At 38.7% G+C, this 144,179-nt stretch overlaps 1 protein-coding gene across 1 annotated transcript; it reads left to right on the top strand.

The window, feature by feature from the left end:
* The first annotated feature begins 34,805 nt into the window (after window positions 1–34,805).
* Window positions 34,806–127,219, top strand: LOC131060516 (cyclin-dependent kinase B1-1). The gene is made up of 8 exons (XM_057993758.2): window positions 34,806–35,035; window positions 125,442–125,583; window positions 125,674–125,735; window positions 125,814–125,925; window positions 126,050–126,143; window positions 126,236–126,305; window positions 126,506–126,644; window positions 126,844–127,219. The coding sequence occupies exons 1-8, from the start codon at window positions 34,845–34,847 to the stop codon at window positions 126,934–126,936; spliced, it is 903 nt and encodes a 300-aa protein (XP_057849741.2). The 5' UTR covers window positions 34,806–34,844; the 3' UTR covers window positions 126,937–127,219.
* The last annotated feature ends 16,960 nt before the right edge of the window (window positions 127,220–144,179 follow it).

Below are 144,179 nucleotides of genomic sequence, written 5' to 3'. Positions count from 1 at the left end.
TAAGCAAATACTATGCAAGAGTAGATAGTGATGCTATGAAAAAGCTCTATGCTAATGCCAGTATAACAACAATACTCTAAATGCTTCCTTTTGCTTGAGGAGAAGGGTTCTATTTATAGAAGAAATGGGGAAATGAAGGGTTAAGATTGAATGGTTTAATCAAGGGCCAAGTTTGAAAGTTGGGGATCCATGTGCACAATTGGCACCAATAAAATGGTGACAAGTGTCAACATAGGATTGGGTTGAGAGAAGAGGTTGGAGGCATTAAAGGCCTGAGAAGACCTCATGGTTATCTAGAAGGTAAGGGTCAAGTCTAAATTAAGATTACCCATTGGATTAAGAGTTAATCCAAGGATAAACCTTTGTGCAAATGTTTAAGAGATAATCATGGTCAAAGCATTAATGGCCTGATGAGACCTTTGGGGATTAAGTGGTTGAAGGTTGAAAGCTTTCAAAGGTTATCCAAGACTTTGAGGGTTAATTTGTTGAACACACAAAGCATTAATTGCTTTTCAAAGACTTTGGAGTCTTTGAGAAGTGACTCCAATTTGCTTAGGAATGTGACAATATTTAGGGGATGGATTAGGCTAATTAGGAAGGGTTTAGAAGAATCTAGAAGGGGTTTAGGCATACAAGTGGGAGAAATTTTGGTATTTTCAATTAAAATAAAATCATTTATTTCAATTAAATGGTGTAATTTGCATTTGGATAAATATTCAAATAAATATTAATTTATTTAAATGAGAAAAATGAAGATAAAGCATTAAAATGCTTGAAGACTTTGAGGGAAACCATTAAAGGCTTGAAGACTTTAAGGAAAACCATTAAAGTCTTAAGAAGATTATAGAAGGAAGCCATCAAGTTTGAAGACTTTAAAGCCATCAAGTTTGAATACTTTAAGGGAAACCATTAAAGGTTTCAAGTGGGTGAGGATAAATAGGATTTTAAATAAATAATTTATTTAAAATAGTTGTGCAACTTGCTTTTGTAGGAAAATACAAGTGGGTGGAGGATAAAGGTGATTTTAAATAAATTATTTATTTAAAATAATTGTGCAACTTGCTTTTGTAGGAAAATACAAGTGGGTAGAGGATAAAGGTGATTTAAATAAATTTTAATTTATTTAAATGTGAGAGGTGGGATTTTGGGGGATTTAAATAAATATTAATTTATTTAAATGTGAGAGAATATTTTAATTAAATAAATATGATTTATTTATTTAATTAATGGTCTGAATTTGGTTAAGTGAATTAAATCAAATAAATTGAATAATTTATTTAATTAATAGGAGAAGAGGGTTAAGATGAATTAATTAAATATATTAATTTAATTAATTATTAATTGATGGTTAAATAATCAAATAAATACTAAGTATTCATTTAATTAAGTGGACAGATTTATGTGACTACATTTGCCCCTCTTTGAGACGGTGCAGTTTATCGCGTCGTTTCAAAGAAAGAAAAATAGGTGTGAAGAAATGCCCCATAAAATGTAAATTTAATGGGTGGTATGCCCCCTCGAGGGATGGGCCGAATTTTTTTGAAAAATCAGGCGATCTCTCAAAAAAGAATGAAAAGCGGAGGGGAGGTAGAATAGAAGAAATTAGAACTAATGATGAAAGAATGGGAGAAAATGGAGTGAATATGAAGAAACAACAAGCCAGTGGGTACCCTGAGGTCATGCAAGAGATACATAGCAGATGTAGTGTGGGGTTTTGATTGATGCTATACAATTGATCAAAATTGGTTGGACAATCTGGTGCAATCGGTTGAATTGCCCCGGTCAAGTCAAAGCGTGACAGTTGATGTCAGTTGGTCGCTTGAACATGATAAAGTCTGAGTAAGTGAATCAAAGTGACCTGATGGTGACTTAGACAATTGATGTAATTGTCCGATGAAGTCAAGGTATATGAAGAAAAATACTCGTTGAGACGTAGACAATTGATGTAATTGTCCATTGGATTGTGTTTGATTGGTTGATCAATTGATAGTGTGTGCGTGTGATGGATGGTTGTGGGGAATCATGGCAGCCCCGTTGAGACTAGGTCATTATGATAAATGCCTAATGCAGTCTAGGATTACCATAATCGATTACCTGTTGAGACCCGAAGATACTTGATCAGAGTATCTGTTGATAGTCTAGGTGTGTGGGAGTCGATGTATCTGTGTAGACAGAGTAACTGGCTTGGCTTATTGGATGACTGAGGATGGGAAACACAATCCCTCCTATTTAGAGATGGATGGTGTTGAACATGGCTTGATTGGGTTGATTGAGAAAGGATGCAAGGTATGTGATGCTGATTATCGAGATGGGGAGGGTGAGGGGGGTGGGTTCGATGTTAGATAGAAGAAATGGAGAACCTATGACTCATTCCTATGGAAGAAGAGGAAAATAGAGTATGCATTATTATGACTATGTATGCATGATATGCAACTATTATGAATGTATGGATGGTTCGAATGCAACCGAATGCAGTATAGATAGATGAGATGGAATGACGATCCATAGTGCTCTATTTTCATCATTGAGCTTTAAAATGTTGGAAGAGAATACAAGCATCTTGACATAATGATTCAAGATGACCAGAGTATTTCTTACATGGATTTGATATAGCAAGTTAATACAAGCAACTTGATATAATGGATCAAGTTGACCTGAGTATTGCTTGCGGAACAGACAAGGAGTATCTCCTTTCATGCATGACTTGGATCGTCCTCCTTGATCTTAGGCTGATCATATCCTGAGACAAGTGCATACCGTACTAAGAAATAAAAACCTTTATCCAAATTGGATGAGGAGGAACCAAAGAATGAGCATTGTACCTGTAAACAAATAGTATATACATAAAGAATAAAAGAATATGGATCCTTGGTAATGGTTCATGCTCATATGGTCGAGGTATACGCTGTAGTCAGCAAGCCGTAATGATCTATGACTGTATTTGGCATAAGATTACGTAGCTTAGTGAACTTCCCACGTAGACACCATTAGTACATGCCCCAGAACTTCATCGGAAATAATGTGCAAACGATACAAAACAATGCTAAAAGATTCTGATACAGATAAACAAACGATTGTACTCACAAATCAACCAAGTATTTGATAGCTTAACATAATTTTCTTGTCAAAGAAAATGTCACTTTTGTCTTTGTTTTGGTAAGGAAGGATGCATCCTTGTTTTTAAAGACAGTTTCTGATTTGTTGGATGTGGATTGTGTGGTCGATTGATAAATGGTCATTTGTGTGAGTATTTTGTCAATGTTTGTTTTGTATCTGATCGGATGAATATGTACAAGGTGTTGTCATGTTTTTGGGTGATTTTCGATGGTTTTTCCGATGTTTTTGGATTTTGTGTAATAGTTTTTGAATGTTTGTGGATTTTGTGAGTCATTTTTGAATGTTTTTGGATTTTGTATTGTTTGTGAATGTTTTTGATATTTTCTGGGACATTTTTGAATGTTTTTGATATTTTTGATGATTGCCTGAATGAAGAGCGTAATGACACATAAGACAATGTAGAATCCACTTCCATCAATAGGTTAAGGGTATTGCCCCCAGTTTTTAGACCTGACTATGAAAAGGTGGGATGCTAGATGCATGGAGTACTTTCTTAATGATAGATGAATAACAAGCCATGGCTTTGGATGGATGGATGTATGTATGAAGTAAATGTGATCGCAACAAGTCTGAAAAGATAATGGAGCCATAGCCCTTACGAGTGGCACCTATTTGCCAAGTTTTCACCATCGCACTTACCCAAGGTGCCACCGGGGTGGTTGTTCACCGTTTGGATGCATGATTTTTCTTTACTTTTTTTTTGTTTTGAATGGTTTTGTATTTTCTTTAGGACATTTTTTGAATTTTTTTGATATTTTCTGATATGTAGGGGAGCCTGATGCTCTGTATACCTTAGGTATAAAACCGTTTGAGGTGCATGCTATTGATTGGATCTGTGAGCGATTCTCCGTCTGATGTAGCCAACTGATATGCCCCGGACCCGAATACAGCAGTGACAACATATGGGCCCAACCAGTTTGATTCAAACTTGCCTTGATGTTCTCTGTTTGGTTGGTTGCGAGGATTTTCTCGAAGAACAAGATCACCTACCTCAAATGTACGAGATCTAACTCGGTGATTGTAGCTTCTACTCATGCGCTGCTGATAGGCTTTGAGGTGATTGTATGCAGCTTGTCGCTTCTCATCTAGTAACTCTAAGTCCTAAAGATGAGATACTCTGTATGCTTCATCATTGATGAGATTGTGCAATGAAACTCGTAAGGATGGTATCTCGACCTCAATAGGTAAGATAGCTTCAGCACCATAGACCAATGAATAAGGAGTTGCACCTGTAGGGGTCCGAATGCTAGTTCGATATGCCCATAGCGCTGGATTCAATTGAACATGCCAATCACGGCCGACATCATTGACTGTCTTCTTTAGGATCCTCAATATGTTTTTATTGGATGCTTCGGCCTGACCATTGCCTTGTGGGTAATAGGGAGTGGAAAAGCGGTGTTGGATATGAAATTTCTCACAAAGCTCACAGACATCCTGATTTTTGAAAGGAAGACCGTTATCTGTGACAATGGACATGGGCACACCATACCGACAGATGATGTAATTGAGGATGAATGAGGCGATCTGCTTGCCGGTGACTTGGGAAGTGGAATAGCTTCGATCCACTTGGTGAAATATTCGGTGGCGGTAATAATGAATTTATGGCCATTGGATGAAGATGGATGGATTTTACCCACAAGATCAAGACCCCATTGACAAAAAGGCCATGGTGTTGTGATTGGTTGCAGTTCTTGAGCTGGTGCATGTATTAGGTCACCATGAACTTGACATTTTTTGCACTTCCTGACAAAGTAGTAGGAATCCTTTTCCATAGATGGCCAATAGTATCCAGCTCGCATGATCTTCTTGGCTAGTGATGGACCACTTGAGTGAGTCCCGCAAATTCCTTCATGTACCTCTTCCAAAGCCTTTGTTATCTCACCTTGTTCTAGACATCGAAGGAGAGTACCATCAAGACCGTGTCGGTATAGGGTTTCGGCAATAATGGTATATCGAGCAGTTTGGCGAATGAAGGTTTTACGTTGGTTATTTGATTGGTTGGGAGGAAGGGTGTGATCGCGGAGATAGGTGTAGAACTCACCGTACCATGGGGATTCAGAACCAACAAGGCAACATATCATTTCAAATTCGGGGATATCATAAGTGGGGATCCAAAGTTGTTCTACCAAGAACTTGTAGCGTGTGGAATTCTGTGGAAGATCTAGTAGAGATGCGATGGTAGCCATAGCGTCAGCAGCTCGATTCTGATCTCTTGGTATCTGCTCAAAAGTGATAGTAGTAAATGATGTCTTTAGATTGTCCACCATTTGCTTGTATGGCATGAGTTTATCATCTTTGGTCTGATACTCATCTGTTGCTTGTCGAATGACTAGTTGGGAATCGCCATATACTTGCAATTCTTTTAATTTCCATTGTACGGCTAACCTGAGTCCCGAGATCAAGGCCTCATACTCTGCTATGTTGTTTGTGCATGGAAATGTGAGCCTGTAAGACTTCGGGATGCTATCACCTTGAGGTGTGATAAACAGAATGCCTGCCCCCGAGCCGTGCCTAGTGTATGAACCATCAAAGTATAATTTCCATGATTGTGCTTCTGTAATCATGAATATCTCTTCATCTGGAAAATTGGAAATGAGAGGATGATCACCTATGAGAGGTGCATCAGCCAACTGATCTGCAATAACTTGACCTTTGATAGCTTTACGGTCCACATACTCGATGTCAAATTCACTTAGAATCATCACCCATTTGGCCAAGCGACCTGTCAATGCTGCTTTGCTGAGTAAATACTTGAGTGGATCAATCTTTGCAATGAGTTGTACCTTGTGTGTTAATAGATAGTGCCGCAATTTAGTGGCTGCCAGGATTACTGCTAGGCAAGCTCGCTCAATAGGTGTGTAATTGAGTTCATAGCCAACCAGTGTACGAGAGATGTAGTATACAGCACACTCTTTGCCTTCTGCATCATGTTGTGCCAGTAATACACCTAATGTTGTACTTGTCGCTGAGATATAAAGTAACAACGGTCTACTTGGATCTGTTGGCATCAACAATGGTGGATTCATGAGATAGTCTTTAAGCGCCTGAAATGCTTGCTGGCATCGGGCATCCCACTGAAAGCGGATGTTCTTGTGTAGCAGGTGTGTGAATGGGTGACACTTATCAGCCAATTGTGCAATGAATCTACGGATGGATTGAAGCCGTCCTTGTAGTGTCCTTAGCTGACTGATATTCCTTGGAGGTGGCATGTCCATGATTGCCTTAACCTTTGCTGGATCGACCTCAATACCTTTGCTTGAGACAATGTATCCTAGAAGCTTCCCGGAGGTCACTCCGAAGACACATTTCTTTGGGTTGAGTCGAACATGGTATTGTTCCAGTCTATCAAAGATTTTATCTAAGATGTGAAGATGTCCTTCTCTAGTAAGTGATTTTGCTAGTAAATCATCCACATAATCTTCCATCATAGTATGCATCATGTCATGGAAGATGGTGGTCATTGCTCTTTGATAGGTCGCTCCTGCATTCTTTAGACCAAAAGGCATTACATTCCAGCAGTATGTGCCCCATGGACATGTGAAGGTTGTCTTATGTTGGTCCTCTGGTGTGATCTTTATTTGATTGTATCTTGAAAAGCCATCCATGAGTGAAAGCATGGCATGTCCTGCTGTCAAATCCACTATGATGTCGATATTTGGTAGGGGAAAGTCATCCTTAGGACATGCCTTATTCAGATCTCTGAAGTCTGTACAAATGCGGATGCCCCCTTTTGGTTTGCCGACTGGCACAATATTGGAGATCCATTCTGCGTAATCAATTGGTCTAATGAAACCAACATCTAGGAGTTTCTTGAGTTCTGTTTTGACTAGCACGGCAATCTGAGGATGCATCTTACGAAGCTTCTGCTTGACAGGTTTGGCTCCTTTTGCTACTGTGAGATGATGCATGACTAAATCAGGATCAAGCCCAGGCATGTCTGCATATGACCATGCAAAGTTGATCTGACGCTGTTGGAAGAACTCTATAAATTGAGGCTGTTCCTCTGGAGTGAGAAGAGATGCCAGATGTATGATATGAGGGTTTTCAGGAGTCCCCACATTGTATTCTTTAGTCTCCTCAATGAGAATCGTCGATCATTCCTGTTGTGTACTAGCAGGGAGAATGTCAAACCCTTCATCCTCAAGTGCCTCAGAGAGGTTTTCACCATTGGATACGCTCTTTCTTTTTACTTTTGTTGGATCAAACAGTGCCACAGTGTGGTTTTCACTGGAAGATCCATGTTTTAATGTTATATTTTTGCAGCTGAAGGGTTTGGCATCCGCCCTAAAGTATGATGCGCTATTAAGTTCAATGGCGAATCCAGCTTTGTGATCCCCGCTTGGTAGATTATCCCTTAATTCCAAAAATTCAATGATAGCCTCATCGTTTTGGAAGAGGTCAAGACATGGGGCATTACTTCATCGATTAAGTTAAGTGCGGGAGATGTATCAGTGAGGGTTAAGACAGTGTGGTGAAGGTCGTTGATGGTACTCTCCCTGTCTGAATCAGGCGTAGGATGAGACGTAGGGTCTGTGGAAGATGTTACCAGCTCAGGAACCCAAATGGTCTTTATCTGTGCTTCTCCGTAAACAGGGATATCTTTGCGTGGTGGAGGTGGTGATGTGTCTTCCTCATCTGAAGTGTTAAGTTGCACGGAATCAAATTCCCACTCATGTGAGTCAGTCTCTGAATCACTCTCCAGCATCCGATTGCTATACCATACTGGGATGTCTTTGGAGTTAAACACGGCAGGTGTGATTGGTTTATGGACCTTTGTAGTAATCGGTGTTGCAGGAAGTTTGGTGGGGATCAAGGAATCTGGCACAAGGAGTAGTGGTAATATTGACTCAGTTGCTTCTGCAGGAACTGTTGGTACCATAGATGCTCCTGCGGATTCTGATACAGTTGCTGCTGCTAATGGTACTATGGATGTAATGGTTGTTGCGAATGGGATTACTAGTTCGATTGGTGGGATTTTTGGCACTGATGACGGTTGCGGTGGGTTTGTGAGCCTCAATGGGGCAGTGACAATATTGCTTGATGGTGCTTTGATTATGAAAGGTGTCCTCTTTGCAGTAGGTGGGCAAAATGGTTTGCTGGGTTTTCCTTTGAATCTGAGTTCAGGAAGGATCTCTTTTTCAAAGCCAAGGCCTGTATTACCTTTGGGCTTGAATTCTGGTAGCAGAGGTTTGTGTCGTCCTTGTTTGCAGTATCCCAAAGCACTCTGACCATCATATCCCATTCTTTGCATAATGAGAAGGCCTTTGCCATACTGATCCGTAGGAAGTGTAACTCGCGGTATGTCAGTGGTGATGGGATCTTTATAGATCCATTCCGCCAGGTCCTCATCTTGTGTTTCTTCCTCTTGACTCTTTCCAAGAACGAAAGGTGTCAAAGCACATGCTGGTATGTTTAGTGGTTGCTGGAGTAACTGCTGTGGTTTACCATGAGTTCTAGGAGAAGTGGGCATTTGTCCCACACAAAAGAGTTGACTCAAGTTGTATTCCCCAGGACCTTCCTCTGCGATCTTCATCTTAAGCTTTTCTTGCTTCGGTATAGTGGTGTTTGAACTAGCAAGAGAGGCGGGATTTATATATGATGTGGAGGAAATGGCTTCTCTATTATTAGGAACGGTAATCTCTGGTTGATGGCTGATATTATGGCAAAATGCAAAGGGATTTGCATCGCCCAGGATTGTGATCTCTGCACCGTTATGTGGGAACTTGATACATTGATGGTAGGTAGATGGAACGGCTTGCATGGCATGTATCCAAGGTCTCCCTAATAATAGATTATATGGTAGAGGAAGGTCCAGAACCTGACAAATGATGTGCTTTACCACGGGGCCTACTCGGATTGGTAGTACCACAGCTCCTTTGGATGAACGCTCTGCATCATCATAGGCCTTGATGGTGATCTTCTTGCGAGGATCCACTGATTCTATTGCATATCCCAATGCTGTGACCAACTGTAGTGTACAAATGTTTAGGCCTGCTCCATTATCAATCAAGACTCGCTTGATCCTGTGTTGGTTGACAAAGCCTTCAATGTGTAGCGAAGCATTATGAGGTTGTTGGAAAGAAGAGTTGTCACTTTCAGAAAAAGTGAGACAAGGTGATGACTTTAGATTTCCAACCATGGCTTGAAATTGGTCTATGTTCAGGTTTGCAGGGACTGACGCCTCTTGGAGTGCTTGATCCAAGATAGTTTTATGAGATGGTGATAGGCGTAATAGCTCTAAAATGGATATGAGCGCAGGGGTTTTATCTAATTGTTCCACAAGGTTATATTGCTTTGGGGCAGAGGTGGTGCCTTGTGGAGCTGCCTTGATGGTGACTTTGCCGCGACGTGTAACAACATTGCAATTTGAGGTGGGATTTTTGAAGGTTATAGTTGCAATTTGTTCACTGGCATCATACGGGTGATTTACAGTGTAGTTATACGCAGCCTGCGTATAATCAGTGGTATCAGTACCTCGCTTGGAAGTGGAAGGACCCCTTTGATCTTGTGATGGAAGTGGATTTTTGAACATCAGATGATCATTATTGGTTGTTTTTGGGTCATGTCCTTCAATCTCAATTTCTCCTCGATCAATGAGATCCTGAATGAGATCTTTCAATCGGTGACAATTACTTGTCTTGTGTCCTCTTCCTTGATGGAACTCACAGTATTCAGTATCTCTCCACCATGCTGGTTTGACCTGAGGCTCATAGTTGGATAGTTTAGGTAGAGTGACCAAATTCTGAGAAATAAGTTGTCGCATCACCGTTTCAATGGGTTCCCCTAAGGGAGTGTATGTGCATCTTTGTTTTTGCTGACAAGGTCTTGGTTCATCATGAGATGTGATGCGACCTTGATTAGGAGGAACGTTTGTGTTATTCTGAGGTGGAGGATTTTGTCCTGCAAACCGAACCACAGGTTGTGCATTTTGGATAGTTCGAGCATCCACAACCCCATCGTTGACGATATTTTTATTCTTGTTCCAGAAGTTTGGTTTATCACTATTGAAGCGCGGGCGAGGACCATCTTTTGGTTCATTAAAGATTTTGATGAGTCCTTTCTTGATGAGTGCCCTTTCACATTTTATACCCTTGGTGATCATATCGTTAAAGGAGTCTGTATCTTTGACATCCAGGTGAAATTCCATTTCTTCGTTTAAGTTGGAAATGAAAATTTCCACTAGTTCTCGTTCAGGTAACTGAAGAGAACGTCTGCTAGACATTTGGCGCCATCGTTGCAGGAATACTGAGAATAATTCCCCTGGTTTTTGTTTGGTGTTGCATAGATCAGCCATGGTGATGTCGCGTTCAATGTTATGAGAGTAATGAGATAGGAACTTCTGGATGAGTTCCTCAAATGTTCTAATGCCACCTAGAAGTCGGGAAAACCATGATGTGGTTGTTCCTCCCAAGCTTTGGGGAAAAAGGCGCATTAGGTATGTGTCCTCATAAGCCACTTCAAGACAAGCAGAATGAAATTCTTGGACATGATCACGGGGATCCCCCTTTCCTCTATATTTTTCAAATTTGGGTGTTTCAAACCCGCGTGGAAAGGGTGGCATATAAAGATTCCTATCAAACGGATAGGGACAGATGTCGTTAAGTGAGAATTGATTGGTCTTAACACCACTATGAAGTTGTTGGGCGAGATTCTCGACTTGTTGCCGCAACATCTCCATTTCATTTGGAGGAGGAGGTGGTGGGTTACCTCGAGGAATGTTATATCTGATGTGATCTCTACCTCTTTCCTCCTCATGGCGACTTTGTCTTTCTGATGCATGTCTTAATTGGGCAAGATCAAAGTCAGAGGGGAGTTTGGCTCCTTCTTGAGCGAGTTTTAAGAAGTGAGCATCCGCATTACTCCTGAGTATTTCGTCAAACAGTCTGTTAAAGAGAGGGTTATGCTGGGCCCTCTCTATTGTTGCAGGAGTGGGAGTACTTGGGTTTTCGTCATTCACATTTCCTCCAAGTGCTTCTTGAAATTCATTGAGGTTGTCCTCTTCTTCCTCAATTTCTATTTCTCGTTGCCTTGATCGGGATCGGGTTTGAGCCATTTTGTTTACAAGTTTGGTTTTGAAGTTGATTGAAGATGATGATGAGTTGTTGATGAAATGAAAGATTGATGGTTGGTGATTTGTGTTTGTATGTAGATCTCTAGCACTTTGAGATAGATGTAACCGAAATTCCTTCTTTGAATTGCTTGCTTGTTTTGATAGATTTTGGATGTGATAAGGTGTAGAGAAATCTGTAATGTGTTACAGATTTAGACTACCTAGCAATGAGAGGATTCACTCATGAACTAGTTTTAACCTGCGTAGATGTGTCTCTTAGGATGAGCTTATCCTAGATGTAGAAACAATCTAAAAAGTGATGTGATGTGTTTGATTCAAGCAATATCTAAAAGAGAACTTGGGACAAGAACCTCTTAATGTTTTGAGAGTTTTGGGATGAATTGATGATGGAATAATGATGTATGAATGAGATGATGGATGTTTTGTTTTCAACTTCAATAAAAATTTTGTGTTACAAATGGAACAAACTCTACTTCTTCCCTTTCAGGAGTTGGTGGCATTTCTCGAGCTGTGTTGTAGGTGATACAGATGTTTGGGAAGAAGTTGGGATTAATCTTTCCTCCTTGATTTTTGTGATAACTCAGAGCTCTATATTGCATAAAAGCTCTGCGGTTCAATGATTTGGAATCAAACTCGTTTGTTTTACCTTGAAGATAGAGACGCATGCGATGTAGAAAGACTCTATGTGAGACAAAGATTTGTCTATTGAGATAGAAGAATTTCCTCCTTTTGATCAAAGCCTTTGAGCTTAATGGTCTTCTTTTCAAGGTAATATTCTGATGACACTTCTTCTTTCGCAAGATGTGAAGAATGGTCATAAATTTTGTCTCTTTGTTGTTTGTACTTTGTTTTTGGTATTTTTGTTTGTTTTTGAGAAATGTTGGATGAATACTGTGTTTTTGGGATTGATTTTCTGATTTTTCTTTGACAAGGAAACAAAGCAAGCACACAAACACAAGAATGTTGCCTCAAAGGCACAAATGAGTATGGGTCTAGATCAACCCAATCCTTGGACTTGTTTTTGACCCTTCCTTTAGATGTATTTTAAGGTGTATTTCCAAAGTCTGAAGTCGGCTCAATTTGCACTTGGTCTTTAAAACGAACACACTTCAAACACTTTTTATCCCTAAGGTCAAATGGCCAGTTGTGATAAATTTAGCCCACATCTTGATATTTCTTCGACTTTGGTACTACATACCTTATGAATCCCGCCGTGGCAGGTAAGGATGTGATATACTAAGTCTTGCATGAGCATAACAAATAGATGATCCCTATGATGGGGGAGTCACCACTTTTATCAAGCCACAAGTGACTTTTCAAAAAGCTATGTTTCTACTCAAGGAAATATGTATGGTGAGTATCTTGGGAGCAAAACCATCTATGCTCTTGCACTAAATTATATCTCAAATATCCTCAATCAATAGAACGAGTGGGCTACTACTTTAAAGGTGTTTAGTCATGTTCGATGTTTTTGGACATAAGTTCATTCTGCAGTGACTCACTTAAGAGCCTTGTAACTGGTGGTGGGGCCCATTTGTCCTTTCGGCCAGTTACACTGTAGGAACAGCTATACCCAAGGCTACAGCTTTCGCTCACACCTGATTTCTATAGCGGCTCGAAGGATTTACCGCTCAAGGTCGTTCCCAAGAGTGATGTGTCTCTTGGCAGGCCTCTCTTAAAAAGATAAAATTTTGAGTGTTACTAACACTTTTCTCTTGCACTTAGGACCACGAAAGCCAAGGGAGAGGATAGTGTGTGTTAGAAGTAGGACCACTCAACCAACTCTTTGCACAAGTGTGTCAAGCACGAAAAACACTTGTTCTTTTTAATCTATCGTTGCAATGTGATCTAACCATTTGGAGATGTTGCTCCAACAATCATGGTGTTTTTTTTTTAATTTTCAAAGGCAATTGTTTGAGTAAACTAGAATTTGAAAATCCTGGTCAACTTAATGAAAAACACGTTTGCATGAAGTAAAATTGCTTTGAAAATGAGACAAGTTGATTGTGAATTTTATTTGCACCAAAAATGGAAGTGTGGATTGTGAGTTTTATCTTGATGCAAGAAATAAAATTTGCCTTGTTGATTTTAAGCACCAAAACGAAGTTTGTTTCCTAACTTGCAAAAAAAAAAAAAGTTGTTTTTGTATAAGTTTGTGGTTCTTTTTACCTTGGAACAATGAAATTCTTTTTAAGAGCCCCAAACAAATGTGTGATTCTTTTTTTAAAAGCCCAAATTTGAAATGTGAAGTTAATTTTAAACCAAAATAAAAAGTGAATTCATTTTTAACACCAACTTCAAAAAACAAGTTAGTAAAAAATATAAATCTACTTTTTAATCTAATTTAAATTTGCACAAAAGAGAAAAATAGTTAGTAAAATCCGCCTATTTGGTGGGCTTCTACAAGCCTAATTTTTTTTTTTTTGGTTACAAGGTGATTTGTACAACGTTTTGTTACAATAGCGCTAGTCTGCGTTTGAACAGAGGCACTATTTAACACAAACGCACTAAAAGAAAGGGAAAGACAGAGAAGGGAAAAGCACTGAAACAGAGTGAATAGCGCCAAAATAATGTCAAACGCACCAAAACAGTGTCAAAAGCGCAACCTGTGTGACATTTTCAACATTCAAACATGTTATTGGTTAAAAAAAAAAGTTGATCTTTTTGGTGTTTGGATTCACATCGGGTTCACCAAATGATGCTCTGCAAAAAGGATTAGAAAATCTGTTTGATGGCAACACACACAAGAGCACAAGAAACAAACATTAGTGTTAGCAACAAAAGATTATCCTAAACAGGCATATCAAGAGAGATATTAAGCATGAAATAGAAAGCATATAAACATAGAATGAAATAGCTAATCAAGATGCTCATAGTTGCTCCTCCCTTGTTCCTCTCCTCTCCAAGTCCCAAATGAGTGTAGCTCTCAGCTTTTAGCATTAGCCATGGATGCCATATGGAGATTCAAGATGGTTGAATATGATAAGCAAATACTATGCAAGAGTAGATAGTGATGCTATGAAAAAGCTCTATGCTAATGCCAGTATAACAACAATACTCTAAATGCTTCCTTTTGCTTGAGGAGAAGGGTTCTATTTATAGAAGAAATGGGGAAATGAAGGGTTAAGATTGAATGGTTTAATCAAGGGCCAAGTTTGAAAGTTGGGGATCCATGTGCACAATTGGCACCAATAAAATGGTGACAAGTGTCAACATAGGATTGGGTTGAGAGAAGAGGTTGGAGGCATTAAAGGCCTGAGAAGACCTCATGGTTATCTAGAAGGTAAGGGTCAAGTCTAAATTAAGATTACCCATTGGATTAAGAGTTAATCCAAGGATAAACCTTTGTGCAAATGTTTAAGAGATAATCATGGTCAAAGCATTAATGGCCTGATGAGACCTTTGGGGATTAAGTGGTTGAAGGTTGAAAGCTTTCAAAGGTTATCCAAGACTTTGAGGGTTAATTTGTTGAACACACAAAGCATTAATTGTTTTTCAAAGACTTTGGAGTCTTTGAGAAGTGACTCCAATTTGCTTAGGAATGTGACAATATTTAGGGGATGGATTAGGCTAATTAGGAAGGGTTTAGAAGAATCTAGAAGGGGTTTAGGCATACAAGTGGATTTTGTAGGAAAATGCAAGTGGGAGAAATTTTGGTATTTTCAATTAAAATAAAATCATTTATTTCAATTAAATGGTGTAATTTGCATTTGGATAAATATTTAAATAAATATTAATTTATTTAAATGAGAAAAATGAAGATAAAGCATTAAAATGCTTGAAGACTTTGAGGGAAACCATTAAAGGCTTGAAGACTTTAAGGAAAACCATTAAAGTCTTAAGAAGATTATAGAAGGAAGCCATCAAGTTTGAAGACTTTAAAGCCATCAAGTTTGAATACTTTAAGGGAAACCATTAAAGGTTTCAAGTGGGTGAGGATAAATAGGATTTTAAATAAATAATTTATTTAAAATAGTTGTGCAACTTGCTTTTGTAGGAAAATACAAGTGGGTGGAGGATAAAGGTGATTTTAAATAAATTATTTATTTAAAATAATTGTGCAACTTGCTTTTGTAGGAAAATACAAGTGGGTAGAGGATAAAGGTGATTTAAATAAATGTTAATTTATTTAAATGTGAGAGGTGGGATTTTGGGGGATTTAAATAAATATTAATTTATTTAAATGTGAGAGAATATTTTAATTAAATAAATATGATTTATTTATTTAATTAATGGTCTGAATTTGGTTAAGTGAATTAAATCAAATAAATTGAATAATTTATTTAATTAATAGGAGAAGAGGGTTAAGATGAATTAATTAAATATATTAATTTAATTAATTATTAATTGATGGTTAAATAATCAAATAAATACTAAGTATTCATTTAATTAAGTGGACAGATTTATGTGACTACACATACTCTACAGGCATGCCATGAGTTTGTTCTAGTGTGTTGCCCCCAAATTTGACGCGGGGTTTCCTTGTGTCCAAATTTTGAGCATGCCTTTGAATATCCAATTGCTTTGGTAGTTGGTCCTTAACATTGGTATGTGATTGAGTATATTTTTCTGCATGAGACTTCCATAATGGTCTGCGAAGGTAAGTGCCATATGCTTGACCATGTGTATGTGGAACCTCAAGTTTTTGAAACAAAGATGATGGTGATTCGGGAACAATATGTGGTCCTCTATTGCCTCCACTATTAGGCCTATTTGATCCATGTTGAGGTGAGGTTGTTGCAAAGGTTAATTTTCTATTATTCGAGACATGTCAAAATCATGAGGAATCTTGGCTCCACTTTGCGCCATTACTTGTAGAAAATATTGTCTATCTCCTCATTATTTCATCAGCCAATCAATTAAAACGGGGATCCATAATGGAGTCTTCCACTTCTGCTGAATGTACATAAAAGTTGTCCATATTGTCATTGTGTGTATCATTGTTGTTTGCGTTATCCATGTTCTTAACATTTTGAATGTTTCTATAAGCGTCCATGTCCGATAATGTGGTATGATCAGAATTGAAAAAGACATCATTATCATACTCATAGGCACTCATGTTTGCGGACTCTTGAGCCTCTTTAGCTTCTCTCCTAGATTTTTGGGAACAGGTTTCAACCATGAACTAGGTCTTGACCAAGATGTTTGAGACTAGATGAAAATGGAAAAGAGTATGGAAGACCAAGAGTTGGATGAAATGTAAATGAATCTGAGGTGTACTTGCAATGTCCAAAGTGTAAGACCGAGTATGTATGTAGTAGAGTAGGTGTGGCTTCCAAAGAGATGATAGTTTCTCTTGATGAGGTAAGTTGACCTTGGCTCTAAGTATGACCAAATGAGACCCAAAGGTGATAGACTTTGATGAGGGACCACTTAGCAAAATGTTGTTGTATGTAGTGTGTTGACAAAGCAAGATGAGGACAAGCAAGTGACCTTTTGACTCAAGTTTAGACAAATGTGAATGTAATGCAAGGTGTAAAGAAATGATGAACTTTGTGAGACCCAAAGATAGGTTTAATGCTAGATGAAAACCCGAAGAGATAACCTAGGAAGCTCAAGAATTCTAAAACTGATTGCTCTTGTTTGTTGGACTGTAAATTTTTCCAATTTGTGAAGTTGTTGTTGTGACCAAATCTGAATTTTTGACTGTTTTTCATGACAAGAGGACACAATGTTGATGAGGACACAATGTGGATGAGGACTCAATGTTTGCAAGTGTTTAGACTCAAAATGACTCAAAAGAAAGTGTTTTGTTTGATGTAAAAATGTTTTGCATACACTTGAAGACACATTGTTTTGATGTATGATCTTGAATGTTTTAAATGTTTAAATGAAGACAAGCACAATTCTTATGGTTGACCAGGACAATAGTTGTTGATCCCACATGGGGTTTCCCCCGAGGCTACACTATTCAAAGCGGATACTTAGATGTTTGACCCCACTGGCTCCACCCTCAACACTCACTTCTCTGGGGCAGCCAAGCATCAGTCCCCATGAAAAATCCCCGTGGCAAACTTTGTATCTCTACTAAGAACCGTATGTGTGTGGGCCGCTCCAGAGGTTCGACCTCCTGCCCCGACAACTAGAAGGATTTTGGCTTTCTGAAACAAAAAGGTGCTAGTAAAGGCATTCGCTCGTGTGGCCATACATGTGTCACTTTTAACTCTGTAAATACAAAAGGCTCCCAACCGGTAGGGGTTACGCCCTACAACTGATCAAATAAATTTGATCAAACGGGTTTATGGGGAGACATAGTGTCGGTATGAACTAATCAGCACACGTTACACATGGCTTTCACCATGGATACAATTATTTATAGTGGTTCGAAAGAGGTGGGTTTTCTTTGCTACCACTTGGGTCGTTCTCTCCTCACTAGTAGTCCTAATGACCACGCGGGGAGATAGGCCCTCTAGAGATTAAACAAAACGAGCCTATTGCTCAAGACATAAAAGACACTATTTCAATTTTAGTGTACCAATTGAAGTGTTTAGTAATCTATGAAAACAAGCCACGCAATAAAGATCAAAAACCCTTGCAAAAATTCTACAACAAAGATTTGTTAGTAGTTTTGCAATAATACCCCTCCTGCAAGCACACAAGTTAGGTAAATTTTAGATCCAAAAGACTTTGTGAAATAGGGGCCTTCGACAAGACGTTTTTTTTTATAGATTCAAAGATCTGATTTTCCATGAGTTATTTTGCATCATAAAAAACATACCACTTGTAAAATTTCAAGACATTTTCAGAAATGTAAGAAAATCCAAAAAAGTTTCTAATTTGCTCCAAAAATTAATTTTTTATGAAAAATCATAAAAAATTCATAGAAAATGCAAAATTGATCCAAAAAATATGATTTTTTTACTGGAAACTCCTGCTAGCATTCCAAACTTGCATAAAAAAATTCCTGCAAAATTTCCAAGCAATTTGTGAGGTGTGAACAAAATAATGCAAAACCCTAATTTTCAAAGATCTGATTTTTTAGGAATGATTTTGTATCAAACTAAAATCACAAAGAACAGATCCTATGTATAATTCTGAGAGATTTCCAAAAATGTAAGAAAATCCGAAAAATTCGCTCATTTGCTCTCAAAATTAAATTTTTATGAAAAAACATATAAAATTCAAATATGCTCCAAAAAATCTGAGTTTTTACTCAGCACCTCTAATAATGTTCTTGCTCTGTAAAACAAATTTGATGTTAAAATTCAAAGCCGTTTGTGAGATCTGATCAAAATAATGGAAAACCCTAATTTTTAAAGATCTGATTTTTTAGGAAATAGTTTGCATCAAAATTAAAATCACAAAGAACAGATCCTGTGTATAATTCTGAGAGATTTCCAAAAATGTAAGAAAATTCAAAAAATTCTCTCATTTGCTCTCAAAGTTAATTTTTTATGAAAATTCATAAAATATTCATGGAAAATGCAAATGTGCTCCAAAAATTTTGAATTTTGGATTGAGAACTCTTGATACTGTCTTCAACCTACCAACAAAATTTGGTGCAAAAATTTGAATCTGTTTGTGAAATCGGATCAGATCTCTTCAAGATTTTAATTTTGTGTGCAAAACCTTAGCTGCACAAGGGTATTCTCCAAATTCTTTTACAAAACAACAATATAGGGTTAGAAAAATCTATAAAAAACATAGATCTAACAAAAATCCATGTCCCACCGGGCATGCCAAAATGTTTATGGTAAAAATGGAAACAACAATATTGAAAGACTAAATGAATTCAACCAAAAAACCCTAGCCTAACAACAACAAAGATCCACCATAACATATGAAGATTACCTAAGACAATGCAAATCAAATAAAATCACAAAGATTATACCATCACATGTCCAATAGGGTTTGGATCTCCATTCTTCCTATCTCCATTGATCTTCCTTGACATGTTTGCTCTCAGATTTTATGTGTGCACAAGAGCTTAACAAAGAATGAAAATGTGGTTGCAAGTAGGCTTGATCGCATATGAAAGTTTGAAAGCATAGTTGGCTTGATTATCTTGATTAGAAGTTGAATTAGATTGAACTAGAATGATTAGGGTTGATAATGAAGGAAGCATCTCCTTACATAGAAGACACTATAAGAAATGGAGGGATAAGATTGAAAGGTGTAAAAGATAAATGGTCGGCTAAGATTAGAGGGTAGGTAGAGAAAATAAGAAAATAATGAGAGGGTAGGTAGTGTAGGAATTAAGAGATGAATGACATGTGTCATGGATAGAAAAGGTTAATGAATTAATTAAATAAATAAAGATTTATTTAATTAATAGAGGAAATAGGATCAATTAAATAAATAAAAGTATTTATTTAATTTAGGAAAAGGGTAATTTAAATAAATAAAAGTATTTATTTAAATGAGAAATAAGGCTAGAAGAGGATAAATGAATTAATTAAATAAATAAAGATTTATCTAATTAACAGAAGAATTAGGCTAAAATATTTATTTAATTAGACAGGACAATTTTAGGTGTCTACAACTGGCATTAGGAGGCATATACCGACAGACACTGGCATTGGAGTATCCAGGATTATACTAGCACCAGTACCGACATTAGTACTTGAAGGAAGCCGACATCAAGAAAGATTTATTTAATAAATCATTTTGTAATTATTGTCGAGGCTGACATTGAATATCTTTTGTAAAGCCGACATAAGGCATATTGTTTGTAATGGGTATATAGGTCATTCTGCTAGGTCATTTTGAATATAATATAGGATGTGACATAGGAGAATATAGCATAACTGCATAATACAAAATATATTTATGTAGATCATCTGTATGCGAGTTTTATATCATGCAATGATATGTAGATAGCTTGGAAAGCATTCTTGGAGGAGAAGAGATATCAGTAGTAGTGTTCAGGGTTTATGAACCAGTACAGAGCAGAGCTAGAACCAAAACTCTATTTGGCATAGCAGATGCATTTTTTAGTTCAATTTTATTGTTTTACATTAGCAGAAGCTTGTATTCAGTGAGACTCTTTAGTGATGAGCAGTATGTTTTAGGCAGTGTGCCTTCCTGCATGTGTAGGCCCCCATTATATGTAATATCTTTTCACATGGCCAGTGAACTGATATTGTGGGTCACAAATCCCACTGTGGTTTTTCCCCTTTGAGGTTTTCCACGTACAAATTTTGTGTATTATGGTGTTCATTTATGTGGATGGTTTATTTGTTTCATGCTATATGTTTATTTGTTTACCGGTTTATATGTGTATGGTATAAAAGGGTAAAATATTGTGTTACCAAAAAAACACTGATTCACAAACCCCCCCCCCCCCCCCCCTCTCAATGTTCTTGGATCCCAATAATTGGTATCAGATCCTGGTACCTCAGAAGAAGTTTAACAGCTTGAGGAAGATTCTGAAACCAGAATTTTTTAACATGGCTATGGAGAAGCAACTTGAGATGGCTCTTGAGGATTATGATGCTGAAAGAATAAAGAACTTGAAATTGCAAGATGAATTAAATTCAGCCAATGAGTTCATTCTTATCCTGCAAGAAAGGTTATCATCAGCTCAAGCCAAGAGAAAATAACTTTTGCAAAACCCAGATGACGAGGAGAAGAATGCACTTAAGGAACAATGCCAGAAACTAAGTTAAACAAACATTCTCATGAAGAATGAAATGCAAGATTTGACTATGAGGTTATCAAAATATATTGAGGATAGAAAAAAGAAGGAAGATAATTTTGTTATATCTCTGAAGAACAAATTTGATGAATGCAGATTGACTCATGAGAATAATTTGTTGAGAACTGATTTGGCACACTCCCAGAACAATGAACAAGAACTTGAAAGACAGATAACTACTCTGAGAGATTATCTGAGTACTGCAAGTGAGTATAAAGAAAAATTCAGGATTAGTGTTGCACAGTTGGATAACTTATTGAAAAGACAAAGGTAGATTGATGATTCTAGAGGACTTGGATTTATACAAGGTGAAAGCTCTGGTACTGCAAATGAAGATCAGACAACCGATATGCAGAACTCATCAGAACAAAGGAAACCGGTAAGGCAATCTAATGCTTATAAATTCAATGGTAGATGTTTTGTTTGCAATAAATTTGGGCATATGGCTAAACAATGTAGAAATAAAGCAAATCAAAGCTATAATTATGTTCCCGATCAATGCACAAATTGCAAGAAATATGGTCATAGATCAAAAGATTACAGAATGAATGTTAAATGTCATGCATGTGGAAAGTTTGGATATTTTGCTAATCAGTGTAGGTCAAGGAATGACACTGGATTTTTCAAAGCAATTCAAAAGAACAATGTTACATGTTATGCATGCAACAAAATAGGTCATATTGCTAAATACTGCAGAAGCAAGACTCAACCGATTAGCAATGATAACGAAAATGAGAAAGGAAACAAGAAGGTAGATGAAATACAATAAGATCACACCAAGAGATGGGTTAGAAAATCTGAAGAACCAAGCGGAGATAGATCTATACCGGTAACTCCACCGGTAGAATAGGGTATTCCTCCACCGACACGAAATTCCACCGATAACTAAGGCATTAGCCTTAGGGGTTGGCAAAATCATTGCAAAATCTTGCATATTACCCTGGAGGAGATATAAGCAGATATGGAGAGTTGTGTTCATCATAGATAAAGGTTCACTTGGCATAAGATTGTGAAACCAACACCCAGTAGGGTTGTTCATGAAGCACTTATTACAAAGAAAGATTAGGGTTTTATTCACTTATAAAAAGAGTAAGTGAATTCATTTTCACTCACCGCACATTCAAGCATTCAAAGTGAACAAAAGGTGAATTTCAGGCGAATTAAGAGCGTGCAGAAGCATTGTGAAATAATTTTGAGCAGTTATAAATCTTCCACTGGTGTTCACTTTCAGGTATTCTTCGAAAATGGCATCTGGATCTTCAACTCCTACTTTCATTACAAATCCCACTATTGTTGAAGTAAAGGATGTTGGGATCCAAGAACATTAAGAGTGGGGTTGAATTAGTGTTCTGTCGGTATGAACAGTTTTTATCCTTTTATACCATACACATATAAACCGGTAAACAAATAAACATATAACAAGACGCAAATAAACCATCCACATAAATGAACACCATAACACATGAAATTTATATGTGGAAAACCTCAAAGAGGAAAAACCACGATGGGATTTGTGACCCACAATATCAGTTCATGGGCCATATGAAAAGATATTACATATAATAGGGGCTTGAACATGTAGGAAGGCACACTGCCTAGAGAATACTTCTCATCACTAAAGAGCCTCACTGACTACAAGCTTTCTGCTAAAGTAAATTACTGAAAATGAACTCAAGAATTTGCATTTTCTATGCCAAATAGAGTTTTGGTTTTGTCTCTACTTTGTACCAATTCATAAACCTTGAACTACTACCGGTATCTCTTCTCCTCCAAGAGTGCTTTCCAAGCTATCTACAGATCATTGCAGGATATAACATTCGCATACAAAATGATCTTTATACATATATTTTGCATTATACAGTTCTGCTATATTTTCCTATATCCACACATTTCATATATGTCAAAATGACCTAGTAGACTGACCTATATACCTATTACAAATAATATGCCTTATGTCGGCTTACAAAAGATATTCAATGTCGGCCTTGACAATAATTACAAAATGATTTATTAAGTAAATCCTCCTTGATGTCGGCTTCCAATGAAGTATTGATGTCGGTGCTAGTGCCGGTGTAGTCCTGAATGCTCCAAAGTCGGTATCTGTCGATATATGCCTCCTAGTGCTGGTATATGACTTCATCTGATCTTGTTGCCATCAATTACAACAAATTGAATCCAATGAGTGTCAATTGCCAACAATATCCCCATTTGGCATTGATGGCAACACTAATGTGAAAAATGGATTCCCTGTCGGTATGCTCCCCCGAAGAAATACATTCCATCTGATAACCTGATATCCTTCCCATGTGTTTTTATCTGGTATTCTCTAATATTTTTCACATATATGCATACTCCCCCTTTGACATTAATGCCAAAGACCGGTGGAAGAATTGAAAGAATTCCATAACAAAAGAATAAATGAATATTGTTAGTTTCACTGGAGTTTAATCATCTTCAAGATTTCTGGGTATGCCTTTTGCAATAACTTAAGATATGTATCCCAGCTAGTTCTGAAAGTATTAGAAATGGATGCTAGTCCACTTAGTAAGTGGGCATGTTTTTCCTTCTCTTGGACATTTGTCGGTGTGGGTTTAGCTATCATATCCATGCACTCTCTCTTGTGAATACCCAATGAATCTAATCTAGGACTTATAAGTCCTCTTAGACTTCTTGCTCTTCGCATGATTTTATCTCTCTCCTTCTCAAAAGAAAAAAATTGGTTCTCCAAGGAAAAAATTTGTCCATCAACTGATGTGGTCAGTGCAGTCAGTCCATCAAAAGAGTTAGCAATTTTAGCTATCTTATCATATCTCCTTTAATCTACTATCTACATTAGTCGTAAGAATTTATATGTTACAACACACTATGTAGATATTTGTACATTGTTTTAAACAAACCTTAATAGAAATAAGTTTGTCCTCAATTTGCTTCTTCTCTGTTTCTATAATCTGATCAAAAGCTATTCTTTTAGCTGGTGTGAATTTTTCCAAAGCCTGTCATCTGCAATCTGCCTTAGAGATTGAAAATTGTTAGAGATATGCTCTATTAGAGTCTTGAGCTTGCCGGAAGGGATTGCTCCATCTTTAATCTGACAGTCAAGTATTAATCTGTGCAACACTGTGACCAATTGATCAATTATTCCTTTATATGTAGTACCTTCCTTCAGTAATTTTTGAGTAGCCATCATCATCAATTCAGTTGGACTCAACTCAAAGATTGATTTCTTCTCAACCTGAGAAGTGTCAATTGCCAATACCTTTGCCGGGGAATCAGTTTTACCTGCCTCTATGGACTCAGTTGCTTTTACCTTGTCCATCTCAACCTCTTTTGCACCGTGGCTTTGCCACTTGGTGCAGTGTCAGTTACTGCCGGTGGAGTATTATCCACAGTATTTATACTGTCCTGTATATTTCCTGCTCAAAAATTGTCTGTGCCGATACAGACTGTATACTCTCCTTAATTGTCGGTTGTGTCTGAATATCTATAGTTACTACCGGTTGTGTCAAAATTGGAGTTGAACTGCCCAAAATACCTTTCCCTTTTTATTTGTCAAGAATGATGGAAGATGTTGCCCTTTCAAATTCTTCTTGAGATGTGAGAAAGTCCGGGTTTTTCTGAAAGAATTTGGTCCATCCCTTACTAGTCTCATTTATCATCTCATTCACTCTCCCCATCATAAGGCTTATTTGTTGAGGTTTACTACTGAAAGTTGTCCCATTTGAAGTATCTATGCATCTTTTCATTTCTTCATTATTTATAGCACCACATAATTCCAAAATTGCTACTTCCTTGATCTCCCTATCTCTCTTGACAGCGTCAAGTCTCCTAGCCTCAAGTTTATTATACAAGGATAAAGGTATCTCCTTCAAAATTTCAACTAAGGCTTTCTTATAAATGTCTATATATAACAAAATAGCCTCTTCTAATTTATTTTGCTCATTCTCTTCTAAATATTCATAATACTTTGATACATTTTTCAATATTTCATCTTTTGTAATTTCATCAATAAGCTCAACACAGGTCATTGTGGTCTTACCGGTTTCAGTAACATCACCCTTCTTCTTTTGGCTTGTGGTTGTCAGTGTGACTGGTTTCCTCTTTTGCATAGGCTTCCTTTCCAGTGGTGGAGGTGCAGTGGGCTTAGTTGCCTTTCTAACAAGTCTCCTCCTAGGCTCTACCTTCTTCTACTCTACTGGTGGTTTTACCACATTCTTCCTTTGTACCCTTCTAAAAGCTAGAGGTTCATTATCCTCATAATCAAAATCAGAAGTGATAGGGGAAATATGAACTTGTGGCTTCTTCACTTCTGCAGTACCAACCTCTGCCTGTTTGGATCCTGAACCTAGATGAGTGTCTATCTTATAAATTACATCTTGTACATATGCAAACATCTTTCTATTTTCTTCTCTCTTCTCTTCCTTTTAAAATTGGTTTTCACTTCAAGAGCCTTCTCTCCTGCTGTACCAAAATGCTCTATCTTATCATCTAATGGGGCATCTAACAACATTATTGCATAGAGCTCAAAAATGTTATCATCCACCTCATATCCAAGCTCAGTAATCCAGATTTTCCTAGGTTCAACTGCTTCCATAAGAGTTTCATCAGTTTTTAACATGAAACATATATCAGTGGAATACTTCTCCATAATGTTCTTTGATATTCTCTCCCTTTGCCTCATGTTTTATTGGAATGTCTTGAAATACCCCCAAAGTTTCTCATCTCTACTAGTACCAAGACCGGTGATTGCTTCCTTGATTTGCATACCTACCGGTATGTCATGAGCCCAGTGCTTCTTCCCTAGAATGGGTAGCTCATTCAGGAAGTAAAGAATTAAACAAACAATCAAATTTCTATATCTAAAAGATCCTTTCTTGATTCCTTTGATCTTACCAAGGTTCAATATCAATCCACTCCTCATTCATTCACATAAATCACACTTCACATTGTTCCTTAGCATCTGATATGCAACATGAATGCTTGAACTAGCAATAGAATTCAATCGGTTGGATTGAGTTACCTTGTAACCTATTATCATGCTTGTAAACTTTACATCAATGTCGGTGATTGTGCTGATCCTCATTGATCTGCTATCAGACATTGCATTGGTGAGTTTCTCGACCTCTGTGTTGGAAATTTTCTTTCCTGGTTCTTGTCCGACTTTGGGTAAGCCGGTGGCTGCTTGAATAGCCTCCTTTGTGATCATGTAAGGCCTATCTAGCCAAATATATTCATTGTGAACCCTGCTCAGAACGTATTTAACAACCTCATCTTTGAACTCCAGTATGTACATAATATTGGTTAACCCTAGATCCTCAATAGCTTTGTATTCTGGTTTGATGGTTCCAGAGTCTCCCAGTATTACTAATTGATACATCCTTTTGATGTCCTCTACGCCCAAATCCTCCAGGGTGCAGTGAATGTATGCTCTCACATCTTCAACACACACTACGTCGTCAGGAACCCTAGAAAATGCTCCCGCAGAGTCTTCCTTTTTAGCAATTTTGGGAACCTCCTTAAATAATGGCCTTAACCTATCCTTGACTTCGACAATGGTGAGATTTGCAATGAATGTAGGAGCTGAAGATCCAGATGCCATTTCAAAAAATACCTGAAAGTGAATGCCGGTGGAAGATTGAGTGCTTCAGATAACTGTTCGAAATCCTTTCACAATACTTTTGCTTGCTCTTAACTCACCTTTTCTTCTCTCTGAATGCTTGAATGCTCGGTGAGTGAAAATGATTTCACTTACCCCCTTTTATCAGCAAATAAAACCCTAATCTTTCTCTGTAATAAATGCTTCGCCAACAACCCTACAGATATCAGTTTCATAATCATGTGCCAGGTGAACCTTCATCGATGTTGAACACAACTCTTCAGATCTCTTTCAGGGTAATATGCAAAATTTAGCAATGACTTTGCCAACCCCTAAGGCTTATGCCTCAGTTACAGGTGGAATTTCTTACCGGTGGAGGAATACCTTGTTCTACCTATGGAGTTGCTGGTGTAGATCCATCTCCACTTGGTTCTTCATATTTTCTAACCCATCTCTTGGTGTGATCTTGTTGTATTTCATCTACCTTCTTCTTTCCTTTCTCATTATCTTTATCATTATTAACCGGTTGAGTCTTGCTTTTGTAATAATTAGCAATATGACCTATTTTGTTGCATGCATAACATGTAACACTGTTCTTTTGAATTGCTTTGAGATATCCGGTATCATTTCTTGACCTACAATGATTAGCAAAATGTCCAAACTTTCCACATGCATGACATTTAACATTCATTCTACAATCTTTTGATCTATAACCATATTTCTTGCAATTTGTGCATTGCCCGGGAATAGAATTGTAGTTTTGATTTGCCTTATTTCTACATTGTTTAGCCATATGCCCAAATTTATTGCAAACAAAACATCTACCATTGAATTTATAAGCATTAGATTGCCTTAGTGGTTTCCTTTGTTCTGATGACTTCTGCATACTGGTTGTCTGATCTTCATTTGCAATACTAGAGATTTCACCTTGTACAAATCCAAGTCCTCCAGAATCATCAATCTACCTTTGTCTTTTTAATAAGTCATCCAATTGTGCAACACTGATCTTAAACTTTTCTTTATACTCACTTGTAGTAGTCAGATAATCTCTTAGAGTAGTTATTTGTCTTTCAAGTTCTTGTTCATTGTTCCGGGAGTGTGCCAAATCAATTCTCAAAAAATTATTCTCATGAGTCAATCTGTCACATTCATCAAATTTGTTCTTTAGAGATACGACAAGATTATCTTCCTTCTTCTTTCCATCCTCAATATCTTTTGATAACCTCGTAGTCAGATCTTGCATTTCATTCTTCATGAGCATGTTTGCTTGACTTAGTTTCTAACATTGTTCCTTGAGAGCATTCTTCTCCTCATCATCCGGTTTTTGCAAAAGTTCTTTTCTCTTGGCTTGAGCAGATGATGACCTTTCTTACATGATAAGAATGCATTTATTTGTAGAATTCAATTCTTCTTGCAATTTCAAGTTCTTCATTCTTTCAGCATCATAATCCTCAAGAGCCATCTCAAGTTGCTTCTCCATAGCCATGTTCAAATATTTCAGTTTCAGGATCTTCCTCAAGTTGTTAAACTTCTTCCGAGGTACCAAGTTCTGATACCAATTGTTTGGATCTAAGAACACTGAGAGGGGGGTGTGAATCAGTGTTCTGCCAATATGAACAATTTTTATCCTTTTATACCATATACATATAAATCGGTAAACAAATAAACATATAACAAGAAGCAAATAAACCATCCACATAAATGAATACCATAACACACATAATTTATACGTGGAAAACCTCAAATAAGAAAAACCACGGTGGGATTTGTGACCCACAATATTAGTTCACTGGTCATATGAAAATATATTACATATAATATGGGCCTGCACATGCAGGAAGGAACACTGCCTAGAGCATACTGCTCATCACTAAAGAATCTCACTGACTACAAGCTTTCTGCTAAAGTAAATTATTGAAAATGAACTCAAGAATGCATCTACTATGCCAAATAGAGTTTCGGTTTTGTCTCTACTCTGTACTAGTTCATAAACCTTGAAATACTACCGATATCTCTTCTCCTCCAAGAATGCTTTCCAAGCTATCTGTAGATCATTGCAGGATATAACATTCGCATACAAAATGATCTTTATACATATATTTCATATTATACAGTTCTGCTATATTTTCCTATATCCACACACTTCATATATGTCAAAATGACCTAGCAGACTAACCTATATACCTATTACAAATAATATGCCTTATGTCGGCTTACAAAAGATATTCAATGTCGGTCTTGAAAATAATTATAAAATGATTTATTAAGTAAATCCTCCTTGATGTCGACTTCCAATGAAGTATTGATGTGGGTGTCGGTGTCGATGTAGCCCTGAATGCTCCAAAACCGGTATCTATCAGTATATGCCTCCTAGTGCCGGTATATGACTTCATATGATCTTGTTGCCATCAATGACAACAAAATGAATCCAATGAGTGTAAATTTTCAACAAAGGATAGGTTAAGACCCATATTCAAGGAGGTTCCCCTGATTGCTAAGAAAGAAGACTCTGCGGGAGCATTTTCTAGGGTTCCTGATGGCGTGATGTATGTTGAAGACGTGAGGGCATACATTCACTGCACCCTGGAGGATCTAGGCACAAAGGAGATCAAAAGCATGTATAAATCCATGATACTAGGAGACTCTGGAACCATCAAGTCAGAATACAAAGCAATTGAGGATCTAGGGTTAACCGGTATTCTGTACATACCAGAATTCAAAGATGAAGACATTAGATACACTATGAGCAGAGTTCATAATGATTTTATCTGGCTGGATCGGTCTTACATGATCACGAAGGAGTCTATTCAAGCAGTCACTGGCTTACCCAAAGTTGGACAAGAACCTGGCAAGAAAATTTCCAACACAGAGGTCGAGAAACTCACCGGTGCAACTCCTGATAGCAGATCAATGAGGATCAACACAATCAACAACACTGATGTGAAATTTGCAAGCATGATAATAGGTTATAAGGTAACTCAATCTAATCGGTTGAATTTTTTTGCTAGTTCATGCATTCATACTGCATATCAGATGTTGAGGAATAATGCAAAGTATGATTTATGTGAATGGATGAGGAGTTAATTGATGTTAAACCTTGGAAAGATCAAGGGAATCAAGAAAGGAACTTTTAGATATGGTAATCTCATTGTATGTCTGATGCTTTACTTCCTGAATGAGCTACTTGGTCTTGGCAAGAAGTGTTGGGATCATGACATACTAGTAGGTATGCAGATCAAGGAAGAAATCACCGATTTTGGTACAGGCAGAGATGAGAAACTTTGGGGGTATTTCAAAACATTCCAAGAAAACATGAGGCAGAGGGAGAGAATATCAAAGAAAATTGTGGAGAAGCACTCCATTGATATCTGTTTTATGGTGAAAATCGATGAAACCCTTATGGAGGCAGTTGAACCTAGGACAATCTGGGTTACATAGCTTGGATATGACGTAGATGATAACATTTTTGAACTCTATGCAAAAATGCTACTTGAAGCTCCATTGGATGACAAAATAGAGCATTTTGGTAGAGTAGAAGAGAAGGCCCTTGAAGTCAAAACAGGCTTCAACAGGAAGAGAAGAGAGAAGAACGACGATAGAGAAAATGAAGGCAAATTCTTGGGATATTCAACTAAGAGAAAAACATATAGATGTTACAACAAAAGGTTGAATAAGATTGTTGAAAGTACAAGCATAAAAGTTGATGAGAGTACCTCAGAGGATTAAAAATAGCAATAGGATATGAATCAAATGAGTCTAGAGAAAAGGAAAAGAAAGAAGAAAGCAAGAGTGAAGAAAAGAATGATCAAGATGCACCAACATCCATATCTAAGACTCCAAGGTATGTCCAGAAGAATCACTCAGAAGAATGGATCATCGGAGACAAAAGCAAGGGTGTTAGCATAAGAAGAAAAGAAGCACAAAAATAAGTCTTGTTGTGTTTACTATCCGAAACTAAGCCAAAGACAGTAGAAGAAGCTTGTAATGATAATAAATCGATGAAGGTGATGAAAGAGGAACTGGATCAGATTGAGAAAAATCAGACATGGGAATTAGTCAACAAATCGAAAGACAAGAATGTGATTGGAACTAAATGGGTATTCTGTAACAAGCTAGATGAAGATGGAAAGGTTGTAAGAAACAAGACAAGGTTGGTTTGCAAAGGATACACTCAGATTGAAGGCATTGACTTTGATGAAACTTATGCCCCAGTTGTAAGAATGGAGGCAATCTAGATGTTCTTGGCATTTGCAACATTTAAGGACTTCAAAGTTCATTAGATGGATATAAAATCAACATTATTGAATGTAGAATTGAAAGAAGTTTATATTAAACGACCAGAAGATTTCAAGCTGAGAGATGATCTAAACATTTGTACAGACTGAAAAAGGTTTTGTATGGATTGAAACAAGCTCTTAGAGCTTGGTACAGGAGGTTAGACAAGTATCTAACTGATCAAGGATTTCAGAAGGGTTCAACGGTCAACAATTTGTATTTCAAGACAAATTCAAGTAAAATTTTAATTGTGGTAGTATATGTTGGTAATATAATCTTTGGAGGAAATGAAGACGTGTAGAATATTTGCTAATGAGACAAAAAGAATTTGAAATGTCCATGATTGGTGAATTAAATTTCTTCCTTGGATTGCAAGTTAATCAAAATGATAAAGGAATTTTCATTTCTCAATCTAAGTATGTCAAAGAACCGCTAAAGAAGTTTAGGTTGGAGAATTCCAAACCAATATGTACACATATGATTATCAAATGCAAGTTAACTAAAGATGATAAATCACCTAAGGCAAATGCAAGTCAGTATAGATTGAAATGATTAGAGGACTATTATATTTGACTGCTACCAGACTAGATATCATGTATGTAGTATGTTTGATAGCTAGATTTCAACAAGAACTAAAAGAATCTCATGTTGTGGCAATAAAAAGGATTTTTAGATTTCTTAAAGGCACAAAAGAGTTTGGTTTGTGGTATCCCAAGAGCTCAGATTTTACCCTCATAGCTTATAAAGATGCAAACTGGGCCGAAAGTGTTGATGACAGAAAAAGTAAAAGTGGAGGAGCATTTTTCCTTGGCTCCTGGTTAGTTAACTGGTTGAGTAAGAAGCAAGACTTTGTGTCTCTATCTACACCAGAAGCAGAATAGATGCAATCTATTCTTGTTGCACTCAGATTTTATGGATGAAGTAGACTTTGAAGGACATTGGTGTAAAATTTGATGACCCTATCTCAATCTTGTGTGATAATACTAGTGCAATAAATATCTCAAAGAATCTGGTACAACATTCCAGAACAAAGCATATATCTATCAGGTATCACTTATTGAGGGAGAAAGTTCTAGATAATGAGGTCAAACTTAAGTATGTACCTACAAAAGAGCCAGGCATCGTGCAAAGATACTTTTGAGTATCTCCGACATAAGGTAGGGGTATTATCCCTCCCCAGTTTGAACTAATGTGCATTTTTGGTGTGCATTGATCCAGTGAGCACCGTGTATATTATTTTATGGACTGATGCTTATGTGCTTTCTCTCAAGGGGAGCAGGAGCAAGTTTCTCAGGGGGACTTTTGTCCACCTTTGTCATTGTTGTCAAAGGGGGAGATAGCGTAGAAAGAGATTTTGCATAATAACTCATTTACATGTTGTTGTTGTTGTTGATGGATGTTGCCATCAATGACAAAGGGGGAGATTGTTAGCATTACATTATGTGTTGTCATTGATGTCAAATCCCATAGTCTAGATTAAGTCGAGATGTGGTATGTTGAGGATAAGTGTTTGATTAAGGCATATTGTGCGTTTGGAGGTTTCCTAGTTTTACCAGATGATTTTGGTGTTTCAGAAGATGTTATTCAATGCTATCTTTGGGTCTGGATTGGTCAGAAGCTCGAGGTTTTGAACCAGTTATTGAATTTGTGTAACATAGCGTGCATATGTGTTTTGGGTCTGGATTTGGTGATGTATGTAATGTGTTGATATGTTTGATGAGGAACGGTGTAATATGGTCTACTTCTCATTCCTTCCCACCATTGGAATGTTTAATGGAGACCTATTTTAGATCTCTGTCTTAGCCGACATTGAGAATTATGTTTTAAATTCAAAGGCAGTATATGTAGGATTAAATGGTTTGATGAGATTTCACATGGCTTTTTGTGTTGAAGACATGCGAGATTGAAGGAATCCAGTTGTGTGTGAAGATAGTGTTGCAGATTATTACCGGAAGCAGTTTCAAAAGTTCAGATTGTGTTTTTGTGGTGGATTCTCTTTATCTTTCATTCTTCTTCGACAGTGAGCCTTTTAAAGCAGTGAGCCCACCTGCAGTGAGCCATCCTTTGTAAAAATCACCTTAACCGGTGTCACCTTAACGGGTGTTTATATATTGAGAATTAGCATTCTTCGTGTTTTTTCCCTTCTTGGGTTTTCCACGCAAATTCTGGTGTTTCTTATGTCTGATATGTTTCGTGCATGTGCTTTCATGTTATGTTAATTTTATTTATTATTCCAGATCTATGAATTAAGGTTAAAAGAATTTTATTGTCAACTGATTCACCCTCCCTGTCAATTTCCCGGATATTCAACAGGATCAAGTCACCTCATCAACATATGATGATAGTTTGGATGATTTAAGACCCAAATAGGCACAAAATGACCTAGAAGGAGGCACACTAAAGAAAGGGCCCATAAATGAGTGTGAAATTGTAAAGGGGTTACAATTTACGACCCTAGAACATGCATATTTTTGAGTGCTCATTTACTTTGACATACATAATCATTTAGAATTCACATTCACCTTAAAGTGAGGGGAAAAGTGTAATGATAAATTTGTTTACCCATGCCAATTATCATCTTGGACCCATTATGATATAATATCTTAATATGATTATAAAATGACACGTGTCATACTTTTGTGCTAAGTTTGACTTCTTTCCAAATCCTCAACTATTCTAATTCACTATCTAACACATACATGTCCATCTATGCGACCTTATATCTACCTTATTTGCACTAATTCCCACACATTCCCTTTATTTGCTAGCCCATATTTTCACATATCCATTCTTGATCTCAAGATTTGACATTTCCCATCTCAGGTCATTTTTGTAGTGTTTTGGAGTGATCTTGCATAATATGAATGACTTGAAATTTAAATTTTAAAATATTCAAATTACCCCTTTTTCTCTCTTTATATTTTTTGGGAGCCAACTTAATACACCTTTATGTGATAATCCTTTATGTCCATTAGTATTTCAAGACATCCATTTGAGTATTAATTAATATCTAAATATCATTGAGAGAGTTTTAAGTATTAAAAAGAAGAATCATTCTAGGAAATGTTTATTTGGAGCACTTAGAAAAAATCTAATTGGCATCACATCATTTGAGATACCCAAGCATCCCATTTTATTATTCATTGAACATTTTCTCAAGGCCACAAAGCAAGTAAAATAAGGTTTTGGTTGGGAAGGACTTGGCTCTTGAAATTTAATGATTTCACTAAGGCATTTCTAAATAATGTAAGTCCTTATGTCTGTGTAGATAGCAAATATTTCAAAGCAAACCAGATAGTAGAAGTATACATAAATTTTGCTAGATGAGATATATGATTTATAAGAGATCTACATGGTGCAAAAATGATCTAGAATAATATGTATAAAAAGTTCCATGTTTGTGTATATTTTTTAGGAATTAACACTTCAACAATATCTTCTTAGTTGACAATTGTAGAATAGAACATCTATTTTTCTATACTTGACAATTGAATTCTACAAGACATCAAATTTAATTCTTCATCATAATTCCCACAAATAATTACACCCTTCCTCTATATTAAACTTCCTAATTTAACATTTTATTAAATTTTTTTCCTTTCCCAACAATCTTAATCTAGGCTTCAATGCATTCATTTAATAAAAGGAATTATTCTTCCCGTACAATTTATGATTGCTCATTTGAAATTGATATATTAGCCTTTAACCATTCTAAATTTTACATAATAATTATTTAAAAGACATTTTTTGTGAAGGAAACTCTCTCAATAAGCTGCACTCTTAATGTTTCAATCTCTTATCTTATTAAAAATTTATCCTTTTCTAAAACCTTTTATTTAATTTGAATTTGCATGCATCTATATAATAAGAAAATATATTTTAAAATTTATAATCACTCATTGAAAATTGATATATTAACCTTATAATTGTTCTAAATTTTAGAAAATAATTATTTCACAAATAAATATAACTTTTCTTTACATTAATTTTCTAAATTAAAAATTATTTTTTAAATAAGGAAAGTTTTTTTTTCCTTGCAATTGCTCATTTAAAATTGATATTTTATGAACCCTTTTAACCATTATAAATTTTACATGATATTTATTCAACCGTCAACCTTGCTTAACCCAGCTGTAATTTTTTCTCCTGCAATGGAGAAATACGAGAAGTTAGAGGTGGTGGGGGAAGGTACATACGGCAAAGTTTACAAGGGAAGAGACAAATTGACTGGACGAATGGTGGCGCTAAAAAAGACGCGCTTTGTTGAAGATGGTGTTCCTCCGACTGCCATTAGGGAGATTTCTCTGCTCAGAAGTCTCTCGCACTGTATATACGTTGTCAAGTAAGAAATACCCAATTTATACATTCATCTCAATTGCATCATATTAGCTGCATTTTCGTCTCTCTAATTTGCATGCATTATACACAATGTATATATATTCGCATGCGTACCATGGGTGCATGTTTGTTTTCCCGCTTTTCAAATTTGAAATGGTAACTTTGCTTCCTGAATTGACTAAACCTGGGACTGTTCACTTTCGATTGAAAATAGCCGGGTTCTGTTCAATGGTGAATGTATCCTTGCAGTTTTTTAAATTTTCTCAGCTGACTTTATATCATGCTTAAAAAAACTACAGCTAGGATAGGTTCAAATTCTTTATCTAGAATTTCATTTTTTAAGAAACAATACCCAATAAAATCATACTGGCAGTAGCATTTTCTTGAATTTGATTCAAATCTGTTTTGGTAGGTTATGCCTATCCTGTGCTACATGATTTGCTGCATGATCTTTTTATTTTGATTTTGAGCTACTGAGGGTCTGGGCTCAAAACCTAACCCACACTATTAGGATGCATGGGTTCAAATCTTGGCTCTGTAGGAATTCTCTAGCCGGGGCTATGCACCAGTCATCAGAGACAATCAAATTCTCGAGTATTACATATAACTACGGGAGGAGTTGCATCAGTTCTGCAAACGGCAATATCCCAGTGCCTTGTACCTGGGAAAAGGGATTGTCCTGATTTGATGTTGGTCCGGAAAGGCAATCCAGACCGCTAAGTAGATTAATGGGTAATAAGATTTTAGAGCACCCAGTCTTGAAGTCAAAATATCCTTCCATGAAGCTAACCGAATATCACAGAATTTGGAGATGGGATACTCATACTCAATTTTAATATCCTTCAATGTTTGTTTCATTCATAGATTCTGTGTGCAACAAGATGTTGCTGCAATGTATTCTACTTCTGCTGTAGACAAAAGAACTGAAGCCTAATCTTTACTCAATCAAGATACAAGATTGTTACCAAGGAAAAATGTTTTTCCATTTGTGCTTTTTCTGTCATCAATACTATTGGCCTAATCTGCATTCGTATATGCTGTAAGGGTGAGGTCTTCACCTCTTGGATACGACAACCCAAAATCCATAGTGCCCTTTAGATATTTGAATATTCTTTTGATTGCTTGTACATGAGGATCAAAAAGTAAACTTTTTTATAATGGTTATAATTCAGATGCAATGGTTGAGGTTTTTCTTCTTGTTGTTATTCCGTTGAATAGAAGGATTGTCTCAAAAATATTAGCTTCTATCTATCAATTGTCATTCTTGTTGTTAGGCGTTTAACTTTGCATAGAGCCACAAAGTTGTTACTCCTAGACCTTGAAGTCCACACGTTCTTATGATTTGTGGTCCGTATATCTGCAAGTGGATATGTATAATGTCCCCTTCTAGATTTGCCCTAGATGAAACCCTACAATCACAATTACAATAAATTAGGGTTAGGGAAACGATTTCCATGTAGTTATTTCTTCATTTTGCTCTTGAATATAAATCCTACAACCATCACAAAGAAAATACAAGTGCATACACATATACATATATAAATATAAAACTAATGACATTGTTAGAGTTAGCTAAAGTATAAAAATATATATCCTATATTAATATTACTATCAAACATATTTTGAACAAAGAGAGACACGATAGGTTTGACCAACCCAACCCATACTAAGCCTAAGAGCAGATCTTTGTCCCTCTTGGCCTGGTGGCATGAGTTAGACATCCACCCAAGATATACTATTTTGTAGGTGCTTGTCTTGTTTCCCTATCCATGCCTCATCTCTTATAGCTAATAGCTCATCCTGGTAGGAATGGCATGGAGATCGTAGTGGGGTTCTCGGCTTGTCCAATCTAAGCCCAAGAGTGGGACATTGACCCTCTTGGCCTCGATGGCAGGACTTTGACATCCACCCAAGGTATCCTACTTAGATGGCAACTTTATACCCTCTTATCTACCTCTCCCCCTTCCATCCACGATGAGGTTCAACATTTGGTTACATCTAAAATATATTAGAGATGGATTGTTCTATAATACATATCCAGTCCTAATGCTGTGATTAATAATGGTGCTGAGAGTCTTCATATAGAATGTTATGATATTAATAATGCAGGGATGTTGACACTTTAGGATTGTTATTTCTAATTGATTATGGCTGAACCAAATTATAATCCTATAGTCTCAACTAGATGTTTATGGGAGAATGATATCAAACGATGACACTAAGATACTGAGCCCATATCGCTTTAACAGTATTGTTGTGAGGACATGATTAAGGCTAGTCCAAAATATGCTGGATGGAAATACATGCTACCAAAATATTGTCAAGCTAACAGAGTATTATATTCATACCTGTCGCCTTACCTTTTACTGGCTAATTGCAGATTTATACCTTTGGATTGTTGACCGAATGCCTCCAATTGTTCGGCAGGATGCAGCCTTTCTTTCCTCCTATTATTTCTATCCTCTATGTGTTGTGACAAGGCCCGATCTCCCTTCTTATAGATGCCAATGGTGGTGTCTTGAGGGAAGAGTCCCCTCTCTCCCTTTTTAAGGAAACGATTCCCTCCAAGCGCCTTAATCCACGAGTTAACATTCTAACTTGTGATTATTATGCTAAACAATACGTAGGCTTCTATATCCTTAATCAGTTAGTTAGATATATGAACCGTTTAATTAAAAATCAGACTACAAAGAGTACTTAATGACTTACGAAATCTGAGATAAGGAAATGCTGATGAGAAAATTGTGAAGTCTTGAATTCAAGACAATTTTCTTTTCTTGGTTATGATGCAAATATAATAGTGGTTTATATAAGATAGATCAGCAAAATTAAATTAAGGGTGATAGGTTTCAGAGGTGCATCATTAATACAATTAAAATAGTCCATTACATCTGATCAAAGGGTCGGGGCATGGCAATATGAGGAATCAATATGTACTGCCAGTGCATATGGAAGCAGCAATGCTGCTCACAAGTGAGTTAAATGCAGTAATCTTCTGTTTCTCTGTTGTTGTGATCATCTGTACCACATTAATAAGCTATCGACTGCTTCAATGGAAGCATGTAAAACTGTGAATTGTGTGCATTCATAAGAGCTAGGTTTTGAAAAATTACCTTATGGAGTAAGGAAAACACAACTTCAATACCTACAGTAAATATAGTTGATAATACATTTTATAAATTGGTAGGTTTAGATTTGTGTAGCACCGTACTAGTTCCTCTAGTTAGGGTGATATTAACTTATGCTCTATGCTCCCCTAAATTTTTGGGACAGGGACAATTGGGGATAGGGGGATTCATTTCTGGGGGGGGGGATTTTTTTTAAGACCATTTTTTAGGGGATGATAGGGGATGGCTATAAAAAAGGGAAAATTTTAAATATTCATATGATAACATTGATCAAGCATTCATTATAGACATTATATAACCTTTGTGAGCATCGGTAATCGAATAGGAATTATGGTGTTTATATATATATGAGCATGAGTTAATAAAAACATGCCTAACTGGTGTATATTTAGGTGGGATTTATTATCGAATTTTTTTTGAAGCCTTCAAAATTGCATGTTATGTTGTCAAACTAATCAACAAAGAGGAATGATTAAGTAAAAACTATTTTACATTTGGTTATGTTCCAGTTTGCCCTCGATTGGGATACTAATAGATGGGATTTTTTTTATCGATTGTCTATGAAAGGCTTGATTGATACATTTTAATTTTTTGCATTATGAAAGTGACATTTTCTGCTAACTATGACTTAACTCATATTCAACTATATAATGGCTATAGTATGCCAACTTTATCTATGGCAATCCTTGCATATTGAACAAATTGTCCAATATATGAAACAAGATAATCCTTAATTGTGACTTCGACTATGAAGATGCAAAGATCTACAAGAAAGGATATGTATTTTTTAGATTTTGCAATCATGATTAGTCAATCATTGGTATATTACTTGGTTATGCTTACAAATTGGTGGGGTTTTGTGGGCAATGCCCCTAGTTGGGTCAAGGGGTGATGCCCTTTGCAACATTTCAAGATAGCACCCTTGTGGTACATTCCTTGTTCCAGTACAAGATGAGGTTGAGGGGTAGAGCTCTTACCAACAAGCCCAAATGATGACCTTCAAAATTACTCAAACCTTTATAGCCCACCCATCCCTTTTCTTAATCAAAATTGTGTTTTCTTAACCAAAAAAAGTGCTTGGGTCATAAGGGATGACTAGCTGTCGTTGGGATGGTTTGAATGCCCTGTCGAGAATTGAATTTAAATAAATAGAATTCCGTGGTTTCAATTGAAGCTACAAAGTTTTCTTGAGAAAAAAATGAAATCAAGCATGCCCTTAAGAATTTCGATAGAACCCTTGGCATTTCCATCGACATTAGAATCCTAAAGATTATCGCTCAAACCAAGGCCATCGGATATACATGCTAATCCTTCACCGAGATATCTAGTTTGACCGAAATGGTGCACCTGTTGTATCGAAGAAACCTATCAGTGTTTCATCGACAAGATGACTTATCGAACAGACTTGGGCCTCGATGAGTTCCAAAAATGGCTCATTGAAAACATTATTTTCATCGACAGGTGGTATGTCGAGGAAACCGCAGGAAGTTCTCATCGATAAGACTTTTCGAGAAAAGGAAGGTGTCGAAGAGGTGCAAAAGCTATTGGCCGACGATCACAGTTTCATCGAAAAATGAAAAGTCGAAGGAGGATATTCTTCTTTCGCCGACATGAAAGATTTCATCAATGACCTGTGCAAAAGCCGGATAATGAAGGATTGTTTTGATGGAATTCTAACATCGATAAAACGATGGAGGAACTTAGTGATAAAAGCATTTTCATCGAAAAGGAAGATTTCGATGAATTGATAAAACATTATACCGACATAAACACTTATAGCGAGGCTTCGATGAAATAAAGATATCGATGAGACCAAGAGAAGTGCCGGCGATAGTGTCGATTTCACCAAAATAAAGAATGATGTCGATGGAATATGGTGTTTCGGGGAGACATAAGATAAAGCCATCGAGACATATGATTTCATTGAAGTACAGTGCAAGTGTAAGGTTGGATACGCGTCGGTAAAAAATTCAAAGCACTGCTAGACAAATGATTACCCGTTGCCACGAAGATCAATAATCATTTTGGCATGCTTAATCTCTTTATCTTCCACTTTGTTAAGCAATTGTAATCAGGTTATTAATGATGAAGGGACATGACTTCTCATAGAATAAGTGTTGCTCGTTTATTTATATGAGCATATTTTGTAAAATGAGGACATTATTAGAATATTAGAGACGGGACAGGTACTATAGCCTTGGGGCATACTATTGTATCATTTTGAAGCTTTAATAGAATCAGTCGTTTTCTTCTGCATATGTGCTGTGGATTATCTCATTATCTTAGGCAGTTGTTTGTGATAATATCTAAGGGAGATAAGGTTATTCATATTCTTACAATGAAGTTTATGTTTCTATGTTATAAATTTGGATTAAAATATCTACTCGTGGATTATAATCGTTCCTTGTAGTTCTTCCTTGAATGGTCTCTTAAGGTTAGGGTTAAATTCATTCAGGCGGTTTATAATATAAACATTTAGTAGATCTCATAAGAAACAGTAACTGACAAATTTACCAAAGGGGGTAGGTTTAAAAACTGTCTCACAAATCATACATTAAGTCCCAAAGAAATATAAGACTCTGTAGCCCAAACAACAAAGAAGGCACTGGTCATCCATAAACCATAATTATTATTATATGAACGCACCTTTACATTAAAGCAATAGTGTACATATATAGGAATTTCAAGCACAAAGATCGAATAACTTCCATAAAAACAATCTTAAACTCATCTAAAAGACATCTATTCCAAGAACCTTTGCCATTCTGAGATAGGAGTCAATTAGATCAAAATAATCAATCTGCTATAAAAAGCATTAGTTATCACAAGCCACTAGTGAATAGGTATACCCGCCTTGGTCTTGCAGAGCCTAAAGTGAGAGAGTCAATAACCAAATAGGTTCCCTCTATAAGTTGGCCAAGTCAAATTGGAGGGTTTGATCATAGAAGTTGGCATTTCCTTAGAACCTATCCAATCTGTTGATTTGAGATCCAACACGCCCCTTGGCCATTTTGGGGACAATTACCCATTCCCCATGTCCCCTATCATTTGGGATGTCTTGGGAATGTTTACCACTTTTTCAAAAAGGGGGACGAAGAGGGGACATTTCTTGCCTATTCTTGCATCCTCGAAAGGTCCTCTATTGGGGATGCGGACATTTAGGGTAGGGGACATGTCTCTAGGGAGCATTACATATGCTGAATTATGTTTTGTTCTAAGAGACTCCAAGGTACCTCTGTTGTATTTGTATCTATGAATATAGTACTTATGTGGATACAAAGACTTCATAGATATGTATTCAATACACCAAAATTTTCTTGTTGTATCCAAAGTCATATACAAACACAACCATATTTGAATCATAATAAGACTTTATCCAATCACTTGTCTAGATTGTAAAAGCAAATCTAATCAGTAATCTAATCTATTTGGTTTTGGCCAACAAATTAATATTTTCTTAAGAATTTCTGTTTTAATATGAACAAAGCTTGATGTTCAATAGACACTACATTAGTATCAAAGTTATTCATTCTATTCAAATCACCAAGAACATCAGTACTAGAATGCATTTGAACTTGAAGCTGTTGCAATTCTATAGCAGAATGAGATGGGCGATAAAAGAAAGGACAATATTAATAAGGTATAAAAATGAAAATATTGAAAGTGAGAATAAATTTCAAAATGGTACCTTTGTTAGATATTGTGTTTCTTATAGACATTTGAAATGTTGGAATAATAAATATGAAAGAGTAATCTGAGAAATAATTCCTATACATAGTCTTGAATTGATAAGGATTGAAGAAAGTTGTGGATTTGAGTGATTGGCATTCATAAGTCAACTAAAAAGATGGTATTAATTAGGAACATTTAGCTACTATGAATAAATAGGACAATGACTGTATGTTACTCATGCTATTTATTTTGCTTTGTGGAAAGAGAAATTTAAAGATGGTAAAGTAGAGCATGTATCATTCATCATTCAATTGCTAATGTTGTTCTTATTTTAAGCCAATGAAAAGAAATTGGGAAGATTTGTTTGAAACACACATGAAACAAGAGTAGTCAACAAACTCAATCTATGAAAGATTCTTTTTCCCAATTGAAATGCAAGAATCCCAAAGCATGATTGAGTACCTTGATCAAATTAAGCACATTCATTTTTCTCAATAGAGGAAGCTAGAAAATTGGACTTTCAAATTATGTTTGAAAGTTCAATATCAATATTTTTTCATTGTAAGTTAAATCCAAACGTGTTGGTTCCCAAATCAACAGATCCCTAAACCCTAAGGATTTAGCCACATTCCTATCAACAAGTCTAAGGATGGATCTGGTCAACGAACAAGATTTAGTCACTAAGATTGCAATCATTTGCACTTCTAACTCTGCAAAACCAAGGCAGGTAAACCTTAACAGTGTCTAATAATTTTCAGACCTACTCATGGATTGACAGTGTTACACAAAGCGGATATCTCAATGAAAATATACCAAGGAAAGGAAATAAATCTTCAACTTTGGCTTCAACCTCAGTTTATACCTTTTGTGCTTGCATTGAGATTGGTTATCTAAGCTAAAACTACTCCTATTGCAGAAAATATAAAAGGTGAAATAAGAATGGTTTTGAGGTCTTAACTTGATTAGTGCCTATTTAGGGTAAACAGAGTCCAATCCACCAAACATCAACACTTAGAATGAAACATATTCATCAAGCACATAAAACGTAATATGACTTGCACAATTTGTTTCGAAAACCACAACAGAATGACCAATATTTTCTATCAAACACATATTGCAGTAATTTAGAAAATAGAATTTAACTCTTTCTCTATCAAACACATATTGGAGTAATTTAGAAAATAGAATTTAACTTTTTCTTTGAAAGAGACCCACATTCAACTACTCATTCCTACTGGAGGAAGACAAATTCATACATCATTGACATAAAAGTTCATATAACACATGGACAGAAAGTATAAGGTAATCAGAAAATGATCTTCATTTCATTGATCATCAAAATATCATTTCACATTTCAAGTAGACATCTGTAGTAAGGAAATGTTCACCCTTCTCTGTATTAATTTTGGCATATTACTTACTATTTCATAGAATTATCAGAATCAGAACCCCTTCACAATGGCCCTGAATTCCCTTTTATAACACTAAGGGAGCAAACAAGCTTCAAGCCGATTGTGACATCTGTCAAAACCCTAACTACTACATTCTACAAAAAAGTTACCAAGCAGCTCAAAATTCATCTTTGCATGCAATCTTCAAGGTTCATTACTGTATCCATCTACCAAGATGTCAAGTGGGTTCTGGAGCCGCGCCTTTGATGAAATCTGTCAGATGATATGCCCCGCACTTGCACTGTTCGCATCAATGATTAGGATCTCGAAGCTGGATATGATACATCTTGGTTGGTAGGAAGTAGTTGGGCATTTATACCAGCTTGCCAAAAATACCAACATGCAAGGGAGAAACAAAAAGGACAATACCAAAAAGAGATATCAATCTCACCTACCCCTCTTCTTTAGGCACATCTTCCTCCAGAGAGCAATATTTTTTTTGCCAGATATCTACATCATTTGCCGACCATGCAAAAGCTCTCAAACTTTGCAGTTTATTCATTGCCTCTCTAACTCTTGGAGAGGGCATAGTTACAGTCTCCAACGCAAATTTATGATAGAGAAAAACAACATCAAAGATTTTGTCAATAATCATATGATAGGCATTATCTTGGTCGGGCTCGTTGGTAATGTATCCAAAACCTTATCAACTGCAGCTGTAAAATCCTCTCTCCACCTACCAAGATCTTTGATCTGTCCTTCATCTGTCAAAATCGGTGGAATGTCCCACTTCTGCAGGTCTCTGAATGATCCGATCTTCTCTGTTAGAGACTTCTTTTCTTCTTTCACGTAGGGGAGTTTTTTAATCAACAAATTGAAGTTCTTCCATGTGGTCCCCACGATTTGGGGTGCCTTGGGTTATTTTTTATTGCCAAAAGAATTTCTTTTAATTGTTGACCCTTATGAAACCAAACATTTCTAATTGGTTGAAAAAATGAAAGAATATCATCAACTTGATCACATAATTGTGATACCAAAGAATAAGAGGTGTGGACCTCATCTAAGCAGCCTAGGCCCCTATGTGAAATCTGCAAAATTGTTGATTTTCTTATGTCCAAGTATTTCTTATCAGCCTCTTCTCTTGCCTTCTGTAATTCTTCTTTCATTTTCTCAAGCACCTCAGGCTTGGGACTCGTTGATGTGTGTTTTATGCACATAACATTTCAGAATAAAATACCAAAGTAATTTACCCTCTCTTGAACAAAATCACCTCAGATGCTAAGGGTAAGATCAACTAAAATGATTCCAAGGTTTCAACATGTCAGGTCTTGACGAGTGGGTAACTCAATGGTCGATGTGAATTGCCGTGTTCACTTGGGGACTTACACAAATGTTAGGATTATCTTCTTTGATCATGAAATATTCGGAATATGTATGCTGACAACTTAGGATTTAGCAATGTAGTTCTAGACTTAATTCTTACTAAAAAATGGGCAAAAGGAATAGGGTTCAGGAAATCTATTCTAGGCCTAGGAATGTAGGAAATGATGAACAAGTTAAGTGGAATCAAACTAGGCAAGGTCTCACAAATAGGTATTGACACAGGCTTAGTGCAATCGTCTAAGGTATACTCAAGGATTTTCAGACTATCACCATCAAACGTTGACACCATCCAAGTTGATGCTTGTCAAGGGACGCATAATAGTTGAAGTTAAGCTTACTCAAATTTCCAGTTGACCACACAAGGCACACTTACCAGCGGCAAGAGTGATAAGGTTCACCTAGCTTGCTCAACACTTCTCCAAGTTGGTGTTGCTCAATTTCACCAACTCACCAGGCCTAGTGGCTTCCTAGACCATCAAGTCCTTCTCAATCTCTTCTAGGGCTTTTCCTTACTCACTCCAAGGTGTTTACTTCAAGTGTCTCTGCTAGGAACCCTACCAATTTGCTATGTTTCTCATATGCTCAATGATGGCTTCTTGGCTCAAACTCATCAAATTGCCCTCTAATGGTCTTAGGATGTTGCAGAGGTGTAGAGGGTTCTTCTCTCATGTTTTTAGACGGTTTCAAGGTCCATTTGTGGTTTGCTGTCCAAAGGTTTCTTACCGATTTTCAAAATTTGGTCTAGAAAAGGCTACAAGGGAAAGAGCCCAATTAGGCCTCCTAGAACCGGTTTTTGAGGTCTTGGACTAAAACGATCCAAAGGACCCCCAAACTAAAATGGATTTTCTTCAAAGATTCACTCAACCCCAAATGATTTCAGTGGTTTTAAGCTTCCAACCCTTCTTTGCATACAAAAACCCCAAAATGAGAATTTCAAGGGCTTCTAGGCACTTGACTGGCAGCAGCTAGTAAGTCTTGTCTTTGGACCTTCAAATGGAACTCTTGAGGCTTCCTCCTACACAAGCAGACCTATACTAACCTATTACAACTTCCCAAAAGCTTGGGACTTTCATTTACATTCACCTCTACATTTTGTGCTAACTTTTCATCTTGCCAACTCTAGCCGAGTTGCTCCTGGGCTCGCCTAGGGCAAGATGTTAAAAATATCAAATGACACTTTCAGACCTTCTCCTTTCATATGTACACTGTACAATGGGTTGCCTACCATGTCCCAAAAGGCCGTGATGAACACATAGTGGGATTTTATGGGGCACCCATTTTAGCAAAAACTGCTAATTACAAGCCAAAACTGGCTACTTGTGAATCAAATCACCGAAACAGTAGTAAATGCTAAATAAAAAGCTTGAAAATGAACAGCCCACCCTGCAACACACTACTAAACCTCAATCCATCATTGGATTCATGGATTCAATCCATTAAACCTTCAAAGAATGCAAAAATTGACAAAAAACAATGAAAATTGTAGTCCAAAATCTTGTATTTTGATTATTGTTTTCAAAATCCAAGTACACCAACCTTGGTAAACATGTAAGAGAGGGTTTTTATATCCTTCCCACGTGTGGAGTCCTTCCATGGCTTTGAGAAAGCCCTAACTTCAACGTGGGACCAATTTCAGGACAAAAATTGTCATGACAACTTTTTGCAACTTTGTGTTTTGTCCTTTTTTGGCCTCTCCAACTCATGAGACCTGTTCTAATTTCTAAATCATCACATATGGTATTTCAAACATGCCTAAAACCTATTTAGCATATGGTTTTATCCGAGATGTTTCGGCTGCACCAGGTGTCTTTGAGGATTCTACCGCAGATTTAGGCATCTATCCTGCACAACCTTTTGCAGATTACGAGACGAGATGAAGGAAACAAAACATGTTAGATAAAAGGGATACGCTAGTGCATAAGGATCAATGGAAAACCGAAATCTGAAGGAAGCATGATACTTCAGAAAAAGAGCCTGATTAATTTGGACATGAAATATTACTAAGCTCTTCGTTTAAAAAAATTACTATTCGGCTGCAGTTCAAGGACTTGGGTGTTTAATGATCGCTAAATTTTCACTTAGTCTTTAAGTTCAGTTTTTCAAAAATGAATGAGGTTCAAAATTCCCTAAGTCTAAAATTTGCATCCCTGATTAACTTTAGGCATACTCTGATTTTAACTGCTTTGTTTGATGCCTTTTAAACGGGAAAAGATGCAGTCTACGGGATTTAATCATTTAATCAATTTTGCATAAACACATCTAACCAATCTTGCATATATTTCAAATGATTCCAAGGGAGACAAAGGGAGCTTACCTGACAAATATGGTGTCAATCCGCACAAACTTGGCCTACAGGGTTGTTTTTTCTTATTTAGAATTTGAAAATGTCCTTTCCCCAACTTGCAACTTCCAAAAGAATGACGTTTTCCCTAAGTTTGAAATTTACCTCGCGATTTTCTTGTGGAATGGTAGGGTTTCTGCAATTTTGAAGTTTCTAAACGCTTTGACACTTTCTCTTCTTTATGCTTAAGTTGGGGAGTTTTATCCTCTTTTGCAGACTTTATACTTCACGATTTACCTATGCTGTCGCCGAAAATGGGGTTTTACTCCTCTTTGTGAACTTGTATACTCTGCGATTTTCTTCTACTGCGAATTTCAGCGATTTTGGAGCTTTTTTTTTTACAGACTTTGAACTTCGCGATTTTCTTGGTTTATCGCTGAAGTTCGGCGTTTCAATGACCCTTTTTCAAACCTTTATACTTCGCGATTTTCTTCTGTCGAAGAACTTGCGCGATTTACCCTATGCTGTCGAACTTGGGCATTTTAACTCTTTGCAAGGTTAAAAAAAGGTTTGCGTTTTATCTATGGTTGAACTTCGGCGATTTTAATGACCTTTCAAACTTTCGATACTTCGCGATTTTCTTTATGTCGTTGAACTTCGGGGTTATGGCTTATTTTGCAAGCTTTAAAACTTCACGATTTTCCCTATATCGAATTTCGGCATTTTAGATGATTTTTCAAACTTTCGATATTTTTAACTCTTTGCACCTTATGCCAAAGTTTGGCGATTTAGTCCTTTTTGCAAACCCTTTAAACTTCGCGATTTTGCCGAACTTCGGGGTTATGGCTTATTTTTCAAGCTTTAAAACTTCGTGATTTTCCTTATATCGAATTTCGGCGTTTTAGATAATTTTTCAAACTTTTGATATTTTTAACTCTTTGCACTTTATGCTGAATTTCGGTGATTTAGTCCTCTTTGCAAACTTTTTACCATGTTTCGCTTTATGCCGAAGTTGGGCGATTTAGGGAGCTTTTTCAAACTTTAAAAACAGTTCGCGATTTTCACATTATCGCCAAATTTCGGGGCAATTGGAGCCTTTGCAAACTTTCGTGTTTTACGCCTTATTGTCGAACTTCGGCGATCTTTGGTCTTTTTTTTTAAAAAAGGTTTGCTTTTTATACTTTTGCCGTTTTTATCCCTATATGCGAAAATCGAGGGTTTATGCCACTTTTGTAAAGTTTTTAACTCTTTTTCATTGGCACTCTTTTGGCGAAAATCGGGATTATTGCCCTCTTTGCAAAGTTTCGATATTTTTACATTTAACCCCCTTTTGGCAGAAATCGGCATTTCAACGGCTTTTGCAATCTTTTAACTCTTTCTTCACATTTAGGTGATTTTGCAAGCTTTATCTCTCACTTAACTTAGGCAATTTTGCAAGTTGAAAAAGGACATTTTTGCAAAGTTTCAGACTTAGGCGTTTGCTTCAGTTTAAGGGATCTTTTGAAATTTTAACGCTTGAGTGTTAAACTCACCTTGTGGATTCCCAGGCTTACGCTTATGACAACATCGTCCCTTGGACTGATTATGGGCACTCAAAAAAGACGCGAGACACCCTACGCAGAACTCAACAGGGTGAAGGCTAAAAACCAGAAAGAAGGGGGACCCTGTCGGCGACAGGGAGCATGTGCAACACACAACAAATGACGACTCTGCTGGAGAAATGCTTCCGGTCATTTTGGGGACACAAGTCCAGACTGAACCCAGAATCTCTAGTTAACCACCACAATTTAGACGAGAAAAGGAGAAAAGGTCTTTCAAAACCAAATAATGTAATGGGTCAAATCGAATCACACGAAAATCGGATTAACCAGTGTGTGCAAGTGAAGTTCATTCCAGCTTAGAAAGAGTTGAGGCATCAATGTTTCACTATATCAAGTTGTCCAGCGAGTTGATACTTCAAAAGCAACCTGGATAGAGCCCGCTGCCAGCAAGCGTTCATAGTCCCAGCGGAGTTATCGCCTGTTAGCTCACAGAGATTGCTCTTTTTCCGGTAAGAAAATTTTTACTTTTTTGTTCGATATCGGCAGAGATGCTTGCATTCCTATTTGCCAATTTTATGCTTGATATCAAGTTGATTTTTATGCATCTTTACTCTTGATTCTTTTCTTTCTTTTTTTTGGCATAGGCAGTGAAGCCTACGCAGGATTGAGCGTAATAGTGGTCGCTGAAGCAGAGCTTCGGATCTTATCATTGACGTAGTGTCCCTTTGACGAACAACTAATTGTATGCGATTTTAAAATGTATTTGTGCAGTAATCACGATGCCGGGGATGGGTTTTGACAAGAACAAGATCTTGCAGAGAAAGGCTATCTAGATCAATCTGACCTCATCATGGGGTGCTCCAATAATCAAGTGTCCTGCCCGAACTAGATCCTAGAAGCGAAAGGTTGCGAAATTCTAACATTGCACCAATGTCGCACATAGCACACAAGCTTCCTTTCAAAATTGACAGGGGTCCCAACAAAACAGGAAATAAACTAAACTAAAACAGGAAAGCGGAAAGACTAACCTATTATATACACGGGAAAGGTTTCAAAGGAAACCTAAGGTTGGAAGTAATGCTTGAGGAATTGACCATTTACAAGCAAGGGAACGTCCTCACCGGTTAGGGTCCTTAGTCGGAATACATTTTCTCCCAAAATTTAGAAACTTGGAAAGGACCTAGCCACAGATTATCAAACTTGTCGTGCTCTCCTTTCCGCTCATGTGCTTTGTCTCAGCAAAGGACGAGGTCAGAAATGTGGAAGGCTTTTATTTTTGCCCTTCTGTCAAACCAACACTTGACCACCTCCTGGTGCTTAGCAAAATTATCAATGGCGCTGTCTCTTTTTTCTTCCAAATACAACAGTTGAGACAACCTGGCCTCTACGGTGTTATCGATCCCCAGATACTCCTGCATGAATTGCAGGGTTGGTATTCTCAAGTGTATGGGAAAAATAGGGTCGAGGCCATATACCAAATGGTATGGTGAAGTTCCGATGGCAGACTTACATCTAGTATGGTCTGCCCAAAGGGCAAATCGGAGTTGGGTATGCCAATCCTTTGGATTTTTACCAAGAAGCTTCTTGATCACTTACAACAGGTTCTTGTTGGTGGACTCAGCCAAACCGTTACTTTGGGGATAGTAATTTGATGAAACTTTAAAGTTATCCCATAATCAAAAGCCCAGTTAGAAAATTTTAATGATGCAAATGTAGAACCGTTATCACAGACTAAAGCATGAGGACAACCAAAGCGTGTAAGAATGTTTTCTTCTAAAAATTTGATAACAACATCAACATTGCATTGCTTTAAAGATTGAGCTTCAGACCACCTCGTACAATAATCAGAAGCGGTTAGAATGTACTTGTGCTGTGCAGAGGAGGGTGGGTTGATCATACCAATGAAGTCGAGAGCCCACTGGCCGAATGGTTTTACCTCTATGATTGGCTGAAGCAGCATGGCTGAGGTTCGCTCCTTGGTTGCAGCTACTTGGCAAATATGGCAGGTCCTTACGTGTTCATGGGTGTCTCTGAATAGGGTGGGCCAATAATAGCCTGCCTTGAGGATTTGGTGGGCTGTTGCCAAGCCTGACCCATGACCTGTTCCATACTTAGCATGGAATTGCTCTATGATTTGACCTACCTCATCTCTATTTACGCACCTTAGGTAAATCCCCTCGTGGTTTCTCCGATACAAGACAACGCCTTGCAGCATGAAACGACTGCTCTTCATCCTCAAAGCCCTTTTCTGCATTGGATTGAGGTGTGATGAACATTTTTGATTGAGGAGATAAAAGGTTATGTCATCATACCATTCGTCTGGCGAGACTTGTTCGATCAAGTACTACTGATGTATAATTCCCGAGCATTCCGACGCGAGAGTCTGCGTCAGAGCCTGACCTCTCACTAGTTTCATGGGCTGAATCTCAATGTCATATTCTTGGATAATGGTCACCCACTTGCCCCTCCTTTCGCCCAGCTCATTTTGCATAGGTAATGTCTTTACAGCAACATCTGGCACTATGGCGTATATCTTACTCCTTAGTATATAATGCCAGAATTTCTTAATGGCTTTAACTTATGCGTAAGCTTGCTTCTCAATATTCGGGTACCTCAACTCGACATCTTTCAGCGGAGTGCTCATGAATGCTATTGGGTGTTCTCCCTCTTCCTTCTTTCGCTGAGTTAAAATTGCTGCACAGGTGTGTTCGGAAGCGAAAGAATATATGTAGAATGGCCTCAGGTAGTCTGGGCTTACCAAAACCGGCGCCTGGACAATAACTTGTTTGATCTCCTCAAACACCTTTCTGGTTACTGGGGTCCATTCTATCTTGGCATCTTTCTTGAGCATGTCGTTGAGCGGACGAACTATTTCTGCAAATCCGGTTATAAATTTTCTGACAAAATTTATCTTCCCGAAGTATGACTTTAGTTCTTTTTTGCTTGCAAGGAGATTAATTTGCAGTATAGCTTTGATTCTGTCAGGATCAATTGAGATCCCCTTTTTTGAGATAACATGACCGAGAAGCTTACCTTCGGTCATGTCGAACATACACTTTTTGGGATTTAAAGATATCCCGAACTGGCGACAGCGCTGAAAAACTTTCCGCAGATCATTCACATGGTCCTCTCTCCTCTTGGAGAATACTGTCAAGTCGTCCATATAAATAATTATGCATCGACCCGCAAGGTCTTTAAAGGCGATGTCCATGGCAAGTTGAAATGTTGCTCCTGCATTGATTAGACCAAAAGGCATTCTTCTATAGGCAAACACTCCCCACTTGGTGGTGAATGCGGTCTTCAGCCGGTCCTCATACTCAACCATTACCTGGTTGTACCTGGAATATCTATCTAGAAAAGACATCATCTGGGATCCATTGACCATCTGCAAGACCTCATCTAGCGAAGGTAGCGGGTAGTTTTCCTTTTCTGATGCTTTGTTCAAGTTGCGGAAGTCTACACACAATCTGATTCACCGCTCTTTTTCCTTATGGGAACTAGGTTAGCCACCCAGGTAGAATGTCGAACTGGAAAAATAATACGAGCAACCAGCAACTTTTTAACCTCTTGATAGATCAAAGGCTCTAGGAGGGCATTTAATGGTCGCTGTCTCTGCCTAAAAGGTTTTGAGTCTGGCCTTAGGGGTATAGTATGTGTTATTACTGAAGTATCATAAGTCTTAAGATCTTCATACCTCCAAGCGATGATATCTAGGAACTCCCTCATGTTCTTGAGGATTCTATCCCTTTCCTGAGATGTACATACCTTCCCAATCAACACATTCTTCTGATTTTCTTTTGTGCCAATGTTAATCTTATCACAGGCACCTCCTTCGGAAGTACCTTCCTTGCGAGACTTGAGCTGGTCCTAGTCGAAGATCCTTTCCAGTTGCACCATACCTCTAGGAATAGTGTTTGTCTTGAGATTCAAGACCCCTTCGATGTCGATCTCGGCTTCCTGAGGTTCCTCCTCATCAATAATTTGTTCTGCAAACACATCGGAGCTTGTGATGAAGTCGATGATGTGCCTATCATCATCGAACACCTGGAAATTAGTGACATTGTCCGGAATGGATGGGACTGATGTCAACTCATCTGTGAATTTCTTTAAACTTTGCATTGACAGGGGTTCTAACGAACTTGTGGCTTGTGCCAATGAATCAGCAACCTAATTTTGCGATTGGAAGATGGCTTTGATGTTGAAAGCATCAAAACTCTCGATTATATCCCACACGGTTGCGATAAACACTGAGTCTTTTATCATGACATGTGTACTGCTTTCTAACTTGTCGGACCACTACCTCTAAATCCCCAAAACAATGTAGGATCTGAGCTCACTTTTTAATGGCTAACAACAAGCCATGAACCAAAGATTCATACTCCGCTATGTTGTTAGTGCAATGAAACTCTAGTCTGTAGGCAGCCAAATAAGTTTCATCAGTAGGACTTATCAATTCTATTCCTGCTCCAGCTCCTCGCTTGGATTTCGAACCATTGAACCTTAATGTCCAAGTCTGATTTGGGTTGGTAACCATACCGGTTAGGATCTCCGGGCTCAGCATTCCATTCTTTTCTTGTTTAGGGACCTTCTTTTTAGGAACTTTGGGCGAAGCGGTATCCTCTTGGCTAAGAGTATGGGCTTCTAACACCTCTGAGTGTCTCTTACATACCTGGTTTAATGCTACCCTACATAATGAACATGTTACTTCAGAATGGGCGACATTGTGGACTCTGCACCAATCGGATAGAAGCAAGTCCTTAATAGAACTTTGGCAGTCTAAATGTTGTATTTGTTGTGCGTATCTGCAGAAAAAGTTTCTGAAACTACTGAACAACTCATTTTCTTCTGATGATGGCATCACTTTATCATGATCTTCTACAATTCCTTCTAGATTCTGAACTGGATTCGAGCATTGCACCAACAAAACTTTGTTTGTTGAGCCTATGTCAGCCCTGTAAGTGCCCATATCAGATTCTAGAAACAAGGTCTCATTAGTTTGGTTATACTCGGTAATCATCAATTTAAGCCTGGGTTCAGACTCAATTCGGATTTGGTTTGCTACACCTCTCCATGGCAGCCACATATGGGTGAAACTTGAATGCAGTCAGCCGTTAAGGACGTGGGTCCAGTCTCGGCTGAGCAACATACCATATGCTCCTGGAATGTCCACTACCTGGATATCAATATACATCTGGATGTGTGGATCTATTGTCAACTGCATATGGATTTTATTCAGCTCACCCACCACAGTTACTTCAGACTTATCTAATTGGGTCACTTTTCAGTTAGTCTTGGTGGGGGTCAGGCCTAAAGCAATATATACGGATAAAGGCATAACATTAGCTGAAGCCCCTGAATCTATGAGACAATTATGTAAATTCTTACCAAAGATTCTAAGCGTTAGTAAGAAAGGTGGGGGTTCCAGCTTTTCGGTGAACAAATTGATAGTGGGTCTTGATGGGAGTGTTCGTTGTTCATGATTGAAATATCCTGAGCCCTTCCTCGTGCACGTACTCCAAAACCAGCCTCCATGGGCTGATCACTTGAGAATTCTGGTTGTGCAACGTAATTCACTGTTGCACCCCTAGGATTTGTCGGTCCTCTTACTTCATTATTGACCTTCTAGGGTTGCTCTGGTGGCACTCTTTGTCCTGAGTTCTCATCGGTTCCTTTGGATTGAATAGGTGAGGGCTCCCTAAGGCTGCCCAAGACCATATCCCTGACCTCAGAAACCCTCATTAGCTCAGCAAGGGACAAACTAATTTTGACCTTCCTGAATTCATCTGCCACCAACTGGCCTAGCTTGATAGTTTCTGCATTGCTAAACGGTTTAGTACTTGGGCCCTGATTTGTGGCAGTAGTGGGTTGATTTGGAAAAATAGGTGCTTTTGGGGAAGCTTGTGCCTTTTGCAGCTGACCTTGGCTTGCATATTGTTGTGGCGCCTTGGGATAACTTGGGTTATTATTGGCGTTCTGATTTGGGGGAACTTGAATATCCTTTGGAGTCGTGGAAGTAGTATAGGGGCCACTATTGCTGTTTTGATTATTATTGTTATAATACCCCCAGTTGCCGTGTTGGTATTGCTGAAAAGCATTTACATCTGCGGGCTGGTTTGGGTCTGCCACTTCATTTTCGTCCTGATTAGGGAAGAAAAAGGGTGGAATATAGCTTTCTAGAACAAGGGTTGTATCATACCTTGGCGACGGAACTATCTCAAATCCGGTCGGAGGAAGCGTTGGTTGAGATATTGTGTTCTCAACCTCTCGCTGGAATATATTAGCTGCTACCTGAAATTCATCACATTGCAGCTCTAAGTGCTGGTTGGTATTATGTAACCTGCACCAATTGGATAGAGCTGCCTCTGCCAAAAATACCCTATCTGCCGGCCTGTTTTCTGGTGTTGGTGGGTTATCTAGCGAAGTGGGGACTCCATTGTTAGGACGGGTGTTCCATGTTCTTGTAGGCCTCTGATATCCTTGGTTTTGATATTGATTCTGGTGCTGACCTTGTTGTTGATGCCTCTGGTTATTCTGCAATTGATTATTCTGGTTTTGCAGATAGGTAACTTCAGAGGAGAGCTTCTTCATTTGATTAGTCAACTCCCGCATCTCATCTTTCTCCTCCTGAGTTCTAGAAGATACTGCAGTATTTTGCAGATATATGGGTTGTTTAGGAGGGATTTGGGATATAGGTGGTCACGGATGGAGCACCAGCTGATTTGCAGGTTGCGGGGGCTGATATGCCAATTGTGGGATCGGGTTCATGATAGGCGTTTAGTGAGCCAAGGCTTGACTGATTTCTTGAATTTGGTTGGGCATTGCGGGAGTTCCCAATTCCAGCAACGGTCCCTCGATATTTTGGCCTAATCCCTTACTGATCTCCATAGCCTTAGCATATGCTTCTGTTAGTGTAGTCAGTGTAGGTTGGGACTATTGGACAAACATTGTTGTCAGACAGTCCAGAGCTGAATAATAAATTTCCCTTGCCGAAGCATCACTTACCTGTTGTGACGTATTCACACATCGCCCCATTGCAAATGGGGACCCCTACTTTTTTGCTTTCTGGGGTTTGTTTTTCTAGGTCTTTTAGGGTTTTGTCTATTAGCCTTTGCATGCTGAGTGTTGCCAGAGGGATCACTAAGATAGCAGGCTCTGCTTGAGCCAGGGTGAGTCTACAGGGCTCCAAAATTAGGGTTGAAGAGGGGAAAAACCAGCAAGGTGGATTAGTGGTGGTTAGCATACAAATCAAACACTAAAGGCATAAGAACATGAAACATGCATAAAACCACATAAAAATATGAAAGTAATGCTTATACCTTGCTATCTTTACCTCTCCCTTGGATTGAGCTTGATGAAGTGAAGGCGCCCCTTGATGATGCTCCACTTGATATGCTCCTTTGATTGCTTGATGTGGAATGCTCTCCTTTGTGCTCAACCAGGTGGATTGAAGGATTTGATAGGATTTGAGTGATGGATAGGAGGATTTGGATTTGATTTGAGAGAGGATTAGAAGAAATGGCAGCATGACAATGCATGAGAAGATGGCTGTTTTGTGAGGATAATAAGCTCCAATTTATAAATTGGAGGAGGCCAATGGAGGGCCAAGATTGATTTGATTATGAAGGGTTGAGATCGATTTTGGATAGAAGGCATGGATCAAGGGTGCCTTGGGAAAATAAACAGGAATATAAAATTCCTTTGGAAAAAAGGGGGAGAAATTTGAATTTCAAACTTGAGGAATTAAAAATTCCAAAATAAGGATGCATTGAGGGATTCAAAGAAATTTGAATTTCTTTGAGAGATTCAAAGTTGATGTGACATGAGTGGGAATTAAAAATTGGAGAATAATGATAAGCATGATTATGAGAGATTTTAGAAGGATTAATTAGGTTGAGTGGGATTAGGAAAAAGTGATTTGTAGGAATCACATGACTAGGTTAATTAATTAAAATTAATTAACTGAGTGGGTTTTAGAGGAAATAATTGTTGAGAGGACTTTAGAAGAATAAGGGAATAATTAAATATATTTGATAAATTAATTATTGGACAATAGTGATAGGATTAATTAAATTAGATTTAATTGATTCTGAGAGGAATAAGGATAACACAATTAAATTAATTAATTATGTTGATAGGCTTAAATTAATTAAATATTAATTTTAGGTGTCTACATTTTGCCCCTCTTTGATAAAGTGTCGTGAAATGATGTTATATCAAAGAAGAAATAAAACATAGTGGAAGAAAAGGATAAGGACTAGTAGCATTATGCCCCAGTCATGGGATGAGGAAGAATGATAAGGAGGAAGGATGACGAGGAAGGAGTGGTATGCCCCCTCGAGAGGACATGTGGGTTCGAAGAACACGGGTGTGCTCTTGAAAGGAATTAGAAGAATAAGTGATGAAAGGATGAAGATAATGAAAGAGGGAAGTAGGATGGGTTAGACTGTTGTGAATGAAATGAAACAAAGAAATGATAAATGGATTGGATTTCTTGTTGAGCAAGTATAGAGAGCAAACCTAGATTTGATATTGCCATGGATAGTCTACACCACTGATTATAAGAACCAGGATGCTATGATCCAAGGTGTGGACTGACGCTCCGTCAAACAGGAATGCCTTGCACACAATCATGCAAGTGTTGATAAACACTAATGCAAGGTTGTCGGTTGGTACAAGGAAAACCTTCAAACACACCATGCCATAAAACTATGCCCCATTATACACCATCCAAGACATACCAAGATATAGGATGATCAAGGCAGTCCTAAAACAAGTATAGTCCTGGGACACAAGATGAAAATAAAGTGAAAAGCTCAAGCATGCAAACAACTTGCACATGACCAACTGATATCTCTTGCCAAGAGTAGGACATGGATTTGGATAAGTCGGACTAGGGAAGGATGCATCCCGATCGGCAGGGTGATGGATTGATTAATGGATGACCAGAGACAAGTTGGATGTGCAAGATCTGCAGATGAGAGGATTGTCACTTGGATTTGATTAACGTAGTATGGATGGGTGCTTGGATTAGGCACAAGTTAGTGCGAGCTCAAGTAGATGGGGAAAGCTCAGTTTGATGGATTGGATAGGATTAGAAGAAGGATAAATGATTAGATAGGATGAGAAGGGGATGGATGATTGAATAGGATTGGATTGAGGATGGGATTAATGATTGAATTTGAAGAGATGGCGAATATGATTGGATAAGATAGGATTTGAATTAGAAATTGGATTGGATGGGGTGGATTGGTGGATAGGTTTTGGAACCAATGACAAGGGAGAACCAAGGATTGGTAAAAGGATTGATGGATGAAAGGAGGGAGTTATTGTTTGGATAGATGGATCAAGTGGATGGATAGGAAATGGAGGAATGAACGATGGAGGGTAGGGTGATGGAGACCCAAGGACTATGCTGCAAAGGAGTACAATGCCCCATACTAGAGGTAGTGGAATTAAGGATGCAAGGATGGTGGATAAAGATGTATGAGGTGGAAGGATAATGTGTAATGGATATGGATGGTAGTGAATTTAAGGCTTTGTGTGTTCCAAAGCATGCACGCATATACATTATTTTGCCTCTTATATGATCAAGATTAAAGATAGGAATGGATGATTTATTTTGATAGGATGAGGGATATGAGATGGAGGATATGGATAGAATAGTCAAGATCAAAGATAGGAAAGGAGAATGGACTTAGATATGATGTAGATGGATGGGAGGATTTGTGTGGATGAAGCTTGCCCCCAAGTGTAGAGTGCAAGGGGATTAGGGGATTACACATGACGCTTGTTTGCCAAGTTTTCATCATGGTACTTACCCAAGGCGCCACAAGAAGTGGTGTTCACCATTGGATGAAATGATTTTTGTTTACTTTTTTCTGATTTTTTAAAAAAAAAATTCTTTATTTTTTTATTTTTTTATTTTTTTTGAATTTTTGGAATAGTTTGGATGGAGAAGGATAAGGATGAGTGGATATGGAAGATAGTGGATGCGTGAAAGAGGAAGGGAGGACTCAAGCATAGATGGTATCCCTTAGTATTGCTTTGAACTAGAGGTATGCTCATAGATGTTGGTAACAATAATTGGGGAGATGAAATGGATAGGGGATGGAAGATAAGAATTTTGAAAGGATTGGACTAACGGAATGGGATTGTGACAAATGGATGGTGGATAATGGATGGGGTTTTGAAGAACTTGTGGAAGATCAACATTGGCACACACCTTGAAGGGTGATGGAGTAGTGGAGGAAAGTGCTTTGAATTGGATGGGGGATAAAGTGTGGATTTTAGGAAATGAGGACCCAAAATAGGAGTTGGGATGGTGGATTTTGGGTCATAAGGACCTGTTGATGTGTTTTTCATGCACATGCGAACACAGAATAAAATACCTAAAGGTACCTTATCCTCTCTTGAGCAAAGTTTCCCGACTGCTGAAGACCTCGCCGAAGGATCAGTCGAGGCAACTCCAAGGTTCTTGTATGTAGGTTCTCTACTCGTGGATAAGCTCTTTGTGGTATGATGTGATTTTGCTGGAATCACAAGGGGACTTACACTTGATGACTAAACGTCTTATTTGCTTTGAATATTGCTGGAACACAGGATTTCACTAGCCTGGATTTTTTGAAAAAAAAGGAAAAAAGGATGAGGGCGAGGGAAGGATCGAATTCTGAAACTAAGAATGTAGGAGCAATGATTAATCTTTGATGAAATTCTAACTAAGTCTTGTTTTGACATCCCAGGACCATCTCCACAAGATTAATGTGATCTTCGGAGGAAAGCTTTATGATGTTCAGATCATCGCTACAAGCATAGACACCATCAGGCTGATGCATATCAGTGAAGAAGCGACAATTGAAGTTAAGCTTAAGCTGAATGATTCCAGTTGACTACACAAGGCAAGTCTGCAATCAACAAACTGCTAGTAGTATGGATATACAAATTTCACCATCAATCGAACACATTTCTTCCACTCATCTAATAGCATGAAATCAAATCTGAGAAGTATAGAGACCATGCAAATTGTTGAATCGACCTATAGATTTCACCATTTCTTCAATGAAGTTTTACAAGCCTTTTACAACAACATCTTGGCAACAATCTTTGCCTTCTCTTTCTATTCTACTCTAATTGCTATACTATTAATTGACTTATTCACAATTTCTAACTATTCACCTTCTTGGCTAGAATCCTTCATTTTTTCAAAGCTCTCACACATTTCCAAAGTCCAAACATGTCCACTCTTCCCTTCAAGATGCCTTGCAAATCAAAATTTGGTCAAACTAGGGAGGAAATGAGCCTTAGGAGGATTTTTGCTCTGGACCCTTTGGAAGGTTCAGGAGCGAAAATCACCATTTGGGCTTGATTGTTCATTTTTTAAACTTCAATTTTCTCCTGGAGGCAAATATAGATCGTTTTCCATCAAAGGAGCAAGGTTTCAAGCCAAAACAAGGGAGCAAATGAAGTATATAATGAATTTCGTTTTGGACCCTTTGGAAGCGTCAGGAGCGAAATTCTCTTTTAGGCTAAAATCTTGATCTTCAAAATCATCCAACTCCATCTCAAGGCAAAAACATACTAATTCATCTTCCAACGTGCCTTAGAAATCAACACTCAATTGAAATTAGAAAGGAAATGAGAGCTACAAAGATTTTCGCTTTGAACCCTTTGGAAGGGTCAGGAGCGAAAATCATGTTTTGGGTTTGATCCTTGATTTTTCCAACTCTCATCCTCCTTGGGAGGCAAACATAGATCGTTCCTCATGCATCTCCACCTTGGTCTTGACTCTTGTTGAAGGAAAAATGAGTGTTTTCAAGAATTTCACTCTGGACCCTTTGGAAGGGTCAGGAGCGAAATTTACATTCTTGGCTAAAATCTTCACCTCATCCACCTTTACTCACCTCCTAAGGTTAGAACATGTCAAGACACCCCCAAACATGCCTAAGGAACTATGAAATTGGTCTTGACAAGTGAGAAATTTAGGTGTACAAGGATTTTCACTTTGGACCCTCTGGAACGGTCAGGAATGAAATTTGACATTTTTGGTCTCTCTGTCAGGAGCATTTTATGGAATATAACATTTAAGTATAAGAATTTTCTTATACTTTAAGTATAAGATGACATTCCAGACTTCATCACTCACCAACTTGACCTAGCTCGGACCTTCAAGAATGACACTCACTCACCAAGCAAGACACAATTAGCAACAAGAGCAAAACTAGGCCCTAAGGAAGACTCTCAAAGAAACCCTAATTCTGGGGCCCCAAAGACTCACCTCGGCTCAAGCAGACCCTGCCATCCTAGTGATCCCCCTGGCGACGCTCGAAAAGCAAAGGCTAAAAGACAAAACCCTAAAAGACCTAGAAAACACACCCCAAAAGGCAAAAAGCAGGGGTCCCCATTTGCAATGGGGCGATGTGTGAATACGTCACAACAGGACCCAAAATGGATTTTGAAGATGGAGGATTGGAGGACTTATGAATGGGTGGAGCTTTTGGATTAGCAAGTTTGGATGCCAATTTTGATTTTGCTTTGAGATGCATTGCTTCTTTGGGAATCCACATAGTTTTTGATTTTTTCTTTTGGGGCCTTTGTGGCCTTTTTGATTTTTCTTTCTTTTGGATCACATTTTTCTTTTGAGCATGTCGTTTTGAGAGGACACGTTGATCCTTTGATTTTTGTGGATTTTGAGCTTTATTATTTTTAAATTGGGCATCCAAATTGCTTCCAATAGCAATGGGATGGATGCATGAGGATGAAGGATTGATGGATTTTATGGATGGGATGGTGGAAAGAGAGTGTTGGGAGGAATTCAAGGATGTGTGCCTTTGTTGATCTTGCTTAGGGATTATTTGAGGTGATGGAGTGGTGGGTGGAGGGTTGTAAGGACCCAATATGGATGGAAGAGATGGAGGATTGAGCATAGGAACATAGGGGCCCAAAATGGATGGAAGGAATGAAGGGTTTAACTTTGGAACATAGGGTCCTGTTGTGACCATTTCACACATCGCCCCATTGAAAATGGGGACCCCTCTTTTTGCTCGCCTTTTGCTTCTTTTTTTTAGGATTTTGTTAGTCAGTCAGTTGTCTGGATTTAGGGTTAAGCCTTAGGGTCTTAATTAACGTCTTTTCAAGCCAGAATCCAGTCAGTTTTGAGAGCTTTGAGCTTCTTTTCTAGGATGCAATTTTGAATGCAATGATTTCGCCAAATTGGTCTATTTTCAATTGGAATTTGGAATGCAGAGCTTAAATTTGTCTAAGTGTTGAAGGTGAAATGTGAATTTTGTCCAATTGACTAATTTTGACCAAATTTTGACTTTTTTGATTTTTGATCCCGGGCATTGAGAATGATTTGTTTTCGCCTCGTGAATTGATTAAACTTGTAAAATCATGTTATTTTGGCCTGTAGGAGCAAAATCGCTCCTATCCCTCAGTGAAGGACGGGAGCTCGTTTTCAAATATCTTACTATTCCTGCAGAGTCAAGATGAATTTCGAGTTGTAAGTGATGGAGAAGGGCGAGATCTTTCCATTGAATATAAATTGAAGATTTTCATGAACACAGAAGTGCCTCCAAGAGCAAAATCGCTCCTGTCCCTCAGTGAAGGACCGGAGCTACAAATCAAATTTTGCCTTGTCCTTGCAAGATTTTGACGACTTGACGATTCAAAGAGGTCCAAGGGAAGATGTTTTATCAGATGAATATAATTTGAAGTGCAAATATGAAGGGAAATGACCCAGAATGCTAAAATCGCTCCTGTCCCTCAGGAAGGGACCAGGGCGAAGTACATTATAGCTCCTGTCCCTCTCCCAGGGACCAGAGCGATATTCTTCATAGAGTAAAATCCAGGCCAAGATCAAGTCAAGTTCATGTTTGGTGGCAAGGAAGACGGTGAAATGAACTCATTGAATATAAATTGAATATTTTAAAATGTCAACAAGGGTCCCAAAAGACCCAGTTCGCTCCTGTCCCTCAGGAAGGGACCAGAGCGATTTTGTTTTAAATGATTTTTCTTGCCAAGTTTCAATCGATCCCAAGGCATGAACGAATGGAAGGACGCATTACGAACCCGTTGAATATAAGTTTTGAAGGTGACAGGGTGAAATGAAGACCACAAGAGCAAGATCGCTCCTGTCCCTCTCCAAGGGACCAGGGCGATACAGTGGTTATATTGCTTCTCACTCAAGTTTAAAACCAATCCAAGTCAAAACGAAGGGTGGCAAGAACGTTTCAAGGCATCTTCATCGAGCACAAGTTACCAAGGTCATCACATTGAAGAAATTTGCACTCTAGGACCCAGTTCGCTCCTGTCCTCCGGGAAGGGACTAGAGCGATATTAGGTATATTGGCCAGCTCATGCAAGAATCACGTAAGGTCAAGGTTTTGCAAGATCGTAGAGGGTCCGTGGTATGATTAGAAGGTGATATGCAAAGGTTTTGAACGTCCGAATGTTGCCAAACAAGCTAAAGAGCTCATATCGCTCCTGTCCTTTGGACAAGGACCAAAGCGATTTCATTAAAAACACTCATACTCCTTCAAAGTCAAGGCAAGGCGAGGATGGACGAGGTAAAGGACGCTATTCGAAGGCAATAAACGATGAACCAAGGTTAAATGTTACCAACTTGACCTCAAAACGGAGAAAAAACATGGATCGCTCCTGTCCCTCTCCAAGGGACAAGGGCGATGATCCTTATAACATCCAAACCACCTCATGATAGCAAGTGGGACGTGCGTGGAATGGACTAGCAATGATGTTATTCGCCTAGCAATGGAGGTTCGAAGATCAAAGATGCAAGATGAACGTGAAAACATGGAGATCGCTCCTGTCCCTCTCCAAGGGACAAGGGCGATGTTAACCAAAACACATGATATCCTTTGACAATCACGTTAAGATAAAGACGCACAAGGTTTTAAATGGCATTTGGAAGATGATACAAAGAAAGGATCGTATCAAAATGGAGAATTTCAAGCGAAAACCTTAGGATCGCTCCTGTCCCTCTCCAAGGGACAAGGGCGATGATTCATCTAAAGACACTCATGCGCACATGCAGGGCAATCTAATTTGGAGAACCCAATAAGATGATCGATTTGGAACATGGAAATGAAGGAGTTGAACGTTGAAAACGCAAGAATCATGGCAAAAATGGTGAATCGCTCCTGTCCCTCTCCAAGGGACCAGGGCGATGAGGTACGTCCACTTCATTTTCAAAATTTTGGCGCCAAATTAACCTCTTTGAATTCATTTTAATGCTAAAGTTCGATAAAATTTAAAATTCTATTTAATTGGCATTTAATATGGCGTTTTGCATTAATTAATTATTTTGCCTTGATTTAAAAAATCGAAATTTATTAATTAAAATAAAAGGCATTTAATTAATTAATGAATGAATTAATAAAAATCGAATGGAGCGCTTTGATATGGAGGTCGGTCTTATTATTTAATTAAAAAATCATTTTAAATTGCTATATTTTCCAAGTCGGCCTTGATAAATGGAGGGGTGCAAGCGCTATATATGGAGGGTGAAATTGTCATTTTCACATAATCATTTTACTTATCTTACATGCGATATTGAGGAAGACGAAGAAAGTGCGAAGTGTGTTTGAAGAAGTGCGAATATCATCCAAAGGTGGCGCCAATACTTCCAAGGTGGTGCGATATTTGAAGATCTATATTGAGCGAATTTGCCAAAGATTTGAAGGTCACGCCAAAGGCGAACTTGAAAGATCACGTCAAAGACAAAGGTGGCGAAATTGATTTTCTTTGAGGAGATAACGTTGAAGATTATTTATATCTCAATTTTGCCTAGGCGATCCTTTTCTTTTGCATTCTAGAGTTAGCTCTCTATTGAGGTATGGCGATTTGATTTTTATTGTTTTATTTGTTGATCGTCATATTTTAATATTTTGAATTTTGAATTCCTAGCTCAATCGTTTTATTTTAGGAAATGATAACTCAAAGACTTATCATGAAGTTTCCTAAAATTTCTCCTCTAATCTATGTTATTCGTTGCAAAATCTATTCTCATAATGAAATGTTGTGTAGGTATGGCGACCCCGAAGGCGGGAGCATCCACCAGTCGCTCAGCTCTCATGAAAGAAGATCAGAAGACCGAAGAGGTGGAGACCAAGATCGTGTCGAAGTGGAGCAACATTGGAGATACAAACTTGGGGAACTTTAGCACGAAGCAGTTTCGAGAGGTCCCTTACATTGGTAAGCCATCACCTGTCGCCCGGAGAATAATCGAGAGTGGTATCATTAAGGCGGCAGGTTTTCCTCCAGCTATTCAGTGCCATGAATTGATGATCGAGTGTGCCCGTCACTATGATCCACAGTCCAGAACGATTGTGTCCAATGAGGGAAACACTTTGGCATACCTTTCAGAGGAAGCTATAAGTGAAGCTTTCCATCTTCCAGAGCACAGGGACATGATATACAAGAGCATAGAAGGAGCCAGATCAATGTACGAAGATGATCCAGATGCTTGTCTAAGCATTATCAATAAGAACTGGCTACTCAAAAGCCGTCCCCGTCTGAGCAAGGTCCCGAACACGCCGCACAGGATTGATTTCCAGGAGGAGTACAGAGATTTAATTACCATGCTCAACCGAGTTACAGGAGCCCCTCATGCCTTCTATTTCGAGAAGTGGATGTTTTACTTCATCCAGGTGATTGTTCAAGGGAAAGGTACAATACATTGGGCTAGGATGATTAGCCATTGCTTAGACGTACAGTTGAGGAGACTCAAGGCTACTAAGTCCTTCCACATGAGTTCATATGTCATCTATGCCTTGATCAGAAGTGTTGAATACGCAGGACTACCTCACAGAGGAGTGATTGGAAGAGGACCCGGCGAGGTCAGAGCTTGTGATTCCTATGCTTACTTGCATCATTCGCCAGGGAGCAACTATAAGTTGGTTAATGATACTTTCACGATGAACATCACCAAGACGTTGCAAGGTGGAATTCACAACAGGTTATCTCAGGATGCCCAGGAATTCATAAAGAGGTACGGTGCTTGGTTCATTCAATTTCCCAAGTTCACTTATATTAGAGTGCATGGATGTCCTTTACCACCATACATGTTGCCGAGATATCCGACAGACAGAATTGTGTTACTTGAAGTAACAAGACAGTTGGCAGCATATGTGAAGGCATTCAGACACAGACATCAGAATGGAGTTCCAGTACCCATTATTTTGGGTAATTCAGTTGAGGTATGTCCTAATGCTTTAGCCATGGATGACGCAGAGAAGGAGTTAGCCTTGTATTCTTCTTCATCTTTTGCTTTGAGAGAAAGCTTTGATCCACATGGACATTTAGAGGAGACGGTCGGTAGAAGGTTTAGGCATGAGTATCAGATTGAAGATTTTATGATGAACCTCTTAGATGATCTTGAAGTGAAACGAAAAATGCATTCTAGATTGCCTTTGGATTTCATCAGGAAATGCAGGATTTATAGAGTGGCCGACCAAGCTCAGGACAGTGGCAGACATATCCAGTCTTCCTATGATCGAGAAAGCAAAACAGTAAGGTTAGATTGGAATGAGCCCGAGATCGTGGATTTAGATACTTTGATGGCACCGGTCTTGTCTTGTACTCGCAGATGGGTTGACATTTAGCATCAGAAGTTAAGAGAACAAGGCATAGCTATGTCTTTCACTTTGGAAGAGAAACCTGCCGAAGGTGGAGCTAGTGTGAGTGAAGGCAATCCTAATCCTAGAAATTCAGGTGAAGGTAACCTTCGATGTGCCAGTGAGGGCAATCTCCATTCAAGAGGTTCGAAGAGGAAAGAGAGACCTGGAAAGAGAGAGTCTTCCAAGAAGAAACAAGAGGCTAACAGAGATCGATCATCCGGTACTTCTTCTAGACCTGAGAAGAGAACAATTCAAGTGGAAGAATCCATGGAGTCGATGGTACAGAACGATAGACAGGAGGAAGGACAGGCACAGCATGGTTCACCAGATGGATCTCTCCAAGACTATGAGTTAGATGAAGACAAAGAAGACAATGAAATAACATCTCCTCCCAGACAAGAAGAAATAGTGCATAAAGAGATTCAAGTTCAAGAAACAAGATCGATTATCCCAGATTGGTTGAAGGAAAGATTAACCAAGGTGATCGTAATAGAGGACGAAGACAATGCAATTGATTTAGAGAGCCTTGTTGGACGTTCACACAAAGTAACAGAAAAGAAGAAGGCTACCAAGATGTCCAAGATGATTCGAGATGAGACTGGATCCAGAAAACTGCAGATAGCTACACCGGCAGCAGACAAATATGAGGGTGAGATCCTAGCAAAGGATTATGATATTCAGACAATTGAGTTAGGACCATCCACTGCAGAGCAGACTCTAGATGATGCCACCGACACATTTGAGGCATTGAAGGACAAGCTTAGAGAAGAAGTAGAAAAAAATAGAAAGCTTGAGAGAGAGGTCGGTGCATGGAGGACATATTTCAGTCACATCAATGAACCTTTTCCAATTAGATCACCAGTACAAGCATTGCCGCTTCAATCAATCAATGAAGAAGAAAGATTCAGGAACATGGTCCAACGCACAAGTAATTGGATGGATAGATCTCATACAGTGGCTGTAGAGTTTGTAACAAGGATGATGAAGTTTATTCATCAAGCTATCCAGGTTCTTGAGATGATCCACAATTTGATGATAACAGTAGCTGCATTCGCCCATACCAAGGACGTTATCATTCCTGTCTTGAAAGTTATTAGACACACATCAAGGAAGATTTTAGCGCAGGAGAGGATCTTGGATGGAGAACCTCACAGTTTGTTTCATTGGTCAACCTTACTCCATATGAAGAATGTTTTCTTTGGGGACATCAGTACTAGATGTAGCCAAGTTGAGGAGGTGATCAATCCGATCCAGGACAGAGTATTTGAGGTACTTCGTACCATCCTTGGCAGAAGGATCGAGGTCGAGACAGATGTGGAAATGCAGGAACTAGAGGATAGAATCAAGGTCATCTTTTGCAAGGACGCAAATGTTACAGATGAGCAGTATGATCAGATGTTCGCCATCATGCTCCTGATTGAGAGGACGAAGGAACTTGAATCTACTTGGGACGCAGCTCTTCTAGATGCATTCGATCAGGTCATCCACTTAGAAGAGAGTATGAAGAATCTTCCCGAGATTCCAATCGCAGAAATCGAAGGAATCGTGACAAAATTCATTGCATATGCTAAGAAAGAGAATTGGAAAGGGAATAAGATTCTAGATGAAAGGTTGTTACAGATAACATGACATCTTATTTCTCATTGGTTTATGCCTCCTAGGTTTTTGTGCCAAATTTAATATTTGGCAATGTATTTAATATTGTTCAGTAAAAAGGAGGCCATTTGTAACAAACCCTAATTAGGGTTTAGGTGTCATGATCTTGTCCATTGATTTACTTTCAATCTGGACCTTTCATTGTAATTGGGGATGCTATTTATACCCCCATTTTTCATTTCATTGGATAATAGAGAAATAGTGGAATAGTGTGAGAGTTAATAGTTGATGTAAGAGAGATTAGAGTTAGAAGCAATTTCATTTTGTAGTAAGATTGAGCTTTGAAGAGAGAAATTCAAGCAATCGTTGTACATGATGACTTGGAAATCAATAAAATATTGAAGTTGTGGTGTTTTGTTGCAAATTTCTTGAGTTATCTTCATGGTTGTTTGATCCACTTGAATCGTGCTCAATCAAAGTAGTTTGTTAATTTGAAAGACTAAGTGTGAGATTTGATATTTGGTACGATTCGTAATCCAAACCACTAGCTTCTTGCTGATTGTAGGAACGCCTTGCGTGGTCGACTGGAGAATGCATTGAGTCCTTTAATCTTCAATCATTATTGAATCTTGGATATGTACCTTCGTAGTAGTGTCCTTGATCTTTGATGTATTGAGTATCATTTTATTACCTTAGAAGATCGCACTAATTTCAATTGAGTTGTTATCTTATGGCAAAATTGAAGTTGGTTGAATCTTGCCAAGTCTCATCCATACTTAAGTCATTCATAGGGTTAGGCCAGATTAGACCTCTTTTAAACCCTACTCCTTTTGCTATTTTTTTTGAAAGTTCCTTTAGTTTAGAAAATCTTGAACTTTCGGAATACGTAAGGCCCCTTGGAGGAAACAGCAAATCACATCATACCGCTGGAAGCTTGTCCACACGTAGAGACCCTACTAAAAGAACCTTGGAGTCTACCTAACTGATCCTTTATGCAGATCTTCAGCAGTTAGAGATTATTTTCTCAAGAGAGGATAAGATGCCTATTGGTATTTTATTCTGTGTATGATGGTGTACAAAATACACGTCAACAGGTCCCAAAATGGATGTGGAAGATGAGGGATAACGGGATTTGGATTTGTATGAGGGAAATTTGGATTTAGGAGGAATAGAGGATGTACCAACATCTTGAGCATTATGTTGAGGACCCTTATTATTTCGGAAACAAGACGCGAGTCCATTTTGAGGGGGATGAGATGTGGAAGGAAGATTAGGATCTTTAGATGGATTGGGATCGTGACATGGGGATGAAGAGATACTTTGATCTTGACTAGGGAGGGTATCTCGAGATGGAGTGGGAGGGATGATTGGATCATGAGATGGAAGAGGATCATGTGATGATAGAGGAATCATATGATCATGAGAGGAAGTGGAGGGGATGGGATCATTAGATGGAGTGGAGGGAGATGCATCATGAGATGGAGAGGTTTCTATGCTAGCATGCTTTGGAACAAGCTTTTGGCATGTTGGGAGTTGTGTGGATTGTGTGATGGATGAAGGTATGGAAGCTTTGATGTGAATAGATGTGGAAATGGGGGTATCATTAAGTGTGGGGGATTGGGATTTGTTTTGAGGTGGAGATGATTGGGGTGGATGGAGGACTTGAGGAGACTTGGCCACTTTGCTTTGAGGTGAGGGTTTTGTCTCCTTTGCTAGCATGTCTTGGATAAGATTATGGATGATGGATTTGGAGGATGTGGACAATATGGATTTTGGACGATTAGGATTAGATGGAGAATTGGGATTGGGATTGGAATTGGATGGAGGATTAGGATAATGGATTAGGTAATTAGGATTAATGATTGGAGGACTATGGAGTAAAGGATTTGGATGGGGAGTAGAGGTAATGAATGTGTTGTGAAAGGATGGGGATTGGGATGTAGATGGGGGGGGGAGATGGAGGTATGCACATTGGATTAGAGGAGTATGTGGATGAGGGATAATATGGAGATATGGATGGGGAATAAGATGGATATATGGATGGGGGATAAGATGGATATCCCTTGCCGAAGGTAGAGGAAGGATAAGAGATATGGTATAGATTGGGATTGGGTGTATTGTGTTGAGATGGGATGGATGAAGGTATGATAGGCAAGTGGGAGATTATGGGATTGACTTGGTAGGCAGGTTCGTGAATTTCCATGAGCATCTTCTTATACCAAGTTTTGAAATTATGGGTAGTCATGTTCAGAGTGAAGGATTAGATTGGAATTGGATGAATATGTTTTGGAGGGGAAAGATTATGAAGATGAGGATTAGGACTTGGCTTGGAATGATGATGGAATAGGACTTTACTTGGAATGATGGTGGATTAGATTTGATTAGATTTTGATTGGATTTGGAATTTATTTGATTGGTCCTTGGATTAGGACTTGATTGGATTGGAATGGTCCTTGGATTAGGACTTGATTTGATTGGATTGGATTAGATTAGGTTGGATTGAATTGGATTAGATTGGATTGGATTAGGACTTGATTTGATTGGATGATGAATTGGATTTGGATTGGATAACCGGATTAGGAAGATGGATGGATTTGATTGATTGGAATTTTGGAGATTTGATTGGACTAGAGGAAGAATGAATATTAGTTGAGGAAGGATGATTGTTTGAATGGATGAAAGTGGATTGGGGATTGGAGAATTTCTTGGATAGATAGAAATGGATTAAAGATTTGATGATGGCAAGATGGAATTTGGAAAGAGGGATGATTGATTGGTTGTGGGGATGGGGTGGACTTGGCAAGAGATGTCAAGTAAAGAAAACACAATGGTCAAAAGAAGTTAGACTCAAAAGACACTCATGCTCCTTCACAACATAGCCTATGGCGAGAAAAGACAATAGTCGATGGATCCCAATTGGTTTCCCAGCTACGCTTACCCAGAGCGGACACTTAGATACTTGACCCCACTGGCTCCCCTCCACGACACTCACTTCTCCGGGGCAGCCAAGCATCAATTCCCATGGAAACTCCTCATGGTGAATTTTGTGTCTCTACTAAGGGCCGTAAAAATATGGGCAGCTTCGGAGGTTCGACCTCCTGCACCAACGACTAGAAGGTTTTTGGCCACTATGAACAAGGTGCTTAGTAAGGCTTCCCGTTAGGAGCTACCCTTCGCAGTTGCGCAAGCGCAATTGAGGCCTATAGCCCAACGAAACACCAAGAACTTAGTAGTCACGCAAGCGTGATTGAGATCTCTAGGATCCTACTAAGCACCCAATGTGAGTTAACTTTCATATAGCCCCAACCATTGACCCTTTCGTAGTCAATGGCCTATTTATTATAGTGAGTTGGGAATCCCAGGTCCGAGTGTACTCACTTGGGTCGTTCCCCTCTTACCTTCTCAAAGAGCAAGTTGGGAGGGTAGGCCCGCTAAGGGTAACACAAGCAATAAACTTAGAAAAGACCAAAGGGGTCTAAATTTCTGATTGCCTAGATAGGCAAGAGCATACTCTCCTACCCTTTGACTCTTCAAGACAAGGAAAACACAATATTATTTTTCCCCCTAATTAGATCTAGGTTCCTAAGAAAATGATTAAAAGGACGCAATGTTTGCTTGTATCTCCTTAGGCAACCTACAAGAATGATGGATTAGTAGTTTTTGTGATGATAGATCTTGGGTATTCGAAAGAAAAGAAGCTGCAAACACAAGATGATTAGCCCCAAAAAGATTGCAAAAATTTGTTTCCTTATGATTTTCTAAGTAGTTTCAAAAAAAAGTTTGATAAAAACTGATTTTATATGCTAAAAATATGGAAATCAAAAGTTCAAAAAGAAGGGTTGACTTTGCACGTGTTAAAATATTTTTTGAAAATAGATATGAAAAATATAAAGACAACCCATTTTAGATCTCTGAATCCCCTTTCCAATGCATTTTGAATTTTCAAAATCCGACACCTGAGCAAAAAGTTATGCCTGTTTTACGAAAACCAGTTCTTTCACGCACCGAACCAGTGGCACTCGCCCTGATTCAGAGGCGTTTGCGCTGAAGCGTGTGCGCACACGCTGTTTTACAAGTTTTTATGATTTTTTAGCTATGCGTGCGCCTTTTGGTCTGAGCGCAGGTGCTATTTCGCCTGCGCACGCGCTATTTGACAGTTTTAAAAAAAAATTTGAATTTTTTTACCAAACGTACGCACTAATTTGAAGTCGGATGCGCTGATTCGCGAGCGGACGCGCTGATTGACCAAAAACTGCAGAAAGGGCGCCAAAAAATTCAAATTTTGAATCGCCCATGCTGAACCAGTGAGGCGGACACGTTGTGCAGACGGACGCGCTGAATCGACAATCCGTGATCTAAAAACACTTCAAACTAAAAAAAAAACGTTAAAAATAGGGACGTGGGTCCCACTAGACGTGCCAAAATGAAGAGGGGAAAAGCCAGCAAGGTGGATTAGTGGTGGTTAGCATACAAATCAAACACTAAAGGCATAAGAACATGAAAATGCATAAAACCACATAAAAATATGAAAGTAATGCTTATAGCTTGCTATCTTTACCTCTCCCTCGGATTGAGCTTGATGAAGTGAAGGCGCCCCTTGATGATGCTCCACTTGATATGCTCCTTTGATTGCTTGATGTGGAATGCTCTCCTTTGTGCTCAACCAGGTGGATTGAAGGATTTGATAGGATTTGAGTGATGGATAGGAGGATTTGGATTAGATTTGAGAGAGGATTAGAAGAAATGGCAGCATGACAATGCATGAGAAGATGGCTGTTTTGTGAGGATAATAAGCTCCAATTTATAGATTGGAGGAGGCCAATGGAGGGCCAAGATTGATTTGATTATGAAGGGTTGAGATCGATTTTGGATAGAAGGCATGGATCAAGGGTGCCTTGGGAAAATAAACAGGAATATAAAATTCCTTTGGAAAAAAGGGGGAGAAATTTGAATTTCAAACTTGAGGAATTAAAAATTCCAAAATAAGGATGCATTAAGGGATTCAAAGAAATTTGAATTTCTTTGAGAGATTCAAAGTTGATGTGACATGAGTGGGAATTAAAAATTGGAGAATAATGATAAGCATGATTATGAGAGATTCTAGAAGGATTAATTAGGTTGAGTGGGATTAGGAAAGAGTGATTTGTAGGAATCACATGACTAAGTTAATTAATTAAAATTAATTAACTGAGTGGGTTTTAGAGGAAATAATTGTTGAGAGGACTTTAGAAGAATAAGGGAATAATTAATTTATTTGATAAATTAATTATTGGACAATAGTGACAGATTAATTAAATTAGATTTAATTGATTTTGAGAGGAATAAGGATAACACAATTAAATTAATTAATTATGTTAGTAGGCTTAAATTAATTAAATATTAATTTTAGGTGTCTACAAGGGTTTCTTTGAAAGTCTTCCTCAGGACAAGGTTTTGCTCTTGTTGCTAATTGTGTCTTGTTTGAGGAGGTCAATGAGGCTTGGTGAGTGAATATTATCTTTGGAGGTTTGAGCTAGGTCAAGTTGGTGAGTGATGAAGTCTGGAATGTCATTTTGATCTTCAAATGCCCTGAAATTTGGCTTTCTGGAATGTCTTCCTAATCCTGAAATTTGACTAAGTCTGGAAAATTGAAGAATCCTCAAAAAACTAGATTTTGCATTGTAACTCCTGGAGGTCCGAAACCACTCTCAAACATCCTAACAGTATATATGGAATAGAACTTAAAGTATAAGTGACACTTATACTTAAATGTTATATTCCATACATGAATCCTGACGGAGAGACCAAAATGTCAAATTTCACTCCTGACCCTTCCAAAGGGTCCAAAGCGAATTTCAATTTCTCTCTTGACCCTTCGAAAGGATCCAGAGCGAAATTCTCCATAAGACATTCTACTTTGACCAAAACCTAGAACTAACGCATTCCCAGGCATTATTGAGGGCAAAGCACTTGTTTGGATGAAGAAATGTGAGAAATGAAGTCAAGATTTGAGCCTAAATGTGAATTTCGCTCCTGACCCTTCCAAAGGGTCCAAGCGAAATTCTCCCCAGACACCTTGTTTGTACTAAAAGTCTTGTTCCTTGGACGTGGTAGAGGTAAATTGGTATGTTCTAGCCCAGGGAAGTGATTGAAGGCATTGGAAAATGTGGATTTTGAGCTAAAACTAGTATTTCGCTCTTGACCCTTCCAAAGGGTCCAAAGCGAAATTCTTGGAAGAGACCTTTTTTCCTCTTTGTTTGCACGCAAACCTTGTTCCTTGGGTGCAGTTGGAAGCAGGATGATGTGTCTTTGCCTTTTGAGGTTGATAGAATGCTAAAGAATGAAGGATTTTTGACCAAAACAAGAATTTTGCTCCTGACCTTTCCAAAGGGTCCAGAGTGAAATCTTCCATTTGACCTTCTGTCTTGCCTAAAATGATGAATAGAGTTTGAAAGGACCTTGAAATTGATCATCAAGTTTGAGAGAGAATTGGATAATCAAGATTTTCGCTCCTGACCCTTCCAAAGGGTCCAGAGTGAAAATCCTCATAACTCTCATTTCCTTCCTAATTTTGGCTAAGTGTTGGTCTCTAAGGCATGTTGGAAGGTGGATTGATGTGTTCTTGCCTTGAGAAGTGAATGAAAGCATTGAAAAGTGAGGATTTGGTCCAAGAATAGAAATTTCGCTCCTGATCCTTCCAAAGGGTCTAGAGCGAAATTTCCCATAAACCTCATTTTCCCCCTTTTTTAGACCAGCATTCTAGTTTTGAAGTGATAGGATGTAAGAATGTGAAAGATTTTAGCCTAGAGAATGAATTTCGCTCCTGACCCTTCCAAAGGCTCCAAAGCAAAATTCCTTACAAACCTATTTTTTAACCTTGCTTGGGCTTAAAACTTTGTTCGTTGGGTGAAAAACGATGAAATTTTATCTTGCAATGAAGAATGAGATTGAAAGGATGAGGAATCAAGTCAAGAATGAGAAATTCGCTCCTGACCCTTCCAAAGGGTCCAGAGCGAATTTTCTCAAAACCACTCTTTTCTCTTAACTTTGTGCTAGGTCAAGTGTGGGCTAAGGTAAATCCAAGAAGGAGATGTCTGTAAGTACGACTTTGGCATGTTGATGATCATTGAATTTGAAGGAATTCAGCTAAATCAAGGATTTCACTCCTGACCCTTCCAAAGGGTCTAGAGCGAAATTCCTAGGATCACCTATTTTCTTTGCAAGACAAGTTAAGTTTTTGGTTTTTATGGCCTAGATAGGAGTGAGGCGATGTATCCTTGGTCTTGGAGGTGGATTGGAGTTGTGTGAATGAGAAAATAAGCTCAAATCATGAATTTCGCTCCTGACCCTTCCAAGGGTCCAGAGCGAAATTCCTAAAATCCACCTATTCCTTTCATATTTTTGCCAAGCCAGGCCTAGACCAAGGTGATGGAAGCCCTTGAGATTGCTCTTGAATGGATTGTTGTCTCTAAAAATGATGATTTTGGGCTAGAAGAAGAAATTCGCTCCTGACCCTTCCAAAGGGTCCAGGGCGAAATCTTAAATAGGTCTTGTCCTTGGCTATGATTTCTAGCGAAATTCTCTTTTCTAGTCATTTTGAGGTCAAACAAAATGTTGCAAGCATAGGAGAAGGATCCAGGATGAGAATCAAGTAAGAACAAAGTGAGAGGAATGGAGTTGAATGAAGGAAAACAAGCAAATCGTGAATTTCGCTCCTGACCCTTCCAAAGGGTCCAGAGTGAAATTCACCAAATGTCCTTTTTCTTCCAAATTTGTGCTAGACCAAGACAGTGATCAAGGTAGATTGGGCTTAAAGATTGCCACAAGCATATCTTAGAAGGGGTTGTGAGTGAAAGAAGTGAGTGTTTTGTCCATGATCAAGAAATTCGCTCCTGACCCTTGCAAAGGATCCAAGGCGAAATTCTCAGTTTCACCTAACTTGCTCATGATAAAGGTTAAAGCATGGATCCCTAGGCTTTGGAGGAAGGAAAGCTATCATATGTTTGCCTTGGGAGGAATTTTGGAGTAAACAAGTGATAGAATTATCCTGGAATGCAAAATTCGCTCCTGACCATTCTAGAGGGTCCAGGGCGAAATCTTTTGAAACTCCTATTTTTCACCTTGTTTGGGCTAGGCGAAGAGCTAGTTGTGAGATAATGTTGAAAAGAGGTCTAAATTGGGCAAAATAGCAAATTTCGCTTCTGACCCTTCCAAAGGGTCCAGGGCGAAATTCTTATGAGGCCTGTCCATGGGAAGGATTTTGAGCAAACTTTATTTTAAAGTCTTCTTGTTGATGATTTAAGGTGGAAAATGCTTGTTGAAATGAACATGTCATATGTACTTAATCACCTTTTGGTTTATTTTGCAGATGGAGAAAACCAGGCCAGGGCAAGGACGACCTCTTCCAGTCCAGCATCATCAAGGACGACCTCTTCCAGTCCAGCATCATCAAGGACGACCACTTCCAGTCCATCATCGTCAAGGACGTTCCACAGGCAAAAGGGAAGACTCAAGGTGTTCAAGGAATTGCCAGCTACCTCCAGAACCTTCACTTTGCCACACTAAGGAACCACAAGATGACAATGAAAGGCGTTGCCAGCATTTCAAGGAAAGGTATGTTGGGAATGTGCCTCGAATTCTCCTGACCATGTTCGGGTTGATCGAAGTAAGCTACACCGATGGAGCAGCAAAGTGTTACCTTCTTGGTTGTTGAACACTTTCTGATCGGTGTGACTTAGGCTGATCGGGACAACTCTGGCCGATGAACTCGACTTCTCGGATTCGGTATCGGCTATCGGGAGAGGTTGTTATTTGTTACATCGAAGTCTTGATGGGTTAGCTGTCCTCCGGCTGGAATGCTTCACATATCGGAATAGCAGGTTTCAAGTCGTCCCAATGACTCGACGAAGTCGACTTCGGTCATCGGGGTAACTTTGGCTATCCGAATATCAGATTGGAAGTTAGGCCGATGCTCGATGGAGTCGCCTTTTGGCGTTCGAGTCGCATATCAGCTATCGGGTTGACATTCTGAATGTCATGCCGATGTCCCGATGAGTCTGCTCTACCTGGTCTCGGAGCGTTTCACTTATCAGGATAGTAGTTGTGTTCTTGTTCCGATGTCCCGATGGAGACTACTCTGAGTCATTGGAGATCGGAATGACTTGTGGAGCGATATGCCGATGGGGTCGCTATGGTATGATCGGGATAGCTCGAGAACAGTCTCGCCGATGGCCCGATGGAAGTGTCTTAGGACATCAAAGATTGGGATAGCTCAGAAGATGTCTCACCGATGGCCCGATAGAGTCATCGGAGATCGGAATGACTTGTGAAGTGATATGCCGATGGTCTGGTGAGGTCGTTGTGGTATGATCGGGGTAACATCGCAGTGTTGGTTCCGATGGGCCGATGAGATAGGGATAACATTTCATGTGTCTTGCCGATGATCCGATGGAGTCGCCTTTGGCGATCGGGTATCATCGGGCGATCGACTCTACTGGTTGAAAGCTATACCGATGACCGATGGAGCAGAGACCGACTGCGGATGTGCGGTCGAACTGGAGTCCAAAAGGCTAACACTTGGACACTGAAGATGGTCTTGTCGGTATATATGAAGATGAACTGACCCGACTTCCTGGTGCATGTGGGATATTGTATTTCTCACGAATGCAGACTGACGGTTAGACTTCCTGGTGGTTGGAGCGACTAACTGTCAGAGTGGCCAGTGGAAACCGAAACACAGTTGGACGGATGGAAGACCGTTGGATTCCATAACGGTTATGCTTAATCGATACATTGCGATCTTGGCTAATAAATATGTTGCCAGAAATGTAACCGAAAAAGTGCAATGAGTGAGAACCTCAGAGTTGCACAGAGCAGAAGGCATGGAATGTCATTAAAGAATGACAGGAATTCTGAGATGTTTTGTCTTGCTTGATGTGTGAGGAGTGACAGAGGTTGATCTGTGGTTGAGCACAAAACAGAGTGACTACGAAGGGATGCAGAGAGGCTACGTTGTTGTAGTTTTGGCATGTCTGTAGTCTTGTATGTTCTGCATGATGTGATAGCAGAGTTCTGAGAACAGAGTCCATAAAAGAGGATCTGAGTACTTTATTGTAATTGTGTTGTTTACTGAACAAAGGGATCTCTTTTTGGTGGTAGGTTTTTTACCCGTAAGGGTTTTCCCACGTATATCTGATGTCATTCTCTGGTATTATTATGTCTGGTTAATCCTAATCTTCAGTCTATGTTTATCTTAATGTATTGCAAAAGAATTAAAATACTTCCTTGCTTGCAAATCCCCTTAGAATTGACGATAGGAGAGCGTTTTCCACGCACTGCTTTCCTTGCAAGTGGTATCAGAGCCATTTAGTTGTGTTATCCTTGCTGGGTAGGGTTGTTTGGTGTCAATTCTGTTTCAGTGGGAGTCTGGCAGAGCGTTTTTTTTTTGTTTTTTTTTTGTCTTGTTTGCAGTTTAAGATGGCGAATGCTTTTGGGCGAGTGAGATCGATAAATTCAATGGTGTGAGTTCTAAGTTGTGGAAACTCAAGATGGAAGACTTGCTAGTTGATAGAGATCTCTGGGGTGCTATGACTGTAACCACTAAGCCTTCAGGCATGAGGCAAGAAGACTGGGATCTTGCAGATAGAAAAGCTAGAGGGTTAATCAAACTTTGTTTGGCAGACTCTGTTTTGTTGAATGTCCATTAGGAGAAGACTGCTAATCTTCTGTGGAAAAAGCTTGGAGACATTTATTAGGGAAAGTCTCTGGTAAACAATTTGTTCTTGAGGAAGAAGTTATATTCCCTGAAGATGGACGAGGGTACATCTGTTGCAGATCATTTGAATGTTTTCAACATGATCGCTGCTTAGCTAACTTCTATAGGAGTCCTGATTGATGATGAGGATCAGTGTATGCTTCTGTTATGTTCTTTGCCTGACTCATGGGATCATCTGGTAATGACTATTGGGAGTACAACAACCAAGCTCACAATGGAAGGTGTGGTTGCTTCGTTGCTGTCAGAAGAAACTTGAAGGAAATCTTCTGAGATGGTCAAGGATGCTCTCACTGTTAGAGGCAAGAAAGAGAACAAGAAGTCGAAATCCAAGTCGGAGGAAAGCTCCAAGACTCCTGGAAAGAAGTCCAAAGTGAAGTGCTGGAATTGTGGGCAGACTGGTCACATCCGGAAGGATTGCAGAGAGAAGAAGAAAAGTAAGGGTACTTCTGATTCTGGGTCCTCTCAGAATGAGGATGGAGATGCCTTCTGAGCTGCTTTGGCAAGTCAGACATCTGTCGATGTCTGGTTTAATCATGATGCTATGAAGACTGGGTACTGTGGGTCTTTGGCAGTGATGTAGATTCATCATGGATTGATGAATGTTCTTCATGTGACTGAAGATGTTAACATCTTGAAGATTCATAAGGGGTCTTTGGTAGAGATGTTGTTATCCTTAGTTAGGATGTTTTTATGTCAGGATATACTCTTGAGATGCATTTAGAGTTGTGACATGATGTGTGTATGTTCATATGGAGCATGTGATCTCTTTGGATGAGATGTTTTTAGATCATGACTATCATGTTTAAGTTCCTGATTCTGCAGTTGGAATTTTGACAATGATCTTGGTTCTGTTTTTGTGTTTTGAGTACACTGATCATTTGCTTGGTACTTCATGATATTGTCGTTCTGCATTTGAATTTTTGGCATGGGCTGATCAGCTACAGGTGCTCTAGGAAACATGGAAATGTAGATGGTGCTGAGTTGGAATGAGTAATAGGTTCAACTGAAAGGCATTCATCTTTAATAACACAGTTAGCATTTAGAAATGAAGAAAGGGTATGATACAGGGTACTGTGAAGATTTGCTTGCAGGTTCTTTGTATACAGTTAGTATTGTGAATGCTTTTGGTATAAAGGCTTATTTACTTCTATGTAATGTTGAAAGAAGGATCTTTTTCAATTCTAACATTACCTGTGCAGTGGGAGTTTCTCGGTGTGCAAGTGATTATGCACTTGAAGATTGAGACTGTAAGTAACAGGTTGTATATGTGGATGTTTTGAAATTCATCTTAGTATACCATGAAGGTATTTATAGTTGGATGTATTAGCACTTGCTGTGGGTGCTATTCTAGCTATGTTAGTGACTAATGTTGGTACATTTGAGTAGCCTTGGGAATGTGAGTTTTTTGTGTTCTGGGAGTCAAAGTTATGTTTTTCTCAGTGGATGGCTTCTATGGCAGTGGCATGGTAGAAGGGAGATATGTCCATGAATGAGATGAGACTTCTCTGTGTGTGTCTCAGTGGTACACAAAGCAAACTGTATTTCCTGGTGGTTTGTGATCGAATGGTATATCAGCATTGATGGGCTTTTGAGTCCATGGTTCTCAGTGAAATCTGTAAATGTTCGACATGGTAGACAGGTCCAGTGGTTTCCTCGGCCAGTGGGAGATTGTTGGGAATGTGCCTCGAATTCTCCTGACCTTGTTCGGGTTGATCGGAGTAACCTACACCAATGGAGCAGCAAAGTGTTACCTTCTTGGTTGTCGAACACTTTCTGATCGGTGTGACTTAGGCCGATCGGGACAACTCTGGCCGATGAACTCGACTTCTCGGATTTGGTATCGGCTATCGGGAGAGGTTGTTATTTGTTACATCGAAGTCCCAATGGGTTAGTTGTCCTCCGGCTGGAATGCTTCACGTATCGGAATAGCAGGTTTCAAATCGTCCCAATGACCCGACGAAGTCGACTTCGGTCATCGGGGTAACTTCGGCTATCCGAATATCAGATTGGAAGTTAGGCCGATGCTCGATGGAGTCGCCTTTTGGCGTTGGGGTCACATATCGGCTATCGGGTTGACATTCTGAATGTCATGCCGATGTCCCGATGAGTCTGCTCTACCTGGTCTTGGAGCGTTTCACTTATCAGGATAGTAGTTGTGTTCTTGTTCCGATGTCCCGATGGAGACTACTCTGAGTCATCGGAGATCGGAATGACTTGTAGAGCGATATGCCGATGGGGTCGCTGTGGTATGATCGGGATAGCTCGGGAACAGTCTCGCCAATGGCCCGATGGAAGCGTCTTAGGACATCGGATATCGGGATAGCTCGGAAGATGTCTCACCGATGGCCCAATAGAGTCATCGGAGATCGGAATGACTTGTGAAGTGATATGCCGATGGTCTAGTGAGGTCGCTGTGGTATGATCGGGGTAACATCGCAGTGTTGGTTTCGATGGGCCGATGAGATCGGGATAACATTTCATTTGTCTTGCCGATGATCCGATGGAGTCGCCTTTGGCGATCGGGTATCATCGGGCGATCGACTCTACCGGTTGAAAGCTATACCGATGACCGATGGAGCAGAGACCGACTGCGGATGTGCGGTCGAACCGGAGTCCAAAAGGCTAACACTTGGACACTGAAGATGGTCTTGTCGGTATATATGAAGACGACCGACCCGACTTCCTGGTGTATGTGGGATATTGTATTTCTCACAAATGCAGACTGACGGTTAGACTTCCTGGTGGTTGGAGCGACTAACTGTCAGAGTGGCCAGTGGAAACCAAAACACAGTTGGACGGATGGAAGACCATTGGATTCCATAACGGTTATGCTTAACCGATACATTGCGATCTTGGCTAATAAATATGTTGCCAAAAATGTAATCGAAAAAGTGCGATGAGTGAGAACCTCAGAGTTGCACAGAGCAGAAGTCATGGAATGTCATTAAAGAATGACAGGAATTCCGAGATGTTTTGTCTTGCTCGATGTGTGAGGAGTGACAGAGGTTGATCTGTGGTTGAGCACAGAACGGAGTGACTACGAAGGGATGCAGAGAGGCTACGTTGTTGTAGTTTTGGCATGTCTGTAGTCTTGTATGTTCTGCATGATGTGATAGCAGAGTTCTGAGAACAGAGTCCATAAAAGAGGATCTGAGTACTTTATTGTAACTGTGTTGTTTACTGCATAAAGGGATCTCTTTTTGGTAGTGCGTTTTTTACCCGTAAGGGTTTTCCCACGTATATCTGATTTCTTTCTCTGGTATTATTATGTCTGGTTAATCCTAATCTTCAGTTTGTGTTTATCTTAATGTATTGCAAAAGAATTAAAATACTTCCTTGCTTGCAAATCCCCTTAGAATTGACGATAGGAGAGCGTTTTCCGCGCACTGCTTTCCTTACAAGGTACACCACCCATCCATCACGTCAAAGACAAAGGATAATCAAATAAGGTCAGTGCAAGGGTTCGTTGAAGAAGCAAATAGTCTCAGAAGAGTTAATCAAAGTTAGCTTCTCAACCTCATCAAATTGAACATGAACCAAGTTACAAGTGTCAGACAAGGTGGCATCCCAGTCATCATTCCTCCAGTCGGATTGGTCCACCTCAGCATGACCAGAATCAATGTACCTAATTTATTGGAGGCGGCACAAACTTTGAGGTACCTACCCCTACTTCCTATTGGTCCTCACTCCTGGAATGTAATTTTCTAATTGGCTAAGGAAGTTTGTTGTAACAAACCCTAATTAGGGTTTCTATCTTGTAATCCTAGCAATTGGTTCTAAGTCAATTAGAGTCGTCTGTTTGTAAAGGGTTCTCTATATAAAGCCCTGGCTCCTCATTTGTAAAGGTTAATAGTTGATAGTGAGTTAATAGTTGGTTAATAGAGAATAGATAGTAGTGAATAGTCAGAGAGTAGGAAATAGTTAGAGTAGAATAGAAAGAGAAGGCAAAGATTGTTGCCAAGGTGTTGTTGTAAAGGACTTGTAAACTTCATTGAAGAAATGGTGAATTCTATGGGTCGATTCAACAATTTGCATGGTCTCTATACTTCTCAAATTTGATTTCATGTTATTAGATGAGTGGAAGAAATGTGTATGATCGATGGTGACAGCAATTTGTTGATTGCAGACTTGCCTTGTGTAGACAACTGGAATCATTCAGCTTAAGCTTAACTTCAATTGCCGCTTCTTCATTGATATGCATCAGCCTGATGGTGTCCATGCCTGTAGCGGTGATCTGAACATCATAAAGCTTTCCTCAGAAAATCGCACTAACCTTGTGGAGATGGTCCTGCGATGTCAAAGCAAGACTTAGTTAAAATTTCATCAAAGGTCATTCATTGTTCTTACATTCTTAGTATTAGAAATAGATCCCATTTGAACCCTTCTCCTTATTCCTTTTTTCAAAATCTAGGACCAGTAAAATCTCACGTTCCAGCAATATCCAAAGCAAATCAGACGTTCAGGCAGTCAAACATAAGTCCCCTTGTGAGTCCAGCAAAATCACATCATACCAGGAAGAGCTTATCCACGAGTAGAGACCCTATATACAAGAACCTTGGAGTTACTCCGATTGATCCTTCGGTGAGATCTTCAACAGTCAGGTAACTTTGTTCAAGAGAGGATAAGATACCTTGGTATTTTATTCTGTTTTCGCATGTGCATAAAAAACACATCAACATTACCACATATGGGTCTTGCAACCGGGTAAAGGCCTTGTGAAATCTGTTGTTGAAGGAACTAATTGGCTCATGTCCCTGTCTTTTCACTTCCACAAACTATCTGTATAGCTCTATGGGAGTTGTGGGAATACCATATTTTCCTGTAAAAGCCATCTTGAGCTTTTCCCAAGAATCAATAGATAATACTGGCAAGTGGATAAACTAGTAAAATGTGTCTTCTCCCAAAGAGTAAGGGAAAAGTCTGCATGCAACGTCTGTATACTCAATCTGTCTGTTACGTAACGCATCTTCAAATATTTTGATATGCTCTTTTGTTGTTTTGTTTAAATCATTCACATGAAAAATCGAACAAAATCTATCCGGGCTTTTGGGCATATCATGGTAATTGGCGAAAATTATTGGTGACAGGTTGTCTACTGTTGTGCGTCGCACACGCTCCTTGTCGCTGACAGGGTCCCCTTTCCTTTTTCGGGCCTTTCTATCTTCGCCCCATTGAGGTCCGCGCAGAGTGTCTCGCGTCCTTTTGAGCGAGCCCGTAATCAGTCCGTGAGATGGTGATGTCATGAGCAGGAGCTTGTGAATCCGTGAGATTAGTTGAGCCTTCAAGCATGAGATTCCAAGAGACAGTTAAATTTAAATCGCCTGAGATAGGCATAAAGTGATAGAAGCTGACAATCCACCCTCAAATCGCCTAAGTTTTCAAAACGCCTCAAAACAAGAAATTCACATTTTGAAGGGCAAGTGCAAAAGTGCGAAATTGGCAAAATGACTAAAAAGTGCGAAATTGGCAAAAGGAGTCAAAATGCCGCACTTTGCAAATGCACTCAAAAGTCCGAAATTCGCCATCCAAGGGATAAGTGACAAAAGTTAAAACTCGCAAAAGTCCTCCAAACCCCGAAGTTCGCACTGTTCAGTGAAAACGCAAGAAGTTAAAAGTTTGGAAAATGCCTCCAAACGCCGAAATTGCGCAAAGGGGTAAGTGAAAAGCATTTTTTTAAAAGGTTTACAAATGGTCCATAAACCTCGAAAATCGCGATTTGAAGGGGAAGTTTGAAAAAGTTTTAAAAACGCCGAAATTGGCAAAAGGTTCAAAAACGCCGAAATTGGCAAAACGAGTGAAACGTTCGAAATTTGCAAAAAGAGTAAAAGTGCCAAAGTTCGCACTTTAAGTGAAGACAAAAGTTAAAGTTTTAAAGCCTCCATATCCCCGAAAATCGCGATTTGGAGGAAAAGCGCGAGGAAAGTAAACTTTGAAAATTGGCAAAAGGCCCAAAAACTCCAAAATCGGCAAAACGTTTGAAAAGTCTAAAGTTTGCAAAGTAAGTAAAAGGTCTGAAGTTTGCAAACACACCCAAATCGCCGAAGTTCGCATTTTCAAGTGAAAACGTAAAAGGGGAGTGAAAAGTAAAGTTTTCAAAAACCTCAGAAATGCCGAAGTTGACAATCCACCCCAAAGCACTGAACTTCGCGTGATCAAGGTAAATCGCAAGGGTTTAAAAGGTTGAAAAGTAACATCAAAACGCCGAAGTTTTCAAGACCCCACCCAAATGCCAAAATCGCGATTTTCACAAACCTCCGAAGTCACCAAAATCACGTGAAGGGGAAATAGCGTAAGGTTTGGAGGGTAGACCCAAAGATCACAGTTTGCATTATGGGCGAAAATTGCGATTTTTACAAACCTTGCAAAGTCAGTAAACCCCGTAATGGCTCGCCGTAGGGCAAAATTGTGAAGTTCAAGATTTGAAAACCCTCTCCATTTGTTGAGGATCGCGTAAGGTAAAATCGCGAAGTTTTATGAGCCTTGTAAAGTAAAATGCCATTAACACCATTCTCAGTGCTGCCATAAAAATCATGAAGTTTGAATTTGGAAGGACGCCCAAGGTAAAAATCGCTATGTCTAAATGTTTAAATGTGCATTTTCTTTCCAAACCATAGGCGCGAAAATTTGAATAGGGAGTTAACCGTTAAAATTCAAATCGCAAACTCTCCCATCAGAAATTTGGGATTCATTCTTGCAAGGCAGATTGTGCGAATTCGCGCCATTCATTTTTCGCCAGGTAAGTTGGCTTTGCCTCTCTTTAAATCGTTTGAAATATTTGCAAATTGGATAGATCTGTGTACAAAAAATTGATTAAAATGATTAAGTCTTAAAAACCGCATCTTTTCTCGTTTATAAGACGTCATGCAAAGCAATTGAAACCAGAGTCTAGGAATTAACCAGAAAATGCATTTTCAGACTTAGGAAAATTTCTCAAGCATCGTCCATTTTGAAATTTAATCCTAAAATGCCTGAGTATAAATCTGCAATCGAAAAGCTTCATAAATATTCATGTTTAAATCAATCAAGCTTTTAGCTAAGATATCATGTTGTTCTTTAAAAATCGGTTTTTTTGAATTGATCCTTGTATCCTGGCATATCCTTTATCTAACCCGCTTTGTTTCCTTTATATCGCCTCGTAATCCACATCCGACTGTGTAGGATAAATGCCTAAATCGGTGGTAGAATCATCAAAGACACCTGCTGCAGCTGAGACATCACAAGCGTCCAAATCAGAAATCCCTCACAGAGTCGAAAGGATGAAGTATCAGTATCAGAGAGGGGGATTGAGGGAATCGAAAGTTCGGAGTGTCTGGGAGAATGTCAATGATACTGACCTGGGCCATATTGATATTCAAGATTTCAGAAACCGAGTCTTCTCCCCTAATGCCTATGGCAGGCCTAGACGGATGATGGAGAGCGGCATCGCCCAAGCGGCAGGATTTCCCTCAGCATTGTAGAACTATGAGCTAGTAGTAGAGGCTGCCCGACATTACCAACCAAACTCCAGATTGGTGCTCCTCGAGAACATGGTCCTCGCTAACTTCACTCCTGAAGCCATTGGCGACACATTTGACATTCCCTTCCCTAACAACCCCATAGCAACAACTATGGATGAAGCGTAGGCAGCGTATGATATGAACCACGCCAGATGCAAAACACTAATAAATGAAGAGTGGTACAAGGAGAGAAGACCTCCAAGCATCAGGATTGGGAAAAAGACCCCTAGAAGCGACTTTCACAACGAGCATGGGGATTTGGTCACATTGCTCAGCAGGATTATGGGACTTCCCCAATCCAATTACTTTGAAGAATGGATGTTTTACTTCACAGAACAAGTCTTCGCTAGGAAATCCAAGGTTGACTGGGCTCAGATCATAAGCGACAACATCCACACTCAGCTGATCGAACTTGAGATGAAGTACTTCACTATGACCTCCTATTTGGTCTACATGTTCGCCAGGAACCAACCGCTGCTGGGTTTGATCATGAAAGGTGAAATTAGGAATGGACCTGATCAGGTGAAAGTATACGATTGTTACCCACAACTACACTATCAAGACATAGCTCAAAGAGAAAAGAACAACCCGGCCTATGCAGTTGATCAATATGAGCGCATTAACGACGCATTCACAATGCGCCTTGTCAGGCTGATGTAGGGAGGATTACACATAAGGCTCTCAGAGCAAGCTACTATCCTAGTACAGAGGTATGGGGCTTGGTTCATCCAATTCCCAAGGTTCTCTTACATCCGGATAGTTGGCTTTGAGGGTGCCCCTTTTCGACTTCCGCGATAGCCAACTGACAAGATAGTTCTCCTAGAGGTCGCAAGGCAGTCACGTCCGGTAGGCAGCTTACTCAGGGACAGGAAGCAGTCTGGATTCGCATTCCCTATGATTATAGACAACCAGGATGTCCATCTAAAGAACCCATCCCAAGCGGAGGAATCCTTTGCAGAACTAGCCTCCTATGGCCTACAAGAGCATTTTCCAAGGAAATACTTTGATCACGACAATCTAGCAAAGAGGGCCTATGGCAAGCGATACAGAGCAAAAGAATCAGTTGAAGATTATTGGAAGAACTACTCTGATGACTATGAGGTCCGAAGGCGCGAATATTCAAGGCTAAGTGTGCAGCAAATGCGACTTTTTGAATATCGTCGGGTCCCAGATCAACTCACAGATTCAGGAAATTGCCTGCAAGTCCGAGAATTCGAGGCAGTAAGGCATCTTTTACCAGGCATTGATTGGTCGCAAGACCCGATCACCGATTTTGAGGCGGTTATGGCAGCCCCAGGAAGATATACTGACCAATGGTTGCACCAGCAGATTGAGCGACTAATACATGAGGGAGTCCAGTTCACTTACCACTTGATGGGTAACCTTGATTCTCAGTCCTCCGAAGATGAGGGAACTTTCAGTGCACCTAGGGAAGAGATTGAAAACCCTGAGAAAAGGAAGAAGGCTAAGGGCAGTAGAGGAACTCGGACATCCAAAAGAACAAGAAGGGAAAAGATCCTTATTAGGAGACCAGAGGTCACTTCATCGTCAAAGGACCCTAGTCCGTCTAATGATGTAGTTGAACTAGATTATATACTTGCTCCGCCTTCCCAGAGTTATATTGACGCATTTGGAGCTGATGATCCTCCTGCACCCGACATGCTGGACGCCGAGCTAAGAGCCATTGAATGAGCTGAACCGAATAACCAAATAGAGGAAGGAGAGATTCCATCCACTCAGGGGATTGAATTGCATGAACTCACCTAACAGAGCCGCTATGAATTGCTGCTCCATAATACTACCAAGTATGACTCTACTGTTGAAGGAGAGCAAAGGACACATGATACCTGCGAGCCTGAAAAGACTGAGGAACAACCATCACATGAAAATACTAGGCAATTGTTCAGTGAAGTGGGAGAAAATTCGGCTGCGAGCAAGGAACTTGACACTTCCTCTACTCCTGTAACGGAATAGCTGCAAATTTGTGATGAGACGGCTGAAAACATCAAAGAACAGAGTGCAAATTTAACCATAGCATCAGCCCAGACTGTACCTCAAGAATGGTTAATTGCCCGAGCTCAACGCAAGGCTGCCACCAAGCCACCCATCGATTTGGAGGACATCTTCTCACGCATAGACCAAGCTAAAGCCAAGGGGAAGAAAAAGCCCAAGGCATATTCCAGAATAACCAAAGATGAGCAAAGGAACCGTACTCTTCACATCGCCACCTCGCCTGTAGACAATCCAACAGATCAGATTACACTGGATTATAGCATCACGACTGTCCCCATCGGACGAGCCACAAAGGAACAGGAAAAGGAGGAATTCAAGGATTCAGTACAGAATATACTCAGGCAACTTGAGGAAATAACAGCTGAAAAGAACATGTATCAAGCTCGTGCTAAGTAGGCCGAGGGGTACATTGATCAACTCCTGAGACCATTCCACAATGCTTGCGCATCCCACATTCCCCCAACGGCATTGGCACAAAGAACCACGACAAAATTTGAAGGAGTACGGGATACTGCAAAGGCCGTCAAGGAATGGATACAAGGCATCAAAAGAAGGGGAGAACGAATCCTTGAAGAAGTAAAAGAGATGGCCCACCATCGAGAGACCACTCTGGTCAAGCTATTAGAGGTAAAAAGGGTATCCCTCAGAATTCATGAAGTGGCTGCCACAACTCTTCCCCTCGTAAGAGCTCTCTTTTGGACCCAAGCATAGATCCCTACACTCTCCGACATCCTGCCCCCCCATGATATTGGCATTTTCAAAGAATGGTACTGGACTATCACCATGAAGAATGACACAAGAGAAATCATTGATAAAGAACACAATGCATGCGAGGCAATTCTGAAAGGCATGCAAGAACTCGGCAAGACGATCCTCCGATCAATGGTTTCGGGATGGCGAAATGACTTGTCCGATGATGCGATATAGCCGGACTGGGAGGAAAGACTGGGGACGGATAGGATCACCTATTCCGCTAAGGACCTGAGTTTTGTTGGTCAATTCCATTCAGACATGTTGTGCTTCGAGCGTAATCGTTCCAGCTGGAAAGATGGTTTGAAGCACATAGACCAATACCTTGGAGGCATGCAGTATAAAATTCGTCATCCTCGTATGCCTCCATTCAGTTTGCTATTTCAATTGTGCATCAGGTTTCACGAATATGTTCATGAGGAACGTGCAGCAGGTCGGGACCTTTGGCAAGAATATTTGCATGGCGAGGATGAATTCCTGGAAAAGGGATATGAAACTGGAAAAGAGAAAGTGCTTTCCTAAAGTGCTTTTGAATTTTGAATTTTGAAAAGTGCACTTTTTGGCCAAAGGGTCATATTTGACTTCCAAGTCAACTGTAAATGTAAACTTTATGTGTGTGCACCTTTTTTATTTATTTTGGATAAGTTTTAATTACCTTTTTAGGTAGTTATTGCTCCCTTTGGGGTAGTTGTTGATATTTACCCTCCATTTATGGGTATGGGTACTCTTTTGTAAGTATGAATCTGGGCCACTTGTTTAGATTAGATCTTGGCCACTCATCCATTTTTGAAGCCTATTTAAGAGGACTGGTTTTCCCTCATTTTGTAAGAAGTCTATGGATTGTTGCTGAAGCTCTGGCGAAATTTACAAGATTTAATGCAAAGTTAAGACTGTTTCAAGTTTCCTTGTGAGTGCATGGTCTCCTTCATTAATTTGAATTTTGCAGTTATGTTTCTTTCATTTATATAGCATTTTCATACCTCACTGTTCATACCATTAGGGAATGACTGTTTGTCTTTCCTTCTCTATGGTTAATCTGAACCTTTCATATGCTTAGTTCGGTTATTGAATACTCATTGAATGAATGTTAAAGTTATGATGTATTTGATAGCATGAAAACTCAATTTTCCCTTGAAGATCGCACTAGATTCATACAAGTATTGTGCTTAAATGGCTAGTAATGTTTAATCTAGTTATTTGGAGGTGTCTGTCTATTTTCTGAATATGCTATCCTAGTTAAATAATTTAGACTTCCTGTACCTCTCTTTCCCTATCCCTCTTTTTCCCCTTTTTTTTTACCAAGAAGAATCCACAGTCCTACTGAAACAATATCATGCAACTGAAATCAATCGATAACGAGACTGTTAAAGTTTTAGGGAACTCATCCAGCAATTGCCTATTTTACCATAAGTCCCCTTGTGTTTCCAGCAGAACACATTAAACCATCGAGTAATCCTGCAGTCAAGACCTGACAATCAAAACCTTGAGATCGTCCCCTTTGATCAAATGAAAAACAACATTAGGGATTTCCTTATCTCAAGAGAGGATAGGATACTCAGCGAGATCATTGGCCAGATGAAGTCACGAGTTCAGCGATTTTAGACACTTCAACATCTACCAACCAGGTTGCACCATTTGGGGCAGGTTGATTGTGCGCCATCCGTGGCTGAATTAATCGAACCAAATGGGGAACTGGATTTGTAACAGTTGGGGTCGTGAAAACCGTGCTTTCTGGGACAGCAAACTGTTGGTCTGACGAATTGGGCTCACTGGGGTCTTGTTGTGACCATTTCACACATCGCCCCATCGCAAATGGGGACCCCCTCTTTTTGCTTGTTTTTCGCTTTCGTTTTTAGGGTTTTGTTAGTTAGTTAGTTGTCTGGATTTAGGGCCAAGCCTTAGGGTTTTAAATATTGCCTTTTCAAGCCAAAATCCAGTCACTTTTGAGAGCTTTTTGAGCTTCTTTTCTAGAATGCAAATTTTAAATGCAATGAATTCGCCAAAATGGTTTAATTTTCAATTGGAATGTTCATGCAGAGCTTAAACTTGTCTAAATGATGACCGTCAATATGAATTTTTGTCTGACTGAATATTTTGACCAAATTTTGACTTTTTTGAAGTTTGATCCTGGGCATTGGAATTGATTTGTTTTCGCCTCGTGAAGTGTTAAAATGTGAAAAATCTTGTTATTTTGGCCTGTAGGAGCAAAATCGCTCCTGTCCCTCAGTGAAGGACGGGAGCTCAATTTCAAATATCTTATTGTCCTTGCAGAGTCTAGACAAATTTTACGTTTGAAGTGATAAAGAACGACAAGATCTTTCATTTGAATATAAATTGAAGATTTTCATGAGCACAGAAAGGCCTCCAGGAGGAAAATCGCCCCTGTCCCTCAGTGAAGGACCGGAGCTACAATTCAAATTTCGCCTTGTCCTTGCAAGATTTTGAAAACTTAATGATTTGAGGACGTCCGAAGGAAGATACTTTGCCAAATGAATATAATTTGAGATGCAGAAAACGAAGGAAAATGACCTATATTGACTAAATCGCTCCTGTCCCTCTCCAAGGGACCAGGGCGAGGTACCTTGTAGCTCTCGTCCCTCTCCCAGGGACCAGAGCGATTTCCTTCATTTTGCAAAATCCAGACAAGGGTCAAGGCAAGTTTACGTTCAAAAACAAGGGAAAACATGAGATGAGCACATTGAATATGAATTGAAGATTTTTGGGACGTCCATACCAGTGCTAAATGCCTAGTTCGCTCCTGTCCCTCAGGAAGGGACCAGAGCGATTTTTGATATAATTGCCTTTTTTGCAAAATTACAAACAATGTCAAGGCATGGACGGATCGAGTAAAGAAGGACGAATCCGTTGAATATAAACTTAGAGCATGGCAAAGTGAGATGAAAGCCACAAGGGAAGGATCGCTCCTGTCCCTCTCCAAGGGACCAGGGCGATACAATGGTGATGATACGTTCCTCCAAAGTTCAAGGTCGTCCCTCCAAGGTTCAAGGCCGATCCAAGCCAGGACGAAGGGTGGCGAGGACATTTCAAGGCATTTCCATCAAGCGCAACGTTGCGAAGGTCATCACATGGAAGGATTTGCACTCTAAAGACCTAGATCGCTCCTGTCCCTCTCCAAGGGACCAAAGCGATATTTACATAATGGCGTAAATTTCAAAAGGCAAACAAGTTTCAAGTTACCAAGAGGGTCGAAAGGACATCATTCCACGCAATGAAGATGATTGCAAGTTGGTACAAACAAGAACAAGCATGTTATGATGAACTTCGCTCCTGTCCCTCAGGAAGGGACTAGAGCGATATTGATATATTAGATTAATCCATGCAAGATTTACGTAAAGACAAAGATACACAAGGTTACATATGCTCCAGGGCATCGTTTGAAGATAATTTGCAAGAGTTTTAAACGTCCAAACATTGCTAATCGAGGTAAAAGTCTCCCATCGCTCCTGTCCTTTGGACAAGGACCAAGGCGATCCTATCAAAACACTCACGTTCCTTCAAAGATCAAGGCGAAATTAGGATAGGAAATGCGAAGGACAACGTTTGAAGGACATTGCAAAGGAGATCGAAGTTTAAAAGTCGCCAAGATCAAGGAGAAATGATGGATCGCTCCTGTCCCTCTCCAAGGGACAAGGGCGATGGTCCCTTTAATTCGTCCAAACATATAATGAAGACAAATGGAATAAGCGCAAAAGACATAAGCAATGATATTGTTCGCCTTACAATGGAGGTACGAAGGTCAAAGATACAAGATGAACATAAAGACATGGAGATCGCTCCTGTCCCTCTCCAAGGGACAAGGGCGATGTTAGACAAAACACATGATATTTTTGAAAATCACGTTAAGACAAGGACGCACAAGGTTCTAAATGGCATCTGGAAGATAATACAAGGAAAGGATCGAACCAAAATGAAGAATTTCAAGCAAAAACATGGAGATCGCTCCTGTCCCTCTCCAAGGGACCAGGGCGATAATGGTCATGGGATGCATTTGCTCGCACAAGAAAAGAAATCCAAGTTCGAAGGACCACCAGATGATCGATTTGGGACGTGGAAATGAAGGAGTTGAACAAGAATCTAGACTAAAATCATGGATCGCTCCTGTCCCTCTCCAAGGGACCAGAGCGATGAGGTACGTCCCTCTATTTTCCAGTTTTGGCGCCAAATTAAACAATTCGAATTTACTTTAAATGCTAAATCAATTTAAAAATTGAAAATCCATTTTTTATTGGCATTTAATATGGCGTTAACATTTATTAATTATTTTTGCCTTATTTAAAAATCGAAATTTGCAATTTAAAAACGCAAGGCATTAGTAATTAATTATTTAATTAATAAAAAATCGATTTGAGCGCTCATATATGGAGGTCGGCCTTGTTATGTCATTGCAAATCATTTAAAAAATGGTTTTATTTTTATTAAGTCGGCCTAAGGGGTAAAGGATGCAAGCGCTATATAAGGGGGGTAGAATTATCATTTTCTACATCATTATTTTACCTTCCTTCATGCGAGTTGACAAGAGGCGAATATAGTGCGAGTTTTATTTATCCAAGGTGGCGAAGACATTCCAAAGGTGGTACGAATTGCATTGAAGACCAAGGGTGGCGCGCTTAGACATTCCAAAGGTGGTGCGACTTCAAACCAAAGGTGGCGTAGACATTCCCAAGGTGGTGTGAGGCGTGCGAGGTGTGTTTAAAGAGGTGCGAATTGCATTGAAGATCAAAGGTGGTGCGAATTCGAAGACCACACCAAGAGCGAATTTGAAGATCCATTTGAGACCACGTCCAAGGTGATAATTGAAGATCACATTCCCTCCAGAGGTGGCGAAGTCAATTTTGAGGGGATCATATTGAAGATTATCTTTATACCTCAATTTTGCCTAGGCAAATTTTGTTTTTGCATTCTAGAGTTAGCTCTCTATCGAGGTATGGCGATTTAATTATTATTGTTTTATTCATTCATCGTCATATTTCAAATTTTGAATTTTAAATCTCTTAGCTCAATCATTGTATTTTGGGAAATGATAACTCTAGGGACTTATCATGAGGTTTCCTAAAAATCTATCTCTCTTATCTACGTTATTTATTGCAAAATCTATTTCTTATAATGAAATATTGTGTAGGTATGGCAACCCCAAAGGCGGGAGCATCCACCAGTCGCTCGGCTCTCATGAAAGAAGATCAGAAGGCTGAAGAAGTGGAGACCAAGATCGTGTCCAAGTGGAGCAACATTGGAGATACAAACTTGGGGAACTTTAGCACGAAGAAGTTCCGAGAGGTCCCTTACATCGGCAAGCCATCACCTGTCGCCCGGAGAATAATAGAAAGTGGCATCATCAAGGCGGCCGGTTTTCCTCCAGCTATTCAGTGCCACGAGTTGATGATCGAGTGTGCCCGTCATTACAATCCACAGTCCAGGACAATTGTGTCCAATGAGGGAAACACTTTGGCGTACCTTTCAGAGGAGGCCATAAGTGAAGCCTTCCATCTTCCAGAGCACAGGGACATGATATACAAGAGCATTGAAGGAGCCAGATCAGTGTACGATGATGATCCAGATGCTTGTCTAAGCATAATCAACAAGAACTGGCTACTCAAGAGTCGTCCCCGTCTGAGCAAAGTACCGAACACACCACACCGGATTGATTTCCAAGAGGAGTACAGAGATTTGATTACCATGCTCAACAGAGTTACAGGAGCACCTCATGCCTTCTATTTTGAGAAATGGATGTTTTATTTCATCCAGGTGATTGTTCAAGGAAAGGGTACAATACATTGGGCTAGAATAATTAGCCATTGCTTGGACGTACAGTTGAGAAGACTCAGGGCTACTAAGTCCTTCCACATGAGTTCATATGTCATCTATGCCTTAATCAGGAGCGTTGAGTACGCAGGACTACCTCACAGAGGAGTGATTGGAAGAGGACCCGGCGAGGTCAGAGTTTGTGAATCCTATACCTACTTGCATCATCCACCAGGGAAGAACTACAAGTTAATCAATGATACTTTCACGATGAACATCACAAGGACGTTGCAAGGAGGGATTCACAACAGATTATCTTAGGATGTCCAGGAATTAATCAAGAGGTACGGTGCTTGGTTCATTCAGTTTCCCAAGTTCACTTACATTAGAGTGTATGGATGTCCTTTACCTCCATACATGTTGCCGAGGTACCCTACAGACAGGATTGTGTTACTTGAAGTAACAAGGCAGTTGGCAGCATATGTGAAGGCATTCAGACACAGACATCAGAATGGAGTTCAGGTACCTATTATTTTGGGTAATTCAGTTGAGGTATGTCCCAATGTTTCAGCCATGGATGACGCAGAGAGGGAGTTAGCCTTGTATCCTTTTTCATCTTTTGCTTGGAGGAATAGTTTTGATCCTCATGGACATTTAGAGGAGACAGTCGGTAGAAGATTTAGACATGAGTACCAGATTGAAGATTTTATGATGAATCTCCTAAATGATCTCGAAGTGAAACATAAGATACATTCTAGATTGCCTTTGGATTTCATCAGGAAATGTAAGATTTACAGAGTAGCCAACCAAGCTCAGGACAACGGCAGGCACATCCAATCTTCATATGATAGGGAGAGCAAAACAATAAGTTTGAATTGGAATGAGCCCGAGGCCGTGGATTTAGATGATTTGATGGCACCAGTCTTGTCTTGTACTCGCAGATGGGTAGACATTCAACACCAGAAGTTGAGAGAACAAGGCATAGCTATGTCTTTTACTTTGGAAGAAAAGCCAGCCGAAGGTGGAGCCAGTGTTAGTGAAGGCAATCCTAATCCTAGGAATTCAGGAGAAGGTAACCTTCGATGTGCCAGTGAGGGCAATCTCCATCCGAGAGGTTCAAAGAGAAAGGAAAGATCAGAAAAGAAAGAGCCTTCCAAGAAAAAGCAAGGTGCTAACAAAGATCAAACACCAGGTACTTCTTCCAGGCCAGAAGATAGAACAGTTCGAGTGGAAGAATCCATGGAATCGATGGTACAGAATGACAGACAGGAGGAAGAACAGGCACAACATGTTTCATCCGATGGATCTCTCCAAGACTATGATTTAGATAATGATAATGAAGTAACATCTCCTCCCAGACAAGAAGAAGTAGTACACAAAGAAATTCAAGTTCAAGAGACAAGATCAAATATCCCAGATTGGTTGAAGGAAAGATTGACTAAGGTGATCGTAATTGAGGACGAGGACAGTGCAATCGATCTAGAGAGCCTTGTTGGACGTTCACATATGACAACAGAGAAGAAGAAGGCTACAAAGATGTCCAAGATGATTCGAGATGAGACTGGATCTAGAAAACTGCAGATAGCTACACCGGCAGCAGACAAATATGAGGGTGAGATCCTAGCAGAGGACTATCATATACAGACTATTGAGTTAGGACCATCCACAGCAGAGCAGACTTTAGATGATGCCACCAACACATTTGAGGCATTGAAGGATAAGTTTAGAGAAGAAGTAGAAAAGAATAGAAAGATTGAGAAAGAGGTCGGTGCATGGAGGACATATTTCAGTCACATCAATGAACCTTTGGGACGTCAGGATCCAGTTAGATCACCATTGCAGGCATTGCCCCTTCAATCAATCAATGAAGCAGAAAGATTCAGGAATATGGTCCAGCATACATGTAATTGGATGGATAGATCTCACACGGTGGCCATTGAGTTTATTACAAGGATGTCGAAGATCACCCACCAGGCTATCCAAGTTCTTGAGATAATCCACAGATTGATGGCAACAGTAGCTGCATTTGCCCATACCAAGGACGTTGTCATCCCTGTCTTGAAAGTTATAAGACATACATCTAGAAGAATTTTAGCACAAGAGAGGATCTTAGAAGGTGATTCTCACAGTTTGTTTCAGTGGTCAACCTTACTCCATATAAAGAGTGTTCTCTTTGAGGACATCAGTGTTAGATGTGGTCAAGTTGAGGAGGTGATCAATCCGATCCAGGACAGAGTATTTGAGGTACTTCGTACCATTCTTGGCAGAAGGATCGAGGTCGAGACAGATGTGGATTTACAAGAATTTGAAGATAGAATCAAGATCATCTTTCGCAAGGACGCAGATGTTACAGATGAGCAGTATGATCAAATGTATGCCACCATGCTCCTGATTGATAGAACAAAGGAACTTGAACCTACTTGGGACACAGCTCTTCTAGATGCATTTGATCAGGTTATCCACTTAGAAGAGAGTATCAAGAATCTTCCCGAGATTCCAATCACAGAAATCGAAGGAATCGTGACAAAATTCATTGCATATGCTAAGAAGGAAAATTGGAAAGGGAATAAGATTCTAGATGAAAGGTTGTTACAGATGACATGACATCTTATTTCTCATTGGCTGATACCTCCTAGATTTTTGTGCCAAATTTAATATTTGGCTATGTATTTAATGTTGTTCAGTAAAAAGGAGGTCATTTGTAACAAACCCTAATTAGGGTTTAGGTGTCATGATCTTGTCCATTGATTTACTTTCAATCTGGACCTTTCATTGTAATTGGGGATGCTATTTATACCCCCATTTTTCATTTCATTTGTAATAGAATAGTCAATAGAAAAATAGAGAATAGAGTTGAGAGATTAGAGTTGTAAGCAATTTTTATTTTGTAGCAAGATTGAGTCTTGAAGAGAGAAGTTCAAGCAATTGTTGTATATGATGACTTGGAAATCAATAAAATATTGAAGTTATGGTGTTTTGTTGCAAATTTCTTAAGTTATCTTCATGGTTGTTGGATGTACTTGAATCCCGCTCAATCAAAGTAGTTTGTTAATTAGAAAGACTAAGTGTGAGATTTGATATTTGGTAGGATTCGCAATCCAAACCACTAGCTTCTTGCTGATTGTAGGAACGCCTTGCGTGGTCAACTGGAAAACATTTTGAGTCCTTAACCTTCAAGCATTTTCGCATCTAGGATATGTACCTTCGTAGTAGTGTCCTTGGTCTTTGATGCATTGAATACCATTATTACCTTAGAAGATCGCACCAATTTCAATTGAGTTGTTATCTTATGGCAAAATTGAAATTGGTTGAGTCTTGCCAAATCTCATTCATGCTAAGTCGTTCATAGGGCTAGATTAGACTTCCTTAAACCCTGTCCTTTTTCCATTTTTTTGAAAGTTCCTTTTAGATTAGTAAAACCTTCGAACTTTTGAATCCGTAAGACGCCTTGGAGGAAACAGCAAATCACATCATACCACTAAAAAGCTTGTCCACACGTGGAGACCCCACTAAAAGAACCTTGGAGTCCATCTAACTGATCCTTTTTGCAGATCTTCAGCAGTTAGAGACTATTTTCTCAAGAGAGGATAAGATGCCTGTCGGTATTTTATTCTGTGTATGATTGTGTACAAAATACACGTCAACAGGTCTGCAACCCTATGGTAACTTTTACGCCTATAGAAGTGAAATTCAGTGAATCTTTCTCGTTCTGGGTTGGACTTCAGGACTCTTTTGAATCTCTCCGGAGAGAAGGATCCAATTCGTTCTAGCATGGCCCCTTCTAATGCCAATTCTGTTGATGCAGTGCGAGAGCAGGTTCAGGAGCTGGATTAACTTCCTCCTGTTCTCTCTGATTTTTTGCGTTGATGCGGTTAGCAATCTCTTCTTCTTCTTCGAGGATGAAGCACATTCGACACTAGTCAGGATAATTTCTTTTCACAGACCAGGTCAAGCTATATAATCTCAGTGATGATGTTCTCTTGTTCGTCGTTGAAGCTCAAGTCTGGCTGCATCACTGGTTCGGGGTCTCTTTCTGGTTCAGGAGGAGTGATGGGCAAACCCATCTCTTACCATATTAGTGGACTGGAAGGAAAATTGTCGGATTTCCTTAAGAACTTGCTTGTGAAGGGTAGAAATCCTTTGTCTGTCTAGATTCTCCTTGATCACAGTCTCTATTTGTCGACCCTTTTCCTCTTCCTTGCTATAGTGTGACTTACTTGTCTGAATTGAGAATAATTTATTGTTGATTTGCAGGCAAGTGTTCGTAACTGATCTACAATGTATGATTGATTCAGTCCTTGTCCAAGTTGTTTAAGAGGCAGATCGAACGGGAATTCATGCGGCAATACCATACTACATCATATCTACTATCCAAAATAGGTAACTTCAGCTGCTCAAGATTTGTTAGCGATAAAGCTCTGGGTAATTGCTCACGAGCATGAACTATTATGACCTCAAGTCCAACTGTTTAGAAAGTTGTTCTCTCAGTAAATGCCCTCCTTCTAGCGCCAATTTTGTTGACGTGTCTAAAATCGCACTACTACGGCTCCATCCGGCCAACGCAGAATAGAATACTAAGAATCCTATCCTCTCTTGAAATAAAGAAATCCCTAATGCTGTTTTTAATTGATCAATGGGGATTACCTCAATGTTTCAGTTGTCAAGTCTTGACTGTAGGATAACTTAGTGGTTTGATGTGTTTTGTTGGAAACACAAACGAGACTTAAGGTTAGACAAACGACTTTGAGTGAGTTCCCTAAAGTTTAACAGTCCTATATCAGTCGATTTCACTTTGGATTGATATTATCTCAGCTTGACTGTATGGTTTCTTCTTGGTAAAAAAAGAGAAAAAGGAAAGGGGAAAAGAGATAGAGAAAATCTGATTAATTTATTAAGATAATATGTTCAGAAAAACAGACAGAAACCTCCAAAAAACCAGATTTGACATTATCATATAATAAAGCACAATGTTGTAAAACTCTAGTGCAATCTTCAAAGGGAACTAAACTTTCATGCTACTAAACATAAATGCAGAATTTTGACATTCATTCACTTGATGTTTAACAACCGAACTGAGCACAGAAATGGGTTCAGACTAACCATGCAGGGGGAGTGACAATCAGTCAGTCCTTAATGGTATGAACACCAAGGCTTCTATCAAATGTTATCCTAAAAATACTATCTAAAAATAAAAGACATAACAAAAATATGAAATGGTGAAGAAGGAGACCATGCACTCACAAAGAAATGAAACAGCTTTAATTTCCATTAATTCTGCATAAATTTCGCCAGAGCTTCAGCAACAATCTTAGACTTACCCAAAAATAAGGGAAAACCAACCCCTTTATATAGAGTTTCAGAATTAGATGAATGGCCAAGATTTAAACAAAACAAGTGGTCCAAATTCATCCATACAACATAGTACCCATGCCCATAAATAGGAGGTAAATATCAACAACCACCCAAGGAGGAATAATAACTACCTAAAAAGGCAATTAATAACTACCCAAAAGTAGCTCAAAAAGTGCACATGCATGGAGCTCAAAATTTACAACTAACTTGGCAGTTAAATATGAACTTTATGGCCAAAAGTGCCTTTTTAGATTTTAAAAGAATTATGCACTTTATGAAGGCACTTTTTCCTTTTCTGCTGTAGACCCCTTTTCTAGAAATTCATCCTCGGCATTCAAATATTCTTTCCAGAGGTCTCGACCTCCTGCACATTCTGCACGAACATACTCTTGAAATCTGATGCACAGCTGGAACAACACCATGAACTGAGGCATAGGAGGATGACGTATCTTATATTGCATGCCCTCCAAATGACGATCTACATGCTTTAACCCATCCTTCCAGTCGGACTGATGAGCTTCAAAACACAAAATGGCCGAATATAATCCACTGACAAACTCCAGGTCCTCCGTGGAGTAGGCAACCTTATCCATCCTCAATCTATCCTCCCAGTCCGGCTGCACTTGGTCATCGGACAAACTATTTTTCCAACCTAGAACCATTGATCGGAGGATCCTTCCACCAAGGTCCCTCATGTCCCTCAAAATTTCCTCGCATGTCTCTTGCTCTTTGTTAATGGTATCTTTTGTTTCGCTCTTCATGGTGATGGTCCAATACCATTCTTTTAAAATGCTGATTTTATAGGGATCCAGGATGGCAGACAATGTAGGAATCTACGCTTGGGTCCAGAAAACAACCCTCATGAGGGGGAGAGTTGTAGCAAGAACCTCATGAACCCTGAGGCATTCCCTCTTTACCTCGAACAATTTGACCAAAATGGTCTCTCGGTGGTGGGCCATTTCTTTTACATCTTCAATGATCAGCTCTCCCCTTTCTTTAATGTCTCGAATCCATTCTTTGACAGCCTTGGCGGTATCCTATACTCCTTCGAACTCTGATGTAGTCCTTTGCGCCAATGCTCATGGGGGAACATGGGATTCGGGGGCATGATGCAACGGTCTCAACAAGTGATCAACGTACACTTCGGCCTGCTCAACACAAACTCGGTACATGTTTCTCTCGGCAGTTATCTCGTCGAGTTGCCTGAGCATGTTTTGCACTGAGTCCTTGAACTCCTCCCTTTCTTGTTCTTTGGTGGCTCATCCTAACAGGACGATTGTAATGCTATAGTCGGCCAGCACAATCTAATTTGCTGGCTTATCGACAGGCGGGGTAGCGATATGGATGGTGCGGTTCCTCTGCTCATCCTTGGTTATTCGAGAGTAGGTCTTAGGCCTTTTCTTCCCTTTGGACTTTGTTTCCCCTATGCGAGAGAAAATATCCTCCAAGTCGATAGGTGGCTTGGTGGCTGCCTTCCGTTGTGCACGAGCAACTAACCGGTCTTGAGGTATGGTCTACCCGGATGCTATGGTCAAATTCCCACTCTGCTCTTTAAATGTTTCAGCTGGTTCATTGCATATCTGTAACTGATCTGTCATGGGAGGAGTGGAGGAAGTCTCCAGTCCCTTGCTTACAGTTGAGTTCTCCCTTACCTCATTGAACAACTGTCTGGTATCCCCATGTGATGGTTGTTCCTCAACTCTATCAGGCTCGTGGGTCTCATCCGCCCTTCGTTCTCCTTCAACTGTGGTGTCATATTTGCTGGTACTATGCAGTTGCAATTCGTGCCGACTCCCCTGGGTGAATTCATGTATATCAGCCTCTTGATTGGACGGAATTTCTCCTTCCTCAACTTTATTTTCAAGTTCGCCAGAGTCAATGATCCTCACCTCTGTATTTAGCTTGTCTTGTGCCGAAGGATTATCAACTTCGAATGCATCAACATCGCTCTGGGAAGGCGGAGCAGGTATATAATCAAGTTCAACTACATCGTCATCGGAACTAGGGTCCTTTGATGATGAAGTGACCTCTGGTCTTCTAATAAGGATCTTCTCCCTTCTAGTCCTTTTTGACGTCCGAGTCCCTCTGCTAGCTTTGGCTTTCTTCCTTTTTTCGGGTCTCTCAACCTCTTCCTTTGGTGCACTTGAGGTTCCCTCATCTTCTGAGGACTGAGAATCAAGACTACCCATCATATGGTAGGTGAACTGAACTCGTTCATGAGTTAGCCACTCAATCTGCTGGTGTAGCCAATGATCGGTGTACCTTCCTGGGGCTGCCATAACTGCCTCAAAATCATTAATTGGATCTTGTGACCAATCGATGCCCGACAAGAGATGTCTTACTGCCTCAAACTCCCGAAACTGTAAGCAATTTCCAGAATCTGTTACCTGATCTAGGACCCGACGGTATTCATAAAGTCGCATTTGCTGCACACTTAACCTTGAATATTCACGTTGTCGGACCTCATAGTCATCAGAACAATTCTTCCAATAGTCTTCAATTGATTCCTTTGCTCTGTAGCACCTGTCGTAGGCTCTCTTTGCCAAATTGTCATGATCAAAACATTTCCTTGGGAAATGTTCCTATAGGCCATAAGAGGCTAACTCAGCAAGTGACTCATCGGCATGAGTTGCATTCTTTAAATGTACATCAAGGTTACCCACAATCATAGGGAAGGTGAATCCAGACTGTTTCTTGTCTCTGAGTAAACTGCTCGCCGGACGTGCTTGCCTTGCAACTTCCAAAAGAATTGTTTTGTCAGTTGGATAGCGTGGAAGTCGGAAAGAAGCTCCCTCAAAGCTGGCTATCCGGATACAGGAGAACCTAGGGAACTGAATAAACCAGGTGTCGTACCTTTGTACCAAAATGGTAGCCTGCTTTGAGAGCCTTATGTGTAATCCCCCCTGCATTAATCTGACTAGGCGCATTATGAAGGTGTCATTGACACGCTCATACTGACCAATAGTATAAGTAGGGTTGTTCTTTTCCCTCTGAGCTATGTCATGATAATGTAGTTGAGGATAGCAGTCGTACACCTTTACTTGATTGGGCTCGTTCCCGCTTTCACCTTTCTTGATCAACCCTGGTAGTGGCTGGTGTCGGGCGAACATATAAACTAGATAAGAGGTCATGGTGAAGTGTTTTTTCTCTTTAAGTTCGACCAATTGGATATGGATATTGTCATTGATGATCTGGGCCCAGTCGAACTTGGATTTCCCGACGAAGACCTGCTCTGTGAAATAGAACATCCACTCTTCAAAAAGGTTAGACTGAGGCAGTCCCATAACTCGGCTAAGCAAGGTGACCATATCTCCATGCTCATTGTGAAAGTCACTTCTGGGGGTCTTTTTTCCTATTCTAATACTCGGAGGCCTTCTCTCCTTATACCATTCCTCGTTTATCGAAGTCCTGCATTTAGCAGAGTTCATGTCATATGCAACTTGTGCTTCATCTATGGTTGTCGCAATGGGGTTATCCGGGAAGCGGATGTCGAATGCGTCGCCGATGGCCTCAGGTGTAAAGTCAGCTAGGACCATATTCTCCAGAACAACTAATTTGGTCTCTGGCTGATAATGTCGGGTAGCCTCAACCACTAGCTCATAATTCTGCACTGATGGAGGAAATCCTGTTGCCTGGGCGATACCACTTTCCATCATCTGCCTAGGCCAACCATAGGCGTTAGAGGAGAATACCCGGTCTCTGAAATCCTGAATGTCAATGTAGCCCATATCAATATCGCCTACATTTTCCCATATGCTTTGGACCTTTGACTCCCTTGGTCCTCCTCTCTAGTACTGGCATTTCATCTTCTCGCCTTTGCGAGGGATGTCTGATTTAGAAGCCCGAGATGTTTCGGCTGCACCAGTTGTCTTTGAGGATTCTACTGCAGATTTAGGCATCTATCCTGCACAACCAGATGCGGATTACGAGACGAGATGAAGGAAACAAAACAGGTTAGATAAAAGGGATACGTTAGCGCATAAGGATCAATGGAAAACCAAAATTTTAAGAAAGCATGATACTTCAGAAAAAGAGCCTGATCAATTTGGACATGAAATATTACTAAGCTCTTCGATTAAAAAAAATTACTATTTGGCTGTGGTTCAAGGACTTAGGTGTTTAATGATCGCTAAATTTGCACTTAGTCTTTAAGTTCAGCTTTTAAAAAATGAATGAGGTTCAAAATTCCCTCCTAAGTCTAAAATTTGCATCCTTGATTAACTTCAGGCAAACTGTGATTTTAACTGCTTTGTTTGATGCCTTTTAAACAGGAAAAGATGCGGTCTACGGGATTTAATCATTTAATCAATTTTGCATAAACACATCTAACCAATATTGCATATATTTCACATGATTCCAAGGGAGACAAAGGGAGCTTACCCGGCAAATATGGTGTCAATCCGCACAAACTTGGCCTGTAGGATTGTTTTTTCTTTTTTTAAATTTGAAAATGTCCTTTCCCCAACTTGCAACTTCCAGAAGAATGACGTTTTCCCTAAATTTGAAATTTACCTCGCGATTTTCTTGTGGAATGGTAGGGTTTCTGTGATTTTGAAGTTTCTAAACGCTTTGACACTTTCTCTTCTTTATGCTTAAGTTGGGGAGTTTTATCCTCTTTTGTAGACTTCTTACTTCGCGATTTACCTATGCTATCGCCGAAAATGGGGTTTTACTCCTTTTTTTGAACTTTTATACTCCGTGTTTTTCTTCTACTGCGAATTTCGACGATTTTGGAGCTTTTTTTTTTCAAACTTTGAACTTCGTGTTTTTCTTGGTTTATCGCCGAAGTTCGCGTTTCAATGACCCTTTTTCAAACCTTTATACTTCGCGATTTTCTTGGTTTATCACTGAAATTCGGTGTTTCAATGACTCTTTTTCAAACCTTTATACTTTGCGATTTTCTTTTGTCGAAGAACTTGCGCGATTTACCCTATGTTGTCGAACTTGGGCATTTTAGCTCTTTGCAAGGTTAAAAAAAGGTTTGCGTTTTATCTATGGTTGATCTTCGGCGATTTTAATGACCTTTCAAACTTTCGATACTTCACGATTTTCTTTATGCAAACCCTTTAAACTTCGCGATTAACTTTTTGCAAACCCTTTAAACTTCGCGATTTTCTTTATGTCGTTGAACTTCGGGGTTATGGCTTATTTTCCAAGCTTTAAAACTTTGTGATTTTCCTTATATCGAATTTCGGCGTTTTAGATGATTTTTCAAACTTTCGATATTTTTAACTCTTTGCACTTTATGCCGAAGTTCAGCGATTTAGTCCTCTTTGCAAACCCTTCAAACTTCGTGATTTTCTTTATGTCGCTGAACTTCGGGGTTATGGCTTATTTTGCAAAACTTCGCGATTTTCCTCATATCGAATTTTGGCGTTTTAGATGATTTTTCAAACTTTCGATATTTTTAACTCTTTGCACTTTATGCTGAAGTTCAGCGATTTAGTCCTCTTTGCAAACTTTTTACCGTGTTTCGCTTGATGCCGAAGTTCGGCGATTTAGGGAGCTTTTTCAAACTTTTAATAAAGTTCGCGATTTTCACATTATCACCCAATTTCGGGGTAATTGGAGCCTTTGCAAACTTTCGCGTTTTACGCCTTATTGTCGAACTTCGGCGATCTTTGGTCTTTTTTTTTAAAAAAGGTTTGCACTTTATCCTTTTGCCATTTTTATCCCTATATGCGAAAATGGGGGGTTTATGCCACTTTTGTAAAGTTTTTAACTCTTTTTCATTGGCACTCTTTTGGCGAAAATCGGGATTATTGCCCTCTTTGCAAAGTTTCGATATTTTTACATTTAACCCCTTTTTGGCGAAAATCAGCATTTCAACGTCTTTTGCAGGCTTTTAACTCTTTCTTCACATTTAGGCGATTTTGCAAGCTTTATCTCTCACTTAACTTAGGCGATTTTGCCAGTCGAAAAAGGACATTTTTGCAAAGTTTCAGACTTAGGCGTTTACTTCAGTTTAAGCGATCTTTTGAAATTTTAACGCTTGAGCATTAAACTCACCTTGCGGATTCCCAGGCTTACGCTTATGACAACATCGTCCCTTGGACTGATTATGGGCACTCAAAAAAGACGCAAAACTCAACAGAGCGAAGGCTAAAAACCAGAAAGAAGGGGGACCCTTTCAGTGACAGGTAGCGTGTGCAACTCACAACAGAGAGATAAGAGAAGGACTTGAAGAATTGTTGTTACTTTGCTTTTGGATTAATAAAACATTGAAGTTATCGTGTTTCTATTCAATCCTTGAAGCTTCTTGCATGGTTTTTCATCCTCTCAAGTCAATCTTTAATATTAGTTTAAATATTTAGATTGAATGATTGAATGTTGTACTTGATTTATTGTGAAGCTCCTAATCCATACCACTAGCCTCTTGCTGATTGTAAGCGTGCCTTGCGTGGTCAACTGGAATCATTGAAAGTGCTTAAGTTCAATTGTTGCTTAGTCGTGGATATGCATTCAAGTGATGGTGTCTATGCTCTGTAACGATTTGAATATCTTCAAATGTCCTTAGAAGATTGCACACTAGTTTTGATGGAGTTGTTCTTTAATGGCAATACGAAGACTAGTTGAGTTTCACTTAAATCGTCCTTCATCCATCCATTCCTAGGATAGCTTAGAACCTCTCAACCCTCATCTTTTGCCTTTTTTGATAAGCATCTCATAGTAGCAGGAATGAACTTCATCGCATATCATCCGTAAAGCACTTCATAAAGTCTTCTCATGCAAAAGGCCCCTTGATGAAACAACAATCACAACAATTACTCGTGCTTATCCACACGTGAAGACCTGACATACCAAAACCTTGGAGTTATCTCAAGTGATCATTAAGCTAATCTTCAACATTTGAGAGACTTTGTTCAAGAGAGGATAAGATACTTTTGGGTATTTTATTTTGTGTTCGCATATGCCTAAAAAACACATCAACAGAGAGAACATTTGAAGGAGATTTGGTGTTTTTGAGATTACAACCTGTTGTGACGTTTTCACACATCGCCCCATTGCAAATGGGGACCCCTGCTTTTTTTTGCTTTCTAGGGTTTGTTTTTAGGTCTTTTAGGGTTTTGTTAGTTGGCCTTTGCATTTTGAGTGTCGCCAAGCGGATCACCTGGATAGCAGGTTCTGCTTGAGTTAGGTCAATTTGGCTAAGTCTGAAAGTCGTGATCCTGAAATTTGGCTAAGTCTGAAAGTCCTAATCCTGAAATTTGGCTAAGTCTGGAATTTCCTGATCCTGAAATTTGACTAAGTCTGAAAACTGAAAAACCTTCAAAAACTAGATTTTGCAATATAACTCCTGGAGGTCTGAAACCACTCTCAAACATCCTGAAAGTATATATGGAATATAACTTGAAGTATAAGAAAGAAGAATAAGTGACATTTCCTTCTATCTTTCTTCTTTCTTATACTTAAATGTTATATTCCATAAAATTATCCTGACAGAGAGTTCAAAAAGTCAAATTTCGCTCCTGACCCTCAGAGAAGGCCCACAGCGAAAAATCGCTCCTGACCCTCAGAGAGGGCCCAGGGCGAGATTTTGATTTACTTCATTTTGCAATGGAAAAGGACTAATTTTTGAGCATGAAAGGGAAATGAATGACTTTCTCCACCCACCTGAAGAAGTTTTGGCTAGAAATGATGAAGGACCTTGTTGAAAACAGAAAAATCGCTCCTGACCCTCAGAGAGGGCCCACAGCGAGAAATCTTATAAGGGTCATTGCTAGTCTTATTTGGTCGATTTGAGAGGTCAAGAGCATGATGAAGGATAGAATGAACATAATGAGGTATCTAGACTTGATCAAAGATGATCAAATTGAAGGAGTTTTGCCCAGGAAAGGAAAAATCGCTCTGGACCCTCAGAGAGGGCCCACAGCGATTTTCTTTGTGTACACATTTTTGGACCTTTCTTGGACATGAATTTTTATTCATAGCAAAGAACAAGGTAACATCTCCCTTGGCAAAGTGATTTTTAGATGAAAAGTGAAGCATTTTGGTCCAGGAAGCAAAAATCGCTACGGACCCTCAGAGAGGGCCCACAGCAAGATTTTCAAATATGCATTATTCTTGCAAGATCAAAGTGATTTTATGATTGGAAGGGATGAAGGAAAGCATGTTCTATCCGTTGAATATAATTTGGAGGATCAACACAAGAAATCAACCCAAAATCAAAAAAATCGCTACGGACCCTCACTGAAGGCCCACAACGAGAAATCGCTCCGGACCCTCAGAGAGGGCCCATAGCGAGAAACCTAAAATGGGAATTTTTCACCCAAGTTTGAGGAAAGCTAAGGTTAGGCATGGGTTTGAAACGATGTTTGAAAAGCCTTGAAGTGAAAAGAAATTGTTGAGAATCAAAATTTTGAAGGCAATTACGAAAATCGCTACGGACCCTCAGAGAGGGCCCATAGCGATTTTCCAGTTTTCTCTCCTTTGTTTGAAGAATTGAGACAAAAACTTGCTTGGACAAGAGGAGGACGTGATGTGTTATGTCTTGGAGGTGATTTGAAGATTAAAAGATGAAGGAATTTGCTTAGAACCAAAAAATCGCTACGGACCCTCACTGAAGGCCAACAACGAGATTTTCAAAAATGCATGTTTTCTTCAAAATGGTGCTAAGGCAAGGTTTGGACAAGGAGAAAAGACCTCCAAGAGCAGGATGAATATTATTTTGCCTTTAAAACTTGATGATTTTGGTCAAAAAATGAAAAATCGCTATGGACCCTCAGAGAGGGCCCATAGCGATATTGTTGAAAAACCTCATTTTACCTTGCAACACCTAAGCGAATTTGGTTGGAGTGGATTAAGGAAGGACATTGCCAAATGATGAACAAAGTTTTAATGAAAAATGATGGAAAATCAAGTTCAAAATCAAAAAATCGCTACGGACCCTCACTGAAGGCCCACAGCGAGAAACTTCAAAAACACACCTTTTTCCCAAAATTTGACAAAGCTAAGTTTGCAATTCCATGAAAGGACCTAGTTGAAACATCTTGAAGAAGTTTTGGAGGTTGAAAAGTGCTAAACTTGAGCAAAAAATGAAAAATCACTCCTGACCCTCAGTGAAGGTCCAGAGCGAAATTTGCATTTTCACCTATTTTTCCTCATAAAAAATGTCAAATTTGAAGTGCAGCACGTTAATGGGATATCAATTTACCCTCCAGGAGATTTTCAAGTTGAAATGTGGAATATTCAAGGCTAAAAATCAAAAGTCGCTCCTGACCCTCAGAGAGGGTCCAGAGCGAAATCCTCATGAAATCTCATTAACCCTTGTTTTAAAAATTAATATTCTCCAAATTGCATTAGGCCGCTAAAATTGCTAATTTTGAGGCATGTGGAAAATTAAGATTAAATTGACATTAAATTTTGGCATTTAATAAATTGATTTTAGGCCTTAAAAAATCGAACTTTTATTGTGAAGGCATTTAAAATTAATTTTTATTAAATTAAAATTAAAAATAGAGCGCACAAGGCCTTATTTTCATTTATTTTGCCAAGTCAGCCCCCTTTTTTTTTTGGAAATTTATTTATTTTTAACCTTTTTTTTTTGCCAAGTCGGCCTAGAGGGAGCAAAGGGGTGAGCGCTCTATATATTGGAGGTGTTTTTCCACAATTCAAATCATTCAATCATTGCCTTAAGATCGAATTTTGGAGAGCTAATTGGAGGTGCGAAATCTGGTTTGCTTGGAGCGAATTTATTTCAAGTATTGAAGACTGGAAGGAAGTGGAGTTGATTCTTTTGAAGGCTAAAGGAGGCGCATTTTATCCAAGGGAGAACTTTGATCTACATTTTGCCTAGCGAAATTCATCTATTTTTGCATCATTTCTTAGAATTTAATACTCAAGAGAGGATAAGGTACCCTTTAGGTATTTTATTCTGTGTTTGATAGTGTACAAAATACACATCAACACAACCTTACAAACAATCATTAATCAAAGCTAGCAGGGCAAAAAAACTCAAACCTCGGTTCTATGGACCATACAAAGGTCTTCAGGAAAGTCGGTGGAGTGGCTTAGGAGTTAGAGCTCCTTGAAGATAACAAAATCCATAACATCTTCCATGTATCAAGGCTCAAAAAGGTCCTAGGGCAGCAAGTTGCCCCATGTACAAAATTACCACCTCTCGATGACGAAGGGAAACTTATATTGGAACCAAAAATCATCCTAGATACTAGGGAGAAGAAATTAAGAAATATAACTATCACTAAATTTCTAATCAAATGGAGGGCGCTACCAAAGGAAGATGCCACATGGGAAAAAGAAGAAGATATCAAAACATTCAAAGAAAAAAACAAAATTAGCTTGAACACGGATGAATAGTACCCTATATGGGACAACATTATTGTACTTAAAGATCATAAATAGTATCAACATGAGAATGAATAGATCATTAATTAAACAATTAATAATGCATATAAGATAAGAGTAAAAGTTGGAATGAATGAATGACTCATGACAAGATCCATTCTAGAACACAGAACTTTAAGGACCTTACCTTAAGGAGTTAAGCAATTTGGTTCCAAACAACCAAAAGAGGGGAGTGAGAATGGTGGTCAAGCTAGTAAGGGCCGCTAAGTAGATGCTTTGTGTAGGAATGGCTCGATAGAGACCCCATTTCTTCCAAAGAATATGTAGGGGAGTAAGGATGTGGACAGCAAATACGAGCCGCCAACTAGAGTAAGAAGGTTGTAGAGAACAACCTCTCTTAGGCTTGGTGTAGAAACGACTCCAAGTAGGCTTCCCCTCCTTCCCAAGAAGAGAATGAGAATGGCACAAAGGCTAACTTGAGCCGCCAAGTGGAGCAAGAAAATCTCTTAGGCCTGGTGTAGAAATGGTTCAAGGAAAGTCCCCTTTCCTTCCTAGTATAATCAAAGACTAATATAAAGTCAAGTAGTGTAAGAGAATTATAGAAAAAAAATCCTCTTAAGCTTGGGCAAAATGGTTTAAGGAAGCCAGCCCCTCCAAGTTGCAATATATGCAATAAAAACTTAGTAGTCTTTCTAAAATCTATTATTTCTTTGATTTATATAATTGCATTTTTTGTATAGAAATTCATAATCTATGTGTAGGTTCATCCAAAAAAGAAGACAAGGAGGAGGGGAATTGCTTGAGAACAAGCAAATTCAAGAGGGGGAGACTGTGATATCCCCATACATGCGATCAAAAACCCAATTTTGTGAAGTCTCTAAGAGACAAAATTGCACAGTAATTAACCCAAGGCAGATCCGTTAGTTCTTGCTGTCTAATATATTGTCACCAAGGAAGATCGATCACAGATGGTTCGAGGATATCGATTAAGGCATAACTCATGATCATAGTATATGGCTAGAGTAAAAAAGGACGAGTTAGCAATGATTATATGGTTGTTGCTCTTGAGGATCTTGATCATGCACACGATGAGAACCAACAAGCGAAAGCAAATCTCAAAGATGTTGAAGAATACATTGGAACATTGAAAGATCAGTTGAACAAATCAAGGGAAAAGAGAAAGGAACTTGTTGATCAGCTTAAGTAGAAAGAAAGTCAAAGCATTGATGAAGAAGCCTTGAGGGAAAAGACAAAAGAATGTGATAGACTAGCTAGAGCCAATACAGTCCAGAAGAATGAAATGGAAGCTATTGTGATGAGATTGACAAAAGAGATTGAAGATAAGAAGAAGAATGAAGAAAAGCTTGCTCAGTCCCTAATATACAAATCTGAAGAGTGTTGTAGACTTGAGAGTGAGAATGGACAACTGAAGCTTGACCTACAAGATGCTAGACAACATGAGGAAGAACTTGAAAGGCAGATCATTCTTACTAGACATGATCTTGATGTTGCAAATGAGTACAAAGAGAAGTTCCGGATCAGGTCAGCTAAGCTTGATGAAATGCTTGCAATTCAGAAGCACCCTAATGACACTCAAGGTCTTGGTTTTGAGAAAGGTGAAAGCTCCAAATCAGCACAACAAAAGAACAACTCAAGAAAGCCTCCGGTAAGGCAACCTAATGCTCATAAATTCAATGGCAATTGTTTTGTTTGCAATAAATTTGGTCATATGGCTAGTCAATGCAAAAATAGGATGATCAATAATGGTCTATCTTTTATTGGTCAATGTTTCAAATGCAACAAATATGGTCATAAGGCAAATGTATGCAGAATTGTGATGAATAACTTTCAGAATAGGAGAAATGTCAAATGTTATGCATGTGGTATGTCTGGGCATATTGCTAATCAATACAAATCAAGGAAATTTCAGACCTAATCAAAGGAACAATGTTGTTTGCTATAATTGCAACAAATCCGGTCACATTGCTAAGTATTGCAGAAGCAGAAATGTGAGTAGGATAGGTCTGGAAGATAAGAACAAGAATGTGAAGCATAATGAGAAGGATAAAGCAAAAGTTGAAGAAATCAGAGATCAGATGAAGAAGACATGGGTTAAGAAGACAGATTTAGAGGCAGGAAGTGGGTTCGCACTTGATTCCGGTGTTGGAACTACATCCGTTAACTAAACCTAGGCATCCGACCTTGGGGAAGTTATAATGCAAATCTTTCAAACCCCCTATTTGAGATTTGTGCCTGTTTTTGGCATGTTGCAGAAGTGTTTATGATGATTGGAGATGCTTTTGATGGATTTTCGAAAGATCTGAGCCGATTTGAAGATCTAGAGAAGAATTCCTAACAGATATAGAGCATCTGAAAGAATTAGGGCAGAGTGCATTTATTGCAGTGAAAAGTTAGGTTTGCGGTGAATAAAAGGTAACTTTTCCTCTTCACTTCTCACTTTGTGATTGAAGAGAAGAAGTTTAGAGAGCTCTGCGAAGAAGGCGACCAGGCGAAATTCAGTGCTATTGATTTCCAAAGCGATTTGGCTAGAAGAGTTAATCCGGTACCAAAGGTATTTATCAGTGAAAACCCTCTTTCAGTTGAAGTTTGAAATTTGAATCTGTAAAAATGGTTGCATCTGGTACTGCCACCCCTCTAGTTGTAAATATCATTGAGCGTGCTCGTCCCAACTTTAAAAATCATCCATTCATTTCAATGGAGGACGACCTGAAGAGTACATTTTCGTTCGTGCCCTACAGAGTCCTGCATAACGAAGAGAAAAGGGTTTATGCACATTGTCCGATTGAAGAATTGGGAGGCTCACAAATGCTAAATCTTTTCAATAACCAGTTATCTGATCAAAGCTCCATGTTGAAACCTGAATTTGAAGGATTGGAAAGCAAGGGTTTTGCTCAATTTGTGAAGTTTTTGATGGCGTACAAACAAGAGTGGATCTGGTACATCCTGAGTCGTGTTCATGATGAATTCATGTGGTTGGATAAGCCGCATAAGATCACTAAAGGTGTGATTCTGGCAGTAACAAGGTTGTGTGCATCTAGTCAATTACCATATCTAAAAACAATGAAGAATGACATTGTAACCAACGCAACCAGGTCAAAGTTTGATAAATGAGTGATGACTAGTGACGACATCTTGGAGGATGACATCCGGTTTGCATCTATGGTGATAGGGTATAAGATCTACTACTTCAGTTAAATGAACTCTGTCTCTGATATTGTAGTTTACGGTGCATATGAGATTTTAAGGGAAAATAAGAAATATGATCTTTGCGAGTTGCGACGGAGTGAGCTTATCAAGATCTTGAAGAAAATCAAAGAGAGCAAGAAGCACCCCTTCAAGTACAGTACTCTACTTTTGTGTATATTCTTCCACTTCAAGAATGAGATTCCGAGAGTTGGTCCGGTACAGTGAGCATTTGATAGGCCAGTAGAAGTGCAGATCCAAGAGTATCTATACAGCTCCGATGACACCAAAGCCTGAAATAAGAATCTATGGGGTTATTTCAAGAACTCTCAGGAGGAGATGCATGAGAGGGAGAGAATCCTGAAGTCCATTGTGGAGAAGTATGTTGACGCCATTTGTTTCATGGTCGACACCGACCAATGCTTGATGGAGGCAGTGGAGCCCTGAACTTCATGGATTCTACCAATGGGCTATGAGGTTGATGAACAAATTTTGGAACTATATGCTCAACATTTGCTGAGTCAACCGGTGGACCCCAATGAAGAAAGGTTCGAAACCTACAAGGAGAAGAGCCTAAAACTACATCAACAGTTCAAGAAACCAGCCATTCGGAAGAAGGTCCGGAAAGAGGTTGAAGCTTTTGTAGAAAGCACGGGGATAACCAAGGACGCTGTTAGAAAAGCCAAAGAGGAGAATATCCTTTCTGAGGTGCTAACTGTCAAGGTGGAAGCTACTAAGCCTAAGCCAAGACAAACCAAGAGCACAACACCACCCCCCCTCCGATCCCGATAAGCCTGAAGAGCACACGGTTATAATGTGAGGGGGGGGGAGGTGAATCAGTATAACAAGGATCTTTTACCAATTTAAACCTTTTCAACTTCAATCACAAGCATATAACTTATCTCATTAACATATTCATTGCATACCAATATTCATATGTGATTTAACTTTAATATGAACACAAGTAGAACAAAAGATATATACGTGGAAACCCTTACGGGAGAAAACCACGGTAAATCAATGCTTTTATATATTTCTTCTTTTACAATATTTGTAGGCACCAACCCCTAACACTGTTTATGAGCACCAACCCACTGGAAGCACCAACTCCCACTTCAGAATTCTGTGACCACCAACCCACTTCACATAAATCTGATTTTCCACCTTAACAATGTTGCTATCTCAACTGATGATGGATACTTAATGTCTTTCTTCAAACTGCTATGATGAACATTACTAACCACACTTTCCTCATAAATCTGTGATACAAATCAGTTTACAAACCCTTCACAAATCTGTACGTAGTCTGCCCAGACAGTGATCATTCTTATGAAGATTGCTTTTCATGGATTTTATGCATACAATCTGCTCTCCAATCTGTCTTCAAGTCTGCTACAGGTCTGATCGTAAATCAGACAAAGACAAAAATCTGTTCTTACACACCAAGTACGGTCTTCATTATATATATCTGCATTTATTCTTTAAACATAGGCTGCATTTATTCCTCAGTGTGAATCTGAATCATACTTCATATTTCTTTCCTTTCTCTCATAAATAATTCATTATTTACTTTTCTGTATAGATCTAAAAGTGCAGATCTGATATCTCTTTTATTCTATTCTTACACCAAATAACTCATATACACTTCTTTCTGTCTGATTAATTCCAGAATTATATACCCCCGACTCCTCATTCATTTCTTAGCATCATAATTTTGTTTTTCAACTCAGCACTCTCATTCTCACAGTCTAAAAATAATTTCAGAATTATTATTCTCCACACATCATCCACAATACACATCTCTTACTTCATTTTATATCTGCATGTTATATTCTAAAAAAAATACATACCACCACACCCTTTCAAAGAAGGGTCGTGACTTTTCATTGGTCACTAAACCGATTTGTTTTGTTATCGATTCAAGACTTTCATTATTTTAATAGCTGTATTTGTCTTCATAACGTCATTTATTTTGGAGTAGTTAATATTTAATTCTTAATGAAGACATTTGCTTCTTCAATCATCAATCGCACCTTTACCATACTTAATAAAGTTTCTTTGTATTTGCCTCAGCATCATTCCATGTTGACCACTTCCTTAAACGATAGTATGGAGACTTAAATCATTTTAATTTTGTTAATATTTTTAAGCGAGTCATATATAGAATGACCATGTCATCGCTAATAAGTCTTTCCACGTCTATGGGATTCTTACGATTCTTCCGTCACCAACAAATAGCAATGGAGGACTCCACGAATTATAGAGTATAGGCGCATCAAACTATAGTGAAGATATTACCTATCGGTAATTGATATGCATTAATACATATTGAACATATTGTAACCGCTGCTCGTATATGCTTCGTTATTAATCAATTCCTCCAAGTTATGAGTTGCTGTCCTCACATAGTTCTAAGCCATTTATTATATCCTCCCATTATCATTAATCAACAAACTTTCCCTCCGTGACATTAAGTCGCTGCTCATTTGATTTTGTAATCATATTAATTTCTTAGATTCGTCCTACTTCCTTTATTCAAGTCGCTGCTTTGTGTTTATTCCAACAAACATTTTGTGGTCAGCCCCAAACATATCAATCAATGCTTGTTATGAAGTTGATTTGACTCTCAATATGCCACCTTATATATGAATTGTTCTTATTCCAATCGCTGTTTTAAGAATCACTTCTTTGATTTCTATTGCTGCCATTATTGTTTTTGCTGATGAAGACCCGATATTGATGAAGACTCGTCATGTTAATTACTGTCAACAATGGTCATTGTATGGTCAACTTTTGCCACTGTAAACTGATATCATTTACACTATTATTCTATTTTATCATTGTCTCTATTCTGATTACCGTCATTAAATATTTCCTTAGGATAAATCGGTCAGCACCCATAATGGTTGCTGCCTGTTCTGTGTGTACAGATCACTGTAATGCAGATCGCTGTCATGTTCTTTGAGTATTTTGTTGTTGGCCACTGGTTATTATAAACTGGTTCCTTGAGTTCGACGCGAATCACTTGTGCTTGACTTGGATAACTGCCATGCCTTGTATGAGAATGGTCATCTTAATCACTGCTTATTTTTTAATACATAGTCACTGAAATATATCTTTTAATTTGTGTACTTCATAAAGTTACCAACTGTAGAAAAAACCAAATTGCCACATGGATATTCCTTGTTATTGCTGCACATTGTGTTGACTTCTGTTTACTTTAGAATGCTCATAGCCAAGTGCTTTCATTATTTTAATGACACCATTTAAGTCTGCAAAAATTATAGCTTGCTGTCCATGCTATATCGCTGCATAGTATTCTCTATCCCTGTTATAATGTTGAATGGTAAACTTTCCATAACTGATATAATCTGTTCATTGTTGCACATTATAACTCTGTCTTTAGAGATATTAGTATTGTTTCTAACACTCTTGTCCATGCTTGTTTGACATTACTGGCAAGAACAAAATCCAATGGTCTATGTACCTTTGACATCAATGAAAACTTGTCTATGACATTGTCTTCTTACCTTCTTTGACATCAATGACAATATTTCCATCAAAGCCTGCAAGCCAGCCTAAACCATAAGTCAAGTCATCCGGTGGAGCAAAGAAGAAAAGAAAGCAAGTCAGATTTGTGGCTATTGATGAAGAAGAAACTGAATCAGATGAAGCTGCCAAGGAGGTTAAGGCAAAAGGAGTCAAAGCCACCAAAGTCACTAAGGGCAAACCATCCAGTGGTGTGAAAACTGGTAAGAAATCTAAGTCATCCAAAGTTGATGAAGCTTTAAAACAAGGAAAAATAGAGGTTAAAGCACCTATATCTTTAAGTGAGATTGTCAATGAGACTGTGAAGAATGGCAACTTAAAGCTATTATCTGAATAGTATGAAAATTTTGATGAATCCCGCAAGAGAACCCTAGAGGAAGCAGTTGTAGAATATATGAATGTACATAGTAAAGCTTTGATAAAACTATTGTCAGCAATTCCGAAGAGCGTATATGAAATTTTGGATGCAAGAAGACTAACGACTACTAAAGAAGAAGAAAGGCTAAAAGAGTATGTTTTGGTAGAGCTATGTCTGGTGATAGCTAAGGCAGAGATAGCTAGAATTCTCAAGCTAGCTAAACCTGAATTCTGAAGTAAGACGAGTTAATAAGATTATGATTGGTAAAATTGATGAAGTTGCAAAAGAGACAAAGACAATTTTGCGGAAAGTTTGTCGAAGATCCAGTATGAAGTTGTCCTTGAGAGAACTCAAGACAATCTGGAAACTGAGGAAACTAAAAATGATAACCCTGTAGATGCTCCAGAAGTTAATGTTCTAGATGAACAATCGGCTGAACCAATGCAAGATACATCTATTCCAAAAGTGCAAGTTGACAATCTAGGTGATGCAAGTGTTCCGACAAATCAAACTAGTCTTGTATCAAATGTGCAGATAGATCAATCAAAGGTAAATGCTCCAGAAAAGGTTACAGTTGAGGATACTGCAGGGAATAAGGGTTAAAAGGATGTAGGGGAAGCAAATGTGAATATGGATAAAACTGAAAATCCTCCGACTAATGAAGATAACCCTCTGGCTCAGTTACTAGTTCTTGATAAAAATGGTCGGGTCCTGGTATTGGTTCATGCCCGGTCCTGGTTCGACCTGGGTCCCACCCGGGTCCTGCCCAGGCGGATGGGTGGGACCCAGGTCGAACCAAGGAGGACCCGGGTGAACCCAAGCCCATGGGTTCCCAAAAACGGGGCCCACGGGTTAGAAAACAATTAAAAAACAATTTTTTTAATCTTATTTTAACATCTAAACCCTAATCCGCCCCTTTATGATGCATTTCATGCATCAAAACATGCATTCAACTCATTCTACTTGCATTTTTGAAGATTTTTTCTCTGCAATCAGGTTTCTTAGTTTTTGTATTTTTCTTCGAAGGTGTGAGACACACATCAAAGGCGTAGGAATCACTGGAGAAGGAAGATTTAGCCATTAAAGGTAAGTGAATCTGAATTTTTTTCAAGTTTCCAAGAATTTTTCCGAGTTTTTTTCAAATTTTTAAATTTTTTAAAAAGTTTTTTTAAGTTTTTTTAAGTTTTTTTAATTTTTTTTAAAGAAGTCTTGTATACTTTTTTACACTTTGTATGCATTGTATGGGGTTATAATGCCAAAATTTTAATAATTTTTTTCAATTATGTTGTGCTTTCTCTTTTCATTTTAGGTGCATTATTCATATAATCATACATAATGGCTGGAACTGGAAGTGCAAGTGCAAGCTCTAGTTCAGTTGCAAATGTCGGAACTGAAAATAACCCCTTTGAAATTGATCAAGATTCACCACTTTGGCATTATACAACAGTGATCAAGCCAGTGTCTGGTGGTGGGGGTTTTGTTTGGCAATGCAACCATTGTGGCATTGAGTATACCAGCTCATACTTACGAGTGAAAGGCCACCTTTGTTTCATCCCTTGGAGTGGAATAAAATTTTGTAAGGGATCAGATGGCAGAGGGTTGTCAAAAGCTCTAGTTTTGGGATATATTAGAGAACAAGAGGAAGCTGATAGGAGAAGTAGCAAAGCAAAGACTGATCATCCTCTTGTCCATCCAAGCTCAACGTCTAAGAGGCCTTCTAGTAGCATTGGCTCCACAAGACTAGCTGGTTCACATCCTTTCATGCAAAACCCACCAGTTGATGCAGTAGAGAATCGAAATGTTGTGGCTTCACGGAAAAGAGGCCCATTGGATTTTGCCTTCAAAAATGAACTGAGAGAGATTGCAAATTCCAAAATTGGACGTTGCCTTTATGGCAATGGGCTTCCTTTCAACCTTGTTAGATCACCTTACTTTCAGGACATGGTGCATACTCTTTGCAATACACCTTCTGATTATGTTTGTCCAGGGTATGAAAAGGTGAGAACCACCTTATTGACAAAGGAGAAAGCATTCGTAGAGTCACAGTTGAAGGTCATCAAAGATACATGGTAGGAAACAATTGTGACCATTGCTTCTGATGGATGGAAAGATTGTAAAAATAGGCCGTTGATCAATGTTATAGCAGTATGTCCTAAAGGGGCAAGTGAAAGATGCAAGTTTCATTGCCAATATCTTGATAGAATGCATTGACATGGTGGGGCCTCAAAATGTTGTCCAAGTTGTAACTGACAATGCTAAAAATTGTAGGGCAACAAGGACTATAGTGGAGGCTACATATGGTCACATCTTTTGGACACCATGCGCAGTACACTCACTCAATTTAATCATGCAAAAGCTTGGCACACAAATTGATTGGGTGAAAAAACTGTATGCGCAGGGCGAGGAGATTCAAATGTTTGTGACTAATCATCATATGTCACAAGCCATTTTCAGGACCTTCTCCAAGTTGGAGTTGTTGAATGTAATTTATAATTACTAATTTTAAATTTTATTTTTAATTTTTTAGTTTTAAATTTGTATTTTTTATAGACTTACATTTGATATATGTTGTGTATTTTGTTATGTCATGTTAGGTTGCTGAAACACGATTTGCATCTCACACGCTCGTCTTAAGACGACTTCTAAAGGTGCGAGACGCCTTGAGTTCTATGGTCATCAACAGCTTGTGGAGTTTATGGAAGCAGTCCCACATAGAAAAAGCTCTAAAAGTAAGAGCATTGATCCTTAGTGAGAAATGGTGGGATGATGTGGAATATGTTTTGAATTTCACTGAGCCCTTCATGAGCATGATCAGGTATGCTAATACTGATCGCCCATGTTTGGGTGAGATTTATGATGGCATGGATTGCATGGTGGAAAAAATAAAAGAAGCAATAAATAGAAAAGAAAATGACCCAACGGAAACATTTTTCAAAGTTGTGCAGAAAATTGTTGTTGACCGTTGGAACAAGATGACCACCCCCTTACATCTCTTAGCATTTGCTTTGATGCCAAAATTTTATAGTGTAGAGATGCTTGCAACACCAAGGAGGGTGTCACCATATAGAGATGCAGAGGTTGCTTCTGACTATAGGGCTGCATTTAAAAAGATATATCAAGATGAGGAGACAAGAAATATTGTCTTGAGGGAGTTTGGCCAATTTGTATCTGCAAAAAATCATGATGTTGTAGCTCTTAATGCTAGATATGGGATGGATGCAGATGAGTGGTGGTATGTACATGGTCAAGGCTCCGTTTACTTGCAGCCTCTTGCAATTAAACTTAACTCCCAAGTATGTATCTTTTTTATTTTTTATTTTTATAGTTTTCCAATTCCATTTGATGCTATCATATTTTTATTTTATAATTTTAATTTATAAATTTCTAATTATGTTTTAACTTTTAACAGGTTGCAAGTTCTTCTTCAACTGAGCGGAGTTGGAGTACATACTCTTTCATCCACTCAGTCAAACGTAATCGTTTGGGTGCAAAGAAAGCTGAGGATTTGGTCTACGTATACTCCAACCTTCGTTTGTTGTCACATAAGGACCCTGGATATAGTGAGGGTGTAACAAGGAATTCGGATCTAGCCCCTGAGTGTGCTGATTTAGATGCTACAGTTGCACAACTTTGCCAAGTCTCTATAGATGAGGCAGTTATGGAATTTGAGAGAGACATAGCTAGTGGGAGTGGCATTCCATTTGATATTGGTTCAATTGATGTTGAATTTGAACCACTTGATGACCTTGGGCTTGGGTTGGATGCTTCAGATGAAGATGAATATGGAATTTAAATCCCATAGATGGCTTGTAATTTGAATGTTTAACTTTATACTTTATTGTGTCATGACATTTTCACATTTTGAAACTTGAATCAATTGAAATTTGAAACTTGAATATTATCTTTTTTGCAAATTATGAATATGATATTACATTTATGATTTACGATATATCAATATCAGAATATTTATTGGCATTGGCAATTATGGATTTATGATTTATGATTTATTTGTTATCATTTATGTATCATTGTATGGGAAAGTTACATTGTATGTTTCATATTTGTATGTTTGAACTGTGAACATATATAATTTTGATGTTTGAAGTTTGAAGATATATATATATATGTACTATGTACAGACGAACCCGAACCCGTACCTAAGAATTTTTTTTTTTTTGCCGAATCCGCAAATCTGTACCCGAATCCAAACCTGAATCCGAACCAGAACCGGTAACTTAGTCCTCCGGTATTTGAGCAGAAAGCATATACAGAGAAGGTGGAGGTTAAAGTTGAAGTAGAATCCAAAGCAAGAGACACTGCAGAGGCAAAAAAAGGGAAAACAGGTAATAGATGACCTTGAATTCATTCAAGGACCAATCAATTTTGCTTCCTTGTCTCCCATCCAAAAACTTCAACTTGCATCATTCGCTCAAGCAAAGGCCAATGAAGATCTCTTAAAATCTCATACCGAGGATAGTTTGTTGTTAACTATGGCATCTGACATTTTGGAGAAGCTCATGCCATTATTTCAGAAGATCCATTTGATACCCTAGCCGGTCAATTAAAAAGTTTAATTAATTCTATAAATACACATTTTGAATCTTTTGAGAAGTTTGCAGAGGAAAAGGTCAGAAATGAGTTTAATGCCAAAAGGCTCCGCACTTTGAAGAAAATGATCACAAAAGACCGAGCCACATTAGGTGATTGTGTAAAGAGCATGCAAGATGCAATGACTGTAGGTAGAAACTTGTATAAATCATGCTTCTCCCTGAACAAGTTCACTGTGGATATTGAGAAGAAGTCTCAGGAGTACAAGGATCAGTTGGAAAGCTTATCTCAGTCAGTTGATCCATTGTCAAATTCATTGAGCCATCATGAAAATCAGGTAATTTCACTGCTTGAGAAGATTCGGAGTCTGAGTTATGATCGGGAAAGGTTAATTGGCAGAGTTGGAGAACTTAGGAGCCATATTGTCCCTAAGTTGGATATAATGCTAAATGCTTGTCAAGATGCTCAAAATGCTCTCAAGATAGATGATTCAGATGATCTCAAGATAGCATAAGCGCAGTCTTATCTTCTCAGTGGGTTTATAACTGTTTTTGAGAATCTGCAAAAGGGTTGGAATAGTCACTTGGACTCTCTGAAGAATCTCTATGCAGATATTTTCAAGTTTTTGTGAGTCTGTGTACATACATGTATATAGCATTTTTGGCTTCAATTCTTGATTTCCGCTACTCTATGGTTTCCATTGATGTCAAAGGGGGACAATAGATGAGTGAAAAATGTTGATCTTAGGGGGAGTTCTTTGATTCTTTGGGATCCGGTGATTAGATTTTTGGTTGCAGTATATTGTACTTTGGTTTTGGTCCGACACTTAATCATTTTTCACTAGTGTTGCCATCAATGCCAAAGGGGGAGATTGTTGGCAAGAGACACTGCATGTATGTTGAGATGTTGTCATTGGTGGCAACTCATATCAGATTTGGCATCTGCAATTCATGTTTTCATCATTCCGGAAGATTGATCAAGTATTGGTGTGGTCCGGTGAGTAGAACAGTGTATCCAACAGTGTACAGTTTGTTGGTTAGCGGATTATTTTGGTTGAGTATCTTGCTTTGCGGATTTGAGAGATGTATTGTGGATATGCAATTTACCTTATTCCATGTTTGTGGCCTCCTGTGTTAAGTTTTGTGTTGGTTGGTAAGGTCCGGTAGATTGGTTTTTGGTAAAGGCAGTGGTTATCAGTGGTAACGCGTGGAAACGCATTATGCAGATCTTGCAGATCGATTTTGGTGAGTGTTTGTGTTTGAGGTCGATGAGCCGACATGTGAGAAGCGTGTGGACATTTTGTTTTGGTCCACATGATTGTTTTGGATCGATTTGAGCCGACTTGTGTACACGTTTCATCTTTTGTGACGTGTTCTTGAAGCTGACATGGTGGTGACCTAAATTGGTGTTGCGGATATATAAGACAGGTTTATTTGATCATTTTGGATATCGATGGTTATGTGCAAATCGTGTATGAGCGATTGTGCGTAGTTTCATGTGCACATGGTGAAGATTTGAGCTTCGGTATGCTACAAAATATCAGAGCAGAGAGGTTCTACAAAGTTGAGTAAGATACAATATTTTGTGCTTAACCAAAACTATTCTTGGCATTTGCAGATGCTATTTCATAGTTCATTTTCATGTATGTTACCTTTGTAACTCTTTTGTAAGGCAATGTGCCTTCCAGGGTTGTAGCCCTGTTTGTATTTTGAGCAGTGAGCTCTAGGCAATGTGCCTGAATGCATGTGCATTCCTATGGAACATTTACACATACTTTTAACAGAGTATCATTTTACTGTGGCTAGGATCCCACTGTGGTTTTTCCCTTGACCGGGTTTTCCACGTAAAATTCTTGGTGTTATGGTGTTGATCTTTGCTTTGTGTTTCTGCACTTTATTTTTATTCATTTGCATTTAGTGGATTAAACGACAAATTAATCAAGTTAATTGCAGAACACTGATTCACCCCCCCTTCTTAGTGTTCCTTGATTCCAACAGGTTTGCCATCTCCTCTCTTCCTTTTCCTTGGGTGGACGTGGAGAGTTCTCTGCCATTTTTGCTTTCTAGCTGGGCAGACTTCACCTTGTGTTGGACGTTGTCTTCTTTACCTTAGGTGGACTTTGCTAATCTTTTGCCATTCCCCATACAAAGCATGGCAGACTTTGAGTGTCATTGGACATTCCTTGCTAGGTGGACTTCATGGTTTGCTAGACAATATGCATGGTGGATTTCACCTGTGGCCAGCCATCTTCACATTTCTCCTAGGCGGATTTGCTGAGTGTTTGGACATTGCACATGCTCCTTGCCAAGGCAGATTTGATGATTTTTATGCCATTTTTTACCAAGGCGGACCTTGTCATAGGTTGGACATTTTCTCGAACATGGCCAAATCCACTGATGGCAAACTTTGAACCGGCCTAAGACATTTTTCTATCTATTTTTGCCATGAATACTTAAAAATTTCTTGCTCAACAATTCACGTTTATCTGGAACATCTGGAACAAAACCCTGTCTGGAGATTTCACCTTGCTTTTTACACTTAAAGACACAAATTTTTTATTTTGAAGATATGAATGCTATTGCCATGACCTGAGGGACCCAATCCTAGGTCAACTTTCAAAAAAGCTGAAAAAAAAGCAAAAAAGAAAAAGAAAAAAGAAAAAAAGAAGGCAAAAAAGCTGCTTCCCGGATTGGTCCCAAAGTGTCAAAAATAAAAAAGCAAAAAAGCAGAATCCCACAAAATAGAAAGGTGTTAGAATTGAACCTAAGCAATTGCGATCTTCGTCCTTCGGGCCTTCTAAGCACTTCTATGATGTTCAAACACAATTTTGAGTATGATTTCTCTATTTGGCTTGGATGATTCCTAAAAAACTCTAACTCAAACTCTCGAAAAATAAAGGCTTATGAAATTGCAATGCTAAGATGAAAACCCTAAAAAGCAAACAACTAGGGGTCCTCATTCATAATGGGGCGATGTGTGAAATAGGTCACAACAAGTAGCCACCCTACTTTCTTCACTTGAGCTTCCCCATGTGTAAGCACACCTAGCTCTTACACCTCCATTCCTCTTGTGACACTTGTCACAAGGTTAAGCCCTCAATCCATGTCCTCGTCTTCAACCAATTCTAGTCATCCGTTAAACATTGAATCTTGGCCATTGATTTCCCCATGGAAAATCTATAAATTGAGGCCTTTGCTTTCATTTTGATCATCCACTCTTATGCTATCATTATGCTGCCCAAATAATCTTCAATCTTCTATGATCCTTATAATCATAATGCTGGTTTGAACAACCGCATTCATCAAAAGATCAAATCAATTAAAGAAAGGTGCATTCACTTCCACTCAATCCATGAGATTGGATAGGTAAGAGGCAAGGTAACTTGTGTGTTTCATTCATGTTATCTATTTTATGTCTTTTTTATCCTATTTCTTCATCTTCAATTCCATCTAATCGTTTCTTTTTCTGATGGTCTTTAGTTCTGTAATCCATGTCTTGCAATATATTTATAACTTGAAGATTTTTCTTTATTCAATTAGAAGCAGTTCTTTTGATTGAACTTGATTTATACATGATATATATGTTTACTCATGCATGAAGAAGATCTGAGAGTATTAGAGTGATGGCTGTTACAGTATAATAGTTTCAATTTCAATATTTTTATTGTGGCAACATTGTTGAAGTGAATTTGTCTTTACAGGTTGTTGGATGTTGATGCTTCATTTACTGGCTCTGGAAAGCCTGTATTATTTATGGTATTTGAGTATGCAAATTGTGATCTCAGACAATACATAGATAAATGCCGCCGAAGTGAGACCAAATTGACTGTAAAATCTATTCAGGTTTGTTTTCAAATGGAAAGTCAAATCTGTATGGCTTCGATCCTTTAATACTTCTGGAATTCTCTTTTAACATTTTTGTGTTAACACCAGAGTTTCATGTATCAACTATGTAAGGGCATCACTTACTGTCACAGCCATGGGGTGCTTCACAGGTTCCTTCTCTTAACTGAATTCTGAGTTTGATTTCTTCTAGTTCAATGTAGCATGCTGATTTTATGAATGTTTACCAGGGATTTGAAACCACAAAATATATTAGTAGATCAAAGAGTGGGGCTGCTTAAAATTGCAGATCTTGGACTGGGAAGATCTTTCACTGTACCTATTAAGAATTACACCCAAGAGGTACGCTTTACTTTGAAATCCTGTGTCATAATCTCGATATTATATTTTAACATTCTGTATTGCAAAGCACCGATATACATGTGGTGTATGCTCATTTTGCATCCTGGGCTGATGCTGTTTGCAGGTTGTTACTTTATGGTATCGAGCCCCTGAAGTGCTGTTGGGTACCAAACACTATTCTACAGCAATAGATGTGTGGTCTCTTGGCTGCATCTTTGGTATGTCCTAAAACCAAATGAATTTTTTTCAAAAACTTTTTAAGTAGAGTCTGATAACATACAAATGAATGGTCGACTGTTCTTTGTCCCAGCTGAATTATGTAATATGAAAGTACTTTTTAATGGAGATTCTCAGATACAACAGCTTCTAAAGATCTTCAGGTGAGGGAATGGAAGTTTACCTAAATCTATAAATGGGTTTATAGTATTCATGTGGCAATCTTAGCTGATGCTTGTGAAGGAAAAAATAGTAACCAATTATCAGTGCCTTCATATAGGGAATAGACATGCAGTCAATGATTTCATCTTCTTATAAATTTAATATGTATTTTCTTCTGTGTTATGCACTTGAATTTATCTAGGTTGATAGGAACTCCTAATGAACAACTATGGCCTGGAGTGACCCAGCTTAATCACTGGCATGAATTTCCTCAATGGAAGCCTCAAGATTTTTCCAAAATTGTTTCTAATTTGGACTCAAATGGATTAGATCTTATTTCTGTGAGTGTACCTTTGATCTCCATTTGGTTAAATTCCTATTTTTAGTTAGATATACTTTATAACTCAAAATTCAAAAGATCTGCCCCCTCTGTATGGCATCTGGCTATAATGCCTTCTCGGTTATATTCTAGAAGTTTTTTGGATGTACTAATTTCCTATGATATAAGGAATATAATTGAAAATGATTGTATATATGCAGAGGATGTTGCAGCATGACCCTGCAAGGAGGATCTCAGCAAAAGCAGCACTACATCATCCATATTTTGACAGTTTGGATAGGTCACAATTTTGATGTAGTTTCAGATGGTTGTAGCTCGATTAGTTATTGCTAGTAACCTTGCATTAACATAGGCAATCATGTGTGCACAAAAGCCCTATATAGATATTATAAATCATTGTATAACTCAAGCTTTGGAAATGAACCTTCGTGGAAAAGAAATTTGGAGATCCATCTAAAGCAACAGCTACAATGTCTGTTATATTTATTGCAATGGCCTGGTTACCCAGTTGAAATGCCTGGTGTCCAGGTGACTAACAGCCATACCTCTATCCTACATAATTTATTAGTTAGCAAACTGATTGAGCCTGGGGTGATCAAAGTCCTTCAAAATGGTTTGATAACATTCTTGTTTTAAGAGCTAAGATGTGGCATTATAGAAAGTTCAAGGGAGTATATAAAATTTTGTTGAAGAATGTTTATTAGTTCTGAAGGGTTAATCTTTGAAGTTCCATTACATGTTTATATAATCATTGTATGCATAAGGTGGATAGCATTGGTTGCAAGTATGAAGGCTTAAATTTAACTAACATTTTCATTTTGAAATACCTACAAGCTATAAAGAATATGAGGAAATTGTACTGTGAAAAATGCTATATGCAAGACCTGAAAAATTTAAGGTAATTTAAAGCATAGTTGGACTACTCGCCGAAAACTCGGCGAGTAGTTAAAATCTCGCGAGTTTTTACGACTTTTACTCGCCATAAAAACTCGTCAAGCTTTGGAAAAAACTCACCGAGTTTTTGGTGAGTTTTCACAAAAAAGAGGTCCAAACATGTCAAAAAATTATCTTTTTTTTTTCAAGTCAGTCTCATTCTCTTCATCAAAATATATACATGAAATATAACATTTAAGTATAAGAATTATACCTCATGTATATATTGGCAGGTGCGTACCTCTCCTTTCCTCTCCCTGTCTATCTTCCCATGCATCGATCCATCCATCGTCGTTCCCTCAATAAATTGCTAACTCAATTGCTCTCGCGCCTTTGGTCTTGAACAATTCCCGAATCAATACATTAGGAAATCTGGGCTCAACAACCTATCTCATCTCCATCTGGGATCTGGCATCCCATCCTCCCCTCCTTCACAAACAAAGTAGCTAAAAGGGCTATCAAAATTTGACCTAGTGATATCATTTTTGGGAATATGCCGTTGGAGGGAGGATGTTTGAGAGTGGTTTCAGATCTCTAGGAGTTATAATGCAAATTCTAGGTTTTAGAAAATCTTTTAAATTTTTAGACTTAGTCAAATTTCAGTAATCAATATGCTCCTATCAATATTCTCTCGCTCTCTCGATCTCACTCACTTTACTTACCCCAAATTTTAGACTTTTCTATCTCCCTATCACTCTTCCTCTACCCCCCTCTCTACCACTCTCCATCTCACGCTCTCCTCTCTCCCCCAAGATCTAGACCTATCTCTCTTTCCCTCTCTTTCTCACCCTCAGACCCCCACTAGGGGTGCTACCCTCAACCTAATTTTATTTTGCAGATCTTTGGTGGCAAAGTTGGGGTGGAAATACCTCAAATCTCAAAAAATTTGCCCTCAGAATCTTATGTTAACCTTGTAGTTCATCTAGTTGTGAGCGCAATTGGAGCTTGTTTGAGGCCATCCACACGAAGAAGAGGAGCAAGTTAGCTCAAAAATGCCTCAATGACCTTGTCTTTGTGCAATATAATCTTCAGTTGTGCATAAGGAAGGTAGAGGAAGCACCAACTAGTCCAATTGATTTGGATGATATAGATCCTTACAATGATTGGGCATCGCAGTAGCAACCTCCATTGTTTACAGAGGATGACATCAATGATTTGGAGAGGTAGGCTACAGAGGAGGGGGGTGGATTTGGTTTCACACCGGATGACATTGAGGAGGATGAGGAGTCATTGTCAATGCCAGGTGCAGCTAGAGGCAAAGCTACATCTAGGATGGAGGATGAGCCACAGCCTGAGCCAGTCATACTGAGCGAGGAGGCACAATCACACCCACAACAGATTTCTAGGAGTAGGACTAGACCCTCTAGTTCTACCTCCCTCCTAGTTTTTACTAGAGTTGGGAAGAGGAAGATGTAATTGTATTGATTTATTTACTTTAGTTCTACAAAAACTATTTACTATTTTGCTTGCACCCATCAACATTCCTCATGAGGATGCGATTTTGTACGCACTTTGCATTTAAATATATGTAGACTCAGCTTGTTTCTTTTGTGTTCTCATTTATTGACTCATGGGATGCATCTTCTCATTGAATTTTGCAAAAAAATGCATTTCTAATAAAATTTAAGCAATTTTTTAAGTTCCCAAGTTTTTTGCTGAGTATTGGCTGAGTTTTTCCCGAGCTTTTTTTTCTCGGGGCTTGGCGAGTAGTTCAACTATAATTTAAAGCAAATAAGGAATTTAGTAAAAACTGTATTGGTGGGAACAACTTTTAGATTAGTTTGCTTCCCTCATTTAGAAGCTATTCTAGATAAAAGCTATGATATTAGAATGCAATATTAAGAAATATCCAGAAGTCTAATATCTAATAAGACCTTTCCTATGCACTTGTAGAAGAGTAACAGAATAAATTGATGATTGAAGCTATAAAATCAAACTGTGTGAACCTCATAAACCTCATACTAATAATTAATTAGTTTGCTATGAGGGTTTTGTTGTGTCCCTTTTTTCCATAATCTATGTTGTATCCCAAAACCCATTTTCTATCCTCATTGTTTCCCCTAATCTAAATTGAAGACTTCTTCCCCTTCATCTGTCATGTATCCACAAGATTATTAAAATTATTAAGGCATGGTTAATTATCTAAGTCAGTGTATGTTGTTGAAAGTGTAGGGTTTCCCTTCCTAACATGCATTTCCTACCAACTCACTTTTTCTTTTGCTTATCAGAGTGTTGAACCCATCCATCTAAGAATGTTTCATTCATCCCTCATTTTCATTTCTTTCTCTAGTTGAGCTATCAGAGTTGCCCTTTTCTATATTTCCATTTGGGTATTGGACTTCCCCATCTTGAAATGCCTCTCGTTCATTCACCACTTGCATTCCTTATCCCATTAGAACTTGAGAGTTTCCCCTAGCATCGTACTTCTCTAACAAACCTTGCTCCTTTACAAGCCTTTATTGAAGAGTTGGTGTGATGTCCCCATTTTCAATCACTTTAGTATTGTAGTCGGCTTTGGCTTTTTTCAATGATTTTCAACTTTGTTTGAGAGGATGTTTAATTTTGGCAATAAGCTTCGTTGGTCTAGAGGACTATTATGCCACTTTCTAAAGTGAATTTTGACTTTTGGTGGGTTCTCCAAGATTCTTGGAGGGTGTGTCTATTTATAGTATATCACTCGGTCAACTTTGATTTTCATTATTCATCATTGTGTCATTCCACTGAAGTTAGATTTCAATTTCAATGCTTTTCAATAGTCTCCAATGTATTATTGACTTTAATTTAATTATTTTGTTAGTGTTGCTTAATTTTATTAAATAATTTAATAGGCACTTCAGCATAATAGTTCATCGAAAGAGAATAAAAAGTTTTAAATCATGGATGCATTATATTTGGACCTCACGTATCAAATATGATCACTATTATTATTTTTTGATCGGCAATGTGATCATTATTTTGATAAGTGTTTTTTGGAGTAAAAATATGCTTTTTAATTAAAAGATGAAATTTAAAATTATCTTTCAAAAAGTTTGGTGGGAAAAGTATATAAGGAGGTTTAAAGAGCTAATTCACATTATAGAGATTTGTTTTTCTCTGATGAAACTTTTGTGGTTCTATAGAATTGAATTTTGGGTTATGATTATTATTGTAAAATTATGGTTAGATGGAGTTAATTTCATTTAAAGCTACAATCAATATTTAATGGTGATATAAATTGCATTATTAGGGTTTAATGTTATTTGCATGAATGTAAGGAATATTTTTTGGGCTAGAGGAGAGAAAAAATCAGTTAGGCTATAAAATATTGAAGTATGAAGTATGATCCTAAGTTGTGAGTTGGTAAATATTAATGCAAAAATATTTTTAAATCTGCTAAAACTATTTAAACCTTTAGTTTAACTTTAGACATTATAGTGGTATCAAATTTGGTTTTTCTACGAGCCTATTAATCATGAGATTCCCAAAATCTGTAATGTATGATGAAATGAGCTCTTCAAGAACAAATAGTAACAAGAACATAATTGATGCTAACAACAAGCATAGGACAATGGATTGATTTGTTGACAAACCTCTTTGAATCACCTTCATACAATTAAAAAAAAAAAAAAATTCTAGCAAGGATTCAAACTCCAGTGAAGAAAGATATCATTACTAGTTATGTAGAATATAAGACTCTCAATAGAGATACAAAAAGTGTCACCCTTCTCAAATTTCATGAATTAAGAGAGTCAAAGTTATGGTGGGACAAAGGAAACAAGATATATCGAACAAGCCCCTAGAGAAAACTTTGCAACCACATAATGACAAGCGAAATTCAGCTCCAATTGAAACAAGGGGTGATGGAAAGTCAAAAGGGGCTAAGGATGAGATCATCAAGTAGGGAAAAGATGAAATAATAATAGAAAGATGTGTAGAAGAAATTTGATAAAGAACATGAAAAAATATGATAGAACTTGACTTGATGATGAGTGTTGTTGAGCACGATCTACTTAAACAAGAAAAGAAGGAAGAAAAATCTAAGTTGCAAGAAATGACAGTCATCGAAGAAAATGGTGAATTTACCACTTTTAGCAAAGTGTGCATCAATACCTTATATGAATAAAAAAATTGATGAGAAATCCATAGTATCATAATCACATTAGCATGAGTATGCAGATCATGTTAGATAGAATGGTTTCTACTTCTATTCCCCATGAACTATAAAATTTTAGTCTACTCAAGTTCATCAAGGAGGTAAAAGATAAGCATTTTAGTCAATCCTACGAGTATAATTTAAAATTTGGAGACAGTAACAACATAGATGTACTTGAGATTATGCACTTCCAACAATGTTGTCACCATGAAAAGTGCTTTGAGCGTGGCAAAAGAATTAAGAATACCTTGTACAATAAAGGACACATAGATCCCGTCACTCAATTATAGAATTGACTTTGCACAAAGAAGAGGGATTTGTTAGTCAAGGCTTCCTACAATTTATCATGGTAGAAGATGCAACACTCTATTGTCATATGGGTTGTTAGCAATAGTAATAAAATATGTATACATTGCCTAAGATATGTGATGAGTATGTAATGGAACAACATAAGATCATGGCAACATATGATCTTATCAAGTGTTAGTTTGGCTTAACATAGATTATGTATTTAGGTCATATCATTAGTGCTCAACCTTCTACCACATGCAAGTTATCTAGGTGGATCAACAAGAGATCCAAGCTGGATAGATAACCTTCTACCATATTAACTTTGTCAATATAGTTATTTGGTCTATGTAGTTAATATAGGATATTTGTGAATTTTTTAATATTAACTAGTATCACCCTAACTAACATGACTAAAAAGGGGATTTTCTTATCGAGTAACACCACTCAAGAGGCCTTTAAGAAGCTCAAGGAGGTAGTGAGTTCATGTCTTGTACTTGTTATTCTAGATTTCTCATAACCATTTGTTGTAGAATGTGGTGTTTCAGGAGAGGGAATTGGAATTGTAAATTAGTACAAAAGAGAAACCCCATAGTAATTGAGAGAAGAAATTGAAAGAGTTGGTAAAGGGATTTAGCATTTATGACAAATAAATTCTTCCATGATGCATGTTTTGACAAAGTTTAGAAAATATTTCATTTGTGGCGGATCTATGATAAAAACAAATCATAACTTGAAGTTATTTTTGGGTTAATGAGATTTGAATGATAGACAACAAAAATGGGTAAGCTCCAAACAAATGATTTTGATATAGAATATATGGAAAGAATGTTAATGAATTGTAGCTTCGATCGGATTATTCCTATCGATGAAATCAAATGCATAAGTGGCCTACCGACCTTGAGCATTTGATCTCTATCCTTCTTCTGTATTCTGCTATGATTATTGGTTATCATATACATGATTGAAATATAACTATTTTTAATCATGCTAATGATATTAATCATGTTGTTAATTTTGTTCATATCATTAATGTTAATCATGTTGTTAATACTAATCACATTGTTGATATTAATTTAGACATACATAGATATTGAGTATCGATATCCACATTGTTGATATCGATATCATATATATTAATGTTGCATTGATGTCATTACAGTTTGATAATGAGTATCGACCTTGGTTAAAATTACAATATGAATCAATATTATTAACGATGATAATAAACAGCCAACACACGTTGATTAACATTAGTTTGTGTTCAGTGGACAGACATGTCTACGTAGAGACATGTATCTACGGAGACATGTCTCCACTCATTAATATTTATATTCAATCCAATATGACTTGGGAGGTACCGAAATCAATAAGTGCTAAACAAGTCTTAGCAATATATATATTTCGGAATCGTTGGATCAAGGATATATCGGCAACATTAGATATACAGTTCTGATCTGCATTGCAATCTCATTGTATTGAAGCATTTCCGTATTAGTATTGATATTAAGAATTCTGCAGATTGATATATATTCGAATTACATTGATATTAATGTATATCCAAGAAGAAATTATAGACATTGTGATCAACATATATATAGAAAAATTTAAAAATACTATAACCTCTAAATTTGATCAAACTTTAACATGGTATCAGAGCTAGCATAAGGAAGATCCGATCAGATTGATAAAGAGAGGCAAACTAACCACCATTAAATTCTCTAGAATTTCATAATAAGCAAAATGGTGAATGGTGTTAGAGTTGAGGACCGACTTGAAGGAGCTGCAAATTTTGTATGTTGGAAATTTAGAATCATGGTTGCACTAAGAGAACATGATTTGAGCGCATTTGTGGAGAAGGCAATACCTATACCTGATGAAGATGATGAGAAACTTCTATGGACGAAGAACAACAACAAGGCTTTGAAGATACTAGTAGATGCAATGAAGGATCACATAGTTCCAATCATATCCAAACTAGATATAGCATATCAAATGTTCACAACTCTAGAGAACATGTATGAAATAAATAATACTAGCAGGGCTCTTGCTCTAAAACAACAACTCCACCATGTCAAGATGAACAAGGGAGAAACCATCATGTCTTACTTCATGAGGATAACAGAGTTAAGAGATCAGCTATCCACCATTGGACACATAATTGATAGCAAGGAGTTAACAATGTTGGCTCTCAATGGACTCCCTACATCTTGGGAAGCATTCATACAATGGATAAGTGCTCGATCTAAACTTCCTAAGTTTGATCGTTTAAAAACCGCCTACATTCAAGAAGAGTCGAGGCTGATAACTAGAGGAATTGGATTCAACATCTCAAATGAAGAGATTCAAGTCTTAAATTCTAATTCTCATAAGAAAGGGAAGAAATGCAACTTCAAACGGAAGAAAGGAAAGGACTCCCATGGAAAACGCTCATTCAAGAGAAAAAGGGACATGTCTAAAGTACAATGCTTTAGGTGTGACAGATATGGTCACCTTGCAATGAAGTATCTGGATAGGCCTAAGCCTCAAACCTCTCTAGCAGAAGTTAGTAAAACAAGCTCAGATAAGGACTCTGAAAGACTTGTATTCTATTCAACCCTATCTACTAGCCTTAATACTTGGGTCATAGACAGTGGAGCATCCCAACATATAATAGTATTCAAAGAACATCTTGATAGCCTAGTGGAAAATTTAGATGAAGAAGTCACCATTGGAGATGATTCCAACTACCCTATGAAAGGAATCGGAACCTGCACTATTCAACAAAAATCAGGCATCTCTCTTCAACTGACAGGTGTATTGTTTGTGTTGGGTATCAAGCGAAATTTGGTTTCCATTTCAGCCCTTGAAGACAAAGGATACCAAATTACTTTCATGGATGGTAAAGTTATAGCATGGCCTAAGAACTCAAATATAAAGAAAGCTCACACCATAGGAATTCGACATGGATGCCTATACAAACTTTGTACTCCTCCTTCTCAAGCCTTAATTCATGAATCTTTTACTACAAGTGAGATATGACATAGAAGATTTGTTTGATAGTTCAAATAACCGGAAGACAACTTAGAGGAGGGGATGACTCAGTTGTCACAGATTACCAGAACATTTAGCAATTAAAACTTTAATACTGGAACCCAAAACATTTATATCGGAATGCTTAAACCAAATAACGGAATAGCAGTTAAACCAATTAAGCATAAGCAATAATCACATAATAAATACCATCCACATGACACCAACATTTATACGTGGAAAACCCGGTTAAGGGAAAAACCATGGTGGGAAGTCTACCCATAGTCAGATAATACTTTTGCAGTAAGTATGTGAATTACAATTGAGGGGCCTACACTTGCAGGAAGGCCAACAACCTAGAGCACACTGCTCATCACAAAAGGAGCCTCACTAACTACATAGAAATCCAGACTATAATTCGGAGAAGTGTTTGAACTGCAAAGATAGCATCTTCTATGTCTGAGTACAGTTTCGGTTAAGCTCTATACCGGGGGAATAAATCCTCTTACATAAATCCAATTCGATCTCCAATGATCGACCAAATCCTCTGTCTAAATGATATTACATTATTCGCATGTTACATTTCTATTTCCATGACCATGATGATCTACAATGAGATCTTACATCATATATATACAAACCCTCGACCATAAACAATCAGGTCGGCTACCAGACAATAAACTAATTACATAATCACAAAACATGTCGGCCTAAGACCAAACAAATAATATCCCACACATAAGACATCGTGGAAACATATCAAGAGGTCCAATCCACACGTTACATTAAGTCGGTCCATAACCTATATCAACCGGGACCCAATATAGGTCCACACGCTACAACAATGATCACCATCCGCCAAGTCTTGAACATGAACACCAACAACATCCTGAAACTCCACCAAAAGTTGCACCAACACCACTTATGCAATTCATCAAAGATCCTCAACAAAAGCTCTGTCGGTGAAACCCTCGTCGAAACCGGAAGCCAAGCTTCTAAGCAAACGGGATAGCATCTGATCACCAAACCAAAACCAAATGACAGAATATGATCATGAGTATCATGAATAAGCCAATTCCATAACCAAATCATACAGGATCATGTCGGATCCAAACCAACTAGAAACTGCTCAACCTATCGGGACCAGAAGGGTGCCGGTAAAGAATCCAAATAGCTAGTGTTGATATCAATGACAAAACATCAATGCAACACATAATCAATTCCACCAAATGGCCAACAATCTCCCCCTTTGGCATTGATGGCAACACTAGATGTGAAAAACATCTAAGTACCAAGAAATGTCAAACAAGTCTCCCCTAATGGAAGACAACCAACAATCTCCCACATAAAGATATAGCAATGAAGTTCTGAAACAAAGACCAAACTCCCCTGTGAATAGTATCTTTGTAAAGCTCTGAAATATACATATATCTCTCCCCCTGATGTATACAACCAACTCCTTAAGTTTCTTTTTCACATCAATATCTCTCCCCCTTTGACATCAATGCCAGAAATCTAACAAAAATATCAAAGCAAAAACATAAACCACTGAATCATAAAGTTGACTACTCCCCATGAGTAGTAGCCTCCCCACATCAGTGCCGAAATGAAAAACATCTGTGATAATGCATATTGGACCAATGCCAAATCGCATCAATCAAGTCTCTACCGAAGGGGTAGAAACCCCTAATCTGTCTCTTAGGTACTCAAATGATTCTTTAGGCAAAGGTATAGTTGCAATCTTCTCTTTAGTGTTCACATAAACCAATCTTACTTCATTTGCTTCCACCTTTTCCTTCAAAAAGTTATACTTGATAGATATGTGCTTTGTCTTAGAATGAAATACCGGATTTTTTGATATTGTAGCGTCCTAAAATTGCGACACTTGCAATTTCGGCTGCATTTGGGTCTTCACGATGGCGATGCAACATTGAACCTGAATGGAGACCCCGAAACTTGCTTATGACATCAAAAACTGCATTTTTCTGCACCCTGGCCTGATCCCTCCTTGCACCCTGCTGTCCCGGGAGGTGGGACCATGGCGCCCAGCGCCCTGGTCCTTCTGGACTAGGGCGCCCAGCGCTCTGGTCCCCCAGGACCATGGCGCCCAGCGCCCTGGTCCCTGGCCCTATTTTGGGCCCGGTCTCTTTTGGGCATCGGGTCTTTAAGTTTGCAAATTGGAAAATAATGTTTCTTGGTTGGCCTAAGGTCGGGAAAATCAATCTATCAGCCCTAATTGACAAGTATATAAACTACATTTCCTCTCCCATTTGAGGAGGTCGAGAAAAAGGAAATAAGCAGGAACAAGACGTGGAAGCGATATTCAAGCATTCAAGCATTCCTTCAAGCAATTGAGCATTCTAAGTCTCCATTCAAGGCTAAGTGTTGCATTCAAGACAAGGATTCAACCATTGAAGAGGAGATCACATACAACATACAACATACTACATACATTACACCTTCGCATGTAAGAATACAAACATTCTTACAACAAGGTATTAGTACTTGTTTACATTACAAACATTTACATTTACAGCATTCTCATTTCTTGGTTAATTCCAAAACTGGGGTTTGACCTAAAGGCAAACCCCCTCATCCCTAACCCCCCAATCGTCCTCTCTTTTCTGTGTGTAGGTTGCAGGTACGCAGCTGTAATTGAAGATCTGGAATCCTTGTGCAGAGACGAACAGATCCCCCTTTGTTTCATGGATTTTTCGGAGGACCGTGTGCACGCCGGGCGCCATCGTCCCGTCAACTTTCGCTCAAATTTGCAGAACAGCACCGTCTCGACATTTTACTGCTAATTCCAGGTCCGTAGCTTCATCCCATATCCCTATCTCTATTTATAAGCGAATCTTTCCTACTTTACATGCATTCCTAGTTCAATCTTTCTATCTACATTCTTTACAAAAGAGGGTATCCTTGATGTCACAACCCTTGAAACTCATTTAGAATCCAATCTTGCATTGCGAGGGATTGGATCTTGTGGGTTTCAACCCCTCTTTTGAATGTAAAGTCTCTCCTAAGTGAAAACCATCAACCCTAGTGACTCTCCCTTCTCTCTCCTTGGAGTTGGGGAGGGGAGAACGACTAGGGTTCGATTTTTTCGCTTGACATTTTGGTGAACCCGACGTGAACATCCTCATTCTGATTATTCATGGTTAGATCTGAAAATTTTGCTCCCTTAATTACATTTCCATGTTTGATCTTTTGCAAATTTTAGAGGTTGATTGCATAAAAACCCTAAAATTTTCTTTTTAAGTAATTAAACTTGTGAAACGTTTAATTGTTAATGCTTGTTTCAGATCTACCCTTCTATTGCAAATTGTAAATTCATATTTGTGCTTTAATTCTGAAAATTAAGTGGTTAAATGTCAAAACCCTAATTTTTAAGACCTTCTTGATTCAACCTTTGACTGATAATTTCACTAATCAAAACACCTCCAAATCGGCTGTAACTTTGGATTCCGCAATAAAATCACAATATCTTTCATCCCTGAAAATTTGGAAAAAAGTTGCGAGGACCGTGTGCACCCCGAGCGCCATCGTCCCCGACATTTTTTCCAAAATTTCGGGAGCTAGATCTTACTGTATTTTTCTGCTAAAATCCAGAATTTTGGCTGATTCTATCAATTTTAACACTTTCAAAATTAAAGTCAAAATTGGTCTAGTGATTGCTCGGATAAAAGCTTATAATCATTCAAAAATTATTGAAATTGAAATTTGTATCAAAATTGTGTTTCTTACAGTCCTAAATCTGAAAAGTGTGTTGGCATTCATTCGAAATTTCATTGCTTTATTCAAATTTTTGCAGTTTGTGATTTTTGAAATTAAGTGTTTAATTGCAACAACCTTGATTTCCACTTTCAAATTCGAATTTTGCATGAAATCGGGTCAACTTTTAAAATTTCAAAACTTGCATTGCTTTCAGCATTCCCTCTAAAATCATAAAATTCAAAATTTCAGTTTCCCCCTCTTTTTCAAAATTCAAAATTTGTATTTTTCAACAATCTTGGTAGGGTTCAATTTTGAGATTGCAACTTTAATTTGGCCTATCTACAGATCGTAAAATCACTCAATTTTTTCAGATTAGCTTTAAAATCATCATAACTTTCATAACTGAAAATTTCGAAAAAAGTTGCGAGGACCGTGTGCACTCCGTTCGCCACGGTCTCGGACATTTTTTCCGAAATTTCGAGAGATTGTCCTGATTGCATTTAACAGCTTAAATCTAGGAGATTGGCTGATTTTATTGAAATTTGCTGCCTCTAAAATTCAAAATCTTCTCTTTCTCTTTAGTGCATGAGTTTTACAACAATAAGCCCTACTTACACTATTCTCGTTAGACGAAGCCTTAGAATTAAGTCTTTCCAAGGTGTAATTACCGAGGAGATGGAACCTAATTTGAATGGCCTTTTTAACGAGGACATGGGTAATTCCTCTAATCCTCTTAATGATGAAGAAGCTCTCCATGAGGTTTCTGTAGAACAACTTTCAAAATTGGATAACCAATTTGATGATTTTCGACAATGGATGTCTCAAGAATACCCTGATAGTGAAGCTCTTTCATTAATTGAGGGTCTAAAACGTATGGTTCAAAGTGATAAGAATGGAATTGATATTTTGTGTGGTATTGCACACATTGTGGATTCTAATGTGATGTCGATGAAAATTTGTGCCGAAACCTTAGGTTATACACAAGCTCCTACTCAAGTTAATCATTCTATTCCTTTGACAACTTCTATTGCTAGTATACCTACTTTTACATCAAACATAATGACTACTTCAATACAAGACATTCCACCTATGATCACCAGTCATGGGGGCAATCCTTCTTCTTCAATCAACCCTCTTCCTTCATTCAATCCGACTTCTTCATTCATTCCTTCAATGAGTGTTCCTATTACATCTCCACAAATGAACATGACGCAAGGGGGCAATTCATTTAACCCTTCCATTCCTCCTTGTAGTGTTCCTCCTTTCCAATCATCTCCTATGACTAACTATCATAGTGTCCCACCACCTTACTCTCTACCTTCTTTCAATAACATAACACCTCCATCACAATCTAACACGTCTAATATGAACTCTTCGACTGAAGCGACCATTAACAATCTTGCACAAACTGTCTCTTCTTTACAGCAACAAATTGCCTCTATGAATCAATCTAAGTTTAGTGTGCCCACATTTGATGTTGCAAGCCCACTTTCTCTTGACATTGTTCGAGCTATTCCCCCTAAACATGTTGAAATCCCGCATTTGGAGCTTTATAATGGTAAGGGTGATCCTCTAACACATGTTAAGACCTTTCAAACAATATGTACTGATTTTGCTTATGACCAAAGGTTGCTTGCGAAACTGTTTACTAGAACATTAAGAGATAAAGCCCTACAATGGTATTGCCCGTTGCCTTCCTATTCTATTACTTCTTTCGAACAACTTGCAAATGCTTTTATTCAACAATTTCAAAACAATATAAGTCCTAAAGTTACTTTGATTGATTTAATGCATTGTAAACAAGGTGTTAAAGAAAAAGTGACTGATTTCATTGGTAGATATAAGCATTTGTATGCTCAAATTTCTTTTCCAGTACCTGACAATGATATTCAAAGAATCTTTATTTCTAATTTACAAAAAGACATTAGAGAAAAACTCCTGTTTTCTGAGTTTACTTCTTTCCAACAGTTGTGCGCAACTCTTCACAATTATCAACTGACTGTGAGTCAAATGGAACAAGCAAATCCTATGGCTCCGAGTGATAAGGGTGATAGTAGTCAACAACCATTTGGGAAGTTTAAACCAAACAGAGAGTCCATTAAATTCAATGAAAACATCATCAACAACAATGTGAATGCGGCATCAGGTGTGCCTCCTATTTCTAAATTTTTCAAGAAAGAAAGAAAGTTTACTCCTTTGAATGAATCATTACATAGTATTATGAATAAGTTATTGGAACAAAATGTGCTTACTCTTCCTCCTATAAGGCAAATAGACCCTACAAAGATTAACTCACCCTATTTTGATAACAAATCTTTTTGTCAATTTCATCGTCATCCTGGGCATGATACTGAAAAATGTTTTTCTTTAAAGGGTAAAATTCAAGATTTGATTGATAATAATACTATTTATGTTTCTGGAGTGAATGATAAAGGCAACACATCTGTAGCTCCTCCTAACCAAAATCTTAAGATTTTTACTGATCCATTGCCTTCTCATACCTCTAATGCGATTGATACTATTGATTCCTCTGTCTCACCTGATGATCTTGTGTCCATGACTCCGAATGTGATTAACTTTGTGGAGCAGCAGAAAATCCCTAAAGAACCTTCCATCACCTTTGATTCTAGTGAAACTATCAGGGCACCTGATGGTCCTTTATATATAGTTGCAAAAGTCAAGAATACACCTTGTCGTGGGGTGCTTATTGATCCGTCTTGTATGGTTAATATCATTACTAAAGAATTTCTTTTTACTTTGCAATTGAATCAAGTGATCTATGATGAAACAAATGTGGTTGTAAAACTATTTGATGCATTTTCTTCTCCTGCAATTGGTTCTATTACATTACCTATTGAGGTTCATAACAAATCCCTTGATGTGGACTTTCCTATTATTCCATCATCCGAACAATTTCGTGTGAAGCTAGGCTATCCTTGGCTATCTTCCATGAAAGTTATTGCTTCTCCTATTCACAAGTGTTTGAAATTTCCCCATAATGGTGAAGTTGTTACTGTCAATCATAGTCTCTTTAAACCAGCTGAAAGAACTTCTAGTGTTCCTATTGATTACTTTTGGCCTAAACAATTCCAATCTCTTCCTCTGCGAAGTGATCATCTTTTTTGGAAAAAAGACATGATCCTATCTCTAAGTGAACCTAGAACACCCAAACTTGACATTCCTATCGTTCTTGAGAAGGAAGTTCTTCCTTTGAAAGATAAAACTAATGTCTTTCCTCAAGAAGATTCCCAACCCATCCCTATGAATGTGACTATGCCTATATCTAATAACTTCCTAAAAGTAGACCTATACCTCCTCGTCATGATGGACTTGGTCTCCTTCCTAAACCGAATATTCCTCCCTTATATGGAGCAGTTCCTCCTCCTTCCTCTTATGGAGAGAAGAGACCTTCCTCTTCTCCTATTGTTCAACCTAAGAGACCACAACCTAAACACCCAAGTGATAAGGATGAGAACATTCCTCCTCCTCAATCTTCCCAACTTCCTACTAAGACTAGACGAAATCGTTCTGCACGTGAACGCCGATGAAAGCGTCGTCTTAGAGCTCAGGCAGTTGCTTCTCAAACTTTGCAATCCCCAAAAACACCTTCAGCCAGTATTATTCCATTTTCTCCTCAGCCGACGATTGAGCCGAAATCTCCTAAACATAAGATGCATGATGGCCTTGATCCTGTGCGATTTAAAGATCCTATTTTTATAAATCTTGATGATGATATAGATGAAAATGTTACTCCTATTCATTCTGATAGTGAGTATGAATATGTTGATGTTGATAACCATTTATCTAACGAATTTTCTAAAGCACTTATCCTAGCTCCTAGACAAGAACACTGTGGCTTGGGATATGAACATAGCCCTTGTTTGGATCTTGCGATAGCTCCATCTGCTGTGTTGGATGTTCCTCCTCTAGCGTGTTTCCTACCTTCCCAAAATATTGATCAGCAAGATCGAGGGGTAGATGACGTGCTAGACTAGTTCATTAGCATAGCAGACTCTCTCCTCCTCTCTTTCGTTACTTCTTCTATGTGTTATTCTCATTCTTCTATTTGTTGTCCTTAGTGTTGTCTACTTGAGGACGATGCAAAGCATTGAGATCTCTTTTGGTCTCTCTTATGTTGACTCAAAAGACACATGTGTTCCCTTCTTCTAGGTGACCTTCCTTGATTAGGGAATGAAGAACAATTATGCATACATACATATGATACACATGAATTATCATACAACATACTGACCCCGAGGAAAGCGAAGTCACCTCGTGCTTTGTGTTTTGTGTCTATTATCCTTGGGCTTATCTCACACTTGGGGGCTAAATCCTTGCGATAACGTGCTCCTTCTCATTTCTTATATGTATCACTACCTTAAAGCAATCACCCCCAGTGAGGCATGTGCGATCGCTTTAACGTAGGGGGGCATACATCTCGTTCATATCTTTTCAAGATACTTGAAAATTTCTTGACAAATTTAGCTTTGCCTTGAAAATTTTTGATATCTTTCTTGCATGACTCATAGTGAGGGAACCTTACTACTGACAGTCATGGTTCTCTCTCGTGATCTTCCCTTTTACTTTGTCAATCGAAGTCGTAAGATCCTTAGTCCACTGGGGGCTTGGTGTATCTTGCCTCCTTGACGTGGTGAAAGTTTTTCAATGTTGTTTCCTTGTACTTTACCGGAAGTATGAGCGTACGCTTATACTCCCGCTAAAGTGGGGGCTAAATGTAGCGTCCTAAAATTGTGACACTTGCAATTTCGACTGCATTTGGGTCTTCACGATGGCGGTGCAACGTTGAACCTGGATGGAGACCCCGAAACCTATTTACGACACCAAAAACTGCATTTTTCTGCACCCTGGCCTGATCCCTCCTTGCACCCTGCTGTCCCGGGAGGTGGGACTATGGCGCCCAGCACCCTAGTCCTTCTGGACTAGGGCGCCCAGCGCTCTGGTCCCCCAGGACCATGGCGCCCAGCGCCCTGGTCCCTGGCCCTATTTTGGGCCCGGTCTCTTTTGGGCATCGGGTCTTTAAGTTTGCAAATTGGAAAATAATGTTTCTTGGTCGGCCTAAGGTCGGGAAAATCAGTCTATCAGCCCTAATTGACAAGTATATAAACTACATTTCCTCTCCCATTTGAGGAGGTTGAGAAAAAGGAAATAAGCAGGAACAAGACGTGGAAGCGATATTCAAGCATTCAAGCATTCCTTCAAGCAATTGAGCATTCTAAGTCTCCATTCAAGGCTAAGTGTTGCATTCAAGACAAGGATTCAACCATTGAAGAGGAGATCACATACAACATACAACATACTACATACATTACACCTTCGCATGTAAGAATACAAACATTCTTACAACAAGGTATCAGTACTTGTTTACATTACAAACATTTACATTTACAGCATTCTCATTTCTTGGTTAATTCCAAAACTGGGGTTTGACCTAAA

Source organism: Cryptomeria japonica, chromosome 2, assembly GCF_030272615.1.
Source record: "Cryptomeria japonica chromosome 2, Sugi_1.0, whole genome shotgun sequence".
Classification (NCBI taxonomy): Eukaryota; Viridiplantae; Streptophyta; class Pinopsida; order Cupressales; family Cupressaceae; genus Cryptomeria; species Cryptomeria japonica.
The sequence above is the reverse complement of the archived record's forward strand: the minus strand, read 5'-3'. Positions and strand labels throughout refer to the sequence as shown.

Coding starts and splice junctions, on each gene's coding strand:
- LOC131060516 (XM_057993758.2), top strand. CDS start 34,845: ATGGAGAAATACGAGAAGTTAGAGGTGGTGGGGGAAGGTACATACGGC. Junction 125,584..125,673: donor TGACTGTAAAATCTATTCAG/GTTTGTTTTCAA, acceptor TGTTAACACCAG/AGTTTCATGTATCAACTATG. Junction 126,645..126,843: donor ATGGATTAGATCTTATTTCT/GTGAGTGTACCT, acceptor GTATATATGCAG/AGGATGTTGCAGCATGACCC.